This window comes from Myotis myotis, unplaced genomic scaffold (assembly GCF_014108235.1).
Source record: "Myotis myotis isolate mMyoMyo1 unplaced genomic scaffold, mMyoMyo1.p scaffold_m19_p_19, whole genome shotgun sequence".
Taxonomy (NCBI): domain Eukaryota; kingdom Metazoa; phylum Chordata; class Mammalia; order Chiroptera; family Vespertilionidae; genus Myotis; species Myotis myotis.
In genome coordinates, this window is record NW_023416323.1 from 1,383,555 (window position 1) to 1,515,915 (window position 132,361).

General features: G+C 48.3%; 3 protein-coding genes across 6 annotated transcripts; all 3 read left to right on the forward strand.

Annotated features, from left to right (window-relative positions):
* Positions 1 to 488: 488 nt before the first annotated feature.
* On the forward strand, positions 489 to 13,515 carry ETHE1 (ETHE1 persulfide dioxygenase). The gene is made up of 7 exons (XM_036345536.1): positions 489 to 656; positions 913 to 1,057; positions 1,185 to 1,333; positions 10,063 to 10,192; positions 11,849 to 11,938; positions 12,505 to 12,621; positions 13,316 to 13,515. The coding sequence occupies exons 1-7, from the start codon at positions 576 to 578 to the stop codon at positions 13,366 to 13,368; spliced, it is 765 nt and encodes a 254-aa protein (XP_036201429.1). The 5' UTR covers positions 489 to 575; the 3' UTR covers positions 13,369 to 13,515.
* A 2,497-nt stretch (positions 13,516 to 16,012) lies between these two features.
* Positions 16,013 to 38,338, forward strand: PHLDB3 (pleckstrin homology like domain family B member 3). 3 transcript variants are annotated; one of them, XM_036345533.1, is made up of 16 exons: positions 16,014 to 16,156; positions 16,661 to 17,011; positions 17,753 to 17,935; positions 18,081 to 18,218; positions 21,608 to 21,736; positions 21,929 to 22,093; positions 22,974 to 23,084; positions 23,203 to 23,286; positions 23,707 to 23,817; positions 29,945 to 30,044; positions 30,189 to 30,279; positions 30,365 to 30,452; positions 31,311 to 31,367; positions 35,678 to 35,897; positions 36,620 to 36,705; positions 37,911 to 38,338. In XM_036345533.1, exons 2-16 carry the CDS (start codon positions 16,775 to 16,777, stop codon positions 38,043 to 38,045), a joined length of 1,935 nt encoding a protein of 644 aa, XP_036201426.1. In that variant the 5' UTR covers positions 16,014 to 16,156; positions 16,661 to 16,774; the 3' UTR covers positions 38,046 to 38,338. The 3 variants fall into 3 exon arrangements, with proteins under 3 accessions (XP_036201427.1, XP_036201426.1, XP_036201428.1); XM_036345534.1 differs by lacking the exon at positions 21,929 to 22,093 and having other exon boundaries at positions 16,013 to 16,156; XM_036345535.1 differs by lacking the exons at positions 17,753 to 17,935; positions 18,081 to 18,218.
* A 5,072-nt stretch (positions 38,339 to 43,410) lies between these two features.
* Positions 43,411 to 48,058, forward strand: LYPD3 (LY6/PLAUR domain containing 3). Of its 2 annotated transcripts, XM_036345898.1 has the most exons (5): positions 43,411 to 43,571; positions 44,368 to 44,499; positions 45,182 to 45,352; positions 45,889 to 46,050; positions 47,058 to 48,058. In XM_036345898.1, exons 1-5 carry the CDS (start codon positions 43,487 to 43,489, stop codon positions 47,546 to 47,548), a joined length of 1,041 nt encoding a protein of 346 aa, XP_036201791.1. In that variant the 5' UTR covers positions 43,411 to 43,486; the 3' UTR covers positions 47,549 to 48,058. The 2 variants fall into 2 exon arrangements, with proteins under 2 accessions (XP_036201791.1, XP_036201792.1); XM_036345899.1 differs by lacking the exon at positions 44,368 to 44,499 and having other exon boundaries at positions 43,415 to 43,571.
* The last annotated feature ends 84,303 nt before the right edge of the window (positions 48,059 to 132,361 follow it).

Below are 132,361 nucleotides of genomic sequence, written 5' to 3' on the forward strand. Positions count from 1 at the left end.
TATATTTTAAAAAATAAGTCCAACACCAAATCTCTCTCTCTCCCCTCTATCCCTTTCCCTTCCTCTCTCTCTCAAATCAATAATTAAAAACATTTAAAAACACGTTAATGGGATCAAGTGTTCTGGGAGTCACGCACCCACCTCAAGTGACCTGGAACCAGACTTTCCCCCTAACAGTGAGCCAGCCCCCTCCTACCCTCTTTCCTGTAAGATGGACCCGGGGCTGCGAGCGCACGGGGCCTCCGTTTTGCCTCCCCCGTCTGCGCTCATCTCAGCGTCTCTCCCTCGCCCTGGAGTGTCCCCGGTTTCTCCCGTTTTCTCGGTCAGCGGGGTCTCTGAGGTCTCCTCGCCGCCCCAGCCCGACGCTGCGGGGCGCACGAGGTTGCCCCGCCCGCAGCGCCCGGGTCCCCTTACCGCCGCCCGGCCCTGCGCCCGCGGCCCCTTTAAGGCGCGCCCCGCCCCGCGCCCGCCGCCCCGTTAAGGCGGGCCCGGCGCTGGCCCGTCCCCGGGGTCGGGAGGTGCACCCGGCTCCAAAGGACGCTCCTGCCCGGGCTCAGTCCCCATCCGGCCGCGCGATGGCGGGGGCCGCGCTGAGGGTCGCGGGGCGGCAGCTGAGCCTGCACCGCGGGGCGGGGGCGCCGGTCCTGCTGCGGCAGGTGAGCGCGGCGGGAGCGGGTCGGGCCTGGGCGGCCGCGGGGCGGAGGTCCCGGTGCCGTGAGCCGGGAGGGCCCTGGGGGCCCCGTTCTTCACGCAGAGCGCGAGGGACGTCCTGGGAAGCGGGGCCTCGGGCCCCCGGCTCCGGGGGCGGGGGCGCTGCCTCTGGATCTTCGGGGCGCGCGCCGCGGCCGGGCTCCCAGGCGCTCGCGAGCCCGAGCCTGATCCGCGCTGTCACCTGCCCCCGCCCCTTCCCAGCTGTTTGAGCCCAAGAGCTGCACCTACACGTACCTGCTGGGGGACCGAGAGGCTCGCGAGGCCGTCCTGATCGACCCGGTTCTGGAGACGGCGCCCCGGGACGCCAAGCTGGTCCAGGAGCTGGGGCTGCGGCTGCTGTACGCCGGTCAGTCTGGCCGGACGCCCGGCCGGGCCGGGGATGGGGGTGGGGGGTGGAGGATGGGGAGGGGGTGTTGGGGGGCAGGGACCCCCCGCCCTGTGCGCTCCTGGACCTCGCCTCTGCCTCCCTCCAGTGAACACCCACTGCCACGCCGACCACATCACGGGCTCCGGGCTGCTGCGCTCCCTGCTCCCCGGCTGCCAGTCCGTCATCTCCCGCCGCAGCGGGGCCCAGGCGGACCTGCACATAGAGGACGGACAGTCCATCCGCTTCGGGCGCTTCGTGAGTTGGATGCTTCGTGAGTTGGAGGCCGGGTCCGCGAGAGGGTGGCGGCCTGGACTCCTTGGGCTGCAGGGGCGCGGGGCCTGGGTTCCTGACCCGCCCCCCCCCCCCCCCCCCCCCGCCCCCCAGTTCCGCCTCTGGGAGCAGGCGGGCCCCTGGCTCTGGGCAGGTGTGTCCTGACCGAGCCCTTTAAGTCAATAGCACTTAGGGAGTTTCCTGCAGCTCTGGGGCAACTCCTTTGGCCTGGCATCTCCATAAAAGCTGATTGGGGGGCTGGAATGCCAAGACCAGGGCTGAGGGAGAGCCCCAGGCCTGTCTCCTGAGAGCCACTGTTGGAGGAAGTCGCATTGTGTTGCTTGGGACGAGGGAGAGGCCAGCGAGGGCCTAGGGTGCAACGTTTAAGGAGCCTCACTCTCACGGTCAGCACCCTGGGGCCCTGGCAGGGTAGCTCCGTGGGTTAGAGCGTCCTCCGTCCCAGGTCAGGGCACATACAAGAGTCAGTCAATGAATGCATCTATAAGCGGACCAACACATCCATTTCTCTCTCTCTCTCAAATTAATAATTTTTTTAAAAAAAGTCATCGCCTTCTTAAATGTTGTGCCCCAGGCATTGTCTGCTTGGCCCAGCCCTGCGATTGCTTCACACCAGAACGATCTCTAAAGGCTCCTTCCTGCCTTTCCTTTCTTCACACAGGCACCCTCAGCAGGTGTCTGGCCAGAAGGGCAACCCAGGGTTAATGCGAGGGTGGGAGGGTGCTGGGGGAGTTGTCCTCAGAGAACTGGCAGGGCTTTTTTTTCTGATCAGAAAAGATATAGAGAATTTGGCTGACCCTGGGGGCAGAATGTCAGGTGACAGGGTGAGGAATCAGTCTTCAGATTAGAGGATTTTGCTGAATGGAGATAGTTTGAGTCAGAGCATTAAGCAGAAATGAGTGGAATAAGCAGATTTAGCTATAATGGTTACAGCCTCTTTATTTCAAGCCTTTTTCCGAAAGCAGATGAACAGAATGCATTGTACATGTATGTACACTGTATACAATAGCCAGGTGCTGAAGTGCATTTCTGGGGTTGAGAAGTCTTAGAGGAGTGAGAAATGGTCAGATTTTGTGTCAAGATCAGCCCCTTGTTAAATTAAGTGAATGATGTTTTCAATGAACGAACATTGAAGGGGTTAGCCAGGTAGATTTAGCTTCAGTGTTTGTTGTTTTAAACAGCTTTACTGACTTAATTCATCAATCATCGGATTCACCCATTAAAAGTGTACAATTCAATGACTTAGTGTAATCACAGAGTTGTGCAATCGCCACCACAATTGATTTTTGAATATTTCAACATTCAAAAAAAAAAATCCCATACCTCTTAGCTGTCATCTCAGCCCCGCCCCCTTTCATCCCTACAGCCTTAATTAAGCAACCACGCATCTACTTTCTGTCTATATATTTGACTATTCTGGACATTTTGTAGAAATGGAATCAGACAATATGTGGCCTTAAGTGACTGGCTTCTGTCACGGATCGTAATGTTTTTCAGGTTCATCCATGTTGTAGCCTAGCCCTGGCCAGGTGGTTCAGTTCTTCCTGTGCACCGAAATGGTGCAGGTCTGGACTCCTGGTCAGGGCAATGCCCAGGTTTTGAGTTTGATCCCAGATAGGGGCATGTACAGGAGGCAACAGATCGATGTTTCTCACTTTCCCTCCCCTCTCCCTTCCTTTCTCTCTAAAAATCAATAAAAGCATGTCCTCGGATGAGGATTAACAGACAGAAAAAAAACATGTTGTAGCATATATCAGTGTTTCATTTCTTTTTTTTAAATCCTCACTTGAGGATATGCTTATTGATTTGAGAGAGAGAGAGAGAGAAACATTGATGAGAGAGAGAACATCAATTTGTTGCCTTCCATACTTGCCCCGACCCAGGATTGAACCTGCAGCCTTTGGGTGCACAGAGTGACACTCCAACCAACTCAGTCACACCAGCCAGGGCCCCTTCCTTCCTTCCTTCCTTCCTTCCTTCCTTCCTTCCTTCCTTCCTTCCTTCCTTCCTTCCTCCCTCCCTCCCTCCCTCCCTCCCTCCCTCTCTCTCTCTCTCTCCCTCCCTCCCTTCCTCCCTCCTTCCCTTTTTCCCCCTTCCTTCCTCTTTCTTTCTCTTAATCTTCACCAAGGATGTTTTCTCATTGATTTTTAGAGAGAGTGGAAGAAGGGGGAGAGACACAGACAAACATCAATGTGAGCGAGACACATCGATTGGTTGCCTCCTGCACCCACCCTGACCAGGTTGAGCCTGCTACCTGGGTATGTGCCCTTGACCAGAATCAAACCTGGGACCCTTCAGTTCACAGGCCGACGCTCTATCCACTGAGCCAAACCAGCCAGGGCTGCTGCTGCTTCTCCTTCTCCTTCTCCTTCTCCTTCTCCTTCTCCTTCTCCTTCTCCTTCTCCTTCTCCTCCTTCTTCTTATTCTCCATCCTCCTCCTCCTCCTCCTCCTCCTTCTCCTTCTTCTTCTTCTTCTAAATATATTTTTATTGGTTTCAGAGAGGAAAGGAGAGGGAGAGAGAGACAGAAACATCAATGATGAGAGAGAATCATTGATCAGCTGCCTCCTGCACAACCCCTATTGGGGATTGAGCCCACATCCTGAGCATGTGCCCTTGACCAGAATTGAACCCCGGACCCTTCAATCCACACGCCGATGCTCTATCCTCTTAGGCAAACCAGCTAGGGCATAGGGCTTCTTTTTACTGTTACCTAATATTCTATTGTTTGGATATACTACATTTTATACATCAGTTTATTAGTTGATAGACATTTGAGTTGTTTCCATTTTTTGGCTATTTTGAATAATGCTGCTATGAATAATCATGTACAAGTTTTCGTGTACATGACAGGTGCTTTCGTTTTCTTTGGGTATATGCGTAGGGTAAAATTGCTGCATCATATGCTAACACCATGTTTAACAGTTTGAGGAAATGCCAGACTGTTACCCAAAAGGGCTGCACCATTTTATGTGCCCACCAGCAGTGGATGAGGGCTCCCGCCCTCCATATCCTTGTCAACACCTGTTACTATCTGTCATTATGAATATTGAGCATTTTGTTGGGTTTTCACCCGAGTTCTTTATACACCTTTAGGGACGGGCACCGTTTTTTTCTCTCCCTTATTTTTCCTCCCCCCACTTTTGTTGTTGTTGTTGTTAATCCTCACCGGACGATATTTTTTTCCATTGATTTTTAGACAATGGAAGGGAGGGGAAGAGACACACAGAGAGAAACATCGATGTGAGAGAGACACATTGATTGGTTGCCTCTTGCATGTGCCCTGACTGAGGCCAGGATGAGCCTGCAACTGATTTATGTGCCCTTGACTGGAATAGGACCCGAGACCCTTCAGTCCGATGTTCCTCTCACTGAGCCAAGCCTGTCCAGTCCCCCCACACCTTATTTGTTTGTTTGTTTGTTTGTTTATTTATTTCCTCATCCCAGGATATTTTTCCATTGCTTTTTAGAGAGAGTGGAAGAGAGAGGGAAAGCTAGAGAGAAACATCGATGTGAGAGAAACACATCGATTGGTTGCCTCCTGCACAAGCCTTGACCAGGACCGGGACTGGGGAGGAGCCTGCAACCAAGGTATGTGTTCTTGAAGGGAATCAAACCCGGGACCCTTTGGTCCGCAGGCCAGTGCTCTGTCCACTGGGCCAAACCGGCCAGGGCTCCACCCACTTTTTAGAATTGAGTTGTAACATACATATAATATAGTACAAAGTGCACATGTGCAGCTTGGTAAATTTTTACATGTTTGCACTTGAGTATCCACCGCCCAGATTCAGATATAAAACAGGCCCAACACCACAGACGGCTTCCTTGTTCCTCTTTCTGGCCATTGGCACCTCACCACGGGATCATTCTTCTGTCTTAATCTTAGGTTAGTTCTGCTTATTCTGGACCTTATAGCCGGGAATCATACAGCGTGTACTCTTTTGTGCCTGGCTTTTTTCTTGTTCTTCTTATTTTTTAAAAAATATATTTTTACTGACTTTTAGAGAGAGCGGAAGGGAGAGGGTAGAGTGATAGAAACATCTATGAGAGAGAAACACCATCAATCGGCTGCCTCCTGCATGCCCCTTACTGGGGATCAAGCCCGCAACCGGGCATGTGCCCTGACCAGGAATCGAACCAGCAACTCTTGGTTCCTGGATTGACTCTCAACCACTGACCCACACCAACTGGGTTTCTCTTATTTTAAAAAATATATTTTTTAAAATCCTCAACTGAGGATATTTTTCCCATTGATTTCTAGAAAGAGTGGGAGGGAGGGGGGGGAGTGAGAGAGAGGTGAGAGAGACACATCAGTTGGTTGCCCCTCACACATGCCCCTACTGGGGTTGGGGAGCCTGCAACCGAGGTACGTGCCCTCGCCTGGGAAACAAACCCAAGACCCTTCTGTCCGCAGGCCAGCGCTCTAACCACTGAGCACCTGGCCAGGGCCAGGCTTATTTCGCTGTACATAATGTTGCATATGGTTGTAATCTTTCCTTTTGTTGCCATATAGCAGGGGCTGATAAACTTCTTCTGTGAAGGACCAGATAGTAAATGTTTTCAGTTTGCGGGTCATATGGTCTCTGTTGTAACTACTCAATTCTCCCGTTGGCATGAAAGCAGCCATAGATGATGCTTTCTTACCGAATGAATCAGCATGCCTGTGCTCCGATAAAACTTTATTTATGGCCACTGAAATTTTAATTTCAATAATTTTCACGTGCAATGAAATAATCAGTCTTACTTTTATTTTATTTTTTTCAACCATGAAAAAGTGTAACAACCATTCTTAGCTTTCAGACCTTATGAAAGCAAGTGGCAGGCCCCATGCATCAGCCATAGCTTACCGACCCCAATGTAGAATATTTCATTGTGTGAATTTATGATGATACTGTATCCGTTCTCCTTTTGATGGCTGATTGCAGTTTTAGGCTATTATGAATAGTGCTGTTTTGATTCTTGTACAAATCTCTTGGTCAATATTACTCTTGATTCCAAGGAGTTGACTTGCTGGGTCACAGAACTGACACATATTTAACTTTAGTAGAAACTGCCCAATAGTTAATTTTATTTATTTATTTATTTATTTATTTATTTATTTATTTATTCATATTGATTTCAGAGAGGAAAGGAGATAGAAATATCAATGATCAGAGAGAATCATTGATAGGCTGCCTCCTGCACCCTCCCCCCCCCAGCCCCCCCAACTGGGGATTGAGCCCACAACCTGGGCATGTGCCTTGACCATGAATCGAACCGTGACTTCCTGGTTCATAGGTTGACGCTCAACCACTGACTGAGCCACACAGACTGGGCCCTAGTGGTTTTTTTAATTGGTTGTACGTTTACACTCATAGTGGGCCAAATTTGGATCATTTCATTGTAAAATGAATTTTCTGTTTTAATAAGCAGTCATTGAGACTTGAACATTTTCTCTCTCTCTCACGAGGGGTGGTCGAGTCAGAAAGTTACTCTTTTCTGTGAAACTTGTTGATCGAGAGGGGTGCTGCTCAAGACACTGGTGTCCCAGGCCCCCCTTTTGAAATTCTGACTTCATGGTTTGGGGCAGACAGGGAATGGGTGGTCATCTCGTGGCCCACGTAAGGATTTCTGTGCTTTCTGCTGTTTGGAATTAAATATTTGAAGTGTGGAACAAGTCTATTATCCCCCAATATTTTATGAAAAATTTGAAGCACGCAGACAAGTTGAAAAAATGTTACAGCTTCCACCTCTATCCATCCATCACTTCATATTATTTTGTTCCCACAAAAAAGAAGGTTTAGCCTCGGCTGGTGTGGCTCAGTTGGTTGGAATGTTGTCCTGTGCACTGGAAGGTCTTGGGTTCGATTCCTGGTCAGGACACATACCTAGGTTGTGGGTTCGATCTCCGGTCTGGGTGTGTACAACAGGCAACCAATCGATATATCTATCTCACATTGATTCGTTTTTCTCTATTTCCCTTCCTCCCTCTCAAAAAAAATCAATTACACAAGGTTTAGCTGATGGAGGCTTAGAGTATTTAGCTACAATGGGAAGTGATATTTTGAGTTTTTGAGTAGAGAGGGCATAGAAAACACGCATAGTTATACCGAGACCAAACACTTGAAGACTGGAGCAAAAGCAGACACTTAGACCGAAGGAAAAGAAGCCAAGAGCTTACTTGCCACCAGGGGGCAGTGTGAGCCATCGGAACTGCAAGGGGCGTGAGCTGCGGGCTTGCACTGATCCCTGGATTTAGCTGATGGAAGTAGTTTCAGAAGTTAGATCATTAGGGTCATATTTTTTCCTGACAATTGCTTCCCTGAATTAAGTGTGGGGATTTAAATAACGAGGACTCCCTGGGCTGGCATTTCTGCATCCAGGATTCTTAACGGCAGTATTGGAAGTGGCTTTGGTAGATCAGAGAGCGCGCACATTTGAGATGACGGACACTCCTAACTTGTCCTCTAACAGGACTGTATGAGTTGTACCCACATCCCAGGAAATGTGAAGGCTTTCCTCAAACACCCTGAGTAACTGACAGTTGCCAGTCTGGTAGGTGAAACATAAAGATTTTAAAATTAGCCCTAACCAGTTTGGCTCAGTGGATAGAGCCTCCGCCTGTGGACTGAAGGGTCCCAGGTTCGATTCCGATCAAGGGCATGAACCTTGGTTGTGGGCACATCCCCAGTAGGGGGCGTGCAGGAGGCAGCTGATCGATGCTTCTCTCTCATGGATGTTTCTAACTCTCTATCCCTGTCCCTTCCTCTCTGTAAAAAACCAATAAAATATATTTTTTTAAAAATTTAACTCTCCCTCTTCCTTTTAAGGGAGAGCAAACATCTTTTCATATGTTTTTTGACTATTTGTTTCCTCTCCCATGAATTCCTGTTTTTTCTTTTGCCCATTTTCTTTTGGGGGTTCTTATTGATGCTTAGGAGCTGTTAATATGTATGGCTATTCACACTTTATAATACTTTCTTATACATGCTGCTACCTGCCTCTGCGGTTCTTTTTAGTCTTTTAACTCTGATTTTGTTCTTTTCTATAGTGAAGTTAAACTCTGTGGCCACATCTGTTACTATTTTTTCTTATGGCCTATGAATTTCCTGTCATGCTTAGAAAAACCTTTCCTACCTCAAGATTTTATATACATATTCTCCTATATATATTTCCAGAATTTTAATTTTTTTATGTTTAGATATGTAGGGTATCCTGAATTTTGTGTTTTATTTTAATTATAAAGTTGCATGTTCACTATTTTTAAAAGAAGGGTTGATATAAGCACTGCCTGGGCAGCTCAGTTGGTTGGGTGTTGTCCCTACACGCCAAGGTTGTGGGTTCCATCTCTGGTCAGTGCACATGCCCAGGTTGTGGGCTGGATCCCCAGTAGGGGGCGTGCAGGAGTCAGCTGGTCAAGAATTCTCTCTCATCATTGATGTTTCTGTCTGTCTCTCCCTTGTCTCCCTCTTCCTTCCTCTCTGAAATAAATAAAAATATATTTAAATAGCCGAAACCGGTTTGGCTCGGTGGATAGAGCGTCGGCCTGCGGACTGAAGGGTCCCGGGTTCGATTCCGGTCAAGGGCATGTACCTGGGTTGCGGACACATCCCCAGTGGGAGATGTGCAGGAGGCAGCTGATCGATGTTTCTCTCTCATCGATGTTTCCAGCTCTCTATCTCTCTCCCTTCCTCTCTGTAAAAATCAATAAAATATATTTTAAAAAAAAATATTTAAATAAAGAATCAACCAATGAATGCATAAACAAATGGAACAACAAATTGATTTTTGTTGTTGTTTCTTTTTCTCTCCCCCCCCCCCCCGCCTCATCAATAAATAAAAAAGGATGGTGTAGGAAAAGTCTAAAGAACAAACTATATATTTAGAGTTAATTAATTCTTAAAAAATGACACTGTATAGTGGCTCTGTAACCTGCTTTTTGTACTTACTGGATATTAAACATATTTTTGTGTCATTAAATATCCTGTATAATAAAAGGCTATTATGCAAATCAACTGAATGGTGGAATGACAGTTTGCTATGATGCGCACTGACCACCAGGTGGCATATGCTCAATGCAGGAGCTGTCAGTTAGACATCCCCTGAGGGCTCCTGGACTGTGATAGGGTGCAGGCCAGGTTGAGGGACCCCCCCCCCCCGGGGCATGAATTTCATGCACCGGGCCTCTAGTTTGTGTATATTATTGTTAAATTTTATTTTAATGACTTGTTAGTGTTCTATATTTATATTAGTATGTTTATCTTTTTCTTATTGATTTGCAAGACCTGTTTGGATATGAAGAATACTGACCATGTGGTATATGTGTTGCAAATATAGTCCCCAGCTTGTTTGTTCCCTTTAAATTTTGTTGAGGATGTTTTTGGCATTGCAAGACTTCAACTTGAATTAAGTCAAACCATTGATCTCTTCCATAATGATGTATGACTTTAGGGATCAGATTTGCATGTTCTTCCCTAACCAGAGGTCATATATTCATTTGTACTTTTGAGGCTGTCACAGTTTTATGGTTTATTTTCTTGCCTTTAATTCATTTGGAGTTTATGCTGGTGTGAGGTTTGAGCCTGGAAATCTAACTTAATTTTTTTACAAAACAGGTGATCTAGAGGTGACCCTGGGGTGGGTGGGGGCTCCTGGGGTCAGATTCCAGGGCAGACCATTGGCTTCTTGGTGACTGTCTGTACTTTCCCTCCCTGGCAGGCCTTGGAGATCCGGGCCAGCCCCGGCCACACCCCAGGCTGTGTCACCTTCGTCCTGGACGATCACAGCATGGCCTTCACTGGAGATGCCCTGCTCATCCGAGGGTGTGGGCGGACGGACTTCCAGCAAGGTCCAGGCCCCTTTCCTCAACCTGAGGTCTTAGTATGGTTATGTGTGCACCAGGGTTTTAAGTATCAGAAGAATGAATGAAGGAGTGTTCAACTTTCAGGGAGTCAGGGTTAAACTCAAGGCATTTAGCTGCCGGAGTGGAGGGGGGAGAGTTAGATTCAGGGGTTAGCAGGTCAGAGAACAGTTAGGTTGAGGGGTTTGGCTGTTAGGGGACAGTTAGATTCCAGGGTGTGTTAATTATCTGTTGCTGTGAAAGAAATTACTCCAGAACCGAGTGGCTTAAAACAGTGATTAACACTTATCATCTCACAGAGCGTCTGAGAGTGTGGACTCGGGCAGCTCAGCTGGGTGGTTTTGGCGCAGGGTCTCCCATGGGGTTGCGGTCACGCTAGGGGCCTGGGCTTCAGTCATCTGAAGGCTCGCCTGGGGCTGGAGGATCTGCTTCCCTGAGGCTCACTCAAATGGCTGGCCACCTGGCCCTGGCTGTGGGCAGGCGTCCTCAGTGCCTCCCCGAGTGGACCTCTTTGTGGGGCTAAGTAATGTCATGGCAACATGGCAGCCGGATTCTCTCTAAGGGGATAATGAGAGAGAGAGAGAGAGAGAGAGAGAGAGAGAGAGAGAGAGAGCGCCTAATTTTTTAAAATGACCTAGTCTCCTAGGTTAACTCTGTCATTTCTGCAATAACTTATGTATGAGATGCAAGTCCCTTATCCAAACCACTAAATCAAGGTGAAGGGAATTCACGTTATATTTTTTTAGAGTGTCGAAGAGTTTGTGGACATATTTTAAAACCCCATAAGGGGTTTAGCTGCTGGAGGTGTGGCGGGGGTGGGGGCATGCGGGGTTTGATTCAGGAGTTTAGCTGCTAGAAATGGTTAGTCAGTGCTCTGATTGCTTGGGGGCCGTGTCACCTTTGGGTTTGGCTTCTGGGGGGACTTAGATTCAGAAGTTTCACTGTGGGAAGGGGGTTTCAGAATCTCAGGGTTTGGCTGATCTTTGAGTGTGTGTGTGTGTGTGTGAGATTGTAGGGTTGACAATAGATTGGGTGGATTTGGCTGCCTTTTGGGAGGAGGGCGAAACTGGATGAGATGGGAAAGACAGAGCCGCGTTGAGTTGGCCGTGGGTAACTTTCTTCCTCTCCTTTTCCCTCCATCTCCGTCTCTGTCTTTCTCTCCGAGGCTCCTATTCTCTTTATCCACTCCCCAAGCAGTCATGAAATGGGAGGATTTAGGCTGCGATGAAAGGTGGAAGAACATTCCAGAGAGGTTTCCCCTGCCCCAGCTGGGGACGCGGGGCTCCTTGTTGGAACCATGGCGCCATTCTCCTCATGGCCTCATGCCTTCAGTGTCTGCCATCTTCCCCGCCCGGACCCTTTCTTGTCATCCCCGAGCGAGGCCCCGTCCCTTGGTGCTTCAGGGTCTCCTCCCAGCCTTGTCTACAGCCATGCTGATTTTTCTCCATTCCCCAGTTACTTGTCCACGCTGTTCCCCCTGCCTAGAATGCCCTTCCCGCTCCTTCTCTAGCTAGATAAAGGGGTACCGGCAGGAAATGAGGGAGAGGTTTTAGCGACCTCCCACCCTTTTCTTAAGGGGAGGGGTTCAGGGGCCTTTCTTTCTTGTCCTCTTGACCCACTGACCCCTGAGCTTTCCCTCCCCAGGCTGTGCCAAGACCTTGTACCGCTCTGTCCACGAGAAGATCTTCACGCTTCCAGGAGACTGTCTGATCTACCCGGCCCATGATTACCACGGTGAGGGCTTCCTGGAGGGGGTGTGGGACCTACATCATTTACTGCTGTTGGACAGGGAGCACTGATCCTCTGGGGCATGGGACTGCCGTTCCCTGAGACTCCTCTGGCCAAAGCACAGTCACGTGCTTATGTGTACTGAGTGTGGATGTAGAAACCACAACTCCTAGAATTCCGGGGCGCGTGGGTTTTCCTGGGACCTCTTTCCAGTGGTTCTCAACCTTCCTAATGCCGCCACCCTTTATTACAGTTCCTCATGTTGTGGTGACCCCCCAACCATAAAATTATTTTCGTTGCTACTTCATAACTGTAATTCTGCTACTGTTATGAATCATCATGTAAATATCTGATATGCTATATGTGTTTTCCGATGGTCGCGACCCACAGGTTGAGAACCACTGTTAGGGAACTGTGAGAAACTACATTTCCCATATTGCCTGTTGAGGAGGGATAGCAGTTTCAGGAACATTCCAGGCCAGAGAGGCACCCCAAAGCCTCCTGGGAAATGTAGTCCTGAGAGGCCGGAGGCACCAAAGGATGGACATTCCTCCCCCTCTCTTGGCCACTAGGACTCACGGTGTCCACTGTGGAGGAGGAGCGGACGTTGAACCCTCGGCTCACCCTCAGCTGTGAGGAGTTTGTCAAGGTCATGGACAACCTGAACTTGCCAAAGCCTCAGCAGATAGGTGAGCACTTGGGAACCTGGACTCCTGGGTCTGAGGGAGGAGGGGCTGGAGGCTGGACTCCTGGGTCTGAGGGAGGAGGGGCTGGGGCCTGGACCCTGGGTCTGAGGGAGGAGGGGCTGGGGGCCTGGACTCCTGGGTCTGAGGGGCTGGGGGCCTGGACGCGGGTCTGGGGGAGGGCTGGCGCCTGGGTCTGAGGGAGGAGGGGCTGGAGGCTGGACGCCTGGGTCTGAGGAGGAGGGGCTGGGGGCGGGACTCCTGGGTCTGAGGGAGGAGGGGCTGGGGGCCTGGACTCCTGGGTCTGAGGGAGGAGGGGCTGGGGCCTGGACTCCTGGGTCTGAGGGAGGAGGGGCTGGGGGCCTGGACTCCTGGGTCTGAGGGAGGAGGGGCTGGGGCCTGGACTCCTGGGTCTGAGGGAGGAGGGGCTGGGGGCCTGGACTCCTGGGTCTGAGGGAGGAGGGGGCTGGGGCCTGGACACCTGGGTCTGAGGGAGGAGGGGCTGGGGACCTGGACTCCTGGGTCTGAGGGAGGAGGGGCTGGGGGCCTGGACTCCTGGGTCTGAGGGAGGAGGAGGCTCAGGGCTGCAACTCCAGTTTTCCAAAGAAGAGGGCCCTTAGGATTTCTGGGTCCCATTTAAGCTTGAGGGGAGGGCACCTGCTGGGGCCCCTTGGTTTCACCCTTGGTTTCTTCCTTTCAGACGTTGCTGTTCCAGCGAACATGCGCTGTGGGGTCCAGACCCCCCCTTCCTGACGTTATCGCTGTCAGGTGCTCGTAGCCATTAAAAATGCACTAGATGGGGTGAGGGGAGAGGTGCCAGCACTGGAGCTTCTCTCCTCTTCCCCTCCCCCACCTGCCCTCAAACTTCTTACATAAAAAAATAAATATTTTTGCTGTGAATCTGACTTCCGTCTGTTTTCTGGGGGAACCATTTGGGCTTCTGGGTGGAGGTGCTTGGAGGGGGGTTAGTTCTGGTCCCTGGAGAGGCCAGAGAGTAGGGCAGGGTGAAGGGCCAGAGAGCCCAGAGGAGGAGATGTTCTAACTCACAAGGGCAGAAGCAAACAGATCTCTGGGCAGGGCTTCTCGCTCCGTGGATGAGAACACCGTGCTGCATTCGAGCCATTTCCCTCTGTGAGACCCAGGATAAGGTAATTCTCTTCTCCAGGCCTCAACTTCCTCATCTGTAAAATGGGTCCATATGTGTGAGGTACTTGGCACAGTGTTAACCACTATTTTTTTTAAAGGAAGATTAAGATTTTTTTTTTTAATGAAAATGTTAGCAGTGTAAGATATGGGATACAGGAGAAATAGTTGATATTAGACTTAAAAATAAGCTTGACAAGAGGAGCCACAATGAGAAGTTGACATTTGCAATTTAAGTGCTCATATATTTAAGATGCCCAGGAAATCTAATCTGGGTGATGGACACAGGCTGACTCCTGTGTTCTAGTGACAAGCAGTGGATGCTCATCTGTTGTAAACGATAGGTGGAAAGAAGCAGATTTCTTAATCTTTTGAAATTGAGCTGATGAGTCTCTGGGAAATTGTTTTAAGGTCAAGGTTTTCTCCCCCCCGCCCCCTTTTACGTGTTACAATAAAGCTTTATTTACAGTCCTCAGCATTAGAATTTTATGTGATTTTAACAAAACATTATTCTTCTGTTGAACTTTTTTCAGTTATTTCAACCATTTTTGGCTCAGGCCTTAGTTTACCAGCTCCGGTGGTAAGTGCTGTAGCCGGACAGGATGGGAGCTCTGAAGACCCTCGCTCTCCAATAAGTTAAACTCATGTGACTCGGCCATTCTGTTCCCCTAGTTTTATAAAGAAGCAGCCATTCTTATTGTTTTGGCATAAAGACCGGGCTCAGCGTGCTTTCTTCTTTACTTCTCTGGTTGTAGGACTTCCACTCAGCCAGCTTTCTGGTGGTTCTGGATGATAGTTGCTCTGTCTTTTAGTTGTAATTTTGATGTGGTTGTGGGAGGCAGCAAGCACAGGCCATCTTGGTTCTCTCCCTTAAGGTCAAGGTTTTCCATAGAAGCCATAGAACTTTTGTCAGCACAATGGATGTCAGCAGCCATAGAATGCCCACCCTAACCATGCCCATTGATTTGTCCTCGGCCCCCAGAGTACCAGGATTGCCACACTCTGCACCCCTGCAGCTGCGACACCCACCACCACTGTTATATTGTAAATCAGAAGACACCTTAATCAATAAGCCAAATTAATTTGGAGTCCTGTTCATTTTTGCTAGCGCTAGCGGGTCCAGAGGATCTCTTGCTTCTCAAATTCTGGGGCCCGATATGGTGGAAGTCTTTTCAATTTATATGTTTTTCAGCTCTTTGTCTTCCAAATTTGGAATGAGACTTCCGGACCTTCTGAGAAAAAGTCCTGTGTGCTGGGACAGGGCCTGAGACCATCTCTCAAGGCCTGGCCTGGCGCCAGCACTGACAGCTCTGTCTGGGGCATATTTTATGGCCTCTCTGGAATGGGGAGTAGTCTTATTTTCCCTATTAAAGCAAGCAAATGTTTATGAAGCCAGAATAGCAGGGTTAAAATTTTAAACAGCAGTTTTTACCCAAGATGGAGGTTACTATGCTTCACCACGACCGCCAAAGTAGTTTCCATCCTAGATGCTGCGTGGAATCTTGGGCGATGCGGATGAGTGTTCACTATTATTGTCACTATCATGTGGAATGACCTTCCAGGCACTTCCTGGCTTGGAGTGACAGGATGCCTAATGGTTGAGACCACAGACCTGCCTGAGAACCTATCTGGCACTGCCATTAACAAGGTGTATAGCCTTTGGGGCCACTTCTCCCTCTCAGCCTCAGTTTCCCCAACTATAAAGTGGAGATAGATGTCGCTTCCTCACTAGGTTGCTGTGAGGGTGACATTAAATTAACGTGACGTGTGTATGAAGTGTTAGGACAGCTCCTGACACCCAATCATACTTTCTCACACACCAGTTATTTTCCTGTTTTTGCCCAGAGAGGAAAGGGTCTGGCCCATGCACCTTTAACCTCCCTCTTCCACCCCATAGCAAAGTGTGTGTGGGGGGGCACACTTCCCCCTGTTTCCGGGCGGGTCTCTGACTCAGCTCAGGGCACCCCCTACCCTTGCCCAGCTCCCCAAACCGGTCAGGGCCCTTCTAAAGGACTCATTAGAGGGGAGAGGCCCCGATCTGCATTCCCTTCTTCCTTTCAGGATTCCCAGGGTCTGGGCATTAGGGAGGCATTTATTCAAATGTGACCAAGACACCTGGCCCTCCCAGGGCAGGAATGGGGGCGCTGGAGGCAGGTTGGGGGGGGGGTCACATGCTGGGTTTTCCAAGGGCGGAGCCGGGATGCCCGGTGCTGTGGCTGCGGGCGGGGCAAGCTGGTCGCTCCCTCCTCCCTCAGGAGCTGTTGGACCTGTTGTGCCCCCCCCCCACTTCCGGGGAGGGAGACGGCAGCCTCTCTCCTCCCTCTGCCCAGCCACCTGTTTCGCAGGCAGTAACAACAGCGCCCAGAGTGCAGAGGGGAGCGCGCCGAATCCTGAGCCGGTGAGGGGGTCGGGGAGCCGGGCAGCAGGGGGCTGGAGGCTGGGTTTCCTGGGTCTGCGGGGGCGGAGGAGGCTGGAGTTCGGGAATCTAGCTCCCAGGAGGAGCTGAGGTCTCGGATTCCTGGTTTGGAGACGGAGACGAGGAGCCCCGACTCTTGGGTCCCTGGATGAGATGGCATGGGCGCCGCTCTCTGCGTTGGGGTCAGAGCCAAGTCTACGAGGCTCCGGAGAGCAGGGGACGGGCGCCCGGACTCCTGAGTCCCCGAGGGAGAAGGAGATGGGGTCGCTGTGAGGTTGTCCAGGGCTGGGGGGCTGGGAGGCTGCTGGGAGGGTACAAGGCGCCACACCTGATAGAAGGGAGAAACCCATAGGGGGCGAGCTAGGACCCGGACTCAGATTTCGGTCTCGCCTCCGGGGGCGTGGCGCCCTAGGAGCCAGCGAATCCCGCCTCTTAAAACGCCAAGCCACGCTTCGGAATGCTCAGTCGCATGCTTTGAACTCTTAGGTCTCGCCTGCTTGGAGCTCCTGAGCCCCGCCCCCGAACGCCGGGCCCCGCCCCCGAACGCCAGGCCCCGCCCCCGAACGCCGGGCCCCGCCCACCTGCCGCAGCGCCACGGCCATGGGGACGCCGAGCGGCCCCAAGGAAGGGTCTCCCCCGCCGCCGCCGGTCCCAGAACTCAATGTGAAGATTCAACCGCAGGGCGCACCCCAGGCCCGGGAGCACCCCAAGGGCCCCCGCCAGCTGGAGGCCCCCGAGGCCCCGGCGGAGCTTCCGAGCGGCCGAGGAGCTGAGCAGCAGGCGGAAGAAGAGGAAGAAGTGGGAGAAGGCAGCAGCACCGAGAGCAGCCGGGACGCGGTGAGGGGCCGGGAGGGCGGGACCTGGGGGACCCGGGCAGGTGACAGTGGCAGCGAGAGACAGGTATGGAGAGACAGACAGACAGAGGGCGGGGACGGTGAGAGCCCCAGAGCTAGGAAACTCCTGAGACTCAGACCGAGGGGGGGACAGGCACCTGGAGACCTGTGTGCAGAGACCAGATGGCAGAGACCCAGGGGCGGGGAGACGGGGAGACCGAGACCCCAAAGAGTCAGGGACACGGACAGGCCAGAGAGAGCGTGACCCAGGGACAGAAACCCAGAAACAGGGCAGAGATGCTCAGAGAAACAGAATAGAGACAGAATCCTTGAGAGGGAGATACTCCGAGGAAGAGAAGTAGCAATTCAGAGACAGAGGATGGATACTGAGCGGGAGACAGGAAGCCCAGAGAAATGGGGGTAGGGGGGGTAGGGGAGAGGGACTCGGAGAGACCTGGGAGAGAGAGAGATATCCAGGGCCTAGGAGGGCTTAATACCCAGAGAATAGGACCTGGTTAGAGAAAAATAAACATCTTCCTTGGCTTGGCTCAGTACCCCCTTCTGGGACTGTGGGGGCCCCTGGGGCCGGGTGGTCACCGGACCTGCACCCTCCCTTGAATAAAAGTGTAGTGGCTGAATTAGGCCATGGAGACCCCCCGAGGGGTATGAGGTGGGGAACACACCTGTTTAATGACCACTGGGATCCGGGGCTCTCCACCTGACCACACACACCCTCTCCTATCAGGGGGAGGCCCCACCTCCTGAGCAGATCCCAGCCATGCCCCCCACACCCACCCTGTCTAAGGAAGGGGTGCGAGGGGTGGCGCAGCGGCTTCGAGGGCAGCAGCTGGAGGCCCTGACTCGAGTGGCCCTGATGGAGCAGCGAGTGAAGGAGCTACAGCGCCAGAAGAAGGAGCTGAGGATCGAGGTGAGGCTGCAGACTCCCGGGAAGCCTCCCAGTCCTTTCCTCCCAGGGGATCCAACTCCAGGCCTCCAGCCCTCCCGCCCCAGCCCTCCGGCCCCAGCCCTCCGGCCCCAGCCCTCTGGCCCCAGCCCTTGCCTTCTCTTTGCAGATGGAGGTGGAGGTGGCCCTGCTGCGGGGTGAGCTGGCTGGGGAGCGCGTGGCCACCAGGCGGGAGGAGGAGCAGCTCCGGGCGCTGCTGGAGCAGCAGGTGGACACAGAGCAGGGCAGCCGGGAGCAGCGGGAACAGGTCTGTCTGTCATCCGTTTCCCTCCGTGTCAGAAGGATATTCCTGGTGGGGTCCTGGGATCAGGGGCTTCTGGGACCAGGGTTACCCCTATTCCCCAAATGGTGATACTTGGGCTGGGATGGGGGGCTGTGGTGGAACAGAAGCCTCTCCTTACTTCCTCCTGCCTCCCTGACCGTGATGTTGGGGCCTCTTCCTTTGCCCCTCTCTCTTTGGTCTCTTACTGCCACACTGTGAAAAACATTAAACCAACAAAAAAAGAAGAGTCAGGTGGCCGCCATATTGGGGCACTTACTAGCTTCGGCGGTGATTAACTTCCATTCCTGTTTCATATCCCTCAATCTGCTTCCCCATCCCTAGTTTTGAAAGCCCATTCCAGGCATCATATTATTATTATTATTATTATTATTATTATTATTTTGTTAATCCTCGCCCAAGGATATTTTTTTCATTGATTTTTAGGGAGAGTGGAAAAGAGAGGGAAAGACAGAGAGAAACATCGATGTGAAAGAAACACATCGAGTGGTTGCCTCCTGCAGGAGCCCTGACCAGGGCCTGGGCTGGGAGATTCTGCAACCAACGTACGTGCCCTTGATCAGAATCGAACCCGGGACCCTTTGGTCCGTAGGCCAATGCTCAATCCACTGAGCCAAACCGCTAGGGCTATTTATTTCTTTTTTAAAAATTTATCTTTATTGTTGAAAGTATTACAGATGTCCCCCCACCTTTTTTTTTCCCCATTGACCCCCTCCATCCCGAACCCACCTCTCCCAGGCCTTCACCACACTATTGTCTGTGTCCACGGCTATGCATATATGCATATAAGTTTCCCAGTTAATCTCTCCCCACTCCCCCAGCCCTCCACCCCACCTTCCCTCTGAGATTTAACAGTCTCTTCCATGCTTCGGTGTCTCTGGATCTTTTTTGTCATCAGTTTGTTTTGTTCATTAGATTCCACATATGAGTGAGATCATGTGATACTCGTCTTTCTCTGACTGGCTTATTTCTCTTAGCATAATACTCTCCAGGTCCTTCCATGCTGTCTCAAAGGGTAAGCGATCCTTCTTTTTTACTGCTGCATAGTATTCCATGGTGTAAATGCACCACAGCTTTTTTATCCACTCATCTACTGATGGGCACTTGGGCTGTGTCCAGATCTTAGCTATTGTAAATTGTGCTGCTATGAACATAGGGTTGCATGCATTTTTTCTGATTGGTATTTTGGGTTTCTTAGGATATATTCCTAGAAGTGGGGTCACTGGGTCAGATGGCAGTTCCATATTTAATATTGTTTTATTTCCAGTTTTCATGTTTCCAGGTTGCCTCAAAAATGCCACTTGGCTGTTTGAATCAGGTCCCCAAAAGGGTTGTTTCACTTCAAATAGTCTCCACCTACTGCTGTTTTCCATATTATTTGGAGAAACCAGGTCTCTGTCCCTTGGTCAGGATGTGGTCGTGTCCTTTGCCGTGTTCCTCTTCCCGCAGCAGGTGGTGGGTTAGAGGACCAGGCTGATCAGATTCCCGTGCGCTTCCCGTGCGCCGGATCAGGGGGCGTCACCTCTGGTTGTCCAGACCTCAGTGAGGTCACTCTGATCTCGTCCTAATAATCGTTTACCTAAAGGCTTTAACATCCATGCATTGGTGGTCATTGCTTGGACTGGTTAACATTATAGCTTAGAAAATGGTAACTTTGTAATTCTATCAGTTTTTCTCTTTGCCCTTATATGTTGTAATTTCTTTGAGCTGGGTCCAGGCTCCTCATTCACCCTCAAAAAGCCAATATTTCTTCCAGCCCTGATTTCCCTCCTGTAACCTAGACTCGTGTCCTGCTTCTTAAGATACTGGTTCCTGGATGCACCTTCCTCCCTCAGACCCAGGAGTCCAGGCCCCCAGCCCCTCCTCCCTCAGACCCAGGAGTCCAGGCCCCCAGCCCCTCCTCCCTCAGACCCAGGAGTCCAGGCCCCCAGCCCCTCCTCCCTCAGACCCAGGAGTCCAGGCCCCAGCCCCTCCTCCCTCAGACCCAGGAGTCCAGGCCCCCAGCCCCTCCTCCCTCAGACCCAGGAGTCCAGGCCCCCAGCCCTCCTCCCTCAGACCCAGGAGTCCAGTCCCCCAGCCCCTCCTCCCTCAGACCCAGGAGTCCAGGCCCCCAGCCCCTCCTCCCTCAGACCCAGGAGTCCAGGCCCCAGCCCCTCCTCCCTCAGACCCAGGAGTCCAGGCCCCCAGCCCTTCCTCCCTCAGACCCAGGCGTCCAGGCCCCCAGCCCTCCTCCCTCAGACCCAGGAGTCCAGTCCCCAGCCCCTCCTCCCTCAGACCCAGGAGTCCAGGCCCCAGCCCCTCCTCCCTCAGACCCAGGAGTCCAGGCCTCCAGCCCCTCCTCCCTCAGACCCAGGAGCCTTGGCCCTTCTCAGTCACCATAACCAAAGTTGACCTCAGCGACGCCCTTTTCTACATTGTCCCTATCTCACCCTCCCTTCAGTCAGTCACCAGGTCAGAGTCCTGGACCTTGCTCTGCACACTTCTCTATCGTTCACACCCAAGCCTATCAGTCACCATGTCCGGTCCTTTCTGTTCCCTGATCCTCTCTCTCTAGTCTGTCTCCTTTGCAACCCTCCTGCCCAGCCCCAGTGTAGGTCTCCTCTTCATTCTTGGAGGACTCATGAAGGAGCTGGTGTCCACCCCTTGAATCCATCTCCCAGAGATCCTTTCAATCCTTCCACGGCTCCCCATTGCCCCAAGATAAAGGCTCCTTAGCCTGGTTGGCCAAACTGGACATGAGCTGTGCCCCCCTTCCACCGTGGTCTCCCACCATGCTCACTGTCTCTACTCCACCACATCTTCTGCCTCCCCGACCAGAGTTTGCCCCTAAACTTCCCATACGTTTCAACTTCATGGTGCATTTGCAACATGCTGTTCCCTCTGCCCAAAATGCCCTTCCAGCCCCCTCTAACTCCCCAGGTCTTAAATGCTGTCTGATTTTTGAGGCTCACCTTAAAGTCCTTACATCCAGGAAACCTTGGGTTACTCCAATAAAATTGCCCCGCCCCCTGGGTTCCCACAGTCTCTGCATTTCATGGCCCTCATTGCCTCAGGCGGTAACTGGTTGTGTCCCCACCTGGAGCCCAGGGACCAGGTCTCATCCCCCCTCTGGGCCCCAGGATCAATCACCCAGCATGGATGTGTTTTGCATTCATTCATTTCTTGAATAGCTATTTGTATGATGCCTACTACTCTGGGTAGGCCAGTACAAGAGTGAACCAGACACACGGGGTCCTGCCCTCATGGAGCCGTCCCCGGGCAGGGAGGGGTCTGAGGTCCAGCCAGCCTGGCCCTTGCTGGCCTCCGTGTCTGTCCCTTGTGCTCAGGGAAGACGACAAGCCTGGCTTTTCTTTCAGGAGCAGAGGCGGCTGAGCCAGGAGAGGGAGCGTGTGGAGGGTCTTCGCCAGAGACTTCGGGAAGCCCAGGGGCGGCTGGACTCACAGCCAGAGGACCAGCGTGAGCGGCTTCTGCAGAGCGTGCAGGAGGTGAGGGCCCCGTGGACCTTCCAGGCACCCCTCCCGCCTCAAGACCCAGAAGTACAGGCCTTCAGTACCCTCCTCCCCAGAGCCCCCGAACCCCAGCACTCAAATCTGGGTGCTCCTTGACCAGGAGTCCTGGCCCAGCCCCTTCCTCTCCTGAGCCCTGGGGGTCCAGCCCTTTTGCGTTTCTGCCCACAGATCAGGGAACAGCTGGATGTGGCCCAGCGTGCCTACGAGGACCTGGAGTTCCAGCAACTGGAGCGGGAGAGCCGGCGGGAGGAGGAGGATCATCGGGACGGCCCTGGCGTTTGGGCGCTGGACCCTAAGGTCCAGGAGCTTCAGGCCAGCGTGGCACAGCACAGGGTGAGCTGGGCTGGACTAGCCTGCCTCCCTCACGTCACCCGCTGGCTTTTCCACTCGTTTCTGGCCCTTTCTCTGTTTCCTGCCTGTGTCACTTCGCAGTAGTAACGACAATAGCTGATGTTTATTGAGCCTTTACTGTGTGCCGGGCACACAGTGACATTTCATGGGCATTTAGTCATCGAATCCTTACAGCAATCCTAGGTGGCACAGCTTGTTTCCCCCCATTTTATAAATGAATAAACTGGGGTTCAGGGTGTTCATGTAATCTTTTCCAAGGTCACTCTGTCTGTCAAGGTCAGAGCTGGGATTTGAACCTACTCGGTCTTCACCACTACACTCCATGCCTGTCAAACCCGAGTCCAAAAAGACCTCCGCCAGTCCTTTCTGGGCGCGTCACGTCCTAGGGGCTGACTAAGGCCGCTGGGAAAAGCAACGTGTCTGGTTCTGCTTAACACAAAGCTTCCTGCAGTTTCGGATGGCAGAGTTCTCCACCCCTGTGTCTGGGTGTCTTTCCCGTCTCCCTCTTCCTTTCCTCTGTCTCACACAGCTCTGTCCGCCTCGGTGCTATTTCTGCCTTGTTTTCTTTCTCTGTATCTCTGTCTCTTGGGATCTGTCTGGGTCCTTCTTCCTCTCTCTCTTCCGGTTTGTTTTCTGTTTGTCCCTTTCTCTCTCTCTGGGTCTCAGTGTCCCTTGGTCTCTCTGTATATCAAATCCTCCATCCCCTTTCTGGACACCCCCAAGGGAAGAAGGCACCAAGGAGCTTAACTCTGAGTCCTCCCAGCCCCTCCCAGGTCCCGGGTCTCTGTTATGGGGTGGTTCTGTGGGAGCCGCTGGGGACGCTGGGGCAGTTGAGTAACAGGGGCCCTGGGGGGTCCTGCAGCGCCGGATTCAGGTGTTGGAGGAGCAGCTGAAGTCTCTGGGAGAGCAGATGGCAGCTGAGAGCCGGGGGCTGAGCCAGAAGAAGGAGGAGGCCCTTCAGGCCCTGACACAAGTAGGTGGCTCCCAGTCCGCCTGCCCCCCTCCCTGGGGCATCCATCGCCTCCCTGAGGCTGGGATGGCCCATTCTGCCTCGGAGGTGTGGCAGCCTGTCATGTGTTGCCTTCCCCTAGGAACGGAGCCGACTGCTTGAGCTGAATTGCTTCCAGGGAAGCCCTGGCGGAGACTTCTCTGAGCCCAGCCAGGCCCTCACCAAGGTATGGGGATGTCATGCACCCGTCAGCCCCTCCTCCCCCACACCCTCCTCCCGTGGGGGCCAGGATTCTCGGCCTCTAAGCCCTTTTGCCCGTGGGCCTCAGGAATTTGGGTCCCCAGCTCCTCCTCCTCAGGGAACAGGCCCTTTCTCTGTTTCCTGCCTGTGTCACTTCGCAGTAGTAACGACAATAGCTGATGTTTATTGAGCCTTTACTGTGTGCCGGGCACACAGTCCTCCCCACAGTCCTCACTCATGCTGGGAAACTGGACAGCAAGCCCCCATTCCAGCCCTCTTGTGACTTTGGGCCTTTGTTTTTTCCACTGAGAAATGGACTGGCGCTGGAGACCTTGGCCAGAGCATCCTGGAACTGGGGTCCTCTGCGGCCCCTCCAGCTCCTGCTCATCGTCACTCTCCCCCACAGCTCCTGTTCACGCAGAAGACGGACCGCCAGCTGCTGGTGCTCCAGGACCCTGCTGCGCATACGGCTGCCTCCGCCTCTTCCTGCCTCTTCTCCGTTCACAGCTCCTTGCAGGTGCCTCCCCCCGCCCCCCCCCCGACACCCCCCCTCCCCGGAATCCCACTGGACACTGTGTCTTTAGAACTCCCACTGTGGTGTTCTCTGCCACGGGGGCCAGGAAAGGTTGATCAAGGGGAGTTTCTAGTTTTAGTTTGATCAGACTCCAGCTTTATTTATTTATGTTTTCCTTCTGCCTAACCCCCAACCCTCCCCTGGTGAAATGGGAACATGTATGTACACCCAGGAGTAAATTTTATTTTATTTTCTATTATTTTTTAAAACGTTTTTCATTGATTTTTTTTAGAGAGAAAGGAAGGGAGAGGAAGAGAGAGAAACATCGATTGGCTGCCTCTCACACACCCCGCCCTGCTGCCACCAGGGATTGAGCCCGAAACCCAGGCATGTGCCCTGATGGGAATCGAACCAGTCACCCTTCAGTGCTCAGGATGATGCTCAACCAAATGAGCCACACCGGCCAGGGCTGGAATAAAGTTTAAAAGCATCGGAACAGGGCGTATTGATAAGAAGGCCTCCTCTCCCCACCCCACTGGCCCACAGCCCCTTCCCCAGAAGCAGCACAACTTCTTGTTTCTTGAGTATCCTTCCTTCCAGATCTTCTTCTTTTAAAAAATATATTGTTATTGATTTCAGAGAGGAAGGGAGAGGGAGAGAGAGATGGAAACATCAATGATGAGAGAGAATCATTGGTCGGCTGCCTCCTGCATGACCCCTACTAGGGATCGAGCTCACAACCCGGGCATATGCCCTTGACTGGAATCGAACCCGGGACCCTTCAGTTCGGAGGCCGACGCTCTATCCACTGAGCCACACCAGCTAGGGCTTTTCAGATCTTCTTAAACGTGGGAGTCCCACCTTACTAATGGGACAAAGATTTTTGAATGGGTTGCGACTGACTTTTTTAATGAAATAGAGAAGACAGTGGCAGAGGGTGGTGCCTGAGGTGGGGTGGAAGTTAGTGACAGTAGTTTTGTTTCTGCTGTGTGGACATGGAGTTGGTAAGCACTTAGAAATTGGTAGCTCTTGTTATATCATATAAAACTGTTTTTGCAGGAACGTGTGGCCTAGTGACGGAGTTGGCTTTTATTTTATAACTTAATACTCTGTCATGGAGATGGTTTTCCGTTGACGTATTTAGAGCTGACTCACCATTGTTGGTGACTAATAATAGCAATATGAGCAGTAACAGCAAGACTGACGACAGCTGATACTGACTGAGTCTTTAGCGTGTGCCAGACACTGTTTTAAATGCTTCACGTGATTCACTCATTTGGTCGTGCAAAAACTCTACGAACGCCCTGACCGGCTTGGCTCAGTGGATAGAGCTTCGGCCTCTGGACTGAAGGGTCCCAGGTTCGATTCCGGTCAAGGGCATGTACCTTGGTTGCGGGCACATCCCCAGTAGGGGGCGTGCAGGAGGCAGCTGATCGATGTTTCTCTCTGGTAGATGTTTCTAACTCTCTATTCTTGTCCCTTCCTCTCTGTAGAAAATCAATAAAATATATTTTTTTAAAGAACTCTACGAACTAGGTTCTTAGATCCATTTTAGAGGTGAAGAAGCTGAGGCAGAGAGGTGAAGTTACTTGACTAGCTGGCATGTGACAGGGCTGGGATTCGAACGGGGGCACTCTGTCCTCAGAGCTTGCACTCTCACCCACCCTGGGCTTCCACGCGGAAACAATTCTATTATGTCTCTTTTTTTTAATCCCCACCCCAGGGTATGTTTTTATTTCTTTTAGAGAGAGAGGACGAGAGATAGAAACATCAATATGAGAAACACTAATCAGCTGCATGTCCTCTCCCCGCAACCCCTCCTGATGCCCTGACCGGGGATAGAACTCACAACCCTTTGGTCAGGAGATATGCTCCAACCAGCTCCAACCAACTGAGCCACGGGGCCAGGGCTGTCTTTGCTTTTTCTTTTTTCTTTCTTTTTTTTTTTTTTGTTGAGTTTAGAGAGAGAGGAAGGGAGAGAGAGAAACATTGATATGAGAGAGCCCCATCGACTGGTTGTCTTCCGCACGTGCCCTGGACAGGGCTGGGGATCACAGACCAATGCTGGAATCCAGGGGTGGGCAAACTTTTTGACTCGAGGGCCACAACAGGTTCTTAAACTGGACCCGAGGGCCGGAACAAAAGCATGGATGGAGTGTTTGTGTGAACTAATATAAATTCAAAGTAAACATCATTACATAAAAGGGTACGGTCTTCTTTTTTTTTTTTTAGTTTTATTCATTTCAAACGGGCCAGATCTGGCCCGCAGGCCGTAGTTTGCCCACGGCTGCTCTAACCACTGAGAAAACCGGTCAGGGCAAAGCAGTGTTTATTAACATACATTTCATTTTCAAAATTGAGCTATCAGCTGTCCAAGTGTGTATACATTTTTGGGGGGACACCCTGTATCTAATAAAAATATACTATTTCATCATGTGCTCAGAAGAACCCCCAAAAGTAGGTCCTGTTAACTGGGTCAAGGGTGAGCAGATAATGTCTGGGAAATGAACTTTCCAGATAGTTTCCGTGGAAGCCTGATAAAGGTGGAGTATCAGCTGGGTTGCCAGGCAACCGACTCAGAGTCAATAGGGCCCTTCTGAGTAAATTGCTTACCTATAAACACTTCCTGGGAAGCTGTGTCCATTCCTTTGGAGTTGTTTCCTGAGTTATTGGCCCCTGTGGATAAGAAGCTTCTAAGGCCAGGTGGGCCCTGTACCTGCTGATGGGATCTCATACCCACCTTGCCCCTGGGTGTCATGGGGGGGGAGAGGGAGGGGATGTGTGGGGGAGGGCAGACACTCTTCTGTGTGCTTTGCATGAGGTCACGTGTTTGACCCTTGCATCAGCCACAGCGGGCAGTGGGTCGTCGCCCACTTTGCAGATGGGAAGGCTAGTCTGAGAAGGGAGGTGGCCTGCCAAGGTCACACACCCAGTGAGCGGCAGAGCCGGGTTTGAGCCGCGTCTGTCTGTGTCCATGGCCTGTGCCTTTTGGAGGACGAGCGCTTCTAGGGATCCTTCGGGATCCAGTGGGCACCGTGGTCAGCACTGGTTCAGAGGGAGCAACGGGGGCGGCAGGGCACGCAGAGTCCAGGGAGTATTTCTTTCCTCAGCAGGTGAACATACACAAGCAGATAAATGAATGTGTGATCAGCAGGGCCCTCCTCCTTGCCCCTTCTTCTCTCTCTCTCCGAGTGCTAGTAGATCCTCAGATTCCGCCTGGGCTTCCAGGATCATGTCATGTCTAAGAGGACTGCCTCTGCTTGGGTTCAGATACCTGTCCTGACACTTCCCAGCTGGCTGGACTTAGACCCGTCTCTGTGCCTCAGTTTACTTTGCTGCAAAATGGGCGTAATAACAGCACCCACTGGTTAATGGTTAAAGGCTTAGCGTGGGCCTGGTACAAAGTGGGTGCTCAGTGAATGTGGGCTGCGGGGACCCTGATTCCAATTACAGTGATTGGTTGTGTTACAATTATGAGCGTCCTTCTTCTCTCCACGTCCGCCCTCATCTCTGGTTTTGTGACCCTATACTGGCTTCCTGCTTCCTCACTGATGTCTCCATCTTACGTTTTGTCTCCCAATAATCTATCCCCCACACAGCAGTCTTCCGATGTCAATCCTCCCCATCAAATGCCCCCAGTTGCCCCTGGGGCCTCCTCACCTTGGTCTGCCAGCCCCTGCCCACCTCTCCCCACCCTCCCCAGTGCTCAGCTCAGCTGCAGGAGCACTGACCAGCCAATACCTGTTCCTGTCCCAGCACCTTTGCACTTGGCCGATTCTCTCCTGGCCAGCCCGTATCCTTGGACCCTGGGTCAATGTCCAGAGGTTGGAAGGTGACCCTCTTTTAACCCTAATGGGAGGATTTGTTTGTTGATCTTAGAGAGAGGAAGAGAGAGAGAGAAACATCAGTGTGAGAGAAATAACGATGTGGGAGAGCAACATCGATCACTTGCCTTCCATACATACCCCTACGGGCGGTCGAACCCACAACCTTTTTCAGTGTACTGGGGCGACATTCTAACCTCCTGGGCCACACCGCAGAGCCAGGTTGCATTTAATTGTCATATTTATTTAAATATGTTTTTATTTATCTTATTTATTTTTTTGTTAATCGTCACCTGAGGTTATATTTTTCCATTGATTTTTAAGTGATAAGAGAGAATCATTGATTGGCTGCCTCCTGCATGCCCCCTACTGGGGGTCGAGACCACAACCTGGGCATGTGCCCTGACTGGGAATTGAACCCTGACCTTCTGGTTCACAGGTTGACACTCAACCACTGAGCTAGGCTGGCCGGGCTCCATTGATGTTTAGACATAGTGGAAAGAAAGGGGAGAGACAGAGCGAGAGAAACATTGATGTGAGAGAGACGCATCGATTGGTTGCTTCTTGCAGTACCCCGACCAGGGCCGGGGATTGAGCCTGCAACCAAGGTATGTGCCCTTGACTGGAATCGAACCTGGGACCCTTCAGTTTGAGGGCCGACTCTCCAAACACTGAGCTAAACCTGCTAGGTAGGGCTTTATTGATTTTAGAGAGAGAGGAAAGGAGAGGGAGAGATAGAAACATTGACGAGAGAGAAATATCAACTGCCTCCTGCACATCCCCCTATTCCCCCCCCCGCCCCCGCTCCCTTACCCCCCCCCTCCCCCACACTGCCCCCTGGGGATTGAGCCTGCAACCCAGGCATATGCCCTGGCTTAATTATTTTTTTAAAGTGAACATTCCCCTCATTCAAAGTTCAAAGGGCATTGGAGGTTATGCAGAGAAAAGGCTCTTCCGCTATTATTTCCGTCCATTCAGGTCATCTGCTGGGGGCAGCTGGGGTGACCAATTTCTCTGTCGTCTTGGAGATGTTTGTGTTTACACATTCTGTCATGTATACATTCTCCCCCTCTTTGTGCATAGATGTGTCATCTTCACCCTGCTCTGTGCTTGCTTTTTTTTTGTTAATCCTCACCCAAGGATATTTTTCCATTGATTTTTAGGGAGAGTGGAAGAGAGAGGGAAAGACAGAAACATCGATGTGAGAGAGACACATTGATTGGTTGCCTCCTGTATGTGCCCCGACCAGGGCCTGGCCAGGGAGGAGCCTGCAACCTAGGTACATGCCCTTGACTGGAATCGAACCCGGGACCCTTCAGTCTGCAGGCTGAGGCTCTATCCGCCGAGCCAAACCGGCTAGGGCAGTGGTCGGCAAACTGGCCCCTTGAGTGTGGCTCTTCCACAAAGTACCACGTGTGGGCGCGCACGTACAGTGCAATTGAAACTTCGTGGCCCATGCCACAGGGCCAAAGAGCCACATGTGGCTCTCGAGCCGCGGTTTGCCGACCACTGGGCTAGGGCCTGCTCTATGCTTTTATCTTGGAGACTATTTTCTCTCTGGATATAAAGAGCATCCCCCCTTTTACTATATGGACTGTAGACTTTTCCATGGTGCGGAAGATCCCTGGTTTATTTTCCCTGCCCCCCTCTGTGGGCACTGTGGTGGCCTCCCGGCTTCTGAGGGGAATGACCTTGAACTCAGGTCATTTTGCATATGTATGAGGATGTCCATATGATATAATCCTACAAGTGGAACTGGAGCTCAAAGATGTATGCATTTGTCATTAAAAAAAATAAAAGAGCCAAATTGGCCTCCATAAAGGTTGTTCCAATAGAACCCTCTGCCCTCTCCCCCCCGCCCCCCCAATTTGTGGGAGAGTGTCTGGGTTTCCCACATGCCCACACACAGTGGGTTTTTTCTTTATAGTTTTATCAGGACATAGTTCACACACCATACAGTTCACCCAGTTAAAAAGTATAATTCAGTGGCTTTTAGTATATTCAGAGTTGTGCAACCATCGCCACAACTTCAGGGCATGTCCATTACCCCAGAAGAAACCCAGACCCCTTAGCCATCACCCCTCAGTTCCCTCTCTTCCCCAGGTCCCTGGCAAGCACTAACCTACTTCCTGTCTATGGATTTGCCCATTCTGGACATCCCGCCGTGGGGTCCTCTGTGACTGGTCGCTCACTCGGCGGCATCATGTGCAGGGTAGCTTTTTGATCTGTGCCTGATAGATGGTGGTTTTACTCGTCAGTCAGGCCTCTGACTTCCGGTTGAGATTGAGCATCTTGTGTGTTTTCAGGGCTCCATCGGCCTCCAAAGGAATGGAAGCCTGTCCCGGAAGAGGGGAGAGAGATTGAGCCAGAGGGGATCCCCCCGACCTCTGTCCCTCCATTGTACTGGTGAGGACCCCCTATCCCGGCATACCCTCCCCCCTTCCTGCAGCACAGGATGGAGGAACTTGGCTTGGATGCCTGTTGGGGCGGAAGTGGAGGGAGTGGACAAGGGAGAATCCCAGCCTCCTAGCCCCACCTCTCCTCCCCCAGGACCCCTGGAGGCCTCAGCCCTCCCACCAGCAGCAGGAGACTCTGGGAGACACCCACTCTATCAGCTGCTGAACTGTGGCTCTGGGAATAGGTGAGACATCCCGGAGAAGGTGGGAAGATGGGGGGAAGAGGCAGGGCCACTGTAACCTGCCCTGGCCTCTGTCCCCTCCTTCTAGCTGTGGGGCGCTCTACCCAGACATCGCCCGCATGGAGCGGCTCCTGCAGCAGGCTGTGGCGGAGCGGGAGCGGCTGCTCAAGGCCAGGGTGAGACCCCAGACCCTCCTGATTAGGGTCAGGAGATTCAGTCCCACCTCTTCCCTCTGACCCAGGAGCCCAGGCCCCCAGCCCCTCCTCCCTCAGACCCAGGAGTCCAGGCCCCCAGCCCCTCCTCCCTCAGACCCAGGCGTCCAGGCCCCCAGCCCTCCTCCCTCAGACCCAGGAGTCCAGGCCCCCAGCCCCTCCTCCCTCAGACCCAGGGGTCCAGGCCCCCAGCCCCTCCTCCCTCAGACCCAGGGGTCCAGGCCCCCAGTCCCTCCCTCAGACCCAGGGGTCCAGGCCCCCAGCCCCTCCTCCCTCAGACCCAGGGGTCCAGGCCCCCAGTCCCTCCCTCAGACCCAGGAGTTTAGGCCCCCAGCCCCTCCTCCCTCAGACCCAGGAGTCCAGCCCCCCAGCCCCTCCTCCCTCAGACCCAGGGGGCCAGGCCCCCAGCCCCTCCTCCCTCAGACCCAGGGGTCCAGCCCCCAGCCCCTCCTCCCTCAGACCCAGGGATCCAGGCCCCCAGTCCCTCCCTCAGACCCAGGGGTCCAGGCCCCCAGCCCCTCCCTCAGACCCAGGGGTCCAGGCCCCCAGCCCCTCCTCCCTCAGACCCAGGGGTCCAGGCCCCCAGCCCCTCCTCCCTCAGACCCAGGGGTCCAGGCCCCCAGCCCCTCCTCCCTCAGACCCAGGGGTCCAGGCCCCCAGCCCCTCCTCCCTCAGACCCAGGAGTCCAGGCCCCCCCCCTCCTCCCTCAGACCCAGGAGTCCAGGCCCCCAGCCCCGCCTCCCTCAGACCCAGGGGTCCAGTACATTTCCCCCCCAGATCTTATTGGTTAGTATCATCATTGACTCTTTCCTGAACCCACAGGAAGGAACAAGAAGGACCACAGAAGGTTCCTCAGGCCCCGCTGTTCCTGCCATCATGGTCAGTCTCCTACCCTCGCCCCACCTGTCCCTTGCTCCTTTTCGCCCCCTGGCCTCTGCCCTTTCTTACCTCACCCTTTCCTCTCCAGGGGCACAGAAACGTTTCCTGGGCTTGGCAAGGGAAGGGGAACTAAAAAGACGTAGCTTCCGTTCCCATTGTGATTGTCTGTACCCACAGGCAGTTGTCCTGGGGCACCATGTCCACTTCCCTGTACCTCACTTTCCTCTCCTGTGAGTGGGTGACAGTGTCAGCAGTTACTGCAAAATGAGGGCAGCTACATCCTGGGGCGTTTAAAAGTCATTTAAAATTTTGTGGGATTTTTTTGTTTATGTTTGGTTCTTTTAAAATACTGTTCATTGTAGAACTATTCAGGCATATGCAGAAGTAGAGAGCATACACCCCCAGATGCGCACCACGCAGCTTCAGCGATGAGCAGTGTTGAGTCTTGTTTTGGTTGCCAGCTTTGTTTACTGACCCCACACCGACTTCCCACTCTGCAGTGGAATATTTTACATCCAATTGCAGATATCCTATCATTTCACCCATTCCTCACTGTGCATCTCCAATATATGAGTATTTTTTAAGCATAAAAATCCCAGTCATTACTTATCAAGACTATTAATTCTGTGGCATCCTAATACCTGGTCCATATTCACATTCCCCTAATTGTCTCCAAAGTATCACAGGGACTGTGGTTATTTCAATCTGGATCCAAACAAAGCCCTCACAATACATTTTTTAAATGTCTCAAATTGCTAAGATTAAAAGTCCTCTCTTTCCACTTTTTAAAAAAATCCTCACTTGAGGATACGTTCTTTTACTAATTTTAGAGAAAGAGGAAGGTGGGGGAGAGAGAAACATCAATGTGAGAGGAACATTGATCAGTTTCCTCCTGCACACGCCCTGACTGGAATCGAACCTGAAACCTAGGCATATGCCCTGACCGGGAATCAAACCCATAACCTTTTGGTGTATGGATGACACTCCAACCAACTGAGCCACCCGGCCAGGGCCCCACTTTTTAAAAAAGTATATATAATATATACTTTTATATGCATTATATATACATTTTTTTAATTGACTGCAGAGAGGAAGGGAGAGGGAGGGAGGGAGAGAGAGAGAGAGAGAGAGAGAGAGAGAGAGAGAGAGAGAGAGAGAGACATCAATGATGAGAGAGAATCATTGATTGGCTGCCTCCTGCATGCTCCCTACCGGGGATCGAGCCCACAACCAGGGCATGTGCCCTGACTGGGAATCAAACCCTGACCTCCTGGTTCATAGGTCAGTGCTCAACCACTGAGCCACCTCAGTCGTGCCCCACTATTTTTGTTGTTGTTGTTAATCCTCACCTAAAGATATTTTTCCATTGAATTTTAGAGAGAGTGGAAGGGAGGGGGAGAGGCAAAGAGAGAGACACCTTGATGTGAGAGATACATCGATTGGTTGCCTCCCACATGGGCCCCCACCTGGGCCGGGATGGGGCCTGTGACTGAGGTATATGCCCCTGACCGGAATTGAACCCAGGACCCTTCAGTCCGTGGACCGACGCCCTATCCACTGAGCCAAACTGGCTAGGGTCCCACTTTTTTTTTTAAATGCCATCTTTTAATGGGAAAAAATCGAGTCTTTTATCTTGTAGGGTTTCTCACACTCTGGATTTAGCTGCGAGGCTCCGTATTAAAAGGATACGTTGACCTCTGCGTTAATACATTTCTGTTGTAAAGAAGGCGACAGGGTGGGGAAAGTGAAGCTCACCCTTGAGCCCGCCTCCCATCGCGGCTGCGGAGGCGCAGGCGTTTTCTGCGGTTAAAGAGCCTTAGAATTTTCTTACACTTTCCCACGTTTTGTGAACTTATTTTTCTTGGAAGTGAGCACATCGTTCCCAGCCTGCTTTCTGTTTTCCCAGCCATGGGTGCTTTCCTTCCTCATTTCTCCTCCGTTGATGGGTGGCAGCAGTAACCAAAGTGACAACCCCTGCCCTCGGGGAAGCTGGCGTTTCTTGGGAGGGGGACAGCCAGGAAGCCGCATGTGTCATTAAAATAAGGTGCCTGTCGGCTGATAAGAGCCAGGGAGTAGATAGAGCCCAAGGCGTGGCACAGCCACAAGCTCCAGCTCATTAAAAATGAAGGCCCTGCTTCGTGGCAGCATCACTTATTAACTAGAGTGTCCCTGGGTTCGCACTAAAAGGAGAATCACCCGGTGGGAGAGCCTGACAGAAGCAGCCCCAGGGGGAGGGTGCTGGTGACCCCGAGTTCAGTTCAGGGAAACAGGCTCTGAGAGGGGCAGGAATTCTGGGCTGACACAGGTGGGCAGGGGGGGGAGTCGGGAGTCCCGAGCCCATCCGGTTCTCCTGGATCAGGGACGACTCCACCACGTCCTACCTGGGTGGGTCACCTCCTTTCTAAAGCCTCAGTTTTCTCATCTGTCAAATGGGAACAATAATGGGTGGTTTGGAGAGGAACCGAGGTGATGGCTGAGATCACTCAGTACAGTGCTGGACGCACTGGGGGCCTTCCGTACACATTGGTGATCTGTAGTATGACTGTGTGGATTGGGCGACATGACCCGTACGCTTCCAGGCCCCAGCGGGTGTCCTTTTAACTGTCCCTGCCCCTCCTGTGCATTCTCCGTGCTTCTCATTTCCCCGCTCTTCTCCTGCTCGCTTTCCCTGTCTCCATCCTCGGGGTCTCATCTGTTTCTCACCCCTTCTTGCTCGGGCCTCGCTTTAGTGTTCTCAGCCCTTGACACTCACAGCGTGGTCTGTGGACCAACAGCATTAGCATTCCTGGGGCTTGTAAGACGTGCAGAACCTCACCCCACCCCAGACCCCACCTGGGATGACTGAGTCTGAGGTTGCCTGTTAACAAACGCCCCCGTGGCTCTGCTTACACGCTGGGCTTAGCCATGCCCAGAGCCTCATGACTACAGGGTCATTTCAGTCTCTGCAGGGATCATTCGGGAAGAGGAGGTCTGATGGGCTGGGCCTGGGAACAGTAGAAACTTTCGTGGCCTGAATTTAATTCTTCTCCCCTTCCTGGCCACGGGAGACGACCACTGCCTGGGAGTCCCGTCTTGGTCAGCTCTGGCTGTGTGACGTGGGCGTAGTGACAACCTCTCTGAGTCTTGGTTTCTTTCTTTAAAAGGGGGATAAAGCCCTGGACAAGTAGTCCAGTGAGTTAGAGCATCGTCCCAGTACAAAAAGGTGGTGGGTTCGATCCCCAGGCAGGGCACATACAAGAATCACTGGCGAATGCATAAGTAAGGGGAACAACAGATCTATGTTTCTCTTCTCTCTACTGAAAAAAACAAAACAAAAATGGGGGTGATAATGTGTTTACCCCCAGAGGGTTTGAGTGGGCAGGGGAGTTACCCCTATAACGTGCTAGGATAGGGAATAGTCACTAATTTAATCACAACAACAACAATAATGGAACCCGTGCTCTTGTTTATTGATCACTTGCTGTTTGGTCCCTGGTTTGCAGGGCGGAATATGGGGGTCCCTGTGGAGACCCTCACCGAGGGGTCCCTCACTCTCTGACGTGCCTTTGGTGTTTCAGGGTGAGCTGTTAGGTCTTGAAACCCTGGGTTCCGGTCCCAGCTCTGCCCCCTGAGCTCTGGGTGACTTCAGGTAGATTACTTCATCGCTGTACCCCCGTTTGCTCCTCTGTAATATGGGACTCATAGTAGCCCTGTCCCAGGGGTGGCAGTGGGGAGTCAAGGAGTTGATGCTGGTACATCTCTGGCAGTTTCATAGTCAGTAAATGTAGCTGTCAGGTTCATCATTATGATTGTCGTTTAAAAAATATATTTTTATTGATTGATTTTAGAGAGAGGAAGGGAGAAAGAGAAACATCGATTTGTTGTCCCACTTATTTTTAAAAAATATATTTTTATTGATTTCAGAGAGGAAGGGAGAGAGAGAGAGAGAGAGAGATAGAAACATCAATGATGAGAGAGAATCATCAATAGGTGCCTCCTAACCGCCGCCTACTGGGGATCAAGCCAGAAATCCGGACATGTGCCCTGACCGGGAATTTGAGCCATGACCTCCTGGTTCATAGGTCAACGCTCAACCACTGAGCAACACTGGCTGGGCTCATTGATTGATTCTTGTATGTGCTCTGACCCGGGATCAAAGCCACGACCGTGGCATATGGGGACCACATTCTAACCAACTGGTCATTGTTAATAATACTGTTTAAAGGCTGTAACAGGCCTTGCATGTGTGCAGCTGTGACCAGCTTCCCTGTGGGCTCCAGGCTTCAGGACTCGATCCTGACCCCATGCTGCCCCCTTCGCTTCTTTCCCAGGCCCCGCCCACGCTCCCACCCCGCCCTCCTGTCCCTCGGGTCTTGGATCTCCGACAGCACCTGGAATGCTGGGGCCACAACCCCGAAAACTGCCCACATGTCCAGGTGTCTGGGGGCTGCTGCCGTGGGGCCCTGGTGAAGATGGGTGGCCGCATCAAGACCTGGAGGAAGCGGTGGTTCTGCTTTGACCGCCAGGCCCGCCGTCTGGCCTACTACTCCGGTAAACACAGCCTGGCGCTGTGGGCCCCAGGGTCCTGGGACAGCACACTCAGGGGCCTTCCCCCCAGACACCTAGGGGTCCCAGCCCCCACCCCCCTTCTCTCTTAGGCCCATGGGTCTGGATCCCCAGGACCCAGGAGTCTAGACCCCCCTACTCCCCAATCCCCCCAGGGCCCAGGAATTTGGTCCCTACTCCTTCCTAACCAACCACAACTCAGGAGTCTGGGCTCCCACCTCCCCCAGGACCCAGGAGTCCAGATCTCCACCCTCTTCTTCCTCCTATGGAAAGCCAGCCTCAGTCACATGGATCAAGTTTTGTACAGTTCTGGGTCCCAGACCCCATTTTCCTAAGATACCCAGGAGGAGTCAGACCCAAATTTTCATCCCCCCCCCCCCCCCCCCCCGCCCCCCCGCCCCCCGCCCCATCACCAGGAGTCTAGGCTCCTCTCGCTTTTCCTGTAGGGGAACCAATGAAGCGGACCTCTCCGTGAGTGTCAGGGACCAAGGCATTGAGGGACCTGGGATTCCAACCCCATTCACTAGTCTTGTCCAGCCTCCCCACCAGTTTCCCATTTAGCACCAACATTCATTCACCCTCCAACTCTAGACTTGGGCCCAGTGACCCCCACCCTGCCCAGCACACGCGCGCGCACACACACACACACACACACACACACACACACCCCTCACTAGCTCTGTTTCTTCCCCACCCCCCTCTGTCAGATAAAGAAGAGTCCAAGCTCAAAGGCGTCATCTACTTCCAGGCCATCGAGGAAGTCTATTATGACCACCTACGCTGTGCTTTCAAGGTGAAGTCCCGCTTGCTCCTACCCTGTCCTGGTCTGAGCCCCGGCAGTCAGGCCTTAGCTAGTCCCCGGGAAAGGCCCTCCACAGCCCCCACTGTCGGGGTACTCCGTCCAGAACAGGGGATCAAACAGGTCATTTCACTGCAGGGGCCAAACATTAAGAGTGCACTCTCTGGCTATCAGCCACTGTTACTTTTCTTGGAGCAAAAGATTTAGAGCAGCGGTTCTCAACCTGTGGGTCGCGACCCCTTTGGGGGTCGAACGACCCTTTCACAGGGGTCGCCTAAGACCATCGGAAAACACATATATAATTACATTACGATTCATAACAGTAGCAAAATTACAGTTATGAAATAGCAACGAAAATAATTTTATGGTTGGGGGTCACCACAGTATAAGGAACTGTATTAAAGGGTCGCGGCATTAGGAAGGTTGGGAACCACTGATTTAGAGCAAAAATTTGGCAAACTGATGCGAAGCTGGAGATACATTACTGAAGACGGCAGGGTGAGGGCTGGGGCAGCCTGGGAGCATCTAGGAGACAATGGCCTCAGCTTCGGTCCAAAGTTGCCAAATGGGAATGGGCCCCATGTCACATCATTTCTTTTTTCCCCTAGAGGACTCAGGAATTCAAATGTTTTGACAGTGCAGAGCCACCCGATTTAAATATTGGGAACTGGTCCAGTGTGTAGAAATAGGTGGGGAAAGCAACCAGTTGGGACATCAGGGAAGTGACTAACTTCCTTTTGCCAGCCTTAGTTTTCTCACCTGAAAGATGAGCACACTTCAGCCCATTTCCTCAGAGGTCAGAAGGCTAAAGTCAGGTGATGGATGTAAGGGACTTACTGAATTCGGGTTTGGCACCTAAGAACTCAGTGACTGGGTTGTAGAACACACCAGCTTTCCCCAGTTACAAACCAGGGAGACCCACATTTAGTAGGGGAAATCTGAATGCTTAGATTTCTAATATAGGAAAAGTTAGGGATTCCTCCTTTTAAATTCCTCTCTCCCCAGATTCTAAGCCCCTCAGATGTGTTAATTCATCTAATCCTCACAACCCAGTGAGGTAGGCAGCATTATTTAGGAAGGCGGATGGGGAAACAGATTCTAAATAACTTGTCCGATGCCACCCAGCCTGTATAAGTCCCAGGGCTGGGGTTCCAGCATGCATGTTCCCTTAACCACCTCCACTCCTCCACTTCTCCCAGAGCCCCAACCCGCGCCTGACTTTCTGCGTCAAAACCTATGAGCGCCTTTTCTACATGGTGGCACCCAGCCCCGAGGCCATGCGGATTTGGATGGACGTCATCGTGACCGCGGCCGATGAGAACCACGTCCCCTGAGCGGCACCACCCTCTTGGGGGACGACCGGCGAGGCCCCGCCCACTCCGGGAGCCTGGCCCCGCCCCTTTGGAACTCCGCTGGGAATTTTGCGGGCGCTGCGCTCTGCTGGCCTGAGCCGCGCTGTTCTTCCTGGGCTGCAGGTGTCTTCCCCGGACGGATGGACGGACGGACGGACGCCGGGAAGCCGGCCCTGGGGCCCTGGGGCCCTGTCGCTGGCAGGAGGAAGATTGCGGGGGCGGGAAGGAACTATTTATTGGTGCTCCTGTATATCGAATTAAACATGGAGGAAAAATTGGTGGTTGTTTATTCCAACCCAGGCCTTTGTGCCCCTCGGTCCCTTAGGCAGGTCATCCGAGTTATAGGTCCCTCTGAGAGCCAAGTATCCCGCAGCCGTTCTCTCTTTAAAAATGGAGGCTGTCAACTAAGGTCAGGCTGGAGGAGGGGCGTGGAGAAGCATGGGTTCTTAACCTGTGGGATTTTATTTTTATTTTATTTTTTTAGTTGAGGGCCCACCTGCTTCCACTCTTTTTGATTTGACTGTGCTCTTGGCAATTACTAGGCGCTCCTAGGCTCCTGCCCTCCAGGCCTTGGCACATGCTATTCCCTCTGCCCTGCCCTAACCAGCTAGCTCCTCATTCTTCAGGGCTTAGTTGGGAGGCTGGTCCTGACTGCCAGGCTGGGTCGGCACCCCTTGGAGCTCCCCTGTCTCGTCCCTGCACACCTAGGTTATCACGGGTGATGGGTTTATGTCCCTACAGACTGGGAGCTCCATGAGGGCAGAGCCAGGGCTGTGCTGGTCACTGCAGTGTCCTCAGCACCGTGGGGCACATTTCATTCCGTGAAAGTGAAACAAAACCAAACCAAAACCCCAACTTCCCTTTCACCTCTTGGTTGTTATATATACTGTTGCTTTTGCTTCGACAGCTTTCCCCACTCCACCCAATTTGTACTCATCATTTCAGTTTTAGCTCAGATGTTTCCTTCTCCAGGGAGCCCTCCCTGATTCTCGAGGCTGAGTCAGATGCTTCCTCTGGGCTTCCCATCCCAGCTCTGATCACTCATCACAGCCTGATTGCTCTGGGTCATCACTGCCGAGGAGTGTCTCCGAGCTGGATGGGAGCCCCGGAAGGCGAGGACGGGGCTGTCTCGGTCACTGCTGAGTCTCAGATGCACAGCAAAGGGCCTAGACAGCCGTGGGCAAATTACGGCCTGCGGGCCGGATACAGCCGTTTGAAATGAATACAACTAAGAAAAAAAGACCGTACCCTTTTATGTAATGATGTTTACTTTGAATTTATATTAGTTCACACAAACACTCCATCCATGCTTTTGTTCCGGCCCTCCGGTCCAGTTTAAGAACCCGAGTCAAAAAGTTTGCCCACCCCTGGCACAAACTAGGTGTTGAGGGAATGTCTAATGGCTGAATAAATTTATGGGAAAAAGATGCCGAGACTGGGGACAATGGTGAACAAGGCAGACATGCTTTAGGTTTGACCCTAGGTGTCCCCTCCAAGAAGCTCTCCCTGCTCCCTGGGCTGTGTCAAGGGGCTATTCTGGGCTCCCACAGTCCCCCAGGCCCCCCCCCCCCCCACAGTGACCACTCTAGGCTGTCACTGTGTGGAGACAGTCTCCTCCCCCTCTCTCCCCCCCAAACTCTGGCATTCTGTCCTTCTGGGACCTGGGTGTCCTGTCTGTCCTGTCCCAGGATTCCTTGAGGATCCAGAATTGGTACTTCTGAGTTCCAGGAATGCTGGCGCCCTAGTCCCCAGGCCCTCAGTGACCCCAGGTGGCCCTTAAGCCCTACCTCCAGGTGGGAGATGTCTGTGTTCTTGGGTCAGTTCATCCCCCAGCCCCTCTGCATATGGCACGTACTGGGCCGGCTTGGTGGCCTGTGACCAGTGTGGTTGACAGGCCCCCGTGTCAGAAGAGCCCTCTCAGGATGAATGCTCGGTGGTTGCTGCCTGGAAAGTCTTAATTTTGTATTTGAATGTGTGTTTTGTAAGTGAAGTCTGGAGCGATGTGAAGCCTGAGTTGGGGGATTGGAGCCTCGGCTCCATCTCCCACCTCCCCCGAACGGGTTCAGTCTGCCTTCCCTGCCCTGCCCCTCCCTGTGACCCCTGCCACCCTCCAGCTCCGGCAGGGCCTGGGTGCACGTGGGAAGCTCAGGGTCAGGCATCTCAGGGTGGGACGTGGCAATGGGCAGCTGGTGGAAGGAGGACCCACAGCCAAGGTTGCTCTAGTTGTGGGGCAGGGTCTCTAGACATCTGTGAGGGGCTGTGCTCACTCCACAAGTATCCCTGTGCCCAAGGGAACATGACATTGAACACCACGAGGGGCCCAGAGAGGTGGTAGAAGGAAGCATTTCTATTTTTAAAAATATATATATTTTATTGATTTTTCACAGAGAGGAGAGGAGAGGGATAGAGAGTTAGAAACATTGATGAGAGAGAAACATCAATCAGCTGCCTCCTGCACACCCCCTCCTGGGGATGTGCCTGCAACCAAGGTACATGCCCTTGACGGGAACCCTTCAGTCCACAGGCCGACACTCTATCCACTGAGCCAAACCGGTTAGGGCTATTTTTAGTACTTTTAAGGGCACTCTTTTCTGCCTTTTGAACTGGGTCCCCAAAGTTTCATTTTGCACTGAGCCCTGACCCCACCCCTTCTCTAACACATCCCAGACGGTACATCCCAAAGGGATTGGGCCTGAGACAGGCCGAGAACGTCACTGGGCTGAGCCTGCCCTGTCCCAGGGGACAGGAAACCCATAGTGGATATGGCCCCAGGCTTGTCTGAGGCCCCGGCGTGAACTCCAGTGCTGGGGCCTGCCTCCACCCTGACCCCTCTGTGCATCCATCCGGGGACCAGATTCTAAATCTTTTTCCAGTGACTCTGAGGAGAAGAGCCGGGAAGAGTCACTGAGCAGGTTAAACAGAGGCCCCACGTTCAAACCTCCCTCTGCTCTCTGGTCTGGGGCCAGGTGGGGGTCAGCGCCCAGAATCTGGGCAGGCCTGAGCAAGAGGAGGCTCCCCACCCTGGGTCCCATTCCCTCCCAAGACGCTAGTTCTTCTGGTCCAGCCAGTTAGGGTTCCTCCCTGAAACTCTCCCACGCGGCTGGGGCCTGCAGGGCCTCCTGCGTCTGAGCACACGATAATAATAGCATTACCAGCCAGCCTCTCTCCACCCCTCCAGAGAGGGGTTTTCAGACCCATTTGGCAAAGGAGGCAGCCCAAGTTCAGAGGAGACATGGCTGTTTGAGGTCACACAGCAGGGAGATGGCAGAGGCAGGATTAAGATCCCAGACTTGATACTTTGCCCACTGCCTCACTCCGCCATGGACACACTCCTCCCTTTATTATAGGACAGACACCTCAGCGGCTAAGAGAGGTGAAGACACTTAGCACAGGGTCACACAGCAAAAGTGGGGCTGGGATTCCAGGCTGGGAGGCAGGGAGGCGGGGGCAATGCTGAATGACCTCACCAGCAGTCATTCACTTTCTCCCTCATCATGATGCCAAGTGACCCCACCCATGTGACTGAGGTGCTAGTCATTGTTGGGAATTGGGGGGGGGGGGGGAGCAATGGGGTCTGGGGGACAAATAATATCTCTACCGGCACAGCTGCTATTTTTACTGCCATCGATAGATCTTATCTATGAGCCAAGAGAAACAAAGCAAGAGTAAAGCTGTAACTTTATAGTATAGTATAATAAATATAATATAATAAATATAATTAATATAATATAATACAATACAATACAATAAATATAATATAATATAATATAATATAATATAATATAATATAATATAATATAATATATAAGCAGTCACATATATTAGCCAGGATATGGGAATGCTTAGTCATTTTGTGGTTTGCACAGTGTTCTTGTTCGTTTCTGTGTTCAGACGTGGTGACGGATGCAGTGGTCCTGATTGTGTCTCGCTCCATTCCGGTCAGTGTGGCCCTGTCTGATGGTAGTGGTGTGTTGGTGTGTCGCACAACACCATGACCGCACTGTGAGTGCCAGGCCAAGTCCTGGCCAGCCGTCGGGGACTGCCTTTCTCTCTCTTACCTGGAAAACTGCCCAGGTCCCCCACCGGACTCCTGGTCTTCTCTGTCTCCCCTTCTGGAGTCTTTTCCTTTCTCACACAGAAGCCACAGAGGCATTTTTCCTTTCTTTCTTTAATAATGATGTGCACTCAGTGACGTGTGTAAGCATATAACTCGGTGATCCTTTACATATTTGTACACACGTGTGACTAACCCCCAGAGGAAGAGTGTGGGGCTTCTCACCACGGCTTCTTTGGGACAATGCCTAGCCAAAGGTCGCCCCTGCTGAGACTTCTCTCACTACTGATTAGTTTTGTCTGTTCTAGGACTTCATCTACGTGGAGTTACAATGTATGTTTTATTTGCTTAAGGCTTCTCAAGCTCAACATCGAGTTTCTGAGATTTGTCCATGTCGCTGAGGCCGTTGGTGGGCTTTTGCACTGCTGTGCAATATTGCACAGGATTAGTGAACTACTCTTGCTTTTCCCCTTCCGTTCCTGATGGATATTTGCATTATTTTCCAGATTGATCATATTAGAAAGTAAATTTGATTGTGTCCCCAGCTGATTGAGACCCTCTCAAAGGTTCTTCACTTTTTTCAGATTTAATTCAAATCCCTTCTCTGGGCCTGTGATGCCCTAAGTGGTCTGGCCCCTGTCTGGTACTTCTGTCCCACTTTCCACCCTTCTCCCTCGCCCTCTGAACTCCCGGTGCACTGCTCTCCACTGAGTTTGAATGGGTCTTGCTACTTCCCACCTCTGGGTCTTTGCACCTGCTGCGCCTTCTGTTTTGTAATGCTCTCTGCCCCCACCCCGACCTCCTTTATGGGCCAAATCCTCATGTCCTTGAGACCACACAACTCTTACATCTTCAGGGAAGCTTCACTGACTGGCCCCCTTCTAGGGCCCACACCTCCTTGCAGCTCCCTTCCACTTCCTCCTTCAATGTCCTCCAGTGAATTTGGTGATTATTTGGTGAATATCTGTCTCCCCCATCAGACCATGAGCTCTGTGAGGACAGGCACTGGTTCTGTCTTAATCTCCAGACCACAGCTGGCACACTGTAGGTACTCATTAAATATGTAGTGAGTGCCAAGCATAGAGTAGACCCCTCTGTGAACCTCAGCACTCTCCCCTCTTCCCCCCAAATACACAGACTTTCTTTGGGGAATCGTCAGGGAACCTGGACTCCCGCCATTTCCCTCCTTGGCAGCTGAGGGTGGCGCACCCAGGGGCGGGCCTCCCGCCCCACAGCGGACGCTGATTTGGCCTGGTTGGGCAAGGCCGAGGTTGCCTGGGGGGAAGTTACTCATCCTGAGCTCAGGTAAGAGGACCCGGGCTGCGAGGCGGCACACCGAGGGGGAACTCTGAGGGAGCAGGATCGCATCATGGACCCCGCCAGGAAAGCAGGTGCCCAGGCAGTGGTCTGGACTACAGGTTGGCTGCTGCTGGTGCTGCCCATGCTGCTCCAAGGTACGTCTGGGTAGCTAAGTTGGTTAGAGCGTCGTCCCCATAGCTAAGGTTGTGGGTTCCATCTCTGGCCAGGGTACATGTAAGGATCAACCGATGAATGCACAAATAAGTGGAGCAACAAATCGGTGTTTCTCTCTCTCCCCCACCCCTAAAAAAAGATAAATAAACAAAAAGAAGGTGGGTCTTCTGGGGAGAGGAGTGGAGGGGGCAGCGTGGGGCCCCAGGAAAGAGGGTCCCCTCACTCCCTACAGAGGGGGCTGTGGGAAGGACCTGGCATCTGGAGGAGAAGGGCTATGTATGGGAATGATCGTCTGCCCTGGTCAGAAGGGGCTGTGGGAAGGGTCCCCCATTCTGGGCAGAGGGGACTGTGGGAACGATTCCTGCCCTGGGGGAGGGACCTGTGGGAAAAACTCTTCCAACCTGAGCAGAGGGGTCTTGTGGGAAGGGATCCCTCACTGAGCTACTCATCTGTGGGAAAAATCCTCCCATCCCGAGAACAGAGGTGTGGGAAGGTGCTCCCCCTTCATGGCAGAGTTCTCCCAGGGCTTCCGGTCAGGGATGGGGCACCTTGGGCCTAGGGCTCCCACTGTGGGCCTAGGGGGCTTGAAGGAAAGGGACACAGTGTCTCCCCTGACCCCATATTGGTGGGAAGCTTTTCCTTACTCCTGCCCTGGAAAAGGATGTGCAAGAGGATTGTCTCGTCCTGGGGAGCGAGGGCGTGGGAAGGGGCGCCCTCCGTTGGGGGGAGGAGGGCGGGAGGCGGCTTAAGCAGCGGTCCACTCCACCTCGCCCCCAGGAGCTCAGGCCCTGGAGTGCTACAGCTGCGTGCAGAAAGCCGATGACGGGTGCTCTCCGCAGAAGACCAAGACCGTGAAGTGCGCGCCGGGCGTGGAAGTCTGCACGGAGGCCGTGGGGGCGGTGGAGACCAGTGAGTGGGGCCCCCTGGCCCACGTACCTCCTCCTCCGAGCTCCTCCAGCCAGGCCCCGCCCCCTTATAGTCCAGCCCCTCCCCCTGAACTTGGCCACACCCCCCCCAGCAGCCCTGTCCCTCCCTTTCTGCCTGGCCCGGGCCCTGCCACAACATCGGGCCATTAGGGCTTAGAGGGCGGCGGGCTGAGAGTTGAGAAGTGGGTGGGTGAACCAGCAAGAACCAGGATCTGGGACCCCGTCCCCTTCTGGAGCACACCCTGTCCATTTCTGCGCCACCACGATCTCCCTACCTTCTGCTGTCCCTGCCAGAATGTTCTCCTCCCCAGCCCAGCCTCCCCTATCCAATGGGGCCCTGGCGATGGAGATTCTGTAGAGTCTTCTAGATTCCCCAGGCGGAGGCCTGGACGCTCAGACCCACATCCCACCCGTGTCCGAGGCCGCAGCTCCCAGGAGGCCCCGCCCCTCTCTGATCCTGTGCCTTTCTGTCAGCCTCCCAGTTCCTTCTCAGGGTCCCTTCTAATAGCTACCACTCCTGCCCCCCATTCTGTTCAATCTGTCGGCCTGGCAGCCCCTCGGGTTCAGCTTTTTGAAGTTCCGCCCCTCCGTTTGTCATTGTCTCCTCGATCGGCTCTTCCTGAGGGCCTCGCCTCCTCTGATCCTCCTCCCCTTCCCTCCCGTAGTCCACGGGCAGTTCTCGGTGGCAGTGCGCGGCTGCGGGTCCGGACTCCCGGGCAAGAATGACCGCGGACTGGACCTTTTCGGGCTCCTGGCCTTCATCCAGCTGCAGCAGTGCGCCCAGGACCGCTGCAACGCCAAGCTCAACCTCTCCACGCGAGCGCTCACCCCCGCAGGTCGGTGGGAGCGGGCCCCAGACCCAGGGCGGAGCGTGTGGGGCCGGAGCCGCTAGGGGTGCTCGCCAGCTCGACGCCCGAGAGCGCAGAGGAGGCTGGGGCGGGGCCACGGGGCAAGCCGCGGGCCCCACCGCTGCAGGCACCTGTGGGGTGGACGCCAGGGGCGGGTTCACGGGGTGGGACGGAGCTGGAGGCTGAACTAGGGTCAGACGAGGTGGGGAGTCGTGGGCTGGAGCCACCCCAGGCCGAAGTGTGCTTTCCGAGCCATGTTTTTTTAAATAAAAAAAATATTTTTATTGATTTCAGAGAGGAAGGAAAGAGAGGGAGAGAGAGATAGACACATCAATGCTGAGAATCATTGATTGGCTGCCTCGTGCACGCCTGGGGATCGAGCCTGACACCCAGGCATGAGCCCTGGACTGGAATCGAACCCGGGACCCTTCCGTCCGCAGGCCAATGCTCTATCCACTGAGCAACCCGCCAGGGCCCGAACCTTCTTGACCCCTTCCTCACACCCCGCTCCCTCTCCCTCGTAGGTAATGAGAGTGCGTACCAGCCCAACGGCGCCGAGTGCTACAGCTGCGTGGGGCTGAGCCACCAGGAGTGCCAGGGCACCGCGCCGCCCGTCGTGAGCTGCTACAACGCCAGCGACCGCGTCTACCAGGGCTGTTTCGACGGCAACGTCACCCTGATGGCAGGTGAGCGAGCCGCGGCGCAGGGGCGGCGGCACTGGCAGCCTTTCCGAGGCCTCCCGGGCCACGGCAGCCCATTATGCAAAGGGTCCCCCCCCACCTCCGACGCACTCTGGGCTCTGTCGGCCTAAGTTCTCATCTTGTTTTCAGAGCTTCTTGAGAAACGCAGTCCCAGGGCATGGGGATAGGATGCTTTCTGTCCTAGTTTTTTCGGGAGATGCATTTCCATAGAGGCCTGCTGAGTGCAGAACGCAGGGACGTGCCGTGGGAAGTATATTTACACCTTCAAGCGTCTACCCGGGCATTGCAGGGGAATCTGGTTCTGACTCCGTACAACTCAAGGGGTTAGGGTGCCCCCCTAAACCACATAGGAGAGGTGTGGGTCAGCCTCTTGGCCTCTGCCTCGGGGAATCATGGGAGATGAAGTTCTTCAATCCCTCCCACCGCCCACCCCTCTGCCAGGTGTATTATGAGAGAGTAATTCTAACTCTAGGACTAAATATTGGCAGTGTTATGGGGGGGGGGGGGGGGGGGAGGGGGAAGTGGGGGACTTTTGCTCTTCTCTTTGTGGTTCAGCCTCTCAAACTACTACAGGAAATGTGACCCACCCTATGCCAAGGACTGGGACAGTGTTTCTCCAAGTGAGGCCTGAATTGAGACTTTTGGATCAATGGAACCAGAGCCCCTCTGTCCCCTGTTTTGGAGTTTTAAAAAAAATATATATTTTGGTTGATTTCAGAAAGGAAGGGAGAGGGAGGGAGAAATAGAAACATCAAGAATCATTGATCAGCTGCCTCCTGCACGCCCCCTACTGGAGATGGAGCCTGCAACCCCGGCAGGTGCCCTTGACCGGAATTGAACCTGGGACCCTTTTGTCCCCAAGCCGACTGCTCTATCCACTGAGCCAAACCGGCGAGGGCTGTTTTTGGAGGTTTTTGCCTCCAAGTTTTACTCTGGTGGGGCCTACCCAGCCCTGTCTTCAACGCCCGGCCTGTGTGTGTCTCCCTCCTCAGCCAACGTGACCGTGTCCTTGCCTGTCCGGGGCTGCGTCCAGGACGAGTTCTGCACCCGGGACGCGGTGACAGGCCCCGGCTTCACGCTCAGCGGCTCCTGCTGCAAGGGGCCCCGCTGCAACGCAGACCTCCGCAACAAGACCTTCTTCTCCCCGCGAATCCCGCCCCTGGTCCTGCTGCCGGTCCCTCGGTCCACCACTCCGGCCACCAGCACCCCGGTGGTCACTACCTCCGCCCGAGCGCCGACCAAGCCCGTCTCCACCACCAAATCCAGCCCCGCCTCCGCCAGCCAGACCCCTCCGAAGGCGGTAGAACCCAAGACGGCGCACAAAGAGGAGTCCAGCGTGGCCGGAGGCGCCGCCGGCCACCAGGACCGCAGCAATAAGGAGCAATACCCCACGAAAACGTGGGCCCATAACCAAGGCTCTGCAGCGCCCGCGGCCGGGCTGGCGGCTCTTCTGCTGGCTGTGGCTGCTGGCGCCCTACTATGAGCTCCTCCTCCGCCTGGGAGCCTCCTCCCTGCCCTCCTGCCCTAGCCCTGGGTACCCTCCCCTCCCCTCTCCGCCACTGGACTGGGCTGGCCCAGCCCCTGTTCGTCCATTTACCTCACTCAGTACCCAGCTTCCGCTGCGCTGGCTTGCGGCTCCGGGAAATAAAGGGACCTTTGTACATATCCTCTGGGTGTTGTAGCTTTTTGAGGCAGCAAATGTATCCCCCGAATCCTAGTCTCTCCCCTGTGCTCATGGTGAAATTGTCCCCGGGACTGCGGGAGAGACCACGATGAGCTTTCCCAGAGCCAACCTGGAAGGTGGGGGGCAGAGGGGGGCAGTGGGTCCCTCCTCTGCGGGCGGCCTGCCCTGCCCGGCATCTCCGTGGGAACCGTCTCAGCGGCTGTCTTCCCGACTAGACTGTGAGCTCCTCAAGGGCAGGGACCGAGCCTTATGCCTCTGTGGTCAGTTTCTGGAACGTAAAGGCCTCAATAAAAGTTGGATTACTTTGTACAGTGTTTTGAAGGAGTCATTTCTACCTCGTTTCTTCCAATGACCTCTTGAAGCTGAGCTAGGGAAGAAATGCCAAGACCTTCCTTTAACAGAGGAGCTGAGATAGCCCAGGGGGAGTCTGGGTTTGAACAACTTTCTTTTTCATTATTTTTTAAAATATATTTTTTATTTGACTTCAGAGAGGAAGGGAGAGGGAGGGAGGGAGAGAAACATCAATGATGAGAATCATTGATCAGCTGCCTCCCACATGCCCCTTTCTGGGGTCAGGCCTGAAATCTGGGCCTCTGCCCTGACCGGGAATCAAACCACGACCTCCTAGTTCATAGATTGAGGCTCAGCCACGGAGCCACACGGAGCCACTTTTATTTATTGATTTTAGAGAGAGAGGAAGGGGGGGGGGAGAGAGAGATTTGTTGTTCCATTTATTTTGCATTCATTGGTTGATTCTTATCTGTGCTCTGAATGGGGATGGAACCTGCAACCTTGGTGCATTGGGACAGTGCTTTAAGAGCTTCCCTGCCAGGTGCCAGATAATTAATTAATTAACTAATTAATTAATATTGTTGACATTATTACAGATGTCCCCCACTCCCCATCCCCACCCTTTGCTCCCTCCACTCAGACCGCCCTCCCCTCCCTCTGGCCCTAGCCCCATTGCCGTCTGTGTCCATGGGCTATGCATATATGTTCTTGCCAGGCATTTTTAAAAGCACCCATTGTTTGCTGGTGCCAGGTAGTGTGGCAAGCACTTTCCACGCATCACTGACTATTCAGAGCCTTCCTGTAATATAGTATTAGCATTTTGTTTTCCAACTTTTTTAAAAAATATATTTTATTGATTTTCCACAGAGAGGAAGGGAGAGAGATAGAGAGTTAGAAACATCGATGAGAGAGAAACATCAATCAGCTGCCTCCTGCACATTTCCCACTGGGGATGTGCCTGCAACCCAGGTACATGCCCTTGACCGGGATCGAACCCGGGGTCCTTCAGTCTGCAGGCCGACGCTGTATCCACTGAGCCAAACCGGTTTCGGCTCCAACTTTGATTATAAAAAATTTCACACCAACAGACCAGTTGGAAAGATCATGCAGTGCACCTCCCTTTGCCCTCCATTGAAGTCCCCAAACTTTTAACATTTTGTGAGGTCCACTTATGCTCCATTTTACAGATGCAAACACTGAGGCACAAACAAGATTAAGTCACTTTCTCAAGCTTTTCCAAAGCTGGGTTGGGACCCAGGGAGTCACCCTAGAGCAGCGGTTCTCAACCTGTGGGTCGCGACCCCTTTGGGGGTCGAACGACCCTTTCACAGGGGTCACCTAAGACCGTCGGAAAACACATATATAATTACATATTGTTTTTGTGATGAATCACTGTGCTTTAATTATGTTCAATTTGTAACAATGAAATTGGGGGTCACCACAACATGAGGAACTGTATTAAAGGGTCGTGGCATTAGGAAGGTTGAGAAACACTGCCCTAGAGGGTGCCCCCAACACAACTAGTTTGCATGTGAGGTGTTGTGGGACACAGATGGGAAGGCCCTGCCCTAATCTATGGCTCACCAGTTAGTGCTGCACTGTTCAATATGGTAGCCACCAGCCACATGTTGTTTAAATTCATTAAAATTAAATAAAATTTAAGATTCAGTTCCTCAGTCACATTTCAAGTGCTCAAGTAGCCACATGTGGCTACTGTATGGACAGTACAGATATGGAAATTTCCATTATTTCAGCTCTGGACTCTAGGGTGTAACAGAGAAAAGACCCATGATTTTATCTTTTTATTTATTTACCTCCCCACCCCCTCCCCCCACTGATTTTTAGAGAGAGTGGAAAGGAGGGGAGAAACACAGAGAGAAAAACATCAATGTGAGAGAGACACATTAACTGGTTGCCTCCTGCACGTGCCTGGACCAGGGCCAGGGAAAGATCACAGGATCCAAAGTATGTGCCCTTGACCGAAATTGAACCTGAGACCCTCAGTCCAAGGGCCAGCACTCTAACCACTGGGAAACCCAGCTAGGGCAAGACCTGTGATTTTAATCCACCGGGTGTTGGTGGTGAGCTTGAGGCCTGGTCAGAGAGTGTGTCAGCAACAGACTGGGGAAAAATTTAGTCAGCTGTCTTTTCCTCCCCTCACTCTTATCTTTAATATATTTTTTTAAAACCCTTTCATCTTCCTGTTATTCTTTCCTAGTCTCCACCCTGCCTCTGACCTGTCTATCAGGAGCATAAATTCAGTTGTTAGTGTACTGTAATCCTAATTGCTTCGATGAATGTCATAATAAACTTTCCAATGGGCTGAGTCAGAATTGTGCTGGAATCAGCGTCTCTCCTTGGCTGGCTTCGACCAGGTCAATCCATTCAGGGGAAGAAATCTACCAGGTGAGAGTTTATAGGTACCATCAGGTGTCACGACCATGGATTAAAACCCAAGCTGGGGATTATGGGCTAATTAATGGGCTTTTCTTTCCTGAATTAATTTACACGGAAATATGACAGTGCCACTTCAGTAAAAGCACAGTTACGTGTGGTTGTTGACAGGCTATCTGATGGACTGTGCTCCTGCGTTTGGCATGAATGAAAGGGTATCCGGAAGAACGCAGTCCCCCTTTAGAAGGAGCGATTGTTCAGCCCTGGCCCACAATCTCCAGGCTCCTCCCTGCCCAGCAGAGCTTCCAGTCTGTGCTGTGCTTTGTGGGAGCCGTGAGCACTGAGCACAAGTGATGGGTGTGCGACTGCAGTGTTTTAATCTTATTTGAATTAGCTTACATTTAAATGAGCTTGTGGCTGCCATGTTGGACAGCGAAGCGTTAGATGGCCAGCTGGCATGTTTGGCCAAACTGGAGTGCTGTCTTCTCATAATTGGGTTCAATGAACAAATAGAGGTTCCTGATTTGGGAACCTCTAAGCATGACAACATTTCTCCCTGACTGTGCAGGACTGTTCTCGGGGACTAGTCTCTGCTTTTCAATATCAGCATGACCGTGGGCTGGCCATTTCGCTTCTCTGAGCCTGCGTTTCCCAATCAGCCAAGCGAGGGATAATATCCCTTTTGCAGGGTGTTGTGAAGTCGGGCTAAAGTTCCAAGCCAGCCCCACCTTTTCCTAGCTGTGTGACCTTGGACGTGTTACTTAATATTTCGTGGCCTCTGTTTCTGCAACTTTAAGATGGACATTAACATTACCTTCCCTCTGAAGTAGTTGTGAGGATTAAGCAATATCTGCACGGCACTTAGGACAGAGCCCGGGTGTGATACAACCTCTACAGTATGTGTTTGCTCTTATTATTCTTGTAAGAAGCTGGGCAGAGCGGGTAGGTCATGACACCAATTCAGTGAGTCTCTACCAGTGGTGTTGGGGCTTATCTCATCACCGTTTCTCTTGGGATTGATTTTTCTGTGTTATATTCCAGTTCTTAAAAACCACATTTGATATTATCTTTTTAAGCAAGGAGATGTTGTTTTGTGCTGCGCTTGTTCCAGGTTCACAAACATGTTTTGTACTGGTCTTGATATAAAAAAAATTTCTTGCCCGGCCAGTGTTGCTCAGTGGTTGAGCGTTGACCCAGGAACCAAGATGTCACTGGTTGATTCTGGTCAGGGCACATGCCTGGGTTTCCGGCTCGATCCCCCATAGGGGGCGTGCAGGAGGCAGCTAGTTGATGACGTTTCTCTCTCATCGATGTCTCTCTTTATCCCTCTCCCTTCTTCTCTCTCTAAAATCAATAAAAACATTTTTAAAAAAGTAAAAAAAAAAAAGCTTCTTACTTCCTATGTGCTCAAACAAGTTTTTAAAGCACTGCTTTAGCCCTGGCTGGTGAGTGCAGTGGTTAGAGCATCGGTCCTCACACAGAGGGGTCTTGGGTTCGATTCTTGGTCAAGGGCACATACCTGGGTTGCAGGTTGGATCCCCAACCCAGTTGGGCCCAGTCGATGTGCCTCTCACATCAATCTTTCTTTCTCTCTCTCTCTCTCTCTCCCCCCTCCCTCCCTTCCACTCTCTCTAAAAATCAATGGAAAAAAATATCTTCAGGGGAGGATTAACAAAAACAAAAAAAGCACTGCTTTAATCTTTAATTGGAAATATCTCAAAATTACAGAAAAGTTGTGCGTACAGTACAAAGAAACTAATTTTCCTAAATCATATGAGAGTAAGTTGCCAATATTATGCCCCACAATGTTTAGTGTGTGCTTCCTACAAACAAGGACCTTCATGGAACCAAAGGATAACTTCAAACATAAAAAAGATTAGCATTGATAAGTTTCTACTCTCTAATCCTCATACTCCATTCAAGTGTCACCAGTCGTCCCAATAAATGGCCTTCACAGTATTAACACACATTCAGCCGAGTACATTTACCTGTTAGAATGATGTCATGCAGGTTTTTGTTTTAGTTTTTAGTCATGCAGTATGGGTTTTTTAATTTTTGTTTTTACTTTTAAATTAAATTTTACTTTTCTCCCCATCACCATTTATCCCTCCATACCCTCTTCCTCCTCCAGCCCCCACCTCCCCACAATCACCACACTGTTGTCCATGCCCATGAGTTCTTTCTTTTTTGCTCAATCCCCATCCCTCCCCTACACTGCAACACCCCACCCCCAACCAGAGCTGCCTGCCTGCTCTGTATTTATGAGTGTCTCTATTTGGCTTGTTAGCTCATTTCCACATATGAGTGAAATCATTTGGTCCTTGCTGTTCTTTGACTGGCTTATGTCACATAATGTTCTCCAGGTCCATCCATGCTGTTGCAAAGGGTAAGAATTCCTTTTTTTTGTTTTTTTACAGCTGTGTAGTATTCCATTGTGTAAATGTACCGTAGCTGTTTTCTCAGCTCATCTACTGATGGGCACATGGGCTGCTTCCAAATCTTGGCTATTGTAAACAACGCTGCCATGGACAGAGGGGTGCATGTCCTCTTTCGAGTTAGTGTTCTAGGTTTAGGTTCTAGGTTCTAGGTTCTAAATTCCCAGAAGTGGCATTGCTGGGTCATAAGGCAGTTCCATTTTTAGTTTTTTGAGGTAACTCCATGCTGACAGCAGCCCCACCTGGGCAACTCGGCTTTCCACAGCGACAGCCGAATAAATTTAAATACTAATTGACTTTATTGAATGATTCACCAATCGGGCAGCGTCCCACTTAGCAAACAGAAGGCAGCTCCTAGGAGCTGTACAAAATGGAAGGTTTTATGGACAGATTACCTCACTCGTGTGGATCAGGAAATTCCAGATGGGTTGGTTTAAAATTCTCTTCCTGGGAGAGACTAACCTGCACTTTGGGCCTTTTTCTTTTCAACAACAGTAAAGGGTTCAAGCTGGACTCTGTCGTTGCACTGAGCTGTCCTGTCTCTTTAGCTTCCTTTGGTCTGGAAGAATTCTCCCCTCTCCCCTCTCCCCTTGGCCGTCATGACTCTCGTGAACATCACAGGCCAGTTTTGGGGTGGGATGTCCATTGGTTGCCTTGGTCTGTATCCTCTCCCGATCAGATTCGGGTTATGCATCCCGGGCGGGAGTGTCCCAGGAGATGTTAGGCTCTTCTGACACCCCCTCAGGAGGGTCGCTTTCAGGACAGTCGCTTTGATCGCTTGGGAGAGGTGGTGTCTTCCAGGCTTCTCCCCTGGACGTCTCCCTTCCCCACTTTGTAATGAAGGTGTTTTCTGGGGAGACATTCAGGGGCTGTGTGACTATCCCGTTCCTCACCACATTTTCTCTTTTATTTTGAGAGGATGTTTATTAAAGCTGGGGGCAGTGAGACAAGGAAGGGCTTAGGGTGGAAGAACAAGGGAGCCTGGAAACATGACAGGAAAGTGAGCCACATGGGGCTGTGTGGGCCCAGAGGGAAGTAAGTCCCAGGCCTTGGAGACAGGTTCAGGGGGTAAACCTGGGACGAGCTGCTGCCTGCCGCCCGTTGCTCCCCTTGTTGCAAATCTTGTGGCGACCCTTAGAGTTTAGGAGATGCATGCCTGAGAGGGAAGAAAGGTGTGAGGGCGCTCTTCATCACACTTTTGATTTATTAATTTATAGACTCATAGCACTGGTGGATTATAATCTCTTATAGTCATGGTTTGTTCTCATGTTCCAATTGTCCCCAGTTTGACCTATGGGAGCTCCTGTGAGCTGGTCGCTGAGTCCTTTCAACCTGTCCCCATCATTCTTCAAGCATTTTTTTGCTTGTTTTGCTTCCTGGCACAACAAGCCTGCCAGGCTTACCTTGTCCTTTCACGGTGCCCGTCCTAGAATTAGCCTTTACTTCAGGAAGCCCTGGTACATTTCACTGGAAGATGACATTTACTTACTTATTTTTGTTAATCCTCACCCGAGGATATTTTTCCCCCCACTGAATTTTGAAAGTGGAAGGGACGGGGAGAGACACACAGAGAGAAACATCGATGTGAGAGAGACATAGATCTGCTGCCTCCTGCACCCTCCCCGACCTGGGCTGGGAGGCAACTGAGGTACGTGCCCTTGACTGGAACAGAACTCAAGACCCTCAGTCAGAGGGTCGATGCTCAAGCCGGCTCTGGCTGGAGGGTGACATGTAGAAACAACGATTTGGGACCAATAGCCGTGGTTGTTGCTATTGGGTTCTTGTTTCACCCAGGCTTTCTCAGTGGACAGAAGTAGGAAATATAGATATATTTACACACACACACACGTACATCTATATTTATTCTACATCTATCTCTATATCTTGAAAATCAGGCGGCTACTCTATCTCCAATTCCAACCCCTCATATAGGGTTCATTTTACTAGTAGTTTTCTCCCTTTGCATAATTGTAGTTCATTTCTCCATGAGTGAGAACTTGGGCTCTCAATGTCCTTGATATACTTACTTCTGTGCTCAATTCCCATGAAAGTAGCCAGTCTTTTACAGCTGCCACTGCCCACACCCCACAGCCCCTGGGGTGGACACCTGCTCATCCCACCCTATTCTGAGCCCTGCATCTCCCTCTCCAACTTGCTTCTGTTCAGGAAGGGAAAGGAAAGGACAACAAAGGAAGAGCTTAACGTGTTTAAAATAGATCTTTGTTTTGCTCTTCCAATGGCTACTCCTAGCTGCGCTTTCCTTTCCTTTTCTCTTTCTTGTTAAAAAATGCAAGATTCTGCATAACTTAAGTGTTCTTTTGTTGAACTGGACAGAGCTTTAAAATGTTTTCAGCCCTAGATGGTTTGGCTCAGTGGACAGAGGGTTAGCCTGTGGACTAAAGGGTCCCGGGTTCGACTCTGGTCAAGGGCATGGGCCCAGTGGCAGGCTCGATCCCCAGTGTGAGGCGCGCAGGAGGCAGCCGATCAATGATTCTCTCTAATCATTGGTGTTTCTATCTCCCTCTCCCTCTCCCTTCCTATCTGAAATCAATAAAAATATATTTATAAATAAATAAAATGTTTTCAGCACAGCACTCACTAAATCAGGAGTCAGAGGAAGAGAAGAGGAAGGAGGAGATGGAGGAAGGACACAAGGGGCAGGGGAATCTAGGCAGATGAAAAGCAACAGGGGGAGAAAAATGACCTCATCTGCTGCCCATGTTTTTTCCAAAGTTTGATCGTTGAGGTCCATGTTTACGCTTGAGAAACAGATTTCAACATCAGGCAGGGCTGGCTGGGGACAAGGCAGCAGGCAGGAGACAGGTGGAGCGTCTGCCTGGACTGGCCTTGCTGGTTTCTCTTCTTCCGGGCTTGTGTTTTTAAGGAAGGGCTCATTTCATTTTAATTGCATAAGAAACACATGGAGACCTTCTTGTTGTGAGACAAACATTCAAGCCGTTCAGAGAGAGCAGAAAGCCCCTTTTTGAGAAATGGGCGGCCAGCCAGCGGCAGAGGGGGAATTTGAGTGCAATTTGGAAATGCTTTTCACAGTGACAAACATGCATAATGTTTGACTTGGCAGTTTTCCTCCGAGGAATTCATTGTGGAGAAATGGGTTCATATGGCTGACACAAGGTCTGCTCAAAGGCTCTGAATTCCAGTAGTATTGGTAATGGCAAGAAACTAGGAATATCCTAGAGGTTTATTAAGAGGGGACTGGTTAAGTTAATTGTAGTACATTTAGACAGTTTGGTGTTTTATGGACACTGAACAAAACAAAAGAGTATTATGCTAAGTGAAATAAGTCAGAGAAAGACAAATACCATATGATTTTACTTATATGTGGGATCTAAAGAACCAACAAAGACAAACAAACAAAACAGGAACAGACTTATAAATACTGAGAACAGTCTGATGGTTGCTAGGGGGGAGAGGGTTTTGGGGGGCTAAGTGAAAAAAGCGAAGGCATTAAGAAGTACAAGCTGGCAGTTACAAAATGGTCACAGGGATGTAAAATACAGCATCGGGAATATATAGTCAATAATATCGTAATTACTATGTATGGTGTCAGATGGGTACTAGACTTATCAGGATCACTTATATCTGAAATGAATATAATATTGAATGCCTACTATAATTGAAAAATTTAAAAAATGCAACACATGAAAAAAAAACAACAACAACCCACAAGGCACATCTATATATACTCATCTGGAAGGATTTTGATCTTGTTCATGAAAAAAAAAAAGCAAGATGCAGAACAGTGTGCCACCATTGTGTTAAAAAATGATCTCTGTGTGAATGTTTATAGATACAGTGGGGCCTTGACTTACGAGTGTCCCGACTAACGAGTTTTTTGAGATACCAGCTGTCTCTCGGCTGATTGTTTTGCATTGAGTTGATAGAGTAATTTGAGTTAACGAGCTCCTTAACGAGCTCGGTCTTGGACCGAATTAAACTCTTAAGTCAAGGCCCCACTGTGTTTCAGGAAATACCCACAAGGCAATAAATGCTCTTGCCTCTGGAAAGGGATGGGGTGGGAGGGGACTTTTCCATCCTTCCTGTGTGATCTTGGACAAGCCTGTGCCTTGAGCCTCAGTTTCCCCGTTTGGAAAGGGAGGGTGATTAAATGAGAGACTAGAATTTTATTCCGGGGCAGGCACACCAGACAGGCATTGACGAGAGGCCCACTCCTCCTGTGACTTCACAAGGAGCCCACTCCCAGGTCGTGAGTCATCTGTTACCGGAAAAAGAGCTTGGCTCTTGGCGGGTCTGCCCAGGGCCCGCGGTAGCATGTGGGTTTTTGACTTCACGCAGGAAACATTTCAAAACGTGAGTCCAGGTGGCTGTGAGGGAACCGTAAAACAGGGAAAGGCTTAGCAACGAAGAAGCAACAGGATCGCCGAGGCCGGCTGCCCTCGCTCTCTGGGAAAAGGGGCCTTGGGAACAGGTTCAGGGGTTGGCCTGGGATGAGCCGCCGCTGCCCATTGCTCCCCTGGTTAAAAGCCTTGTGGGGTCCTTGAGAGTTTAGGAGATGCATGCCTGTGGGGGATGGAGTGGGGGGAGGGGGAAAAGGAATGGCAGGGACTGCTCCCCAGAAGGAGAGTGTGCCCTGGATCCTTTGTCTGTTTCTTTTTTTAATTTAAATATATTTTATTCATTTTTACAGAGAGGAAGGGAGAGGGATAGAGAGTTAGAAACATCGGTGAGAGAGAAACATTGATCAGCTGCCTCCTGCACACCCCCTACTGGGGATTGATCCTGCAACCGAGGTACATGCCCTTGACCAGAATCGAACCCAGGACCCTTTAGTCCACAGGCCAACGCTCTATCCACTGAGCCAAACCGGTTAGGGCATGGGTCTTTTGCCTTGAAGCTTTTATCTCTTTCGCTCAGGCGGGCGTCTTAGGGGAGGGTTTCAGCAGAATATTCATCATTTTTCCAGGTCTGCTCCTCCAGGGGCCTGGTCTCCACGGACTGACTGGTCAGTGTCAGGGCGGGGTGGTCCTGGTGTGGCCCACCTGGTTTCGCTGCTTTTCTGGGTCTGGAGCTGAAATACAACTGAGGCCTAGATGTTGTCTGTCGGGAGGTGACCTTCTGTAGCTGCTGTAAATTGCTCTGGGTTTGTTCAGCATCTGTCTCAGTTTCCCAGTCCCACTTGTCCTGGCTTCCTGGCCTGTCTCACATCCAACGTAAAGAATTGGCATTTGCGAATTTGCAGCCACCAGTCTGCAGCCAGATTCCCAAGGGGATTTTTCTAACTCCTTGGCAACCTACGGCAAATAAGGGGAAGGTAATTCAATCCTTTCCCGTATCCCTTCATCCCACCATGCCCTCTTGCTTGGGTCCAACAGTGGGTTTCCCCTTCAGGGTCCTCAAAAATCACCATCAATCTCGCCCACCTGGTGTGGCTCAGCTGGCTGTGCGTCGTCCTGTGCACCAAAAGGTCACCGGTTTGATTCCTGGTGTGCAGGCTCCCATCGATGTCTCTCTCTCTCTCTCTCTCTCTCTTTCTCTCTTCCCCCCTCTACCTTTCTCTCTCTCTCTCTCAAATTAATAAAAACACATTTAAAAAAAATAATAATCATTCTGTCTGTGCTGAGCCCTCCCCTGAGGGTGGAGTGGCCCCGTGGGCGCTCGCTCACCCACCTTACATGTGGCCTGTGCAGCCGCCCATCTCAGTCGGTGCCCAAGGAGCTCGCTGTCTGGGGCCAAAGCTCTGCTCCTCCGCCACTTTGTGAGTTGGGGCAAGCCCCTCATCTTCCGGTGCCTCAGTCTCCTCTTCTCTAAAGGAGAAGCAATACTGGTGCCTAGTGCCTAGTTTACAGGGCCGCTGTGAGGACACCCGTAGCCGATACGTCCGTGTCCGCCCTGTGCAGGATGGCGCCCTGCCTCTCCGCGGGCCCCATCGTTCTCTGGCCTCTCTGACTGGCTGTGGAGGTCTTTCCATGGTGACAAAACATGAGTGGTATTCGGTATATACATTTTGTAAATAAAATGTATTGTAGTTTTTTAAAAAAAGAAAGAGAGACATGTGGCTGGTCTGAATAGAGACATGCTGCAAAGGTAAAATAAGCATTTTGAGGACTAAGTAGGAGAAATAAAAAAACGTAAAATACTTCACTGATCATTTTTTGTATAGATCACATTCTGAAAGGCTAATATTTTGGCTATGTTGGGTTAAAATATGATAACCTCACCTGTTTCTTTGTGCTTTTTCTAATGTGGCTCCTAAAAAGTTAAAAACAACATAGGTGGCTCACGTCATGTCTCTATTGGACGGCACTGGTTTAGAAACGCTCTGGGCATGTAAATGTTACCTTGTATTTTTTTATTTTTATTTTTTTCCTTTTCTTTATTTTCCTCTTTTTTTTTTAGAATAAGGAGTTAGGACAGATCACCGGCAGATACAGAACTCTGTGTGATTCCCAAATGTTTCTCAAATCGATTCATTTTCTTCTATGTCCCCTCTCTGAGCCCAGGCTCCCTCCCGTCTGGCCTATGTCCTGTTTTCGCTGCATTGGCGCTCATGTCTCATGGTGGCATTGCCCCTGGTGGCCCATAGCCAGGCCCCCTCTATCCTGGGCACCGGGGAGGCTCGCCTTTCCCGCACCTGCAAGACGTGCGGCCACAGAAATAAGAGCAGGAGCGACAAGGGTGCTTCCAGGTGGAAGCATCGGAGCGGATGTTCTCTGTCCTGGGGACGGGACCACCCACCTTCCCAACGGCAGGGCCAGGGTGGGGGAGTGAGGACGATGGGGAAGAGGGCCCTGGGAGCCCGAGACAAATGTCAACGCGTGAGGAATAAACCTTGTTTGTTTTGAGCCCCTGCGGTCTGGAGTTGTTTGTCAGGGCGGCGTAACTGGGGCCTCCCCCACCTCCTCCGCTTGCTCTGCAGTTGGCCTGTGTGTGGATCTGGTCAAGGCCTCCCACCAGCTGCAACCCTTTCCCGCTTCCCAGCGCTGTCAGGACAAGGCCCATGGCTCCCGCGGCTTCTGAGGCCAGACCTGCCCTTCAGCGCCGTGCACACTGCTCCCGGCTTATCTTCAGCCTCTCCCGACCCGGACTGACATTTCTGTAAGCACCGCACTCTGCAGCTCACTGCCCAGCCTTTCCCAGTCCTTCGTCCTGCCCTCGCTCTGCCTGGCTGACACCTACTCCTTCAAGACTCAGCTCAGGAAGCCCTCTCCAGTCGGGATCAGGTGCCTCCTTTGGGGCCCCCACCGCCCTAGGGCTCCCCCTGGAATTGTCCTGCTCCCTTTACATCATCTCCATCTGAAGAACAAGTCTCTCTCTGCCCCTGGATTTCAGTCCCCTGAGGGCAATGCCAGGGCTGTTTTTAGCGCTGCTCACGTCAGGGCCAGACACCGAGGAGGGTTTCAATAAATGTCTGTTGACCGAATAATAAATGAGCTCAGATGCGAAGCAGATGTCTTCCCCGCAGGGTTTTCCACCAGAGGCCGCGGTCTCTGCCTCCCTCTTCCCTGCGTTTTCTACTGAAAGGCTGACTTCCGCAGGAGCGGGGCCTGGGCCGCTGGCAGCATTCCTCCTCGAGAGCAGCAGGGAAGTGGCTGTGGTTTCTGTGGAAAGTCCCAGAGAAATTCTGTTTTCTCGGCCCCTCTAACCAAGCAAACCCAAATATCTGTGCTGACTCAACACCCTCGCCAATGTTTTATGTTTTCCCAAACATGTTTCATGAAAAACTGCAAACATGCAGGAAAGTTGAAATAATTTTACAGTGAACACAGGTGTGTACCCATCCCCTGGATTCGACAATTACCAGTTGACTCTAATTGCTTCATCACATACTCACCCACCTTTCTCTCCCTCGGTCTGCCCGTCATTTCAAAGCGAGTTGCCGTCACCAGTACATTTCCCTCTCAACACGATCCCATGTGTGACGTTAACTGATCACTGTTTCTATCTCACATTGATGTCTCTCTCTCTCTCTCTCTCTCTCTCTCTCTCTCTCTCTCTCCCCCTTCCTCTCTCTCTAAAATCAATAAACACATCCTAGGGTGAGAATTAAAAAAAAACACACCCCACAAACAAAAAACTGAAGTTCAATATTACTTACAGCTCATTCTCATTTGTTCAGTTTTCAGGTAAAGTTTACATACACTGGGATGCACAAAGGCTAAGTGCACTGTTAAAGGAGTTATGACAGATGTGTAGACCTGAAGGTTCTCTCCCACCCCCTCCCGGGCAACCTCTGCGTTTCAGAGAGCAATAGGGGAGGTAGGAGTAACAGGGTAGGAAGAGGGGGACCAGACCTTCAAGGACCTTTTACACCATGATGAGGAATTAAAAAAAAATCAATACTATGATTAGGATTCTTATTACCTTCTTAATAATAAGATCAATAATAGTAAGAGTATGCTGCATCTTTTTTGTTTGCTTTTTCAGACCCACTCTCTGCCTTTCCCTGTCATACTCTTGGGAATGTGCTCAGACCTTGGCCCGTTCTGTATGAATTACACTGGTCTTTTTTGGCCTCTAGCTTCCTGTTTGGTTTGGTCAATGGGGACATTGGTGAGAGATTGGAGGGAGGGGTCTTTAAAATTTTTTATTTTATTTTATTGATTTTTTACAGAGAGGAAGGGAGAGGGATAAAGAATTAGAAACATCGATGAGAGAGAGAGCCATTGATCAGCTGCCTCCTGCACACCCCTGACTGGGGATGTGCCTGAAACCAAGGTACATGCCCTTGACCAGAATCGAACCTGGGACCCTTCAGTCCACAGGCCGACGCTCTATCCACGGAGCCAAACCAGTCAGGGTGAGGGAGGGGTCTTTATTCCTTAGCTCCCTCTCTGAAGTAGGGTTGTCCTTCCATCCAAGACCACACTTCCAATCAGGAGGTCCTCTCCGCACACCTGGGTAACGGCTGCCATGCAGGCCTGAGGATAGCAGAAGCTCCCATCTTTCCAGCCCTGGGGGCTGCACCACCTCCCTGCCTCCACCCTGTCAAGAGTCTCTTTATTAAACTCTCCCCTGTCACTCAGCTTGAATTTTCTGTCTGCTTCCTGCTGAGGCCCTGCATGCTGCTGCCCCCAATATAATCTGAGAACGTCCTAAAAGCCACACTGTTCCAAGCACTTTATAGGACACAGTCTACCTGATCCACCTGACGACCATATCTGTAGAAATAGAGGTTTGGAGAGGTGATGTCACTAGCTCCGAGTTCGGAATGGAGGACCCAGAATCTGAACCCAAAAGGCATCTTAACTGTTAATCCTTAGAGCACCTGGCAGCCAGTGTCAGGGTTTTACGCCACCAAATCTGGCGGTGTTTTGAAAGCGCCCCCTGGTGGCCTTGAGGAGCATTGTCAGCTGAGTTACCATGGGCCCTGCAGAGTACAGTACTTCTTGGCTTTGCAGAGTACAGTACTTCTTGAATTGGTGGGTGCAATATTCAACTGAACCCTGCAGCGGAGACACTGACAAAGGGACTCTGTCTGGATTCCAGGGTGCCTTCTTGGAGGAGGTGACCTTGGGGCAGAGCCTTAAAGGACAAGTGGCAAAGGCCTGAGAGAACCGGCCTTGTTCAGGGAAGCGGCGTAGCTTTGGGTGGGAGGGAGTGGGGAGATGAGGCTGGGGAAGTAGTTGGGGTTCATCTGGGAAAGAACCTTGGCCTTGGCATGTTGCCCTGTCACTCAGTTTGGAGCTTGTCAACCAGAAAATTTCAAAGATTAACTGGAAGTGTCAACTGTTTATTCTGCCAGTATGGACTTAAGCCCATTTTTACTCATTCTAAAAGCTTTTCTTGAGAACCTGTTGTGTATTAGGGAGTGTTCTGGGGCTGGATCTGAGTCTGTCCAACATTGTACTCGGAGAGCCCAGAGTCCTGGGAAGCCTGGGAGAAGGAATGAATGAAATGAAAGGTGATTGCTAGGGCAAGGTCTGCGGAGGAATGAGGAATAGATAAGCTTGGAGATAGAAGGGGGAATGAAGTTGGAAGTCTTTACTGTATATTATTACTAGGGGCCCAGTGCACGAATTTGTGCACCTTGAAAGGAGCTGTGGGCCACGAGGCTGAGGTGGGCACAGGGGCGGGACTAGGCGCATCCTCCGTGACCCCACCTGGCCACTTCTGCTGTGGCCCTGGGTCCCCTGTCTGCTGGCAGCCCCACTCCCACCGTCCTGTTGATGGCACAGAGTGATTGGGGCTGGTGCCAGCAGTGGGTGCGAGCAGTGGCTGTTGCTGCCCCCGATCACCCCTCAGGAGCAGGGGGAGGTAGAGAAACCCTGGGGGGCGATAGGGGCTGGCAGCTGCTGCTCGCACTCACTGATGGTGGTGAAAGATCGGGGCCAGCACCGGGCACCAGCAGCAAGTAAGAACACCAGGTGGGACTGCGGCACCCAGGAGCAAAGAATTTTCAGTAATCACCAGAGGCTTGCCCTGATGACAGCGACTGATGTCCCGCCTTGGTCTGGCACCCCTGCTCACCAGCTCCACCATCCCGCCACTGCTGATGCCCACCATGTTCCATGCTCTGCCGCCTGCTGCCGACACCCGCCATGTTCTGCCGCGTCCCCTGGTGGTCAGCACATGCCATAGCAACCGGTTGTTCCGCCGTTTGGTCTACTAGTATTTGCATATTAGCCTTTTATTATATAGGATTAGTTTAAAAAAGTCATCTTTAAATAAAATCTTGTCATTTGTGACAACATGGATGGGCCTATAAGGTATTATGCTAATTGAAATAAGTCAGGCAGAGAAAGACAAATACTATATGATTTCACTTATATGTGGAGTCTAAAAAACAAAAACAGCCTGGCTGGTGTGCTCAGTGGTTGAGCATTAACCCAGGAACCAAGAGGTCACACGTTCAATTCCTGGCCAGGGCACATGCCAGGTTGTGGGCTCCATCCCCAGTAGGGGTGCTTGCAGAAGGCAGCTGATCAATGATGTTCCTCTCTCATCGATGTTTCTATTTCTCTATCCCTCTCTCTCTCTCAAAATCAATAAAAACATATTTAAAAAATAAAAACAAAAACGAACAAAACAGAAACAAACTCATAGATACAGAGAACAGACTGATGGTTGCCAGATGGGAGAGGGATTGAGAGGCTGGGTGGAAAAGGTGAAGGGATTAAGATGTAAACACTGCCAGTTATAAGAACTGCAATGGTGACCCTCTCCCAGCCCCTTTGCAGAAATAAACGAAACAAAAAAACAGTCATGGGGCTGTAACAGGGAATACAACATAGGGAATCCTATATAATAAAAGGCTAATATGCAAATTGACCGAATGGTGGAACGACTGGTGGAACAAAAGGTCTCTATGATGTGCACTGACCACCAGGGTGCAGATGCTCAACTGACCCCAGCCCACAGGCCCCAGGCCAGCCAAGGCAGGTGCCAGTCACCCCCCGCCCCATTACCCCGCTGGTCGCCCCACAGAGGGAGGCAATGACTGGCGGCTACAGTGGCAGGCAGAGCCAGGGCCGGCAAGCAGGCGGCCAAGGCAGGTGCCAGTAGGGGGTCCCCCTGATTGCCCTGCCAGTCGCCCCACAGATAGGCCCTGATCACCGCCCAGGCCTAGGGACCCTACACATGCACGAATTTCGTGCATTGGGCCTCTAGTATAGTTAATAATATTGTAATAACTATGTATGGTGTCAGATGTGGCCTGTACTTGTCAGGGTGATCACCTCTAAGTTATATAAGCAAGTTATATAAATGTCTAATCATTATGTTGTACACCTGAAAGTAATATAACATTGTATGTCAACTGTAGTTGAAAAATGAGTTTAAAAAATTATAAGCCATCTTCAAATATTGCTATTTCTTATATTCTGGGGATTTGGGGTAGGGAATGTACGACTGAAATACCCAATTGTGGAACAAAAATTATGCAAATGTTTATGCATGTATTAGGACAAACCTTTTGTGCCTCCTCGGATCCTTTTGGCAAAGCCCTTTCCAATGAGTGGAACAAGAGGAAGTAACTTACCCACCACCCTTCAGCGGGTGAACTGTAAGTCAGGATGTGAATCCTGGGCAGACTGGCTCAGGCTCTTAACCATTTTCCTCTAGTGCTTAAATTACCTTTTTCTAGAATTTCATGTTTCTTCTAAACGAAGCATGTCAAACTCGCGGCCTGCGGGCCTCATGTGGCCCACAATAAATATTTTTATGGCCCAGCCAATATATGGTATGTAAGGAACATTGTATTTATTTTATTTTTATTTTTATTTTATTTTATTTTTTAAATATATTTTATTGATTTTTTACAGAGAGGAAGGGAGAGGGATAGAGAGTTGGAAACATCAATGAGAGAGAAACATTGATCAGCTGCCTCCTGCACACCCCCTACCAGGGATGTGCCTGCAACCAAGGTACATGCCCTTGACCGGAATCGAATATGGGACCCCTCAGTCCGCAGGCCGATGCTCTATCCACTGAGCAAAACCGGTCAGGGCTGTAAGGAACATTTTAATAAAAATTTTATAACTTAATTTTTACAATATCCTGTTATACATAATCCTATATAATAAAAGCTTAATATGCTAAGTGTCCTGTTGTCTGGTCTTCTGTTCAACCAATCTAAGCGTAATATGCAAATGATATGCTAAGGCCGCTCAACTGCTCTCTATGACATGCACTGACCACCAGGGGGTAGATGGTCCGAATGGTAGGTTAGCTTGCTGCTGGGGTCCGGCCTATCAGGACTGAGATGGGCCAGACAGGCCCTGGAGCCCTCCCTCAGTCCCTCCCTGGCTGGCCAAACTCCTGCATCCCTCCCCAGCCCCAATTGTGCACCAGTGGGGTCCCTCGGTCTGGCCTGTGCCCTCTCACAACCCGGGACCCCTCAGGGGATGTTGGACAGCTGGTTTCGGCCCAATCTCACAGGCCAGGCCGAGGGACCCCACTGGTGCACAAATTTGTGCACCAGGCCTCTAGTTATTAATAACAAACTATAGCATTTGCTGATGACTGATTACCATAATCGTGTTGCATTCATTTCCCTTATGCGCCTTACGCACCATTTCTCTCCACTAATACTAGCAGAGGATATTTTAGCAGCCGATTGCCACGTCATTAGTCTTGTACTGACTTGTTTGGTGTGCGCAACAGAAAATATTTCGCTTTCGGAGAACAGGAAAAATAGGTTTATTCGCTTATTAATTTGTGCAGTTATTCAGTGCCTGGTAAGTTAATGTTCAAGAAAAAATCTTTATTTTTTATTAAAATGTTCTATTATTTTATGTTAATGATTACTCAATTATTTCAGCCCTTTGTATTCAGCATGTCTCTATTGAAATAAACCTACATTTCTGTGAAAATCGAAGCTTTTGTTTTTTTGCAAAACTTAAACCTTGTTTATTTGGCCCTTCTTAGCCTTTGAGTTTGACATGCTTGTGCTAAACCAATGCTTTTTCTTTTCTTTTTCCCCAGTGAGGCTATCATTAACTTTTTAGGAATTCCTTTGCACTGGGAAAACTTGTTTGATCGCCTATTTATATCATAGTCTCAAGTTTAAACTAAGTTATCAAAAGGCAGAACAAAGTAGACTCTCAGTCACGCAATTCCCCAGATCTGAAAACTATCATTTCCTGTAAATGCCACGTGTGTTATATTGAAATATCTGATCAAATGTTCTTTAAGAAATACCACAAGATGTGGGGGCGGAGGCACATGGGGTTGCGGGGAGCACAAGCAGGACTGCAGCCACAGAAGGAAAAAGAGATAGGGCCACATCTTTCCCCAAAGGAGGGACATGAGGCACAAGAGGCTGTTACGAATGATGGTGAACCCCGGAAGCACCCTGGTGGCTTCCCTTCTCACTGAGGGGAGGCCCGCACCCTCACGTGGCCAAGTCCCTGCGAGTCCAGCCCCGGCTGTCTGTCTGGCCCTCCTCCTGGCACACCGCCCTTTGCCTGTCCACCCCAGCCGTGCTGGCCTCCTTTGATCTTAGCAACGAAGGCCAGTTCCTTCCCCAGAGCCTTTGCCCTGCTGCTCCCTCTGCCTGGAATGCCCACCCCCCAGGTATCCACAAGGCTGTGGCGACCACTTGTGCAATGCTTACTCTGTGCAACGACAGTTCTAAGCAATGTATAGGCATCAGCTCCAGTAATGGCCTCCTCACGTCCTTCAGCTTATGACTCACATGATACTTTCTGGTGAGGTCTTCCCAGGCCTCCTGCTTAAACACTCCTCACCCCCTGCATAACATACCCCGTGAACACTTATACTTCCCTCAGTGATTTTTGGTATCACTAACCTATAACTAACCCTTTATATATTTAGCTCTACCTTGTCTTTTATCTGTACTCCCTATCCCGGACTAGAACGTCAGCCCGGGTCTCTGTTGTACCCCCAGTGCCCGTAGCAGGGGCTGGCACACAGTAGGCGCTCTGTGAGTATTTGTGGAACACATTTATGGAGTCCTTCAGTTCTGAGTGCCTTCCGGGAATCATCTCATTCAATCGTCTCATCTGTCCTGTGAAGTGGAGGGTCTTGCTATGGGCCCATTCCACAGAAGGAAAATGGAGGCTCTGAGGGTGCAGCCACTCTCCTGAGGATGCACAGAGCTCCCCTACATGCCTGGGCCTCCTGGCTCCCATGCCAGCCAGCTAGATGCCGCTGCCCTTGCTGAGGGGACAATGGAGAAGGGAGGGTGGTTCAGCCAAGGAACGGCACCTGCAGACGCTGGGGGTGGGGCAGCCACAAGTGGGTGCCCAGGAGGACCGGCCTCTGGGAGGCGGGTTGAGATCTGCCTGGCTCTTTCTCTGTAAATGGTCTCTGGGGGGAGTTCACTTGCTTCTCAGAGTGAGTGTTTTAAGGACCAAGTTGGGTTTTACTTTTTTATCTTTTAAAATATATTTTTATTGATTTCAGAGAGGAAGGGAGAAGGAGAAACATCAATGATGAGAGACTTCATTGATTGGCTGCCTCCTGCATGCCCTTTACTGAGGACCAAGCCTGCAACCCGGGCATGTACCCTGGACTGGAATCGAACCCAGGACCCTTTAGTCCGCTGAGCCAAACCGGCTAGAGCCCAAATTGGGTTTTAGATTTATGTTAATTTATAAGGGACAGCAATGATTTCTCCCAGAAAACTTTATTTACAATTATTTTGTTTTTTTAAAGATTAAAATAAAATTCACATAACATAAAATTAGTCATTTTAAAGTATACAATTCAGTAGCATTTAGTGCATTTACCATGTTTTGCAACCTTCACCTCTATCTTATATAATAAAAGCGTAATATGCTAAGTGTCTGACCATTCATTCGACCGTTCATTCCACCAGTCGCTATGATGCACACTGACCGCCAGTGGGCAGAGGCTCCAAACGGTAGGTTAGCTTGCCGCTGGGGGTCTGGCTGATAGAGACTGGGTGAGACAGGCTGGACATGCCCTGGAGCCCTCCCGCTGTCCCTCCCCAGACAGCCAACCTCCCAGTCCCTCCCCGGCTGGCCGGCCCCCATCAGTCCCAATGGGGACTGGGCAAGATGGCCCCGATCAGCCCCGATTGCCGGCTAGGCCGAGGGACCCCACTGGTGCATGAACTCATGCACCCGGCCTCTAGTCTAGTTATAAAACATCATCACTCCAAAAGAGAAGACCATATCCATTAAGCGGTCACTCCCCATTCCTCCTCCTCCAGCCCCTAGTAACCGCCAATCTGCTTTCTGTCTCTATGGATTTATCTATGCTGGGCATTTCATGGAAGTGGAATCATACAATATGTTTGGCTTCTTTCACTCAGCATAATCTCAGGGTTCACCTGTGTTGGAGCATGGATCAGAACGGCATTCTTTTTAAAAAAAATATATTTTATTGATTTTTTACAGAGAGGAAGGGAGAGGGATAGAGAGTCAGAAACATTGATGAAAGAGAAACATCGATCAGCTGCCTCCTGCACATCCCCCGCTGGGGATATGCCCGCAACCCAGGTACATGCCCTTGACCGGAATCGAACCTGGGACCTTTCAGTCCGCAGGCCGACGCTCTATCCACTGAGCCAAACCGGTTTTGGCGGCATTCTTTTTTTAAAAAATATATTTTATTGATTTTTTTACAGAGAGGAAGGGAGAGGGATAGAGAGTCAGAAACATTGATGAAAGAGAAACATCGATCAGCTGCCTCCTGCACATCTCCCACCGGGGATGTGCCCACAACCAAGGTACATGCCCTTGACCGGAATCGAACCTGGGACCCTTCAGTCCGCAGGCTGATGCTCCATCCACTGAGCCAAACCCGTTAGGGCGACCCCTTAGTTCTTAAAATTTCCTACATCTGCCTATTTCACCCCTAAAAGTTCCTTTCATTATGGAAGTGCAAAGGTGCAGGTGGAAGTGTGCAAGGCGCTCAATGGAGACCGAGGCTTGAAACCAGCACCTGCCCCTTCCATCTCATTCTGTTGGTGAAAGCAAGTCACACGGCCAAGCCAGCATCGCATACCAAAGTTACATGGTGAAGAGCCTGGCTACAGGGAGGGGTGACGAATGGTGGCCAGCAGTACAGTCTCCCAGAGCTCCCACCAGCTCGTGGTTCCGGGGCTCTGTTCACGGGCCGGGCCGGGAGGTCAGAGGCCATCTGGGGAGGACCCCAGGGAGCTTGTATGTGGGGCTGCTTAGAAGGAAACTCCCAGGCCTGGGTGGCCTGGGTTTGTGTGTGGGGGAGGGAACACAGCGGGAGAGGCTGCCGCAGCGAAGAAGCCACGGCGGCGTCGGCATTTCTTGCTTGGGTGTGGCCGTGTGCAGGAAGCAGCAGGAAGCCTCGGCTGCACGCCTACTTGCTGAATGACCTGTTTTAGGGCTGATTAACTTAGCTCTGCCTCTGCATCTACATATCTATCTATTATACATTGCTTTATGCTTTTCTTAATTTTTACCTTCAGCTCAATTAAACATTAGTTCATAAGCAAAAGTGAGGATGAGGATCTCATGAAGCCCAAGACCTTCTGAATTCATTTCAAAGCATTTTCTCACAGTTCTTGCATAAGCTTCAGGCCTCGCAAACGCGCCTGGAATCCTGGTTCCGTTCAGAAGTCACTTAGTTGTCACAACAGCACATAAGGCCGGAGGACGGGCGCCTCCATTTCACTAAGGAAGGGAAGTTCCTAGTTTGCGCAAGCTAGTTTCCCAGGACTTTGCTGTTTTGTGAAAAGAACTGGACCCAGATGACTCTAGGACTTCCCTGGTGAAGTGAGGCTGGCCAGCTGTCTCCCGCAGAGCAGAAACAGCTGTCCTGGCTCAGGGCCCGCTGCCGAGGCCAGCACACTCCCCTGTCTCCCCGTCACAGATGGAGGACGAGGCTGTCATTCTTACAGGAACTGTGGGCGTGGGGTTCCCTGGTTCCTGGTCTCCGGGAGCGGCTTCCCGTCCTCAGGGCCCACAGGCTCCGAGAGGCTCACGTCTGTAACAACAGTGATGCTTTCATAGCGAATCTGGAAAAACCAAGCCCAGTCTCCTGCGTTGGGAAGATTTACTGTCCCTCCTGGTGCATTTAGGGGGTTAATTTCTCTGTGTTTTACTGATCAGAGCTCAACTTGCCTGGTCCTTGGTCTCCGAGCACTGGGAGACACTAGTGTGTCCTCGCCACGTGGAGATACTATTCTGGCCCAGAGCGAAGAACCCACGTCAAGTGTTGGGCTTTTACGACATCAGAGTTACTCCTGGCTCCCCCTGCCCATCACTGTGTTCCTAAGGCTTCCTCAGCACTGACTATCAGACCAGAAACAAAGTCCTATGCCCAGCTTGGAGCGGGCAAGGGCATGATCAGCCTCACACCCTGGCAGCCTCAGCCTGTGCCCACCCACCTCGTGGGGAGGCTGCCCACGTGTAGGGACGGCCCAAGGGTTAGAAAGTGCATCCCGACTGGGCATTGAGGCCTCTGGCCTTGCAGCTGGGTCCTGAGGGTTCCACATTTACCAGCTGCAAGAGGGGCAAGCTGGCAGCTCCCAGGCTACACCCTAATCCTGGATTTCCATAGTTCTCATGCTCACAGCTGAGTCAGACTGCTGGGCTCAAATCCCTTTTCTGCACTGGTAAGCATGCTTTAGCATCTTATTTAGACTTTCTGTGCCTCAGTTTCCTCATCTGTAAAATGGGATCATAAAAGCACTGATGTTATTAGGCAGAATAGATAGTTACTAAGGCAGAAAGGGGGGGGGGAGGGGAAAAGAAGGGGGGTTTATCTTATCCACTGAACAAAGAAGTCAGCTGTCGTAGGACTTGCCAAGCAAGATGACCAGATGTATGTACAAACATTCCCGAGATAAGCCGCAACAATGTAGAAGGGGACTTTGAAACCTAGTTTGCTACCCAAGATATCCAGCAGGGGAACTTTGAAACCTATAGGGGAGAGGGTATAAAACCTTTTGAACTCCCACTGGATGGGGTGCTCAGACTACCTGAGTTGCCCATTTGTACTTTATGCCAAGGGCATATTCTCTCTCTCTCTCTCTTTAAAAAAATAAATTCTTTATTGTTGAAAGTTATATTCAAATCTGTAGGGAATTTTTATAAGTTTTTTTGACCCAATCTGACAATAATTGCCAGTAAGCAAAGCTTCCTCCTCCATTGACCTCCAACCCACCCCTGATGTGTATTCTTAATAAATTTGCTAGCTTTGCTTCATGCTTCAACGCTGCTTTCTGTCACTCATCTGAATTTCTTCTCATGAGATTGACAAGAGCCAAGGAGGATAGACCCCTCCCCCGCCACGCCTCTGACGCAGGGGGCTCTCTGGTAACAGTAGTGTTGTGAGGATGATGTGGCTGTAACCCTGCTGTGCTGTAAGCACTCCCTAAATACTGATGTGGATGAAAAGGGGTCACATACTCAACCTGACAAGCTCAGCCTTACAAACTCAGAGACCAAAAGTAACCACATAGGATGGTCTGAAATTAAAGCTTTTTAACTAAAAGCAGGTTATGGTGGGCCGTCATGTCCTAGGCTAGAATCTTCCTTGACAGTTCGTCTTTACCTTAATTGAGCCAGTCTATTGTCTTTTAAAAATATATTTTTTTAATTGATTTCAGAGAGGAAGGGAGAGGGAGAGAGAGAGATAGAAACATCAATGATGAGAGAGAATCATTGATTGGCTGCCTCCTGTACTCCCCCTACTGGGGATCAAGCCTGCAACCCAGGCCTGTGTTCTGACTGAGAATCGAACCATTACTCCCTGGTTCATAGGTTGATGCTCAACCACTGACTGAGCGGCCAGCCTGTCTGTTGTCTGTTTGCATCTATGATAACATACCTGATCTACGTTTGGAATGTCAAGGCAACTTCCCTTTTCCCGGGATCCCTCAGGGTGGACACCACAAATCCTCTCGTTATTATTAGTATCATGTTAATTATTGGCTGTTAACTACCCCATACCCACAACTGTAAAATAAGTGTCTATGCGTTTTACTTTTTAATCCAATACCAGAGATTTCCCCTGCTTTGCTTTCTCCTGCCTCCCTAACCTATCACCAATGAATTTCATGTAGCCCCCTTACATCTTGCCCTTTGAATCTAATGTATAAAATTAGTGGTGAAACTGCCATTTTCCAGAGCATTATCTCAATCCCTTGATGCTTTGCTTCCTGGCAACTGTTGTCAGTTTGGGTCAAAAAAACTTATAAAAATTCCCTACAGATTTGAATGTTTCTTACATGGACACTGATTATCGATAGCATAATTATTTACAAGGGGTCATACTCTTCCAGGGATATTGATACTCATTCCGCACTGTGAGTTCTGAGGAGGGGAAGGATTCAGGGCCTGAGGTGCTATGTATGAGATGATGGGTGTATTTAGTTGTCCATCCTGTTGTTGACAGGTATTTGGACTGCCTCCAGTTCTTGGCCATTACAAAGAGTGCTGCTAGGAACATTCCTGTAGGGGCCCTATCTTGGGTGGACATAGCTTGCAGTTCTGTCTCGCACGTAGGCAGGACCAGACTGCAGGGTCTCAGGATAGGCATGTGTTCAGCTAAATACTGACCGTTTTCCAAAGTGGTTGTATGTACTTACTGAATTCTGAACCATGAGGTGGTATTTGCCTCTTAAAGAAGTAAAACAAATTATGATGTGCAACTACAAACACCACAAAATTACCCAGACATTGCTTGAAGTTGAGTGTATTAGTTTCCAATTGCCGCTGTAACAAATTACCCCAAACTTAATGGCTTGAAGCAACAGAGTTTTATTATCTTCCAGTTCTGGAGGTCAGAAATCTTAAGTAGGCCTTACAGGGCTAAAGTAAAAGGCTGTGTGCCTTACAGAGGCTCGGGAGAGAAATTGCTCCTTGCCTTTCCCAGTTTCCAGAGGCTGCCTGCATTCCTTGGCTCCTAGCCACATCCCTCTGATCTGCTTCCACGGTCACGGCTCCTTCTCTGACTCTGATTCTCCTGCCTCCCCCTTGTAAGGACCCAGGTGATTACATTAGGCCTTTCCTGATAATCCAGGATAATCTCTTCATCTCAATATCCTTAAATTAATCACACCTTTGAGGTCCCTTTTGCCATGTAAGGTAACATAACCACAGGTCCTGGGCTATAAGATATGGAAATCTTTGGGGGGCATTATCCTATCTCTCACATTGAGGGGCACAGCTTCGGTACCTACAGAAAACCCATGAAACTCTCGGGGCCACATATCTGGACCAGGACTGGCTCTGTTGGCTGTGAATAGGCCGTGACATCCTAGAAAAGAACACAGAAGCCAGAATGGGTGTGATCTCTCCTTCTTCCTCTCCATCCCCCCCTTCTGCTCTCTCCCTCCTCCTCCTCTCCCTTCTTCTTTTTCTTCGTTTTTATTGATTTTAGAGAGAGAGAGAGGAAGGGAGAGAGAGAGATAGAAACATCGTCCAGAGAAACATCAGCATCTATGGGCTGCCGTTTGCATATCCCCTGCCAGGGATTGAGCTCCAAACCCGGGCATGTACCCAGATAGGAATCAAACTGGTGACCTCTTGGTGCATGGGTCAAAGTTCAACCGCTGAGCCACCCGGGCCAGGCTTGAGCTCTCTTCTGTGCCAGGTGATGTTCTAAGAGCTTCATGAGGCTCGAATCATTTCTCAGTAACTGCAACAGCACCACCAGCAGCAACCACACCCTGAGGAATGCACTATTGGTACTTCCACCTTACGAATGAGGATGCCGAAGCACCGAGGAGATAAGGAACACTCCCAATGTCACTGCTAGGAAATGACGGAGCTCCAAAGGGTCACGCTCTTCCGGGGCCGGAGTCATTCACAGCATTCTCACGCTAGGCCCACGCTCTCGGTCCCGGTCCCCGTCCCGGAGCACGCAATCCGCCTGCAGAGATACCTCTGAGCCGCAATGTCATCTCCAGCTGGTTTTCCCAGAGGACTCGGTCGGAGACTTGAGGGAGGGGAGAGAGCCACCTTGTGGCGAGAGAGGGAATCTGAGAACCTGGTTGTCCATGTGTGAGTTCCACCGGCCAGTCTTGCACTGTGCTGTTTCGTGTCTTGAAAATACTGACATACTCGTTTATTCTCTTTTATTGAAATTTTTCAAAAGTTTAACTTTAAAAAAATATATTTTTATTGATTTCAGAGAGAGTACGGGAGAGGGAAAGAGATAGAAACATCAATGATGAGAATCATTGATCGGCTGCTCCTGCAGGCCACCCACTGGGGATCAAGCTTGTAACCCCGGCATGTGACCCCAACCATGAACTTTTGGTTCATAGGTTGATGCTCAACCTCTGAGCTACACCGGCTGGGCAAAATTTTAACTTTTTGTTGTGGTATAACTTAGAGCACAACACTTATAACTTAGTGTGCAACTCGATGAATTTATGAATGCAAACGTCCATGAAGCCACTAGGATACAGAGCATTCTAGTCATCTCAGGTTTCCTTGCGCCTCCTTCCAGTCGGTACCACCCAAGGTTAATCTCTTTCTGATTTTTCTCAAGACAAGTTCGGTTAGCCCGTTTCTGATATTTATATAAAAGGAATTGTATTCCTTTGTCTCTGACTTTTTTACTCAACATTATGTCATGAGATTCAACCATGTTGTTGCATGTAGCAGTACTGATATTTTCCGAGATTGCCATGAAGCATTTCACTTTATGAATATCCCACATTTATTTACCCAAGCCTGTTGTTGAGGCACATTTGGGCTGGTTCAGTTTGTAGCTACTATAAATAGAGCTTCCATTAGCATTCTTTTACATAAATATAGGCAATTATTTTTCTTGGGTGTACACCCAGATGTGGCATTGCAAGGCCATTTGGCACACTTATGTTTAGTCTTCGTTGGCACTGCCAAACATTTTTTTTCAAAGTCATACTGGTATTTTTAATTCTGTGAGATAATTATTTCGATATTTCTAAAAGACTCAGAAATTTGAGTAATTTGTCTTGAGACACACCCAGAAAATAAAACACTGCATTGAAAGTGTGTCTTGAATAAAGTTTGCTAATTTCTGGCTGCTTCTTTTCTCTCTTTGTAAAGCTGCCAAGGTGACTTGTTGTTTTAATTTGCATTTCCTAGGTTCCTAGGGAGGGAAATTGGACATCTTTTTCAATCTCCTGGCACATTAGCTCATTTATGGGAATGCCATTGTCTGAAGGCCTGGGTCCCACTCCAGAGGCACCCCTCGCAAAATCCTGCTTCATGGGCCATCATTTACCTAGACCACTGTAGACTGCTGTGCCAGGGCCCTGCCTCTCTCTTCCCTTAAGATAATAATTTTAAAAAAAATCAAGGCCTTCTTTCCTAATTATCCTATCTGGACCTAGCAGCTGAATTTGAACTCTGGACAAGTAAATAGTACCAAGGCCGGGGAGGTGGCAAGGAAGACAATGGTGACCAAAGTCATTGAATCACTATTTACTGAGTACATGTTCTGTCTCAGGCACTGTTCCAGTCAATGGGGCTACAGCAAGGGACAGAACAGACAGAAATCACTGTTCTGGGAGAACTTGTTTCCTAAGGAGGAAGACAAGAAATACTATAAACAAGTATGACACATGATGGCGATAGGGACAAAGGAGAGAGAGAAAAAAAAGGTGGGGCCCAGCAGGCGTGGCTCGGAGGTTGAATGTTGACCTATGAGCCAGGAGGTCACAGCTCGATTCCCGGTCAGGACACATGCCTGGGTTGCTGGCTAGATCCCCAGTAGGGGGGTGGGGGTGGGGTGGTGGTGGTGGTGGTGGTGGTGGTGGTGGTGGTGTGTGTGTGTAGGAGACAACCAATCAATGATATTTCTCTCTCATTGATGTTTTCATTTCTCTCTCCCTCTCCCTTTCTCTCTGCAATCAATAAAAAAATATATATATATATATATTTTTTAAAATATATATTTTATTGATTTTTTACAGAGAGGAAGGGAGAGAGATAGAGAGTTAGAAACATCGATGAGAGAGAATCATCGATCAGCTGCTTCCTGCACATCTCCTACTGGGGATGTGCCCGCAACCCAGGTACATGCCCTTGACCGGAATCGAACCTGGGACCTCTCAGTCCGCAGGCCGACGCTCTATCCACTGAGCCAAACCGGTTTTGGCAATAATAAAAATATATATTTAAAAAAAGGTGGGGAAAAGGTCTGCCTGTGTTGGGGAGGAAGGCTGTACTTTTCAGGAGGGTGGTCAGAGAAGGCCTCAGTGAGAAGAGGACATTTGTGTAAAGACCTGAAGGAGGTGGCACCATGGAACGGAGGGACCAGCAGGTGCAAAGGTCCTGAGGTGAGAGCATGCTGGTGGGTTGGAACAGGAAGGAGGCCAGTGTGGCTGGAGTAGAGTGACCCATAGGATGTGTCTTAGAGAGGAGGTCAGAGAAAGGAAGGGGTGGTACAGAGCGTGTAGGCCCTTGTAGGCCCCTGTAAGAAGTTTGACTCTGAGTGAGGGGAGAGCCATTGCAGGGTTCTGAAAAGAGGGTTAAATTTATTTATTCATTTAAAAATATTTTTATTGATTTCAGAGAGGAAGGGAGAGGGAGAGAGAGAAACATCAATGATGAGAATCACTGATTGGCTGCCTCCTGTACCCCCCAAGCCTGCAACCCAGGCATGTGCCCTGACTGAGAATCATACTGGGATCTCTTGGTTCCTGGGTCGATGCTTAACCACTGAACCACACTGACCGGGTTATTTATTCATTTTAATTGATTTTAGAAAGAGAGAGAAAAACACCGACGTGAGAGAAACATCCATCAGTTGCCTTCTGCACAAGCCCTGACCGGGGATTGAACCAACAACCTGGGTATGCGCCCTGACAGGAAACTGAACCCGCCACCTTTTCGTGTATGGGACGATGCTCCAACCAACTGAGCCACACCAGTCAGGACTGGACTTATTTTTAAAAAGGATTATCCTGGCTGCTGTGTTGAAAATAGAATGGCAAAGGCTGAGGCATAGAGACCATTGGCTTTTTTAGTAATCAAGGTGGGAAATGGTGGAGTTGGGCCAGCTGGGAAAAGGCAGTGGCGGTAATGAGCAACGGTCAGGTTCTGAAGAAAGTTTGAAGGTCAGATATGCTAATGGATTGGATGTAGGGTAGGAGAGGAAGAGAGGAAGCTCAAGTATGACCCCAATAATGCCATCTGAGTAGACTACTTAAAAAACCCCTTTTATTATGTACAATTGCAAAATTACATAAGCAGACACAAATAGTATAGGAAACTCCAGGTAGCTACCAAAAAGCTTCAACAATAATCACCTTAAAGTCAATTTCATTTCTTCTATGCTCCCATCCATTCTCCATCCCATATTATGTTGAAGTAAATCTCAGACTTTATTTCATTTAATTTGTATATAGTTTTTCAGCCTGGCCAGGCGTGGCTCAGTGGTTGAACATCGACCTATGAACCTGAAGGTCATGGTTTGATTCCCAGTCAGGGCACATGCCCCGGTTGCAGTTGTGGCTCATCTCCAGTGTGTGTGTGTGTGTGTGTGTGGGGGGCGAGCAGGAGGCAGCCAATCAATGATTCTCTCTCATCATTGATGTTTCTATCTCTCTCTCCCTCTCCCTTCCTCTCTGAAATCAATAAAAATATATTTTTAAAAAAGATAAACTACCCCCTTTAAAAAAATATTTTTAAAAATTGATTTTTAGAGAGAAAGGAAGGGAGAGGAGAGAGAGAAAGAAACATTGATGAAACACTGATGGGTGGCCTCCTGCATGTCCCCTACCAGGGATGAAGCCAGCAACCCAGGCATGTGCCCCGACTGGGAATCGAACCAGTAACCTTTTGATGCATGGGACAATACTCAACCAACTGAGCCACACCGGCCAGAGCTAAACTCCCCCTTTTTAATAAACACTCCACAAAACTATTATTATACCTGTTAATGGTTGACTCACAAAGACCACCAGTGTCTCTGCTGGGCCACCACGGGGAAAATTAAATAAGGCAGCCTGGGGTGGGTTTTTCAAAGCAAGGAACTCGTCAGGACTGGGTAAGGATTCTGACACAATACTTCAGGATTGGTGAACACGACAAAATGGGGGTCTTGGAACAAGTCTCGATGTGCAAACTGTTGTCTGATAAGTGAGCTTTTTGCCCAGGTGAGCAATCTGTTATCCTGACAGGAGAGCGGGCTGCCCAGGTAAACAAACTGCCCAGATCAATTGGTTTGCAGGAATTCCCTGGAGCAAATAATGAGTCCTCTCTCTCTCTCTCTCTCTCTCTCTCTCTCTCTCTCTCTCTCTCTCTCCTCACCAGGGTGCTCTCCCTCTCGGGAGCTTTCCCCTCCCTCTCCCTGCCAAAGGCTTCCTCACTCCAAAGCTCCAAGGGCCCTTCCTTTACTTCTATAACTTGTTTCCTAAGCCCATTTCTTCTAGGAATTACTTCTTCTACTTCTATGATTTACCAAACAAATGGTGCTCTTACGAAAGAAATCCTCACCTGGGGATATTTTTTCCATTGATTTTCAGACAGAGTGGAAGGGAAGGAAGAGAGAGAGAGAGAGAGAGAGAGAGATATCAACCTGAGAGAGGCACATTGACTGGAAAGTGCCCTTGACTGGAAATCCAACCCACCATCTTTGGTCCACCCCCCCCCCCCCCCCCCCCGCTGGTGCTCTAACCGATGAGCGAAACTGGCCAGGGAAATACTGAGTTCTTTATTGTTTTATAGATATTGCCTTCTAGGCAAGACTTTCTTGGAACAAACCATTAAGTCATGTTGAAATACATGGTCTCAGTTCTTATATCTAATAGAATTTAAAATACCTAATATGGTTAAATAGCCAATCAATGAATGAATTTCCTTATCTGTCTCATACAATTATTTTTCCTGCTTTTTCAAATCATGATCCCATTGAGGTCCACACATTGCCTTGATTTTGTGTGTTTAAGTCTCTTAAACTATAGCTTTTCTCTCCTTCCCCCCAAACAATTTTGGACAGAGCCACATCTGGATTTTGCTCTCTGTATCTCCTTGGTGTCATTTAAAATGACCCTTTACCCCATGAATTCCCTTTAACTGGGTCCTTGGAGCTACTGATCTAAGCTACTCAGCGTAAAAAATATGACAGACAGTGGGGCAGTGGACAATATGGCCATATATGACCAATGGGCAATCTGAAAAGGTAATGATGAAAAACAACCCTATTTACCCTAGCATCAAAAGAATAAAAAACTTAGGAGTTTATCGAGGAGGAGAAAGATTTGTTCAATGAGAACCACAGAACAGTGCGGAAAGGAGAAGAATGCTCCTGGCCTTCCTTGGCTTGTAGCTGCAACACTGCAGTCTCTGCCACCTCCTCACACGGCTTTTTTTTCCATGTGTCTCTGGGTGTCCTCTCCTTTCCTTATAAGGACACCAGTCACTGGATTTAGGGCCCAGCCTAATTCACTTAATGGCCTTAACTTAGCTGATTATGTCTACAGAGACTCTATCTTGTTACGGCCAAAGGTGATCCTGAGTGGGGGGGTGAAAGGATTGAGAAAAGACAGACAAGAGAATGAAAGCTGGGTCTCGGTGGGACGCTGCTCCCTGATGAGGAGACGGCGCCAGCGCCCACAAGCCGTGTCTTTATTTTATAGCAGATGCCACGAGGCAAAGTAGGGGCGTGATCAAGTTGTTTACAGCATTCTCGTGAGTTTCAACCTCACTTAACTACATGCACCGGAACTCTATCACAAGGCATGTGGGGCCACGTGTTTGGACCATAGGTTCAAACTTACAACCACAGCCATTGGCTATAATTGTGCTGGGAAGGCCCTGCCCTCCAGCTGGGACTTGCACATGGCAATGAGAGGACCCTGTCCTTTCATTAGTCCGAGGCTTGAACCTGGCCAAAACACTGTAGCCGTGCCCCACACTATCTATCTATATAAAACCCTAATATGCAAATCAACTGAACCGGTGGAATGACGGGTCTCTATGACACTCACTGACCACCAGGGGGCAGAAGCTCAATGCAGGAGCTGTCCCCAGCCTGCAGGCCCTGACCGGCAGTGGCGGTGGGGGGTGGGGCTGGTGAGTGGGCGGCGCCAGGCCAAGGCAAGTGCAAGCGGGGGCACCAATCACCTTGCTGGTCACCCCACAAATCGGCCCTGATTGCCAGGCAGGCCTAGGGACCTTACCCATGCAAGAATTTCATGCACCGGGCCACTACTTTCCAAATAAGATTACATTTTGAGGTTTGGGGTGGACATGAAATTTGGGGGGGGATATTCTTCAACCCACTCCAGCTACCTTGAGCAAATGTTGAAAATACTGGACTGATGTATTAATCCTTCCAGAATCACAATTCGGACTATTAAAAAAAATAAATAAAAGAAAGGATGCTTTCCACTGCTAGGAAATGAGATTCCATTATGCAACAACCTTTGATGTTCTTTCATAGGAGAGGAATATGTCTCTTTTCTCTTGCTTCTACCACTCACACTCTTCCTGTCCTCCAAAGCTTGTCAGAGTGTTCACATCTGACTTTGATAATGGCCCAGCTCACAGAGTTTTATGGGGTTTGTTTCAAGGACGTAGGGCAAGGCCTGTGGAGAAACATTTCTCTGCGGCCTGACTGGTGTTAGACACAAGAGTGGACATTTAGGGTTCTGGAGTGTACTTGTTAACCTAAAAGTAAAAGGCTGTGGTGAGAGGCAACAAGCATTTATTTGAGAGCTGAAAGGACAGCTACCTGGGAAGCACTGATTCAGGCAGAAACTCAAATAGTGTTCCGAAGGAAACAAAGAAGGCAGGGTTTACAAAGCTTCAGGCTCTGCGTGCTGTCCTAGATTAAATCCTCTTTCTGTAAAGGAAGGATTCTGGCTAAGTTAGTAAGGACTGGCTGAGTCCAACAGGCAAACAAAGGATGCTGGTTGGGAAAATGGGTAGGCTTCCAAAGTAAGGAAAGCAGATGGTCTGGTTGCCATGGTGGGGAGGAGAAGTTCAAAGTTAATGGAGAAATGTGCTTAATGGAACACTTAGTGTGAGACTGTTATATTGTAAATGAGAAGACGCCTTAATGAATAAGCCAAATTAATTTGGAGTCTTTTTATTTCACTAGCGCTAGCGGGCCCAGAGGAAATATAGCTTTTCAAATTCTGGGGCCCCCAAATAGAGGAAGTCTTTTTTATTTATGTATTTTTTAGTTTTTTGTCTTCTAAATTTGGAATTGTTACAGAAGAGCAAAGAAATACCAAGCACGCTTCCTAGAGAAAGGGAGGGACCCCTTTTATTAACACTAGTGGACTCCGGGAATAATTTCCAAATCAGTGAAGTAACACATGGAGGGATTCACTTTTTATAACCTTCTGGGGTCTTTGTCTTGCAGATATGGTTCCGTCCCCTTTTGTGGGCTTACAGGTATTGATGATCTGTCCTGGGGCCAGTGATAATGACCTCCCCCCCCCCCAGCCCGCCCCCCCTGCAGAGCAGTTCACAGTTTCTATGGCCTGACATGCCTTGCAAGACCAGTTTCTGGGAAGGAGGCAATGACCTAAGCATAGGTCATCAAGAATGCACACTGAGCTTGCTGGCATGAATTCCAGTTGCTAGCCCCCAAAATATCAGGGTTACATTTGAATTAGCCCTTTTTAGCCTTCTCAGAACGAGACTTCCAGACCTTCTGAGAAAGAGGTCCTGTGTGCTGGGACAGGGCTGTGAGACTGTATCTCAAGACCTGGCCTGGCACCAGCATTGGCAATTCTGTCTGGGGCATAGTTCATGGCCTCTCTGGAATGGGAGTCATCTTATTTTTCCCTATTATTTAAGCAAGCAAACATTTATAGAAGCCAGAAAGCAGGGGTAAAGTTTTAAATAGCAGTTTTTACCCAAGATGGAGGTTACTATGCTTCATCCCCCACTGGTTTTATGTACATGAATAAAAACATTGACTCTTGGTCATTGTCAGGGAGGGAGTTATATTGAACCCTAAGGACTATACTCTTAATTTTCTGTCGAATAAAGTCAGTAAGCCAGTTCATAAGGGCCCGGATGAGGGCCATGAGTAATCTTTAGAGGGTCCGAAGAGTCCTGGACTCTATCCTGCCTGGGCTGCCTTAAGCCGGGTGTGATGAAGCCACATCGGGATTCCTTTGACCTTGACTGCCATGGAGTGGTCGGTGTGTGGCCCTTTTCAGGTAGGCGTCAGTCCTTGGGTGGCAAATTTTAAAAAATATATATATTTTATTGATTTTTTACAGAGAGGAAGGGAGAGAGATAGAGAGTTAGAAACATCGACAAGAGAGAAACATCGATCAGCTGTCTTCTGCACACCTCCTACTGGGGATGTGCCCGCAACCAAGGTATATGTCCTTGACCGGAATCGAACCTGGGACCTTTAGGTCCGCAGGCCGACGCTCTATCCACTGAGCCAAACCAGTCAGGGCTGTGGCAAATTTTTTTTTTTATCTAAACAGAGTCACCAGGGCAGAAGGGATGGACTGGATCAGAAGTTGGTACAGGCAGAGCATCTCAGAAGTGCTTCTGGACTGCTTTCTGGATGGACTGTAAAGCCTGTAAGGACTTGAGTAAAGATTGGTTATGGATTTCAGCTTTTCTAGATTGGGTAGATAGTACTTATTTCTTAGAAGTTTTGCAAGCTTAGTGTGGTTCCGTGTAAGCTGGTGAGGTGGGTAGGTCAGGGTCTGGAAGAATCATTAGAATCTGAAGAGGCCCCACTGGTTTTAGGACAGCCTCCTGGGCCGCTTCATCTGCTTCCTTGACAAGCATAGTGGTGGCTGCTTCTGCCTGGAGGCAGGCAGGCTACTTAGATGCAACGGTGTCAAGTCTTCTGGACAAGTAGGCTACCGGCCTTTTCTAGGGGCTGAGGCTTTGGGTGAGAGTCCCATTGGCTATGCCCCTTGTCTCATATATGTTGAGGTGGAAAGACTTTGTTACATTTGGTAGTGCTAGTTGGCTCATCGTCCTTGCTCTGCTTATGTCTGTCTAATTGCCTAATATATTACCTCAAGGATCCTGGCTTTGAATTCTTTTAGGGAAAATGGACGTCAGTGGGCTCTTCTGGCTACTTCCATGCTGAAGAGGGATGGAGTTTTCTCTCAGAGCCAAGAGATCCTTGCTGTCTGTCAGAGGGACGATGAGGCCTGGGCTCAGAAGGAGGTGGGCTTGTGACCTGGCGGAGACAAACTGAATTATAGAATTTAGTATTATTGAGTATTTAGAATAGCAAGAGTTATAACAAATGGTCTGGTGGAAGGGAAAGAAAGCATTTTAGTTCTAATAATTTTTTAAAAAAATATATTTTATTGATTTCTTACAGAGAGGAAGGGAGAGGAATAGAGAGTTAGAAACATCGATGAGAGAGAAACATCGATCAGCTGCCTCCTGCACACCCACCACTGGGGATGTGCCCGCAACCAAGGTACATGCCCTTGACCGGAATCGAACCTGGGACCCTTCAGTCCGCAGGCCGACGCTCTATCCACTGAGCCAAACCAGTGCTGGCAAATTCTAATAATTTTTATTGAAATAGAATTTTTCTTTTTAAAATTATTCTTATGTTTATTAAAAGAGCTTAATTAAGACCAATTCATCTATTGCATTCAATTTGGCCTGATTGTTTTGCATAAACACAACAAGAATGGTAACTGATTACCTTTGCTGGAATTTCATGATTGAATCTTAATGTGCCCCGTAGGGCCAGGAAGCCAAGCCATCCAGCTGCCGTCAGGCCTGCCTGCAGTGTCTGCTGAGTTAGGAGAATTCCTCATCTGCAGTGGCTCTACCTGGGCCCACGCCCTAGGCCAGTGGTTCGTAAACTGCGGCTCGCGAGCCACATGCGTCTCTTTGGCCCCTTGAGTGTGGCTCTTCCACAAAATACCACGTGCAGGCGCGCACTTACAGTGCGATGGAAACTTCATGGCCCATGCGCAGAAGTTGTTTTGGCCTGGGCAAGTCTATTTTGAAGAAGTACTGTTGATATTTGGCTCTGTTGACTAATGAGTTTGCCGATCACTGCCCTAGGCTTTAAGGCCCATCTCAGTAGCCCTCCTACTCCTTGTGGCCTAGAGTGTGTGGGGGTCCTGCAGGGATGCAGGGGCACCCTTATTGCCCCACTTCTATTCTGACTAACCGCCAGCAATGGTAGGGTATGGGCCTGATGCTTCAGTGCCATCTATTTTTCAGGGCTACCTAGTAGGATACCAGGCTTTCTCCGTGGCACTCTTATTGGCTTCAAGTCTTCAGAGTTTAGACAGGGCTCTTTAAAACATGATACTCCAGTCAAAGTTTTTGGTCAATAAAGCCACTATTGGAAACCGGTCTTATTGAATTAATGCAAAGAAATGCATTGCCATGATTTATTTATTAAGAATTGCCAAATTTCGGAGGGATTGTATAAGGAGAAAAATATACTGACCTGCTTTAAGATTTTCTGATTTTCCTTGTCAGTCCTTTTTATGGGCTTTTCAGAGTAATATTTTTCTGAATGTATTATAACAAAACAGTAATTGTCTTCAAATGGCAAGAAGAAATTTAAAATGTGTCTATATTCATATAGATAGTCATAGCTGTCCCTGTAGTAGGGTTCCCCCTACTTGACTTGTCCTTAAACTATATATGGTCTCTGGGAGGGGTGACATGCCCTCTCAGAATGGACTAAGGGAGCTTTATCCCTTCACAGGGTCTTATATGTTACAGGACCTCACAAGGTCTATAATTCCTGTGACAGAGGGCTGGTACTCACTACTTCCCCGTTCTAAATAGGCCTTCTGCATTTTCCTAAAGTTGAGGTTTGTGCCACCCCTGACATGGGCATGGCCACACAGGCCTGCAAGGCAGGACACAGGCTGCCAACTGTCTTTCAATGGAGACTGAAGCCCGATGGGTATTTTTCCTTGACTATTTGGGCACCTGCCCTTTTGGCACCTGCATTCAAATCTGTAAGAGAATTAAAGGCTAATATAACATATTAACATAATGAAGTACAATATGGCTACTTCAGGCAGCCAAATTTTCTGCCTCCAAACGTGACATATGGTAGGGCTATACAAACATTTCAGGGAGGTAACTAAAGTCTATTTTTTTACCTTCCCACATAAAGCAAAATTTGTTTTTGTCTCTTTAGAGTTATGTCCATGAAGACACAGGTATCATGTAAGTCCATTATACAGTTTTCTTTTTAAAAAATATATTTTATTGATTTTTTTACAGAGAGGAAGGGAGAGGGATAAAGAGTAAGAAACATAGATGAGAGAGAAACATTGATCAGCTGCCTCCTGCACACTCCCTACTGGGGATGTGCCCACAACCAAGGTACATGCCCTTGACTAGAATCGAACCTGGGACCCTTGAGTCTGCAGGCTGACACTCTATCCACTGAGCCAAACCAGTTAGGGCCATTATACAGTTTTCTGCAGGCCATTTTCAGCTGCAGTTGAAGTGCTGAAGTTTTAACCCTTTCAGCACAGTTGCAAATGGGAAACTTGACCAGCTTCATCCCCGGCCACTTTTACATATACCAGGACCCAGATGTTTATCTTCTTTTAACCAGCAAGCCAAATGCTTAAGTTTTATTATGTGTTGTAAAACACTCATAATTTACTGGGCAGCAATTTGGGTGTCAGGTCACTGGCCTGTATTATTTAATCAATTTCTTTTTAATATACTTTTTATTGTATGTATAATTTTAAAAAACTTTATACTTTCAAATTAGTCTTTAAATTTTCTTTCTATGTCTTTTAAAAATGCATAATCATGTCTTAGTCCTTCTATTAAGTATTTCTACTTAAATATTTTTTCTTTCTGTCATACTATCAGCAACTTGTAGTCCTTTTTTTATTCTTTAAAATGTATTGGAATTTTTTATTTTTAGAAACCTTAATTTTTTCAATAATTATTAAAAAGTAAACAACCAGCATTTTTTAGATGAACATTTATGAACATATTTTAAATGTACTTTTATTTTCAAGAAAATATACCTTTAACAAAGTTTAAGAGACCTTCTGAGAGGAGAAACCAAGATGGCGGCATAGGTAAACACCAGAAATTGCTGCCTCGCACAACCACTTCAAAAATACAACTAAAAGATAAAACGGACATCATCCAGAACCACAGGAAGGCTGGCTGAGTGGAAATTCTACAACTAGAAGGAAAGAGAAAAGCACACTGAGACTCAGAGGAGGTGCGGAAGCAAAGTGCAGAGGTGCGGAGGCGCACGTGGAAAGGGCTGGCAGCTGAGGACATGGTTGTCTTTTTGAATCGGGAGGGAGTCTCAAGCTCCTGACTGCTCTGAACTCCAGTTATGGGTGAGTCTCTGGGGACCCAGACTCATATGGGGAGAAACTGGGCTGTCTGGCAGCGGGCGGAACTTGGAACTCGAGGGCGGCTTTCTCTCAGAGGTGCTTGCAGCGGGACACTGAGACTCGGGGCCTCTTAGGGTAGGACTGAGGAGCAGCCATAGCTGCTTGCTCCGCCCTGTTGATCCCCAGAGACCCCGCCCCACCCAAGCTGTGCACAGAGGCTTTTGCATATGAAAGGCCTGGCCCTTTGCAATCTGAAACTTACCTAACAAACTGCAGCTGGGTCAGAGAGACCCAGAACTTCCAATAGAAGTTCTGGTGAATATAATAGAATCAGGGGCATAGAAAGGGAGTGGACTGACTATTCTCTTGGCGGGAAGGGGTGTGGGGATGCGGGAAGAGACTGGACAAAAATCGTGCACCTATGGATGAGGGCCCTGGGTGTGTGGGGGGGTAAGGGCAGAGGGTGGGGTGGGAACCAGGTGGAGGGGAGCTATGGGGGAAAAAAGAGGAACAACTGTAATAATCTGAACAATAAAGATTGAATTTAAAAAAATAAAAAAAGAGACCTTCCTTCTGTAATGAAACTTGTTTAGCAGTTAATGTTTTTTTTTTTTTTTTTTTTTTTTAAAGAATTTAGATGTTTACCATTTAACCCAGCAATGCTTCAAAGCCTTTAAGTTAATTAAGAAAATTATTATAGGAGCAGGCTTGGATTTAAATTGCTACATTCTTCCTTAGAGATAATATCTAAGGTTACTACTGTGGCTTCTGTTTCTGGCCCTCGGGGCCAGCCCTTCCCTAGGCCACTTGTTCTACAATTGTGAACATAATGTTAGTTTTGTGTTTTTGCCTTTCTTATTTTATGTATAATGATAGTCTGAGCTTCCTTTAACAGCTTTTCTGTACTTCTGCAGGTGGGCTGAGACCAAGGGGGGCATCAGCGAAGAGAGTAGGGAGAGAGAGATTTTTATTTACTTATTTTTTTGCTTGCTGCAAGCCGCTTTGCTGACAAGGGTCTGGTTCGTTTTTGACTCCTTCTACTGTCCTGCTTTATTTTCTTTAACCTGTTAGGATCTGGATTTTAGGGTCCTTTGAACCAGCAGCAAGCCTTAAACAAAGGCTCCCCTTTTCCAGACAGCCATAGCTGACCCCCAAATCACCCCCCCCCTTTCTTCCCACCAGGAAAGACGCTTGCCTCTGCTTCTATCTAGGGACGGTGGTGGGGCAGGGACCAGGGACCCCATGCAGGCCAGAGAAATGTGCCCTGCAATTAGACCCTGGCTTCTCCGAAAAGCCCCCTGTCTACCTGCTCCCCTCCTTAGGCAACCTGGTGGTCCCCCGCTCCCGGGAGGTCACCATATTGGTGCCGAATTTAGTGCGGACACCTGATCGGCATAGTGCACTACAGCCCAGAACTTCTGGGCTCAAGCGATCCTCCAGCCTCAGCCTCCCGAGTAGGCCACTGCTCCCGGCCTTCGTCTCCAGGCGGCAGGACTTGGCTTCTTCTTTATTTCCTTAGTTTTTTATTTCCCCCCCTCTCCCCTTCTCCTGGTAGGAAGAGATAAGAGCCAGAAATTAACAGGCTAGCAATAAATTAGCCCCTTTTTTAAAACTTCTCTTTGACATTTTTATGACTTTACACTTTTTTTCAAAGAGTTAACTTTAGAACTTACTTTTTTCTCGCTTTTCCTTTCAAGTAGTAAACTTGCCTGGGTTGTAATCTTCACAAATTTTATGCCTTTAAATTAACCTTAGAATTTTAAAATCTAGCCCAACACAAGGAAGAGCAAATTAAAGTCTCTACTTTACAGATAGAAACCTCCTAGCTAAGAGTTGTTTGGTGAGCTAATACTTAAAAAATAAAGATAAGGACAATTAACGTCCTCCTGCCATCTCCCTTACAGTCCAGTCCTACTGGGCTTCCCCCTCAAAGCAGGGCTGGCTTGCCCCAAATAAAATAAACAAAGAGACAAAGACATCAACAAATACTCTTATGTTTATAGCCAGACATCTCTCACAGTTAACAAAAGCACACAAAAGCACAGGAAAATACAAAGCAGCTTTTAGACTTATATTTACACTAGAGGCTCAGTGCACAAAAATTTGTGCATTTAGGGAGGGGGGGAGTCCCTCTGCCCGGCCTGTGCAGTTTCGCAGTCTGGGACCCCTCGGGGGATGACCACCTGCTGGCTTAGGCCTGCTCTCTGGGGGATTGGGCCTAAGCTGGCAGTCAGACATCCCTCTGGCAGCCTGGCAGCCCTCGGGGGATGTCCACTTGCCAGCGTGGAGCAGGCCTAAGCTGCAGTTGCACATCCTTAGTGCTGCTGAGGAGGTGGGAGAGGCTCCCACCACCACCGCTGTACTGGCAGCCGTCAGCCTGGTTTGTGGCTGAGCAGAGCTCCCCCTGTGGGAGCACACTGACCACCAGGGGCAGCTCCTGCATTGAGCATCTGCCCCCTGGTGGTCAGTATGTGTCATAGTGACCAGTCATTCCCAGTCGTTCTGCTGTTAGGGTCAATTTGCATATTACCCTTTTATTATATAGGAGTGCCTGGCCAGCCTGGGTGAGGGGCTGATGGCTGTTTGCAGGCTGGCCACAGCCCCTTCAGGGTGGGGGTCCCCGCTGGGGTGCCTGGCCAACCTGGGTGCTGGGCTGTTTGCAGGCTGGCCACAGCCCCTTCAGTGTGGGGGTCCCCACTGGGGTGCCTGGCCAGTCTGGGTGAGGGGCTGAGGGCCGTTTTCAGGCTGGCCAAGACCCCCAGAGGGGACCCTCACCCCATGAGGGTGTGGCCATCCTGAGTGAGGGGCTGATGGCTGTTTGTAGGCTGGCTACAGCCCCCAGCCACCCAAGCTCCCAGTGGAGGCTGGCTGGAAGCAGGTATCTGGGATTTATTTGGCTTCTATAATTGAAACTTTGTTGCCATGAGTGGAGGCCACAGCTGGCTCAGGGCAGGAGGGAAGCTTGGCTTCCTCCATCACCCAGGCAACCAAGCCTCCTGCTTGCTCCAGCTCTGTGGCTGCCGGCCGCCTTCTTGGTTGGGTTAATTTGCATATAGTCACTCTGATTGGCTGGTGGGCATGACTTGGGGTGTAGCGAAGGTATGGTCAATTAGCATTTTTGTCTTTTATTAGTGTAGATACCAGTCAGTCTGAGCCACCTCCCCTGCCCCAAAGTCAGGCTTGAACTCGGACTGTACTTCAGCAGACATATGCTTGGAAGTTAAACAGTTAATTGGATTTCTGCCCAATTCCCCTAACAAAAACAGACTTGGAGGCCTAACAGAAACAGATGTGGGGCTCCCCCTGAACCCACGCCCCAAGAACAGGATTCTCGACCAACATCTCGGTGAGAACCTAGCCGAGAAGTTACGACTGCGTCCAGTCCTTCTTCTCAGTAGCAAAATGACTGGTCACGTAAGCAAACAGGAAGATTAACTCGAATTTACTTAATCAGATTTACTCACCTCTGGAGTTTATTGTTGTTGTTGTTGTTGTTTTGGCTCTGAAGGAATGCAGGGGCATGTCAGGCATCCTCTGTTTGGCTGTCAGAACCACTAAGGAGTATCTCCAGGGCCCTGGAAGCTTTCCAGGGGGTGCATCCCCAGGGGACCTTCTTGGGGGCTGGCAGCCAGGCCAGGGGAGGCTGTCAGCCCTCGGCATCTGAGACAGAGTGCTGGTAAGCACTATTCCAGACAAGCCCCCAAATGTTATATTGTAAATCAGAAGACGTCTTAATCAATAAGCCAAATTAATTTGGAGTCTTTTTATTTCACTAGTGCTAGCAGGCCCAGAGGAAATATTGCTTCTCAAATTCTGGGGCCCCAAATAGAGGACATCTTTCCTATTTATATCTTTTTCAGTTCTTTGTCTTCCAATTTGGAATGAGACTTCCAGACTTTCTGAGAAAAAGGTCCTGTGTGCTGGGACAGGGCCATGAGACCATATCTCAAGGCCTGGCCTAGCGCCAGCACTGACAGTTCTGTCTGGGGCGTAGTTATGGCCTCTCTGGAATGAGAGTAGTCTTATTTTCCCTATTGTTTAAGCAAGCAAATGTTTACAGAAGCCAGAATAGCAGGGTTAAAGTTTTAAACAGCAGTTTTTACCCAAGATGGAGGTTACTATGCTTCAAGACAAACTTCTTCCTGACTTCCTTGCTTCATTTCAGTTCTGACATAAATGAGTCCACCTCGGCAATCTCTGTTCACATACTGTTGAATGCTAGGTAATGAGTGATAGATACTCTCATGTGATCTTAATTGTGTGTGTGTGTGATGTTTGGGACACTAAAATGTGCCCTCTTGCCCTGGCTGGTTTGGCTCAGTGGACAGAAAGTCAGCCTGTGGAATGAAGTGTCCTGGGTTCGATTCCAGCCAAGGACACATGCCTGGGTTGTGGGCTTGATCCCCAATAGGGGGCATGTAGGAGGCAGCTGATCAATGATTCTCTCTCATCATTGAGGTTTCTCTCTCTCTCTTTCCCCCTCCCTTCCTCTCTGAACTCAATAAAAATATATATTAAAAAAAATAAAAAATAAAATGTGCCCTCTTGCCTAAGTTTTGCCCAAGAAAATTATGTGATAAATTAAAGAAGCTAAATAGCCCAGCCAGTGTGACTCAGTTGGTTGAGCTTTGGTTCACACACCAGGAGGTCACTGGTCAATTCTAGTCAGGGTGCATGCCTGGGTTGTGGGCTTGATCCCCAGGGCAAGCAGGAAGCAGCTGATCTCATTGATGTTTCTATCTCTCTCTCCCTCTTCCTTCCTCTCTTTGAAATCAATAAAAACATGTCTAGAAAATAAAAATCTAAATAGACATAACCAAATATGGTGCATGGATCTAGACTGCCTTTGAGTTAAAAAAAGAAAAAAGGTTCAAAAGACATTTGCCCAACAATTGGGGATGTTTGAATAAGAATAGATATTCAAGCCTGGTGGTGTGGCTCAATGTTTGAGCACCAACCTATGAACCAGGAGATCAATGTTTGATTCAGATCAGGCTAATTGCCCAGGGTTTTGGGCTCAATCCCCCTAGGGATCACTGATGTTTCTCTCCCTTTCAGAAATCAATAAAAATATATGAAAAAAGAATAGTTATTCAATATTATGCAAATGTTAACTTTTTGTTATTTTAATTTGATGATTATAATTTTGCCTTCTCTTGCCATTTTATTTTTTGCAATGCTTATTTTTTAAAATTTTTTTTTTATTGATTTCAGAGAAAGGATGGGAGAGGGAAAGAGATAGAAACATCAATGATGAGAGAGAATCATCAATCAGCTGCCTTCTTCACACCTCCACTGGGGATCGAGCCTGCAACCCAGTCATGTGTCATGACTGGGAATCCTCCTGGTTCATGGGTTGACGCTAAACCACGGAGCCACACTGGCCGGGCTGCAATGCTTATTGAAATGGTTTCTGTTACCAAGGGCAGAATACTAATTGTCAAGTGTTGACCTTAAAAATAAAACAGCTAGTTATTTTGTTATATTTAAATTCAGCGAGACGCCACAGCCAGAGGGTCGAATTTTGGAGCTTTTTATTTCAAAGCTGACTCGCCGGGACCACGGAGGGTTTTTTGCCATTCCAAACCTCGTGGTCCTGAAATGAAATTAGGGGTATGTTTATAAAGGCAAAAAGGAAAAAAACAACAACTCTAGGATTGGTGCCATGAGACCCTATCTCAAGGCCTGGCCTGGCGCCAGCCCTGACAACTCCACCTGAAAGTATTTTAGTTTATGGCCTTTTCAATATGGTTAAGCAAACAGGTCCTGCAAGATAGACGATTTAAGAGGGAACAGTGATCAGACTATAAACTGATAAGAACGTACACCAGATTCCTGTCACAGGCTCAGATTTCCAGCCCCCTGCTTTTATTTTCCCATTATTCAAGCAAGCATATTTACAGAAGCTAGAAATAGCATAGTTACTTATCTGGGTTAGCTATATCCTGGATTTAATGGACCATTAAATGGACTATCTGTGCCTGAAAGGCAGGTCTAACAAAATTTATGGGAATAAAATGGAATGCCTATGGTTCAGATAGAGGGCAAGAGGACGGAACAGAGTCAGTTCTTTCAAGGTCCATTCTTCAATTTTACTGTAAAAATAGGTTTGGGAATAGCAGAGAATTTAAACAGTGGACAAGCAAACTATTGCAAAACCATACGCGAGTCCAGCAAGCAAAAGAGAGGAATGCTACTTTATAGAGAAAAAGGAGGAAGTGGGGAGGGGTTGTTTTGAAAGAAAGTCCATTGGAAGAAAGCGAGAGTTAAGGGTGGTGATGGTTTCTCATTGGCTGAGATGCTGGGCAAGGGAGGAAATCTTCCTTTCTCTTGCTGGAGCAGTAAAACAGTATATACTGTTGTAGAAGACCAAAGAAATACCAAGCATGCTTCCTAGAGAAAGGGAGGGACCCCATTTATTAACACTAGTGGACTCCAGGAATAATTTCCAAATCAGAGTGAAGAAACACACAGAGGGATTCACTTTTTATAACCTTCTGGGGTCTTTGTCTTACAGCTATGGTTCCACTCCCTTTCGTGGGCTGACAGGAAGGCCCCCAGGTGTTGAAGTCCCCAGGCCATATCTGATGATCTGTCCTGGGAGCAGAAATAATGACCTCCCCCCCCCCCTGCCCCGGCAGTGCATTGTTCACAGTTTTTATGGCATGACACACCTTGCAAGACCAGTTTCCTCCTCATTCCCCCCTCCCCTTGTCCCACAAGCTTCTTTTAGCCTTGTGGAGCAACAACCATGGGATGTTATGGTGAACAGGGGTGACGACCGCTCTTAGCTACTTCCTGCTTGAAAGGGATGATGACCAAGGGGTTAGCATCCTGCTTCTTCCTCTCAGAGGGGTTTGTAGGGAGTTCTTCTGGTTTCAGGCAGGCAGAGGTAAGCAGTGGTCCCACATGCATAGAATGTTCCTGCAGGGGGCACCAGGGTAGGTGGTGTTTTCAGCCTTGGGGTAGAGTTGCATAGTTCATCTGGGAGGTGACCTGTTGGATGTCGGCCCTGCATCTGCTGAAACCAATAGGAGCGACATTAGTTAGCTGCACATTGGCCGTGACAGGTCCTATCCAATACAATCCCTCCCCTCCCCCGCATGTGCATTTGGTAATAGAGTCGTAACATGCCGCAGGCTGATAAGTATAGCTAACAAAAATCTGGCTCAATTGGGTTTTCTCGTGGACTACCTGGTCTAGCATATTTGGGTAGTGAGTTTCTAAGCAAGGAGCAAAGGATGGCATGACAAGGTGTAATCCAACAATTTATGATAAGGCCTTTGTTTCCTTGCTGTGTGGGGAGCAGTAATTTTATGGTGCTTCTGTGTCCCAGAAAGTGCAGATGAGTTCTCCTCCTGTTACTAATCTTGGATTCCGCTGGCACTCATAAAAAGGCAGAATAAGAATTATTAGATAAAACCAGTGATTATCCAGAAATACTAGAGCATGTTATGTTAGGAGGAGATAAGAAAGAGAATTAGTGTTAGGGAGAATTCAGCAGGGTGTTATCTGAATTCCTTGGAGCAGGCTGCTAGGCCAGGTCTGCTGTCTTCTTGAGGGTGAACCTCAGGGGGTGTTTCTGGTCAGAGGTCACCTTCCACTCAGGCTGGATGTCACTCAGTTGGTGGGCTGCCTTCACCCGGGAGTGGTGGATCCAGGTGTTCAGTCCTGCAACCTTGAGAGCTGTGGGGGTGGTTAATATGACTGGATAGGGTCCCTTCCAGGTAGGCTTGAGGGGCTCCTTTTTCCAATCCTTTACCCAAACCTGGTCTCCAGGTTTATAACCATGTATGGCTGTTCCTAGAGAGATGGGCAGTCGGCCAGTAACCCACCTGTGGACCTCAAAGACAGTTTTTCCAAGTCCTTGTAGTTGTTTCTGGATTTCTAAGTTCCCTATTTACCCCAAATCTCCCTTTGGCCGAATTAATGAGGGGATCTACTGTATAGAATTTCAAAGGGAGAGAAACCTACCCTGGCCCTTGGGGCACAGCGTACCTGCAGGAGTACAAGAGGCAAGATATCTGTCCAGGGTAAGTTTGTCTCTTGGCATAGCTTAGCCATAGCCTGCTTTAGAGTCCGGTTCATGCGCTCTACTTTCCTTGAACTCTGAGGCCTGTAAGCTGTATGTAGATTCCATTTAATTCCTAAAGCCTTGGCTACCTGTTGTACTATTTCTGCTACAAAGGCTGGGCCATTATTGGACCCTATGGTCAGAGGCATTCCATACCATGGAATTATATCCTTCAGCAATGCCTTGGTGCCTTCTCTCACCTTTTCAGTGTGAGTGAGATATGCCTCAACCCACCCTGAAAAGGTGCAAACAAAGATTAACAGGTATTTATTCCCTCTGGTAGGCCCTATTTCTGTAAAATCTACTTCTAAGTCCCCAAAAGGAGCTTGCCCACAGCGCTGAATTCCTATTGGTCCCACAGGACCCTGGTTAGCATTGTTCTGAGCACAGAGGAGGAAACACTGAGAGACTGAGGCACACAAGGAGGGTAGACAGGCAATTAGATAGTACCTGCCTAACAAAGCTTCTAGGGCAGTCTTCCCTAAATGCTGCTGAAGGACTACCTTATGGGCTAACTGTTCTGGGACATATATAATCTGGGAGTATCTACCAGCCTTCCTTTGTTCTCTTGCCCCCTTCATGATGGGTCCATTTCTCTTCCTGAGGAGTGTATTTTGGAGGTTCAGGTAATTCGGGGGCCAACATGATCCGTGCCGGTGCTGCTTGTTCTTTAGCAGCCAGCTTGGCTGCGGCTTCAGCAGGCTGGTTTCCTTCTGACACTGAGTCATTGGAGCATGAGTCAGCCAGTGCTGCCCCCTTGCTTCCATCAGGGTGACAACAGCATGAGGTACTTTTACATTTAAGTTTTGTCCTAAGGCAAGTTTATCCGCTTCCTTGACTAATAATGCCGTGGCTGCAAGGGCCCTGAGACACGAGGGGCCATCCAGAGGCAACTGGGTCAATCTGTTTGGAGAGATAGGCTACTGGTCTTTGCCAGGGTCCAAACTCCTGGGTTAGAACTCCTAGGGCTAGCCTGCTGTTCTCGTGAACAAAAAGATTCAAGTCTCACATCACATCTGGTAGCCCTAGTGCCGGGCCTCAGTGAGCTTTGCCTTTATGGTGACAAAGGCTTTCTCCTGTTAGGGACCCCAGTCGATGGGTGCCTTCTCTTCTCCTCTTAAAGTGTCATAGAGAGGCTTGGCCAGGTCTGAAAACCCTGGGGTCCAAATTCAACAGAATCCTGGTGCTCCCAGGAATTCCCAAATCTGCTGCCGGGTGCTAGTGACTGGGATGGCACATACTGCCTGCTTCCTTTCAGTCCCTAGCCTTCGTTTCCCTTGGGTGATCTGGAAACCTAGACGCTTGACTTCTTTCTGACAAATCTGTGCTTTTTTTTTTTCTTGGACACTCTGTAACCTGTTTCAGTTAACAGTCTCAGAAGGGCTCATGTTCCCTCCCAGCACTGAGCTCGTGTGGAGCTGGCCAGTAGGAGGTCATCTACATACTGGAGTAGAACTCACCCCAAGTCCTGTCCTGGGAACTTAGACAGATCAGATGCTAGTGCTCCACTAAAAAGAGTAGGGGAGTTCTTGAGCCCTTGTGGCAGTCTGGTCCAGGTGAACTGCTCGTTGGCCCCTGTAGTTGGGTTTTCCCATTCGAAAGTGAAGAGAGGCTGACTGGAAGGCACTAATGGAAGACAGAAAAAGGCATCTTTCAGATCTAGGCATGTAAACCATTCTGCCTCTGATGGGATGAGTCCCAGAAGAGTGTAGGGGTTCGGCACTGCTGAATGCAGGGTTATAACAGCCTCATTAATAGCCCGTAGATCCTGCACCGGGAGGTAGTCGTTAGTCCCAGGCTTTTTGACAAGCAAGAGAGGCGTGTTGCATGGAGACCTGCATCGTTTAACAAGTCCCCACTGAAGCAGCTGGTCTAAGTGGACCTGGATTCCTAGGCGTGCTTCCCTTGGAATTGGATATTGGTGGATTTTAACAGGCTGTGCCCCAGGCTTTAACTTGATTAGCACCGGGCCGTGGTCCTTAGCCAGGCCTGGAGGATTCCCTTCTGCCCAGACCAGCCAGAATTCCTTCTCTAATTCAGGTTCTAATGGTGAAGCCTTTGTCTGGGGGGTATAAAGTCTCCATTCTTCCTCCCTCGGCACTGCTAGGGACAGGATCATTGGGGAGGTCTCCTCACCTAGGTGAAGCTGTGCTGAGCCATCTGGAGCAAACGTGGTTTCTGCTCCCATTTTGGCTAAAAGATCTCTGCCCAGTAGAGGGACCGGGCAATCTGGCAAAAACAGGAATTCATGAACTACCTGGTGGCCGCCTGACATCGGCGGGGGCGGCAGAACGGTCTGCAGCTGTGGTCCCTGGTAGTTCTAATAATGGTGACTTCCTGTCCTGAGAGGGGAGCTACCTTCTGAGTAACTACCGAATGCTCTGCCCTGTATCAACCATAAAGTTCACAGTCTGGCCCCCGATTTTCATTTCGACCATGGGCTCATGGGGGCCCAGTTGGAAAGAGCCCAGTCTGTCCTAGTCGGAGTCAGCTGTTGCCAGTCCGATGAGGTCTGCCTCAGGCATCTCTGGCCAATAGTGACTGGGTGGTTTGGATGGCCTTGCCTGCTTCTTCTGGAGGCTCAGGCATCCATTCTTTCAGTGTCCTACTTCTTTATAGTAGGCACACTGGTCCCATTTAAGATCTGTCCTTCCTTTTCCTGACTTGGCTCCTTGCTGTCTCCCTTTCCTTTTCTGGGAGCTAGCTTCTATAATAGCCACAGCAATCAGAGTCACTTTCCTTTTTAGTTTATCCTCAGCCTCCTTTTTAGCCACAATGTCCCAATTAATAAAAACCTTGTTTGCTATTTCTAGTAGCTTGGTTGCATTCTTTCCTGCAAATCCTTCAAGCTTCTGTAGCTTTCTCCTTATGTCTGGCTGAGCCTGACTAACGAAGGCTGCATTGACCATAGTTTGATTCTCTGAGGCCTCTGAGTCAAAGGGAGTGTAAACTCTATATGCTTCACAGTGTCTCTCATAACAGGCTGCTGGACTTTCATCAGGCCTCTGGAAAACCTCAGAGGTCTTGGCCATATTAGTGGGCTTCTTGGCCCCAGCCTGGAACCCCTGGAGGAAGGCCAGCCAATATCTCTCTAACCTGGCCCTCCCATCCTCCGAATTCAGGTGCTATCTGGGTTCCACATCTGGGAGCCTCCCTGGCCTATCTGTCTGTGTCTAATGTCCCTGGCGGGGCCTGGGTGTGGAGCCATTATAACAATAATAAGCTTCTGTTATTATTCTCATGCACTCCTCAGTGTTAAAGAGCATGAGAAGGAGTTGCTTGCAGTCAACCCATGTGGGCTTCTGGGTCTGAAAGATTGGCTTGAGGGTTTTCAGAATAAGTGGGAGTGTGATGCTTCCAATTTAAGATATCGGTCATAGTGAAAGGCTGGTAATAAAAGACCGATCTCCCCTCTCGTGGGGTCCTGTTTTCTCCAGTTATATGAGGACCCTGTATTTCTCAAAAAGGCACCTGGAAAGCCAGGAGTAGTTTGGGTCCCGGATCAGCTGATTGCAAACATTGCCCAACTGGCTCTGGAGAGTCCAGTTGTGGGGGAGACAGAAGGAGGTGGTGTATCTAAGCTTCCCTGGCTAGGCAAAGGGCCACTGGGTACTGCTTAAGGCACATATATAGGTGGTTGAACTGGCAGGGCTTCCTCAGGGGGTTCCTGCAGAATAGGAGGCTTATTCCCCTTCTGAGGGTCCTGCCCTTTTTCCTTATATACACAAAACAAGATCCAAAGCAGCTTAAGCTCTGCTACTTCTAGCCACTGGTCAATATAAGGGAACTGGTCGAGATGACCTGGGTCTCCTGTGATAATTCTGTGAACATTCCTGATTGTGGGAACATCCGATGTGCCCTCTGGTGGCCATCCTAATCCTTTTTAACTCCCAGGGGACTAGTTTTACTCTGCAGTCCCCAACAAACCCCCTTTTAAAATTCCTTAACATACATTCTAAGACAGTCGAGTTTGAGGAGGAGCTATTAGCCATGTTGCAGGGAGGGACTGGGTTGCCTCCTCTTTACAAAATACCTGAATAAGAGAACTAATCAAAATAAGGCTTATTTTCTAACTTCATTTGTCCTTGGGTGTGGACAGCAAATGACACTAATCAAATTGACATAAACTATTTTACCTCTGTTTAGGGAGGCAAATGCAAATCATTTACTCCCAAGTGTCCTTGGTTTAGGGAAGACAGGATTTAAGGATTTAGGGAAGACAGGATTTCTGCTCAGTTTCCCTATTCTACTTGTCCCAGCTTACTGGCCTTTCATCCATTCAACTTTCTTTCAACATTTTTCTTTACCTTCCTCCATTACACCAAAGCTGTACTTTCCAGTTAGTTAGAACTCGTAGCCTTAATTTTTAGGTGACATGTAAATAATGAACATTCCTCAGATTAACAATACATTCATATTTTTTAAGAGACACAAACAGAAATTTCACTAGCTAAACATTTAAAACAAACAACAAAGACACATATTTAAACAATAAAGACAGATAACATTCCCCATTAAAAACTTTGAATCACCGTGGAAACAAGGGAGAGGTTTAGAAGGGTTTTTTAAAAAAACAAAACAGAAACAAACAAACATAAAAAAAACAATTTTACACCAGCACGCACCACATTTACACCACAGAATACCACCAAATCAGTTTTTTTAAATTTATTTTTTATTTTTTTATTTTTTATCTCTAATTTCTTATTGGTTAAGGTATTACAAGTGTGTCCTCATCCTCCCATTAACTCCCCCCCACCCCAACACACATACACACACTCATGCTCTCATCCCCCTGTTGTCTGTGTCCATTGGTTTGGCTTCTATGTATGCATACAAGTCCTTTGGTTGATCTCTCCCCCTTACCCCCACTCTCCCCTGCTTTCCCTCTGGGGATTGATAGTCTGATCGCTGCTTCTCTGTCTCTGGATCTGTCCCTGCTCATCAGTCTATGCTGTTCTCTATATTCCACAAATGAGTGAGATCATGTGGTATTTATCTTTCTCTGACTGGCTTATTTCACTTAGAATAATGCTCTCCAGTTTCATTCATGCTGTTGCAAATGGCAAGAATTCCTTCTTTTTTACTGGAGCATAGTATTCCATTGTGTAGATGTGCCACTGTTTTTTAATACACTCATCTGCTGATGGGCACTTAGGCTGTTTCCAAATCTTAGCTATGGTGAATTGTGCTGCTGTGAACATAGGAGTGCATATATCCTTTCTGACTGGTGTTTCTAGCTTCTTGGGATATAATTCTAGAAGTAGGATCACTGGGTCAAATGGGAGTTCCATTTTTAGTTTTTTGAGGAAACTCCATACTGTTCTCCACAATGGCTGAACCAGTCTGCATTCCCACCAGCAGTGAACAAGGGTTCCTTTTTTTCCACATCCTCTCCAACACTTGTTGTTTGTTGATTTGTTGATGATAGCCATTCTGGCAGGTGTGAGATGATACCGCATTGTCGTTTTGATTTGTATCTCTCGTATAATTAGTGACTTTGAGCATGTTTTCATATGTCTTTCGGCTTTCTGTATGTCCTCTTTCAAAACTGTCTATTTAGGTCGGTGGCCCATTTTTTTATTGGGATGTTTATCTTCCTTTTGTTAAGTTGTAAGAGTTCCCTGTAAATGTTGGAGATTAAACCCTTATCGGTGATAACATTGGCAAATATGTTCTCTCTGCAGTGGGCTTTCTTGTTGTTTTGTTGATGGTTTCTTTTGCTGTGCAAAAGGTTTTTATTTTGATGTAGTCCCATTTGTTTGTTTTCTCTTTAGTTTCCATTGCCCTAGGAGCAGTATCAGTGAAGAAATTCCTTCGGCATATGTCTGAGATTTTGCTGCCTGTGGATTCCTCTAGTATTTTTTTTTTTTATGGTTTCCTGTCTTACGTTTAAGTCCTTTATCCGTTTTGAGTTTATATTTGTGTATGGTGTGAGTTGGTGGTCTAGTTTCATCTTTTTGCATGTATCTGTCCAATTTTCCCAACACCATTTATTGAAGAGACTGTCTTGACTCGATTGTATGCTCTTGCTTGCTTTGTCAAATATTAATTGGGCATAGTGATTTGGGTCGATTTCTGGGTTCTCTATTCTATTCCATTGATCTATATGTCTGTTCTTGTGCCAGTACCAAGCTCTTTTAAGACTAGTGGCTTTGTAATACAGCTTAATATCTGGTATTGAGATCCCACCTACTTTGTTCTTCTTTCTCAGGATTGCTGTAGCTATTCGAGGTCTTTTTTTATTCCAGATGAATTTTTGGAACGTTCGTTCTAGATCTGTGAAATATGCCATTGATATTTTAATGGGGATTGCATTGAATCTATAGATTGCTTTGGGTAGAATGGACATTTTTGATGATGTTGATTCTACCAACCCATGAACACGGTATTTTCTTCCACCTGTTTATGTCTTCCTCTATCTCTTTTTTCAGTGTCCTGTAGTTTTTCACATATAGGTCTTTTACCTCCTTAGTTAAGTTTATTCCTAGGTATCTTAATTTTTTTGGTGCGATGGTAAATGGGATTGCTTTTTAAGTCTCTCTGTAAGTTCACTATTGGTATAAAGAAATGCCATAGATTTCTTGGCATTAATTTTGTATCCTGCCACATTGCCAAATACATTTATTAAGTCTAATAATTTTTTGATGGAGTCTTTAGGGTTTTCTATGTACAGTATCATGTCATCTGCAAATAAGGACAGTTTTACTTCTTCATTTCTAATTTGGATGCCTTTTATTTCTTCTTCTTGTCTGATTGCAATGGCTAGTACTTCCAGTACTATGTCGAACAGGAGTGGTGAGAGGGGGCATCCCTGTCTTGTTCCTGTTCTTAGGGGAAATGGTTTTAGTTTTTGCCCATTGATTATGATGTTGGCTGTGGGTTTGTCATATATGGCTTTTATTATGTTGAGGTATGATCTTTCTATTTCTACCTTGCTGAGAGTTTTTATCAAGAAAGGGTGTTTGATTTTGTCAAATGCTTTTTCTACGTCAATTGATATGACTATGTGATTTTTATCTTTCAATTTGTTTATGTGGTTTATCACATTTATTGATTTGTGGGTGTTGTACCATCCTTGCATCCCCAGGATAAATTCTACTTGGTCATTGTGTATGATCTTATGATGTATTGCTGGATCTGATTTGCTAGAATTTTGTTGAGTAGTTTGGCATCTATTTTCATGAGGAATATTGGCCTATAATTCCCTTTCATTGTGTTGGCTTTATCTGGTTTTGGTATTAGGGTGATGCTGGCTTCATAGAATGAGCTGGAAAGTGTTCGTTCCTCTTGAATTTTTTGGAATAGTCTGAGGAGGATAGGTTTTAGTTCTTACTTGAATGTTGCAACACTTTGTATACCTCCTTCCATTCTCTTCTAGCTTGATGTGTTTCTGTTGAGAAATCATTTGATAATCTGATGGGGGAACCTTTGTAGGTAACTCTCTGTCTCTCTCATGCAGCCTTTTAAGATTCTCTGTTTGTCGTGAACATTTGCCATCGTTATTATGATGTGTCTTGGTGTGGGTCTTTTGGGATTCATCTTGCTTGGGACTCTCTGTATTTGTGTAACTTTTTTCTTCCCCATATCTGGGAAGTTTTCTATCATTATTTCTTCAAATAGATTTTCTAATCCTTGCTGCTCTTCTTGTCTTTCTGGCAACCCTATTATGCATATGTTACTTCATTTCATGTTGTCCCAAAGCTCCCTTAGGCTCTCCTCCTTCTTTTTAATTTTTTTCTGCAGTTGCTGTTCAGATTGAGCTTGTTTCTCTACCTTACCTTCTAACTCACTAATTCGGTCTTCTGCTGCTGCTGGTCTACTGTTGAAACCTTCCATGGTGTTTTTGATTGTAGCTATATCACTTTTCATTTCTTCCTAATTCTTGCATAGGTTGTTGATTTTCTCACCCATGTGGTGAATGAATTGTACAACCATTACTCTGAATTCTTTTTCTGTCATGTTGCATGCTTCAATTTCACTAATTTCCTTTCTTGGTGACTCCTCATTTCCCTTCCTCTGGGGATTGTGTCATCTCCCTATTCTGACTATCTCCAGAAGGTTCAAACGTCGAGTTGCATGGGTCTGGGCGGTGTGCAGTGGGAGCTTCGCACCATCCTAGTGTCACTGAAGATCTCGACATTACGATGTGTGGTTGTCGTGGGTGTGTGGGAACCAGGCTCGCTCAGAGTCAGTGTTACCAGTGCTCAGTGTGGCCCCGTGTGCGCACTTAGAATCAGGGACCCTGCCTGCACCGTGCTGAAACAGAGACTCCCCATAGTGTGTGTTGCAAATCAGAGCCCCCTAGCATGTGCTAGGAGACAAAGTTTCCCAAGAATCCAGTAACAGAGTCTCTGTTGCTTAGCGTTGCCTCACATTGAGAATCAGGGTTCCTGTGTGTGCATGCACCAAGAATTGGAGTCACTGGCTCTTAGTGTGAATGCACTGGGAATCAGGGATCCCAGGAGCAGGTGATAAGAAACAGAGTCAAGTCACTGGTGCTTAGTGCTGCCTCCCACCTGGAGAATGTGGGTCCTGGAGCCCATGCTGTGGGGAGCAAGTTCCCAGTGTTTGTGCATTCCCAGGCTAAAATTCCTGTAGCCTGTGCTGCAGGGAACAAGTTCCCAGTGTTCGTGCATTCCCAGACTAAAGTTCCTGTAGCAGCATTGAGGCCTGAGCGAGGGGTGGATCTATTAGTTACTATGATGCTGCCTAGAAGCCTGCAGGGAGGGGCTCTGTTACTCACAGAAATCTGCCGCAGGGATGTCTGGCTTCTTGGTGTCTGTGGGTCTGTAGCTGTGGTCGAAGTTCTCTGTCCCCAGTGGCTGCAGGGTCCTGGTTTGCGTCTGAGACCAGACTGGGTGGTGCGGAGGCCAGGATCCTAGCTTCAAGAAGCTCTGTTTCTCAAGATTACATGGTCTCTGTGCCTGCGCTGGCTGCCCAGGAGTGTCTGCGCTTGGAGTGGGGCCCCGCAGTCTAAGACTGCCCGGTTTGGCAGCCCCTTAGAAGACCTGCAGAATCTAACTATCCCTAGCTCATACACACACATACCACACATATCCACACACTCCTCTATCACTCCCTCGCTCTCTCACACTCTCTCCCTCCCTACCTTCCTGCTGGTCACCATCTTCCCCGAATAAGTGTCAATTGTGCAGAGATACAGAACAAGTCCTTGAACAGAGGTAGTAGAAAACTGCCTAGGAACGCTTCTCTCCTACATTTTTCAAAGGCATGCCAGACTTGGACCCTTTTAAAAGCCACAAATATCTTTAAATCCATCCCAGAATTCCAAAATTTCAACCTAACACAGCAAAATCACAGAGCAAGCTAAAGTTTCTAGTACACAAACATAGACAGAAATTTTTACTAAGTGGGCTGATTCCTCCCATGATAGAGAGCAAACGCCTCTGAGAAAACTAACTCAACAGCAGTACTTGAGACTTTTGCAAACCATCACAGATTCAGCCTTCAGCAAATCAAACATTTTAACCAGATGAGCAAACAGAAAATCAAAGTAGCTTTTGCTTTCACACAGACCAGTTAATCACAGATAATTATGCCAGGAAAGACAAACATCTGTACTCACACTCTTTCAGACTAGCCCAGACTGGAGCTGAGCAGATAATGCCCAACTCCCCAGATGGGCATGGGGCACTCCCAGCACCCATGCCTCAGACCAGAATTCTCGACCAACGTATTGGTGAGAACCTACCGGAGGCGTTAAGGCTGCATCTAGCCCCCATTCTCAGTAGCAAATTGGCTAGTCCCACACACAAACAGACCGAAGAGTGAACCCATAATTCCTTAATAGAATCTGAATTCACTCACCTCCAGAGTCCTGATTCCTGATATACCTGACGAAGTCCTATGACTTCTGGGGAGGTGAACAAGCTCTCCCTTCCACTCACTTGGAGTGGGCCTGACTGACTGGGGCTCCTACCTTACAGATTCTGTTGACAGGTCCAGAGGTGTCCGTCTACTTTCTCCAGATGCTGGCTGGGTCCTGAGCTGAGGTCTGGAAGCGTCTGGAGTTCCCCCCAGTTCAATCCTGCTAAAATCAGCAGCACGCGCCTTCCAGAGGCCTGTCCTGTGCCCCTGAGCCCCAAACCCCTTCCACTCACTGGAGGCAAGAGCCAAATGCTGTTAGCTTCCCGGTTCAGGGAACCATATGTTGCAGAAAACCAAGAAATACCAAACAGGCTTCCTAGAGAAAGGGAGGGACCTTGTTTATTTTTTAAAAAATATATTTTATTGATTTTTTACAGAGAGGAAGAGAGAGGGATAGAGAGTTAGAAACATCAATGGGAGAGAAACATCGATCAGCTGCCTCCTGCACACCTCCCACTGGGGATGTGCCCACAACCAAGGTACATGCCCTTGACCAGAATTGAACCTGGGACCTATCAGTCTGTAGGCCGAGGCTCTATCCACTAAACCAAACAGGTTAGGTCGGGACCCCGTTTATTAACACTAATGGACTCCGGGAATAATTTCCAAGTCAGAGTGAAGAAACGTGCAGAGGGCTTCACTTTTAATAACCTTCTGAGGTCTTTGTCTTGCAGATATGGTTCCGCCCGCTTGTGGGCTTACAGGAAGGCCCCCAGGCCATATCCCATGATCTGTCCTGGGGCCAGCGATAACGACCTTCCCCTCCCCATCCCCAGGGCAGTGCATTGTTCACAGTTTTTATGGCCTGTCACGCCTTACAAGACCAGTTTCCTCCTCAATACTTATGTTTCTGAAACCTGACAACCAATGGGTCTAGGCTGCTGGTCACTACTTGAGTCAGTTAAGCAGACAGGGTTGAATCATATGTGAGCATTTATTTCAATAATGTTGGCAGTGTGGGGAAAAGAGCAGGTCATCCATGAAAATCTTCTTATATGGGTAAGACAAAGACTACATGGGGAAGTTGTCAAATGGGAAAAAAATAGGTATAACGGTTACAGACTATAGGCACTGTAGGCTGGGGTGGGACTTAATTGTTTGGGCAAACTTTCCATGATAATAGGACCACATTCCAAGGTTGACTGCAAGGTCCAAGGTTGACTCCCAGGTATGGGGGTGGGGAAATGGGTATACAACTCCCAGCCAAGTTAGAACGTGCCTTCTTTAATCAGAACAAAACAATCATGGTTAACAGAGCATAATTAATATTTCTTATAACTAATAGTCCCCAATATTCTATTTCTGCCCCTAACACAGATTCATCACTTGCAACCAATGTTTCAATCCAGTGCAGGATGTTGCTAATGGGGGAAGCTATGCATGTGTTGTTATGCCCAGATTTCAGGATCCCCAAGAAACCACACCAGGGAGCCAGCCGTGTCTGATGCAAAAGCATAAATCTTTATTCGAGCTAGCTCGGCTCCCCAACCACACTCACCAATGCAAGGGCAAGCCAAGTGGCAGAGAGAGAGAGAGAACTCTGTGTGGAGAGAGGTTTTTATAGGGGGGTTGGAGTAAGGGGAGGAGAAAGGACTGTGGGCCCTGCCGATTGGCCAGGCGCAAGTCGGTGTCTTGTTACACAGGATGTGGTCATATCTATGACAACTTCCCTTGATTGTCATTGGTTAGTTTAAAGAAGTCCTGGGTGTGGCTAGCAGAGGCTTGGGCTTCCGGGAAGAAGCCTTGCTGAGCACATGGCCAAGGTAAGATGGAGGGCGTAGCCCTTACCCTGGGGCAAGATGGAGGGCGTAGTCCTCGCCCTTTCAGTGTTACCTTCCCCTTAATTAAAAAAATAATCCCCTCCTGAGGGTATATTTTTTATTGATTTTAGAGAGAGGCAGAGGGAAAGGGAGGGAGGGAGAGAGTGAAAGGAAGAGAGCGAGGTAGAAAGAGAGAAACAGAGATGTGTGAGAGAAACATTGATTGGTTGCCTCCCTCACATGCCCCGCACAAGGATCAAACCCCCAACCTGGGTATGTCCCTGACTAGGAATCAAACCTGCCACCGGTCAGTGCACAGGATGATGCTCCCACCAACTGAGCTGCAGCAGCCAGGGCTTGAGCAGAGGTCTGATGGGAGTGATCAGTCACCATTTCTCAGGTGAGCACGTGTGAAACCATACAGCCCCTGATGGTATGGAACAGTGACTGATGCCCTCTAGGCCTCAGGATTGGGGTTGGGGTGAGAACTGTCCCTCACACATTGTTTAGTAATAGAAAAGAAAAGCCTTGAGAATTTAAAGGTTTGTGCTTTTAGAATTTGTAAAATGACTCCAGTACCTATAAGAATGGTCTTCATTGCCTTCCCTGCACCCCAAAATACAGCACACATCCATTTGTTCATTAGGGTTGTCAACCAAAGGTTGCTGCTGCCAGTTTAACTCCAACAGGAGTTCCCAATTTGGGGTGCAGTGGGGTGAGGGGAGTCTTGATTCAGTGTAAACAGCTCAGTTGTGATACAGCTCAATGGTGAAACAGCTTAGCTGTGAGATGGCTCATTTCAAAGAGGCCCAGGCGAAGCCGGTGAGGTGGCTTGGCTCTGGTGTTACAGCCCCAGCTGGGGAGACAGTCTTTATGAAAATCCAAAGTGCACTCTGTTGAGGTAAAGTTGGCTTATTTAGAGAAGAGTGCCTGCCTGTGGTCTGTGATCGGTCCATTTCTATGCAAATGAAGACTCACAGTTTGATTGGTCCAAACAGCACTATCCTGGTTGTTTGGAATGGAGTTACTCTGATTGGTCAGGGAAGATGCAAATGAATTATACCTGTGCAGCTCCTATTGATTGGGATGCACAGGTATCATTGGTGCATTTATACACCTAGGTGCTGCTTTTTCTTTTTTTTAACAAATATTTTAAATTGATTTTTGGAGAGCTAGGAAGGGAAAGGGAGAGAGAGAGAAACATCCTTGTGGGAGAGCAATATTGATGGGCTGCCTCCTGCACACCTCCTATGGGGATTGAACCTGAAACCTTGGCATGTGCCCTGACCAGGAATTGAACCAGCTACTTTTCAGTGCATGGGACAATGCCCAACCAACTGAACCACACTGGCCAGGGCTGGGACCTTCTTTATAAGGGTTAGTTCAGGTGTCAGGAACACAGTGCAGGAGGCAGGCAGCTCAGTGCAGCTTTACCCAGAAGCGCAGAGGGGATGAGAGGCTCCTGTTTAGCAACGACTATTAAAATCTTTATAAATTTGAGTCTAATGAGCCATTAGGAGTCTTTCTTAGTAAGTATTTTCTTTCTCAGGGTCGACAGGTGTAAATTTTCCTACTGCTGAGCCCTGAATACCCACATAGCAATCCAGCATTCTTTGCTCTCCAGGAGCTCAGAGCCAGCTAGCAAAAACCACCCTGGCCAGTGTGGCTCAGTGATTGAGCATCGACCTATGAACCAGGAAGTCATGGTTTGATTCCTAGTCAGGGCACATGCCTGGGTTCCAGGCTCAATCCCCAGTAGCGGGCATCCAGGAGGCAGCTGATCCATGTTTCTTTCTCATCAATGTTTCTCTCTCTCTCTCCCTTCTCCCTCTCCCTTCCTCTCTCTCTAAAAATCAATGGAAAAACCCCCATAAAAAAGATATAATTAAGATAGGTTAAAAATAGAAGTTAGAAGGAAAAAGACATATGGTGATGATGAAATCACTCTCCTCTGACCAGAACATTATGTTAAAGTTCACATGATATTAAAAATGAAAAACTAACAAATGTACCCTTAATGTTCTTTTATCTTTCCTTTCCTGCCACTTCCTCCTTAACATTTATGTATTATACTTCTGTATTCTGTCCCAGTGAATTATACCAAATTTCCTATAGTTGTGCCTCTGTTTTAGGAGCTTGAGCAGTTCTTGATTTTGCTTTAATAATAACATCTTCTGTGTTTCACCATTAGTTAGGACATTGGTTGTTGATTTGGAAAAGATATTTCTTAGCCAGTTAAAGGACTATTTTGTTTCTGTTTTGAAGATTTTTATTAATAATGGGGAGTTATTTAAAATGTATCAATATAGCCCTGACCGGTTTGGCTCAGTGGATAGAGCGTCGGCCTGTGGACTGAAGGGTCCTGGGTTCGATTCTGGTCAAGGGCATGTACCTAGGTTGCAGGCACATGCCCAGTAGGGGGTGTGCAGGAGGCAGCTAATCGATGTTTCTCTCTCATTGATGTTTCTAACTCTCTATCCCTCTCCCTTCCTCTCTGTAAAAAATCAATAAAATATATATTTTAAAAAAATAAAATGTATCAATATAGTATTTTATTTTATTATTATTTTTTTTAATCCTCACCCAAGGATATGTTTTCATTGATTTTAGAGAGGGAGAAAGATAGATAGACAGAGAGATAGTGATAGAGAGATAAATAGAGAGAGAGAGAGGGAGAGAAAGATTAATTGGTTGCCTCCCATATTCGCCCAGACCAGGAATCGAACCCCCAACTTTTAGGTGTATGGATCATGCTCCAACCAACCGGCCACCCAACCAGGACAGTATAGTATTTTAACAACCATTGAGATGACATTAACATTTTAAAAAAATCTTTATTGATTTCAGAGAGGAAGGGAGAAGGGGACAGAGAGAGGTAGAAACATCAATGATGAGAGAGAATCATTGATTGGCTGCCTCCTGCACTGCCCACACTGAGAATTAAACCTGCAACTCCAGCATGTGCCTCCACCATGAATCGAACCATGACCTCCTGGTTTATAGGTGGATGATCAACCACTGAGCCATGCCAGCCAGGTGACATAAGCATTTCTTAACTTAGCAATATTTATTGTCTTCTATGTGCCAGGTGCTGATAATCCCATGTTTGATATTTTTTTTTGGGGGGGTGTTAATCTTCACCAGAGAAAAATTTTCCATTTGTTTTTAGAGAGAATAGAAGGGAGAGAGACAGATAGAAACATCTATGTGAAAGAGACACATTGATTGGTTGTTTCCTGCATGAGCCCTGACTGATCAGGGCAGGGAAGCCTGAAACTGAGGTACATGCCCTTGACTGGAATCGAACCTGGGACCCTTCAGTCTGCAGGCCAATGTTCTATCCACTGAGCCAAACCGGCTAGGGCCCACATTTGATTTTCATCTCCCCTTTTATTAGCTGGCAAATCCTGGGCAATATGATTATCTTTTTCTGAGTTTTTGCTATCTTATGTATAAAACTTATGTGGGACACAGAACCTAGACACAGAACCTACACAGAACCTAGAGACAGAAGAACTTCGCTGGAGAGAACATGGCAAAAGATCCTGGACAGAAACTGGCCACAGAACCTAGAGACAGAACCTAGCGAGAGAACCTGGCTGAAGAACCTAGAGACAGAACCTGGCTACAGAACCTGGATAGAACATGGCAAGAGAACCTGACTAGAACCTGGTGACTGAACCTGGCTGGAGAACCTAGCGAGGGAACATGGCTACAGAACCTGGCGAACCTGGCTGGAGAACCTAGGAAGAGAACATGGACACAGAACCTGGCTGGAGATCCTAACCAGAACTTCGCTGGAGATCCTGACCAGAACTTGGCTAGAGATCCTGGCTAGGCTGCTGATCAACTGAACGCTGTCTCCGTGTCATTCCTTCTTTGCCGACTCTGTCCACACCTTTGGGGACTCCTGGACCTGCTGGGGTTGGACCCCAGCACGGACTATGTTTTTAGCATTAAGCCTAAGAACTTTTCCCTAACAGTACGTCCAGAAGATTTCCTTCCATATATTTCCCTAAAAATTTTATAGTTTTACATTTTACATTAAAGTCCATGATTCTTCTTGAAAAAAAAAAAATAAAAAAAATAAAACTTATGTGGCCCGGTGCGTGGATTTGTGCACATTGAAAGGAAATTAATTAGAAGAAAGATTCCTGAAGTAATTACATTACTGCAAAAAAAATTACATGTCAAAATAGTACATATAATATCTATTTATACAAAAACCCTGGGTGTTACTCGTCACGACCAAGGCTGGACCAACCAGAAGGAAGTCAGTCCTGCAGGGGTCGTCTTGGCAATGGCTGTGCCCTCCCTGAGCTGTTTCCTGGAGCTGTTTCCCTGCGAGGGCTAGGTTTGAGGCAGAAACTGGCCCTTGGAACATACTGAGTCCTGGGTCCTCTTTGCAACAGCTGCCCCCTCCCCAAGCTGTTTCCAGTAAGGGTGATGTATGAAGTAGGAAATGGCCCTCGGAGTGTGGAGGCATATCATTATAACGTTTTAATACATTATATTAGAGGTTGTGGTGGTACTGTTTTACCCACAGTGTCTACAGGACTTGCTGCAAATTTACTTCTCGGTGGAAGCACCTTTCATTCCCAATATAAACTACCCATTCCATTACATGAAGCTTCAATTTCTAGACTCGATATAAACAGCGAAGTTGCTAAGACTATTAAAAAGGCCCAACTTCTCATTATTGATGAATGCACCATGGCATCCAGTCATGCTATAAATGCCATAGACAGATTACTATGAGTAAATTTCTCAAATTACTATGAGAAATTACTATGAGAAATTATGAATTTGAATGTTGTATTTGGTGGGAAAGTTCTTCTTGGAGGGGATTTTCGACAATGTCTCAGTATTGTACCGTATGCTATGCGATCAGTCATAGTACAAGCGAGTTTAAAGTACTGTAATGTGTGGGGATGTTTCAGAAAGTTGTCTCTTACAACAAATATGAGATCAGAGGATGCTGCTTATAGTGGATGGTTAGTAAAACTTGGAGATGGCAAACTTGATAGCGGTTTTCATTTAGGAATGGATATTATTGAAATCCCCTGTGAAATGATTTGTAATAAATCCATTATTGAAGCTACCTTTGGAAATATTATATCTATAGATAATATTAAAAATATATCTAAACGTGCAATTCTTTGTCCAAAAAATAAGCACATTCAAAAATTAAATGAAGAAATTTTGAATATACTCGATGGAGATTTTCACACATATCTCAGTGATGATTCCATTGATTCAACAGGTGATGCTGAAAAGGAAAATTTCCCCATCGAATTTCTTAATAGTATTACTCCTTAGGGAATGCCATGTCATAAATTAAAATTGAAAGTGGGTGTAATCATCATGCTATTGAGAAATTTTAATAGTAACTGGGGTCTTTTTAATGGTACCAGATTTATTATCAAAAGATTACGATCTAACATTATCAAAGCTGAAGTTTTTTTTTTTTAATCTTTATTGTTCAGATCATTACAGTTGTTCTTCTTTTTTCCCCCCTTAGCTCCCATCCTCCTAGTTCCCACCCCACCCTCTGCCCTTACCACCCTCCCCCCACTGTCCTCATCCATAGGTGCACAATTATTGTCCAGTCTCTTCCCAAATCCACCACACCCTTTACCCTCACCCCCCGAGAATAGTCAGTCCACTCTCTTTCTATGCCCCTGATTCTATTATATTCATCAGTTTATTCTGTTCATCAGATTTTTTATTCACTTGATTTTTAGATTCACTTGTTGATAGATGTGTATTTGTTGTTCATAATTTGTATCTGTACCTTTTTCTTCTTCTTCCTCTTCTTAAAGGATACCTTTCAGCATTTCATTTAATACTGGCTTGGTGGTGGTGAACTCCTTCAGCTTTTCCTTATCTGTGAAGCTCTTTATTTGACCTTCAATTCTGAATGATAGTTTTGCTGGATAAAGTAATCTTGGTTGTAGGTTCTTGCTATTTATCACTTTGAATATTTCTTGCCACTCCCTTCTGGCCTGCAAAGTTTCTGTTGAGAAATCAGCTGACAGTTGTATGGGTACTCCCTTGTAGGTAACTGTCTTTCTCTTGCTGCTTTTAAGATTCTCTCTTTGTCTTTTGCTCTTGTCATTTTAATGATGATGTGTCTTGGTGTGGTCCTCTTTGGATTCCTTTTGTTTGGGGTTCTCTGCGCTTCCTGGACTTGGAAGTCTATTTCTTTCACCAGGTAGGGGAAGTTTTCTGTCATTATTTCTTCAAACAGGTTTTCAATATCTTGCTCTCTCCCTTCTTCTGGCACCCCTATGATTTGGATGTTGATACACTTGAAGTTGTCCCAGAGGCTCCTTACACTATCTTCGTATTTTTGGATTCTTTTTTTTTTTTTTGCTTTTCTGGTTGGGTGTTTTTTGCTTCTTCGTATTTCAGATCTTTGACTTGATTCTTGTGATCCTCTGGTCTGCTGTTGGAACTCTGTATAATATTCTTTATTTCAGTCAGTGTATGCTTAATTTCTAGTTGGTCCTTGTTCATATTCTCGAGGGTCTCACTAGATTTCTTGAGTGTCTCACTAAGTTTATCGGCGGTTTCTAGAAAATTCTTGAAAAACCTTAAAAGTATGGTTTTGAACTCTATATCCAGTAGTTTGCTTTCCTCCATTTCTGTCATTTGTGTCCTGTTTCTTTGTCTCTGCATTTTGGCTGCTTCCCTGTGTTGACAGAGTGGTTTTCTGTGCTAGGTGTCCTATCGGGCCCAGTGGCTCAGCCTCCCCAATTACCTGAGGTGGACACACTTGGTGCACCCCCTTGTGGGCTTTGTGCACAGTCTTGTTGTATTTAAGCCTTGATTGTTGTAGGTATCACTGGGAGGAATTGACCTCCAGGCCAATTGTCTGTGAGAAACAGCTGTGTCTGCAGTGGGAGAACTTCCGTGCTGGAGTCGCCTTTCTGGGGCAAGACTTGCTTCAGTGGGGCTTTGGTGCTCACTGAGTCTGCCTCCTGAGTGTGTCCCTTATGGATCTGAGGAGTTGTAATCTGCATGGTCCCACTCTGACCACTGGGTACACTGGCTCTTGGATCTCTAAGGAGGTGCTAATTTAGCCTCTGCCTGAGGCTACCCAGCAGGAGCTCAGCTGTGAAGGAATGCAAGCTGCTGTGGGGCCTTGGGCCAGCTGCAGGTGGTTAGATAATTTTCAGATTGCAAAGGGCCAGGCCTTTCATATGCAAAAGCCGGTGCACAGCTTGGGCCGGGCGGGGTCCCAGGGGATCAACAGGGCGGAGCAAGCAGCTATGGCTGACCCTCAGTTCTACCCTAAGAGGCCCGGCATCTCAGTGTCCCGGTAATCGCTGCAAGCAGCTCTGAGAGAAAGCCGCCCTCGAGGTCCAATGGATGCCAGACAGTCTGGCCTCTCCCCATATGAGTCTGGGTCCCCAGAGACTCGCTTGGAACTGGAGTTCAGAGCAGTCGGGAGCTTGAGACTCCCGATTGAAAAAGACAAGCGAGTCCTCAGTTACCAGCCCTTTCCACGTGCGCCTCTGTACCTCTGCACTTTACTTCTGCACCTCCTCTGAGTCTCAGTGTGCTTTTCTCTTTCCTTCTAGTTGTAGAATTTCCACTCAGCCAGCCTTCCTATAGTTCTGGATGATGTCCATTTTGTCTTTTAGTTGTATTTTTGAAGTGGTTGTGCGAGGCAGCAATTTCCGGTGTTTAACTATGCCGCCATCTTGGTTTCAATCTTTATAACTTTATTATGTATGAGTAGCTTTTTACTCCTATAATAACAGTAACTAATGTGGAAAGCTCTCCACAAACACAGTCAACACTGATAATGTAGTTTTGAAGCTCACATCAACCTACAATATTTGAGTCACACTAAACATTTTGTATATTTCCCTCCTAAAATAATAAAATAGAATATTCAGAAATCATTTGCATTTTATCAGCACTCCCCCACACCCCATAAAATAGGTAGACACTCCATTAAGCCGAGATTTCAAGTGAGTTTTTTCCTAGCATCTTTGAGTATTAAAAATAACCTCTTGTATTTTGTAAAAGCCTGGAATCACTGAGAGATTTATGCAAGGGCTGAGAGATAGAAATAGATATGCAGAGGCAGAGGGGAGGAGAGAGAGAAAGGAGAGAGAAGTCAGTTTTTTCCTTTTTCTCTTTTCAGTGTGGGGTCTGGGAGCAGAAACAATGAGTCACAACAGACTTCTAGGAGGAGGGTAGAAGTCTGCAGGTTGCCAAAGAAGTGAAACATTGACCCCACTATTTTTTTAATAAAATTTTATTTATTGATTTTGAGAGAAAGAGAGAGATAGAGATAGAAGTGTGTGGATCTGTTGTTCCACTTATTTATGCATTCATTGGTTGAATCTTGTATGTGCCCTTGGGGTAGGGGGAAGATGCTCTACCTACTGAACTACCTACCTGGCAATGACTGACCCCACTCTTTCCATAGTCCTGGTAGGATTGTGAAGGAAATAGCCATGTTGTTCTGATCACCTCCTGGTCACACCATTGGTGAGGGAGGGACACCCCACCTTAAATAGTATGAGATGACCCCATGCACAGCACCCACCACTGCACAGACCAGATGGACAGCAGTATCTAATCACATATATTCACAGCCCAGGGGAGGAGGCCTTCTCACCCCACCCAGGCCCACCTGGGGTGCACTCAGGAGCAGAGCGAGTAAGCTGGGGTGAAAGAGACAGGCTTGGAGCAACAAGGCTAGGAGGTTTGCTCCGTTCTCTTAGCTTGATAGGAAATGATGAAAATTCATGAGAGTGATGCAGGAAGTAATTAGATTAACCCCAGGAGAGATGCCTAGGGCTTTGTGGTTAGTATTAAGAACCTTTAAGGCCTGGAAGAGAAAAAACACAATGTCCATCTCTCCTGCTGACTGAATAATGATCCAGATCTTGGGACCCAGTGTAAATACCCAAGAAACTTCCCTTTAGTCTTGTTTTTCATCTTGCTTTATCAAAGTATAATTTACATATCACAAAATCCACCTGTTTGATGTATACAGAACATTGTAGAAAGAAATGGAAAAAGACCTAAATCAGTGGAAAGATATCCATGTGTGTGGTGAGGAGACAACACTGTTAAGATGCCAGTACCCCCCAAATTGATCTTGCTTCTGCCCTTTCCTCTTTTCCTTCTAGTACTTCCATTATGTGTATGTTGTTCTGTTGATGGTGTCCCACAGGTCTTTGAGGTTCTGTTAATTTTTCTTCCTTCTTCTTTTCAGATTGGATACTTTTATTCACTTTTCAAGTTTGCCAACCTTTTTTTTTTTAAAAAAATACATTTTATTGATTTTCTTACAGAGAGGGAGGGAGAGGTATAGAGTTAGATACATCAATTAGCTGCTTCCTTCACACCTCCCACTAAGAATGTGTCTGCAACCAAGGTACATGCCCTTGCCCAGAATTGAATCCAGAACGCCTCAGTCTGCAAGCCAACGCTCTATCCGCTGAGCCAAATCAGCCAGGGCAACATTTCTTTTTTTTTTTTTGCTAGTTCAGATCTGCTTTTGAGTTCATCCAGTGAGTTTTTAATTTTCATCATCATACTTTTAAACTCCAAAGTTTCCATTTGGTCCTTTGAACATTTTTTTATCTTCACCCAGGGATATATTTATTGATTTTAGAGAGAAAGGAAGAGAGAGAGAGAGAGAAACATCAATGTGAGAACATCAATCATAGATCGAACCCACAACCTGGGTATGTGCCCTGGTCGGAAATCCTCAGTGTATAGGGACAATGGTCCAACCAACTGAGCCACACTGGCCAGGGAGCTTTTAATTCTTAACATATGTTTTCTGGTTTGAATCTGGTAACAAAACTATGGATCAAAATTACTGGTGTTTTCATTTTATAGATGACAAGACAGGGCCAGAGCAGTTAAAATCTTTCCTCAAAGTTGTCCTAGCCAGAAAATGCACGAAGCAGGCCTGGATTCTAATTTCTGACCAGGCTGTCAAAAGGAGGACTACCTCCTCGCAGGACACAGGAAGAGACCACCCATAAAGCCAGGGGAGGGGATACCATGTGGGCCTCTGTCAAGTCCGCTGTAAAATGCGAAACCACCTTTAAGAACGACTTCCCAGTTTTTTATTTTCATTCATTTATTTATTGTGGAGACATTTTATAAGTTTTTATTTGAGCCGAATTAACAACATATGCTGGGAAGCAAGATCTCAAATGTTCCTACCTCCCAGTTTTTTCGAACAGGTTTGTAGTAATAGAATTCACATGTCACACAATTTATTGATTTAAGGTATATAATTCAGTGGTCTTTGGTCTATTCATAGTTGTGCAGTCATCATCACAATCAATGTTATTTTATTTTAAAATATATTTTATTGATTTTTACAGAGAGGAAGGGAGAGGGATAGAGAGTTAGAAACATTGATGAGAGAGAAACATTGATCAGCTACCTCCTGCACACCTCCTACTGGGGATGTGCCCTCAACTAAGGTACATGCCCTTGACCAGAATCAAATCTGGGACCCTTCAGTCCGCAGGCGGAAGCTCTGTCCACTGAGCCAAACCAGTTAGGGCATCACAATAAATTTTAGAACAGCTCCATTCCCTGCAAGAGAAAGCCAGTCCCCATCATTAGTTCTCCACTTCCAACCTCCCAGGCTTTGGCAAGCACTGGTCGACTTTGTCTTTATAGACTTGCCTATTTTGGACATTTTATATAAATGGAATCATAGCACATGTTGTATTGGTGCCTGTTTTCTTTCACTTAGCATAATGTCTTCAAGGTTTATTCATGTGACATGTATGATTATGTCATTTAAAAATATATTTTATTGATTTTCTAGAGAGAGAGGTAGAGAAAGGGAGAGAAAGAGAGAAACATTGATATGAGAGAGAAACATTTATTGGCTGCCTCCTAAACGCTCCCTACTGGGATTGAACCTGAACTTGGACATGTGCCCTGACTGGAAATCAAACCAGCAACATTTAGGTGCATGGATGATGCCCAATCAACTGAGCCACACTGGCCAGAGCATTTCATTGTTTTTATTTTTATAAATAATATATTTTTATTGATTTGAGAGAGAAAGGGAGAGGGAGAGAGAAATAGAAAAATCAATGATGAGAGAGACTCATTGATTGGCTGCATCCTCCATACCTCCTACTGGGGATTGAGCCTGCAACCTGGGCATGTGTTCTGATTGGGAATTGAACCGTGACCTCCTGGTTCACAGGTTGATGCTCAACCACCGAGCCATGCCAGCCAGGCTCTTTTAAATTTTTAAATTGTGGAATAATATTCCATTGTATGGATATACCACTGTTAATTTTCCCATCAGATCTCCCCAGTTCCTGGCACAGAGCTCCTAAATACCTGGGAATGTTCTGGGTGATGGGAATATGTTTTGTTTTACTCGGTGACTCTTGGTGGCTCCTGAGTGAGGTATGGTCACCAGAAAGACCAAGCCATGATTAGAGGCTTGGAATCTTCAGCCCCAACCCCAATCTCCAGGAAGGGGAGAGGGCCTGGAAATGGAATGTATGATGGATCATGCCTATATGTGGTGCAGCTTCCATGTGGTTATCATATGTTAGGGCTGGGAGAATGTCTCACTGGGAGAGGGCATGGAAGCCCCGCACTTTCTCCCATAAACCCCATGTCTTCCATTTGGATGTTTGTCTGTATCCTTTATCATATCCAATTTTTTTAAATTTAGTTTTTATTTTTGTTGTTGTTGTTAATCGTCACCCAAGGATTTTTTCCCATTGATTTATAGGGAGAGTGGAAGAGAGAGGGCAAGACAGAAACATCGATGTGAGAGAAACACATCAATTGGTTGCCTCCTGAAGGAGCCCTGTTAGGGCTCAGGCTGGGAAGAAGCCTGCAACCAAGGTACATGCCCTTGACCAGAATCAAACCTGGGACCCTTTGTTCTGTAGGCCGATGCTCTATCCACTGAGCCAAACTGGCTAGGGCTATCATATCCTTTTTATAATAAACTGGTAAATGTAAGTAAACTGCTTCCCCAAGTTCTGTGAGCTGCTCTAGCAAATAAATTAAACCCAACCAGGGGTCATGGGAACCTCTGATTTATAGCCTATTGGCCAGAAGCAGAGGTGACCACCTGGGCTTGTGATTGGCATCTGAAGTCTTGAGAGACTGAGCTCTTAACCTATGGAATCTGATGCTATGTCCAGGTAGCTAGTGTCAGACTGGAGTTAAATTAAAGGACACCCAGCCGGTGTCATAGAATTGTTTGGTATGAGAAAACCTTTACAGTTGTGGTGTCAAAAGTGCTGAGTGGGGCCCTAACTGGTTTGGCTCAGGGCATAGAGCCTCAGCCTGAGGATTGAAGGGTCCCAGGTTCGATTCCAGTCAAGGGCATGTATCCTGGTTGCGAGGACATCCCCAATAGGGAGTGTGCAGGAGACAGCTGATTGATGTTTCTCTCTCATCATCGATGTTTCTAACTCTCTATCCCTCACCCTTCCTCTCTGTAAAAAATCAATAAAATATATATTTTTAAAAAGTGCTGAGTGGGGTAATTGCATGAGAATAAGAGAGAAGCACAAGAGGAAAACAGAGTTTTCCCTACTAACCTGAGTATATAGCTACAAGTGGGATTTTGGGGTTATATAGTAAGTCTACTTTTATCTTTCTTTTTTACTTTTTAAAAAGTTTTTATTAATTTCAGAGAAAGAAAGGGAGAGGAAGAGAGAGAAAGAAACACAAATGCTCAGAGAGAATCATTGATCGGCTGCCTCCTGCACGCCCCACACTGGGGATTGAACCTGCAACCTGGGCATGTTCCTTGACTGGGAATCAAACCATGACCTCCTGGTTCATAGTTTGATGCTCAACCACTGAGCCACGCCAACTGGGCTAGGTCTTCTTTAAAATCTTTCAACCATTTGCTGTAGTTTGCAGAATAGATTTTTAAATTTCTTTTGCTAAATCAATTCCTAACTATTTTAATCTTTGTTTACTGTGGCAAACAAATGGCCCATGGATTCGCACCAGGGTGAGGTGGCTTTCACAGCGCCTGCTGTCTGTAGAGTCGCCACACCAACTTAAAGCTCTGAATATATAGAACTCACATTGTCCTGAGAGAAAGGGGTTGTGAAGTGCATTTTGCAAGTGAGGAGACTGAGGCTCCGAGGAGGTTAAGTATTTCATAACAAGTAAATGAGGGCTCCAGGCCTTTCTGGTCTAGAAAATGAGCAGTGTTTCCAGTGTTACTTGAACTTTGAGCCAGGGTGGGGAAGCCTTTTGGAGGAGATAATTATGGTCACGTGTGAATGTGGCAGGGAAACTCCCACTCTGAGAATGTCCCCGAGGCTGGTGGTTTTATTTATTTAATTATTAAAAAATGTTTCTTGGTTAATCCTCCCCCAATGATATTTTTCCATTGATTTTTAGAGAGAGTGGAAGGCAGAGGGAAAGACAGAGAGAGAAACATTGATGTGAGAGAGACACATCGATTGGTCGCCTCCCACACGTGTCCGACCAGGGCTGGGTATCAAGCCTGCAATGGAGGTATGTGCTCTTGTCCAGATTGAACCCGAGACCCTTCAGTCCTCGGGCCCACGCTTTACCCACTGAGCCAAACCAGGTAGGGCAGCTGGGTGGTTTTAACTCACCCTGTGCCTTGAGGAGTTTCCTGAGCCTCAGTTTCCTCCTAAATGGAGAGGTGCATGGCTATCTTCTCACACTTCTCTGAGACTCTGACAGGCGAGCTGGTTGGGCTTCTGATGGGGAGTCTATAGTCAGGAAATAAAATGGATTCTGGACTCGGGCACGGATCCCATGCCATCTTAAAGGGGAGAGGGGCCTCTTCTAGGAACTCGTCAGCACCACCACCCAGACACGCCTGGGACACTCCAGTCAAAATCCTGCTGCCCACCACAGACTGGCCGACTCTGGGATCTCCACCTTCAAAGGTGTACCACGCCAGCAGCAGTAAGTGCAGCCTCCCCCTCCTCAGCGGCAGACCTCCGCATTCGCCTGTCTCAAGGACTCCTAGGCACACCACTCCATAGACTTAGGAGTCACCGTGAGCCCCAACTGGATGTGATTTTGTACAGACACAGGCGCACTGCCCCCCAGTAGAAATTCTGAATTCCTTCTGCCTAAATAACTGTGCACACACACCCAGCTGTGCAATTTCAGCTCCAGGGCCCTTCAGCATCAGGGCCCCTCAGAGGCCCTGATACAGTTGCTCACTCCTCCTGAGCCCATCTATCCACAGGGCACTTTGGGAAGCCGCAGTGAGCCTCTGCTGGGTCCGATCTTGGACTGATAGGGACGCACTCCCCTGGGCAGTAGAAATTCTGAATTCACCCATCCAGGATACCTGCCCAAAGACGCCTCAATTAAGCGTTCCAGGCCCTTCAGAATGCTTCAGTGCACCTGCGCTAGCAAACTCATTGCGGGTGCTCCTGTGTGCCACCACTGGGAACGCGCGCCTATGCACTACAGGTGCATCAGCAAAAACTGAGGTTCCCCACCCCACAGCTACAGAACTCTGGACATTACAGTTGCATGCATTTCCAGCGTGCAGGTCTGCCAAGACCACCACTCCACAGGCAGCCCTGGGGCCCCACGGTGAGCCCCACTGGACACGCACTTAAACAAACAGGGGTTTCACTGCTGGGCTGTAGAAACACTGAATTCCTTCTTCTGGGATACCTGCCCAAAGACACTGCAATCCAGTGGCTTCAGTGCCAGGGCCCTTCGGAGTGTGTCAGTACACCCTGCTGGCAAACACACTACAGGTGCCCTTGTGAACTGCCACTGGATTCGCGTGTATCCAACCATGGAGGCAGCAGCAAAAGCTGAGTCTACTCACCCCACAACTACAGAACTCTGGACACCACAGTCACGCCTTTCCAGAATGCAGGCCTCTGCCGGGAGCCGGTCCATCCTTGCTGTTTCAAGGGACCTGGCATATATGGCATACTGTTCTTAATATGTTTGCTCACCTTCTTGGCACTATGTGTTTTAACCAAGGTCACCTCTCTGAGAAAGGTTGTTTCCCCAGGTAGGGATTTTCCCCTGAAGTTAGGGAGGGAATAAAACCCCTTAACTAAGTGCCAGGCAGGTAATTAATCACTTTAACTACGAACAATCATGCTTAAGTTACATAATCTTTATTCCCTGGAATGGAGATAAGAAATGCCCTAACCTTTGGAATAGAGATTGATAGGATTGAATGAACTGGTATAAATACAGATGTAACAAGACAACAGGAGACAGAACTTAGAACACAGAGCCTACACACAGAACCTAGACACAGAACCTACACAGAACCTAGAGACAGAAGAACTTCGCTGGAGAGAATATGGCAAAAGATCCTGGACAGAAACTGGCCACAGAACCTAGAGACAGAACCTGGCTACAGAACCTGGATAGAACACAGCAAGAGAACCTGACTAGAACCTGGTGACTGATCCTGGCTGGAGAACCTAGGAAGAGAACATGGACACAGAACCTGGCTGGAGATCCTAACCAGAACTTCGCTGGAGATCCTGACCAGAACCTGGTTAGAGATCCTGGCTAGGCTGCTGATCAACTGAACGCTGCCTCTGTGTCGTTCCTTCTTCACCGACTCCGTCCACACCTTTGGGGACCCCTGGACCTGCTGGGGTTGGACCCCAGCAGGCTTCCAGAGCCCCACCACCCTAACAGACGGTTCCTGGGTGCCATTGTGAGTCAACCAAGGGCACAAGACAGCAAAAATTGAAACACCCCCTCCATGGCTGCTGACTTCTAGATACCTCAGTTGTGCCTTTCCAGCTTGCAGGCCTACATCAAGAGAACCCAAATAGTTGAAGTAGGGAGCTACACTAGACTACCAAGCCCAGGAGACATGAGAGGTCACACCAGTAGCACCATACCCAAAAGAAACTGGGTAGCAAAGCAATCAGAGCTACAATGAAAACATTACAGCAAAACATGGGAAGACAAAAAAGCAATCCACAAAGGAAAGAAAAAGAGGAATCACCAGAAAGGGAGTTATATGAAACTGAGGCTACTAATTTATCAGAGAAAGAATTCAGAGTAATGGTTATAAGGATGCTCAAATGGCTGGATGACAAATACACACAACTCAATGGGAATTATAAGGAGCTGAATGAGAATGTCGCCAACATGAAAAGGAACCAGGAGGAAATGAAGAACGACATAGCTGCAATAAACAACACAATGGAGGGCTTAAACAGCAGACTAGAAGAGGCTGAGGACCGCATCAGCTAATTAGAAGGCAAGGTAGGAAAAAACACAAACACAGGAGCAACTGGAAAAAAAACCATAAAAAGCAAGAGAAGAGCCTAAGGGAGCCTTGGGACAATGCAAAACAAAACAACATTCGCTTAATAGTGGTACCAGAAGGAGGGGAGGAGAAGCAAGGAATAGAAAACCTGTTTGAAGAAATAATGACAGAAAACTTCCCTGATACTGGCAAGAAAAACACTACACAAGTCCAAGAAGCACATAGAGTGCCAAACAAGATGAACCCCAAAAGACCAACACTGAGACATCATAATTAAATTAGCAAACACCAACGACAAAGTAAGAATCTTAAAGGCTGCCAGAGAGAGACAGAAAGTTACCTACAAGAGATCTCCTCTTAGAATATCAGCTGACTTCTCAACAGAAACACACCAGGCAAGAAGGGAATGGAATGAAATATAAAAAATGATGCAAAGCAAGGGAATGAAACCAAGAATACTATACCCAGCAAGGCTATCATTCAAAATTGAAGGTGGAATCAGGAGCTTCACAGACAAAAAAGGACTAAGAGAGTTTATTACCACCAAACCAGCAATGCAAAAAATGCTAAAGGGACTGCTCTAAAAAGAAGAAACAGAAAGACAAGAAGAAACACAAACATTAAGAATAAAAATGACCACAAACAAGTACTTTTCAATAATAACATTAAATGTAAATGGATTAAATGCTTCAATCAAAAGACACAGGGTAGCTGAATGGATAAAAAAGATGACCCATATATTTGCTGTCTGCAAGAGACCCACCTCAGAACAAAGGGTTCACACAGACTGAGAGTGAAGGGATAGAAAATTTTTTTTCAGACAAATGGAAATGAGAAAAAAGCTGGGGTTGCGATACTTATATCTGACAAAATAGACCTCAAAGTACAGGCCATAACAAGAGATAAGGAAGACCACTACATAATACTAAAGGGAGCAATTCAACAAGGAGCTGTAACTCTAATAAACATATATGCACCCAACACAGTAGCACCCAAATGCATAAAACAACTTCTGGAAGATATCAAGGGAGAGATCGATATCAATACAGTCATAATAGGGGACTCTAATACCCCACTGATACCACTGGATAAATTCTCTAAACAAAATATCAGCAAAGAAACAGCAATCCTAAATGACTCACTAGATCAGATGGACTTAATTGACATCTTCAGAACATTTCACTCCAAAGCTACAGAATATACATTCTTCTCCAGTGCACATGGGACATTTTCAAAGATAGACCATATATTAGGACACAGGCAAAGTCTCTTCAAATTCAAGAAAATAGAAATCATAACAAGCATCTTCTCAGATCACAATGGCATAAAACTAGAAATCAACTACAATAAAAACATTGAAAAAAATCAAACACTTGGAGGCTAAATAGCATGCTATTAAATAATGACTGTGTTACCAGAGAGATCAAAGAAGAAATTAAAAGCATCCTGGAAACAAATGACAATGAAAACATAACAATCCAAAATCTATGGGACACAATGAAAACAATCCTGAGAAGGAAGTTCATAGCTCTACAGGCCTAACTCAAAAAACAAGAAAAACTGGTAATAAATGATCTAACCTTACAACTCAAAGAGTTAGAAAGAGAGCAACAAGAAAAGCCCACAGTATTCAGAAGGAAGGAAATAATAAAGATCAGAGCAGAAATAAATGACATAGAGACTAAAAAACAATAAAAAAGATCAATGAAACCAAGAGCTGGTTCTTTGAAAGGATTAACAAGATTGATGAACCTCTAGCCAGGCTCACCAAGAAACAAAGAGAAAGGACCCAAGTGAACAAAATCAGAAATGAAAGAGGTGAAATAACAACTGACCCTACAGATACACAAAGAATTGTCAAAAAATACTATGAACAACTCTACTCCAACAAAGTGGACAACCTCGAAAATGGACACATTCCTAGAAAAATACAAGCTTCCAAAACTCAATCAGGAAGAATCAAAAAACCTGAATAGGCCAATAACTACTGATGAAATTGAAACAGTAATCAAAAAGCTTCCAGCAAACAAAAGCCCTGGACCAGATGGCTTCACAGGGGAGTTTTACCGAACATTCAAAGAACTAAAGCCAATCCTTCTCAGACTATTCCAAAAAATTCAAGAGGAAGGCACACTTCCAAGCTCTTTCTATGAAGCCAGCATTACCCTAATCCCAAAACCAGATAAAGACACCACAAAGAAAGAGAATTACAGGCCAAATATCCCTGATGAACATAAATGCCAAAATCCTCAACAAAATCCTAGAAAACCGGACCCAGCTTTACATTAGAAAGCTCATACAACATGACCAAGTGGAATTTATTCCAGGAATGCAAGGCTGGTACAATATCTGCTAATCAATAAACGTGATACATCACATAAACAAACTGAGAGACAAAAATCACATAATCATATTGATTGATGCAGAAAAGGCATTTGACAACACCCTTTTCTGATAAAAATGCTCAGCAAAGTGGGAATAGAGGGATCATACCTCAACATAATAAAAGCCTTATATGACAAACCTACAGGTAACATCACAATCAATGGGAAAAAACTAAAACCATTTCCCTTAAGAACAGGAACAAGACAGGGATGCCCCCTCTTACCACTCCTGTTCAACATAGTACTGGAAGTGCTAGCCAAAGCTATCAGACAAGAAGAAGAAGAAGAAAAAAAGGCATCCAAATTGGAAAAGAAGAAGTAAATTTGTCATTATTCACAGATGACATGATACTGTACATAGAAAACCCTAAAGACTTCATAAAAAAATTATTAGACCTAATAAATGAATTCGGCAATGTAGCAGGATACAAAATTAAAGCCAAGAAATCTATGGCATTTTTATAGGCCAATAGTGAACTTACAGAAAGAGAAATTAAAAAAACAATCCCATTTACCATTGCACCAAAAAAATTAAGATAACTAGGAATAAACTTAACTAAGGAAGTAAAAGACCTCTATCCAGAAAACTATAGGACATTGAAAAAAGAGATAGAGGAAGACATAAACAGATGGAAAAACATACCGTGTTCATGGATTGGTAGAATCAACATCATCAAAATGTCCATACTACCCAAAGCAATCTATAGATTCAATGCAATCCCTATTAAATTACCAACGGCATATTTCACAGATCTAGAAAGAACTCTCCAAAAATTCATCTGGAATAAAAAAAACACACACCAAAAACAAACCCCGAATAGCTGCTGTGATCCTGAGAAAGAAGAACAAAGTAGGAGGGATCTCAATATCAGATATCAAGCTGTATTACAAAGCCACTGTTCTCAAAACTTCCTGGTACTGGCACAAGAACAGACATATAGACCAATGCAATAGAATAGAGAACCCAGAAATTGGCCCAAACCACTATGCTCAATTAATATTTGACAAAGGAGACAAGAACATACAATGGAGTCAAGACAGTCTCTTCAATAAATGGTGTTGGGAAAATTGGACAGATACATGCAAAAAAAAAAAAAAAAAAAAAAAAAAAAAAAAAAAAAACTAGACCACCAACTTACACCATACACAAAAATAAACTCAAAGTGGATAAAGGACTTAAACCTAAGACGGGAAACCATAAAAATATTAGAGGAATCCACAGGTAGCAAAATCTCATATGCTGAAGGAATTTCTTTACGGACATAGTTTCTAGGGCAATGGAAACTAAAGAGAACATAAACAAATGGGACTATATCAAAGTAAAAAGCTTCTGCACAGCTTCTTCTCAACAAAACAAAAAACCCACTGCATGGGAGAACATATTTGCGAATGATATCTCTGATAAAGGTTTAATCTCCAACATTTACAGGGAACTCATGCAACTTAACAAAAGGAAGATAAACAGCCCAATCAAAAAATGGGCAACTGCTGGGGTCCAACCCCAGCAGGTCCAGGGGTCCCCAAAGGTGTGGACGGAGTCGGCGAAGAAGGAATGACACGGAGACGGCGTTCAGTTGATCAGCAGCCTAGCCAGGATCTCTAGCCAGGACCTCCAGCCAAGTTCTGGTCTGGATCTCCAGCGAAGTTCTGGTTAGGATCTCCAGCCAGGTTCTGTGTCCATGTTCTCTTGCTAGGTTCTCCAGCCAGGTTCTGTCCAGGTTCTCCAGCCAGGTTCAGTCACCAGGTTCTAGTCAGGTTCTCTTGCCATGTTCTATCCAGGTTCTGTAGCCAGGTTCTGTTTCTAGGTTCTTCAGCCAGGTTCTCTCGCTAGGTTCTTTCTCTAGGTTCTGAGGCCAGTTTCTGTCCAGGATCTTTTGCCATGTTCTCTCCAGCGAAGTTCTTCTGTCTCTAGGTTCTGTGTAGGTTCTGTGTCTAGGTTCTGTGTCTAGGTTCTGTGTGTCCTGTTCTTGTTACATCTGTATTTATACCAGTTGATTCCAATCCTATCAATCTCTATTCCAAAGATTAGGGTGTTTCTTATCTCCATTCCAGGGAGTAAAGATTATGTAGTTTAAACATGATTGTTCATAGTTAAAGTGATTAATTACCCGCCTGGCACTTAGTTAAGGGGTTTTATTCCCTCCCTAACTTCAGGGGAAAATCCCTACCTGGGGAAACAACCTTTCTCAGAGAGGTGACCTTGGTTAAAACACATAGTGCCAAGAAGGTGAGCAAACATATTAAGAACAGTATGCCATATATGCCAGGTCCCTGAAACAGCAAGGATGGACCGGCTCCCGGCAGGCAACGGACCTAAATAGACTCTTTTTGAAAGAGGACATACAGAAGGCTGAGAGACATATGAAAACATGCTCAAAGTCACTAATCATCTGAGAGATGCAAATCAAAACAACAATGAGGTACCACCTCACACCTTTCAGAATGGCTATCATCAACAAATCAACAAGTGACAAATGCTGGTGAGGATGCGGAGAAAAAGGAACTCTTGTTCACTGCTGGTGGGAATGCAGACTGGTTCAGCTACTGTGGAGAGCAGTATGGAGTTTCCTTAAATAACTACAAATCAAACTTCCATTTGACCCAGTGATCCCACTTCTAGGAATATATCCCAAGAAAACAGAAACACCAATCAGAAAGGATATATGCACCCCCATGTTCATAGCAGCACAATTTACCATAGCTAAGATTTGGGAGCAGCCTAAGTGCCCATCAGCAGATGAATGGATTAAAAAACTTTGGCACATCTACACAATGGAATACTATGCTGCTGTAAAAAGGAAGGAACTCCTACCATTTGCAACAGCATGGATGGAGCTGGAGAGCATTATGCTAAGTGAAATAAGTCAGTCAGAGAAAGATAAAGATCACATGCTCTCCTCATTTGTGGATTATAATGAACAACATAAACCAATGAACAAAAACAGATGTAGAGACAGAGAAGCATCAATCAGATGCTGAAAATCAGAGGAAAAGCAGGGGATGGTGGGGGTGAAAGGGAGAGATCAACCAAAGCACTTGCATGCATGCATATAAGCATAAGTGATGGATGTAGACAACAGGGGGTGAGGGGTGAGTGCAGGATTGGGGGGATGAGGGAACATTGGGGGGATAGGACACATTTGTAATACCATAATCAATAAAAAGAAAAAAATGGATTCTGTTCTTTTTAACTTATTTTATTTATTCATTTTAGTATTTTTAAAAAATATATTTTTATTGATTTTAGAGAGGGAGAGCAAGAGAAACATTAATGATTAGAGAGAATCACTGATTGGCTGCCTCCTGCACTCCCTCTAGTGGGGATGGAGTCTGCAACCTGGGCATATGTCCTGACTGGGATTTGAACTGTGATCTCCTGGTTCACAGGTCAATGCTCAACCACTGAGCCATGCCAGCGGGACCATTTTAGTATTTTTTTAATTAAAATTTTTTAATGTTGACATTATTGCAGGAGTCCCCCTCCCCTCTTTTCCCACCTCCACCCTCCCACTTCCTTGGCCTTTACCAAGTTCTTGTCCATATCCATGGGGTTGAACACCCTGTGAGAGCAGATGGTCCTTTTCATCTTTCCCTCTCCCTTTTGCCTGGTCATGAAACACTAAAACAAAGGGATTTTACAAACATCTTTGCCTCGTTTGAAATGCATTTTAAGCTATTGAGACTCAGGGACATGAAGCCATGAGCCAATGTCCTGTGGTTTAAGCTGAGAGATAATCTTGAACTTTATGCTCTCAGGCTTAGGAACACACATGCACGGCTCTGGGGAGGTTGATTCTTATCTGGTTGCAGGGGGTGGTGTGAGGGAAGCATGTTATATAAGGAGGTAACAGAGGCTGAAGTTCATCAGTCATGGGAAGGCCAGCAGCTATGGTACCGAACGTGGGAATCTTTCTCATCTGCACTGGTGCCTATGTATTTCTCCAAGTGGGCCATGCGAATTCAGGTAAGGGAGGGGAGAGGGGCTGGGAGTGGTGTGGAAGAAAGTGCACCAGAAATGGGTTGAATCGTAAAATTAATAATAATCTATACTAATAAAAGTATAATATGCTAATTAGATCAGGACACCTTCTGGAGGACCTTCCAGACATCCATCCATACAAAGTCATGGTGGCGGAGCCGAGGCAGAGGTGGTTAGGCGTGACCAGTCTGGGGAGGGGGCAGTTGGGGGCAAGCTTCCCGGCAAGGGCTGTCACTTGGGGGTGAGCAAGCCAGCGGTGGTGTGGGCAGTTGGGTGCGAGCAGGCCAGGGGGAGGGAAGTTGGGGGCGAGAAGGCTGGCCTTGGGGGGCAATAGGGTGCAAGCAGTGTCAGCAGGGGGTCAGTTGGGGGCGATCAGGTCAGCAATGGGAGGCAGTTAGGGGTGATCAGGCTGGCAAGCAGAATGGTTAGGGGTGACTAGGCATGCAGGCAGGTGAGTGGTTAGGAACCAGTGTTCCTGGATTGCGAGAGAAATGTCTGACTTTCCTGTGGGATCGAGCCTAAACCGGCAGTCGGACATCCCCCAAGGGGTCCCAGATTGGAGAGAGTGCAGGCCGGATTGAACAACACACCCCTCCCGTGCACGAATTTTGTGCACCAGGCCACTAGTATTAATAATAATCCTATATAATAAAAGCCCAGTGACCATAATGGCAAAACGACCAGAACGACTGCTCAACTAGTCACTATGAGGTGCACTGACCACCTCTCAGTCCCTTTTTCAGGTCTGCAGGCACCAATGATGAATGGGGACCTGGGGTGGGTGGCGGGGATGCGTGTGGCACCAGGCCAAGGTCCCCGCCTGGCCAGTCGCCCCCCACACAAAGGGTGACCGATGGCAGGGGTGGGGCTGGCAAGTGGGCGGGAACGGCCGACCTCTTGGTCCCTTCCCTGGCTCTCAGGCTCCCATTGCTGTATGGAGAATGGGGAAATGGGGTGGGTGGTGGTAGGGGACGGGGCTGGCTGCCAGCAGCTGGAGAAGATGACCCTGATCACAGGCTAGGCCAGAGGACTCTACCCATGCACGATTTTGTGAGCTGGGCCTCTAGTAAATAATAATAATGTTCTTGAGTGTGCCTCAAGGGCAAAACACTGTTTGTTTTTTTTAATCATCACCCGAGGATATGTTTTTATTGATGTTAAAGAGAGGGGAGAGAGAAAGAGAGAGAGAGAGAGAGAGAGAAACATTGATTGGTTGCCTTCTGTATGGGCCCCAACTGGGACTGAACCCACTACCTATATATGTGCCCTGACTGGGAATTGAACCCTTGACCCTTTGGTGCATGGGACAATGCTCCAACTAACTGAGCCACATTGCCCAGGGTGGCCAAATTCTAGTAAGGACTTGTTTTTTCTTAAACAAGTCTGTCTCTGAAGTGTAAGCCTAGTCAGTCTTACTCAAAAGCTCATAGTATTATGAACTATCAACTGCCTCATTCCTAAATTTGCTTTCCAGTTTTCCAGACATGGGCCCCTCCATTCACCCAAGGTTTCATATATTGTTCACAGTGAGTTTTTGATGTAAATAGGGGTACATGTGTGGGATAACAGAGAAGCCATATTGTCAGGGCACATGCACCATTAATGTGGTATGGGTTGAGTCCCATTTGGCTATTTAACCCTAAGTTGTCAGTATGATTGCAATAAGAAAGTGTAAGATTCTTAACTCATCTGGTATGTCTTGCAGCCTTCTACTGTACTCGTTTCTATTAGAATGGCCTTCAAACTGTGAAGATAATACAGTGTTGCTAACCATAGTCACTATGTTGTACAGCAGATCCACAGAGGTTACACTTGGTGTTCTTAACCACAGTACAAAATTATAATGTTTTAATGTGAAAAAAGTTAGAGCTGCAGAGCATTTGTGCCATCAAATGGACTCAGACCATCCCCATCCATCTCTCTTCTCCTCCATCCATCTCCTCTCCCCCTGTATTTTTTCCAGCTCAGTTGCAGCCTGGGACCCTCTGTCCTCCTGCAATTATCTCAGAGTAGTGGCCTGGTGCACGAATTCATGCACATTGAAAGGAAATTAATTAGAAGAAATATTTTAATATTGCTATTTTCCCTTCCGGTATAATAGAAGTGTCAACCAAATTCACGATTGACAATGAGAGATGAAAACACATGTGTCCGAGTGACGCCAGCAAGAGCTTTATACGTATTGCATATGCGTTGGTCAACTTAGCCTTTCATATATATAGAATAAACTTGCTTAATTAGACCTGCTTTCTGATTTAGCTAAACTTTTTTTCCAGCCCAGTGAAGCACCCCAACTTCTCTTTTAGGTAATTGTCACCAACACAGCAGTAAATATCAACCCAAAGCAGATTATTATTGTAGATCAAGCAGGGAAAACATAGGGTGAAATATTTAACTGCAGGAGTGTTTGACTATACTCTGCGTAGTGAGAAAACATGAAGTCATTTTCAAAGTCCACCATTTCTTACTTCTTTTCAGTCGGGTCAAGTTTCTAAGCTTTTTTTTTTTTTAAAATATATATTTTATTGATTTTTTACAGAGAGGAAGGGAGAGGGATAGAAACATCGATCAGCTGCCTCCCGTACACTCCCCACTGGGTATGTGCCCGCAACCAAGGTACATGCCCTTGACCGGAATCGAACTACAGGCCGACGCTCTATCCACTGAGTCAAAATGGTTAAGGCATGTCTCTAAGCTTTTTAAATCTCCGTTTTCTGGCTATTGAAAAGAAAATAGTCTCCTATCTACCTACTCCCGGACTTCAGTGTGGATCAAAAGAGATGAGGCACAGGAAAACACTTCACAGACATTTGATTACAGTGTAAAGTGTTTCCACCTGGCTATAAAGCAAGTCATGTTCTTGGGCTGAAGAAAATGCAAGGAGGCTAGTCATCACTAGGTTGAGAAAGCCAGGCCTTGCTATGTGACGTCATTACCCGGTGCCCACAGCGACCATTTCAGGACTGGTCTTGGCTGTGGGCTGCATAATTGCCATGGGTCTCAGCAGCATCAGGTGCAATTTGCTGGGCTGTCCTTCCGGGGTGGTGGTGGGGCCTGTGTTCCCCTTGGGGGAAGCCGAGTATTGCTTTGTGGGTGCCAGGTCCATGGTGTCATTTCTCTGTGTGTCACAGCAACTCCTGCATTGAGTGTCTGCACCCTGGTGTTTGGTGCATGTCATAGCAACCAGTCGAATGGAGGGAAGGACACATATATTAGCCATATATGTACTAGAGGCCCAGTGCATGATATTCATGCATGGTGTGGGGAGGTGCTTCAACCCGGCCTGCACCCTCTCAAAATCCGGGATCCCTTGGGGGATGTCCTGCTGGTTTAGGCCCGATCTTCAGCAGAAGGGGCATAAACCGGCAGTCGGACATCCCTCTCGCAATCTGGGACCTCTGGCTCCTAACCGCTCACCTGCCTGCCTGCCTGATTGCCCTTAACAACTCTCCTGCTTGCCTGATCGCACCTAATTACTTTCCTGCCTGATTTCTCCTAACTCCTCGCCATTACCC

What these genes read in the sequence shown, in the direction of transcription:
- LYPD3 (XM_036345898.1), top strand. Translation starts at nt 43,487, where the DNA reads ATGGACCCCGCCAGGAAAGCAGGTGCCCAGGCAGTGGTCTGGACTACA. An exon ending in GCTGCCCATGCTGCTCCAAG is followed by an intron (nt 43,572 to 44,367) that starts GTACGTCTGGGT and finishes CCTCGCCCCCAG; the next exon opens with GAGCTCAGGCCCTGGAGTGC. An exon ending in CGTGGGGGCGGTGGAGACCA is followed by an intron (nt 44,500 to 45,181) that starts GTGAGTGGGGCC and finishes TCCCTCCCGTAG; the next exon opens with TCCACGGGCAGTTCTCGGTG.
- PHLDB3 (XM_036345533.1), top strand. Translation starts at nt 16,775, where the DNA reads ATGGGGACGCCGAGCGGCCCCAAGGAAGGGTCTCCCCCGCCGCCGCCG. An exon ending in CCCTTCAGGCCCTGACACAA is followed by an intron (nt 23,085 to 23,202) that starts GTAGGTGGCTCC and finishes GCCTTCCCCTAG; the next exon opens with GAACGGAGCCGACTGCTTGA. An exon ending in ACCTACGCTGTGCTTTCAAG is followed by an intron (nt 36,706 to 37,910) that starts GTGAAGTCCCGC and finishes CACTTCTCCCAG; the next exon opens with AGCCCCAACCCGCGCCTGAC.
- ETHE1 (XM_036345536.1), top strand. Translation starts at nt 576, where the DNA reads ATGGCGGGGGCCGCGCTGAGGGTCGCGGGGCGGCAGCTGAGCCTGCAC. An exon ending in CCATCCGCTTCGGGCGCTTC is followed by an intron (nt 1,334 to 10,062) that starts GTGAGTTGGATG and finishes CCTCCCTGGCAG; the next exon opens with GCCTTGGAGATCCGGGCCAG. An exon ending in CCCGGCCCATGATTACCACG is followed by an intron (nt 11,939 to 12,504) that starts GTGAGGGCTTCC and finishes CTTGGCCACTAG; the next exon opens with GACTCACGGTGTCCACTGTG.